Genomic DNA, 121,255 nt, shown 5'->3' on the forward strand with positions numbered 1-121,255 from the left:
TAGTAATTAATTATGTGCCAATTGCAAGTAAAAAACAAAAAACAAATGCATGATATACATATGTATGAAACCCTAGTGTGAATTGTAAATTATATGTCAAGTCCCCTCCTAGCCCCACCACACCTCAACACACACACACACACACACACACGTAAAAAGAGAAAGAAAATGAAGGATGGAAGTGCAGAAGCAGAAGCAGAAGCAGGAGCAGGAGGAGCATCGACCAAATTGAAACATTTTATGATTAAAACGAAAACAAAACAACAGGTACTATATTTTATGGTGGTAGTTATATGTATAAGTCAACAATTATGTGCAATTTATACAGAAATCTGTTTTCACCCTTGTTTGAAATGTTTTCACTGTTTTCTATCCCCCAAAACTATCCATATTATCTGAATATGCCTAGGTTTAGTATGTATCTATCAGTCTATCGCAATTAGGCTTAGGAAATACATAGTATATGTATGTACCATATAAGTTACATGTACGATAACAAAACTAGAATATAGGAATGAAACGAAAGGAATATTGGCATGGAAGGAAACTGACAATGGAAATGGCGGAACTGTGAGACAAAAGATGAGAATCATTCGAAGCATGGAAATGAGGGAAACGGCATGGCACTGTACGGGCAACAAACTTTGGTTCAGATGGGATTTGGATTTGGATTTGGATTGATTAGCGGACTCGGTTGGACTATTTCTCAGCATATCTGCGTGAATTTCTAACAAAGTACAAAGACACAAAAACTATGCGATTTTTTTTATATATACATACATTTAACATAGTGCAAATATTTATACAACCACTCACTTGATCGATCACCCATTCACCTTCCCACATCCACATCCACACCAACCTTTTCCTTGACAAATTTTGAACACAAAACATATGCGCAACATTTGCTGAAACCAACAAAACCAAAAAAAGAAAAACACGAAGAAAATCCTTGAAAATTATGAGGAAAAAAGAAAAGAAATTACAAATTTAAATTGTAAACTAAATTAAATTTTTGTCGCATTAATTTTTGCCTAGTTGAAATTTATGAAAGCGGAGCCCTTCCCCCAAAACCAAAAATGAAAAGCGCACATCGAAGGCATAGGCCATCCATAGGGATGCATAGGGACATGCATATACATATATATTTTTGAACTGACATTTTGCGTCTCTTTTTGTTGACATCTTTTAAGTCTAAGAGCAGGCGAAGCGAAACAAATCGATTAATTAATTACGAAATTAGCAAAATTATTTGACGCCCCTGTGCGGATTAGAGGAGCGCAGTTGAGAACATCTAAAACAACTGAAAATCACAAATTAACTTTCTCCCCCTCACGTTCCATGTTCCCCAATCAAATATTGACAACAAAAAAATGTAAAAACTCAGAAAGAGAATCAGTTTCAAAAGATCTCTAAAGGTAATCCCCTAGGTGTTAAGCGGTATAGAAAAATTTTAATTCCAGCATCAAGATATATGGATATGCATAGGCACATAGACATAATCGTATGATGTGTATATCCCATGTGTATCTCATAAGGCACTTCGCTCCACGGAGTGCACAAATTAGCAGAAATTTGGCAATTTGCAACCAAACCATCAAAACTCTATCCGATTGCATCTAACCATAAATGGATGGATGGGTAGATTTGATACAAATGTATCTCTGTTGTCGCTGTCGAATGTCTTGATAAGATGCGTAGCCCACAGTTGACAGATCGTAATATAATATATTATATACATGTATTTTTTTTGCGTATATACCCACATACATGCATACGTATGTACACACTTATGTAGAGGAAAACCTATGGTTAAGATTACATATAACATAATAAAAAGAATTTTCGTTTGCCATCACTTTCGATTGTTGTGTGTATTGAGTAGATCGTGACCGTGAACCTACACATATACACGCAAATATACATACAAATATATGCATATACCTTTAAATACGAGTCTATATAGATGTACACAGTTTGCCATAGCCGAAATCGGAGAGATGAACACGAGCAGACCATACCATTGCATGTATAGAACGATACAGAGTAAGAAAGTGAAACAATGCAAGTAAAAGTATTCATCAATAAACATACATAATTTCCAAACACAAACGAAAAGGACTAGATCGTGGAGTGTACTACTTTTTGGTGGGGAAAACAAGTTGAACCCGGTTGAACCCGGTTGATGTCCATAGAAGGCCGGCTGAAACAGATTGAATGCTGTTGAATCTATTCAAATTAGACAAAATTCTCCTTTTTGGTATTTATTTAAGTCGCTTTATCCAATAGGATGTATTATTCTTATCAGGAACGTGGACTTCCTATAGGAGATAAAAGCAAAAGAAAGATTTTTCCAAAAACTCTCTAAAATCTATTGAAAGATCGAAAAAATGCATAAAATTATCAGAGCTCGTGTAACGTTTTTAATTGTATTTAAACAGTATAAGGCGATATTTTATTTATGCTAGATTAGAAACCCCACACCCCAATTTTATAAGCAGAATGAAGAAATTAATTTTCTGTAGCAATCCTGCGCCACCTAGCGTCGTTTTCCACAAAATTCTTATTGGAGTCGAGTCTTAGGGCAGATTAAAGGACCTACATATAAGAGGCTTGGAAAAGCGGAAGAGGGGGCGAGTTATTTTGGTGTACACACATGTAGGCTCCTCGGATACCTCGTACTCTGGCTCAGAGTCGGGATCGTTAAAATCACCGCAGAATCGGAAACGGGCCATAGGCAGTGCCTCGAGCGGAACTCCCAGCAGGCACAGTGGTTAAAAAGCGCCTCCGCTGTCAAATATGTCGATTGAGTTCGGTTGATACAAGTCGAAGTGGATGGAACTTGGTTGAAATGGCAGATATAGAAGGAAGCTTGCAACAAAAAATGAATTGCCAAAATAAAAGACTTCAGAAAAGTCAAGCAAATCGGTAGCCAGACTTCAAGTTTATTTTATTTCAAAATTTGAAATTATGTGAGAGCTAAGTATTTCTGCAGAAAAATCTGGCAAAATATTCAGTCAGTAGAAACAGCAATAAAGTATGGAAAAAGGTTGATAGCCAAACCCAACTCAATCTAACTCTTTCCTGCATTCAGAGTATTGATCACAAATCGATGGCTGCGTATAAGTTACGGGGAGTACTCGTTCATCGATTATGGAAGGCTGTACCATTAATAATAAAAATTATGGGGCGTTTACAAGAGGTTGTCATGACAGTCGCCTGACATTTATGCAACTTTACGAGAAGGAGGACAACGGAGTGGCCTCACATCAGATTTCCACCCCGCCAGGACATCGCTGAGTCGATGGTCGCCGCCCAGCCCAGACCGAATGACAAGTCTATCAATTTTTCACACACTCCTGGCGACACCACTAGAAGGGCTGCCAAAGGGCCAACCCAAGACGGACTGGGTGTCGAGGGATGTCTGGGCATTTTCCGAGCGATTAGAAGAGTAGGCCTTCCTCCTTCCTCCTCAAGGGGTACAGGGGAACAGCTCATCAAAGCCCATCAAAGGCTGAGGGCATGCAAAATGTTGGCTTCATTGCACAATTTACCTTTCTGTCTGCGATCTTCGGGGTTTTGTTCGCTGCATATCGAATGCAATAATTTCTGACAATTTGCGAAATTTAAACGTCATGAATTGCAATGTCTTAAATTACAGCATCGATAACCCTTCGCTGGTCCTCGCTGGTCCTCGCTGGGATCTTGAATCTCTTATCTGGGACCCTCGTCCGTTTGAGCTGCTCTTTTTTTTTGTTGTACGCCAAACTTATCTAAGAAGTTTGCATCTGCCATGCAGTAAAGTTTTGACATTGCCTCACTTAAATGTTGGCAACAATTGCAGACAGAATCCTCTGGATTGGTGTGATCTTTTTCAAGTTCGGGCTGAAGAAGCAGTTTAATTACTTGAAGTTGTTATCCCGCCTCCCGCTCCTCGCATGTACCGTGCTTGGGCCCATTTTGATTTTGTGACTTGTCACTCGCTGACAGCTCAATCGGGACTATATCTTATGACAGCGCTCCGAAAACTGTCGCGTCATGCTTGGCCAGCCGCAACAAGGAACAACATCCACATCCACATACACATCCCCTTCCCCTTCCCCAGACCCCAGAATGTCCCGAGATTTACATGACAAGTCAAGAGATGGGATGGTCTGTGTCCTGTCTTGCTTTGTGCATTTCCATTATGTTTCCTTTTTTTTTTAAGGAAGAATCCTCCGGAATGCGGCAGGCACTGATCGAAGTCGGTAGTCCGACCTGGACAGATGTCAATCAAATGAAATTAACACATCATCATCGGAAAAAAAGGTACACATACGAGTCGTTTTTTGCGCTCTTTTGGGTGTCCCTTTCGGGCTGGGAATGTAGAGCAAAGAGTCTTCGATTAGCCCGGGGCGGGGGCACGGGCGAGCTTGTCCGGCCCCGATCCCTGGTTCCCTGGTTCCCTGGTTCCCTGCTTCCCTGGCGATGGTGGTGGTTAAGTCGCATTAGGCGCTAATGTTTTCCTTCTCGATTTTTGCGATTTTCGCTTTCGCGATTATTGCGGTTGAATGCATTTAGCAGAGCTCCGATTTTAATACCCTGCGCATAGGGTATAATGGTTTTTCGCCAAGCATGCGATGGAGCGCTTTTCGGCAAAAGAAGTAGCGCGGGATCCAGGAAAGAGTCGGTATAGACTAGGTACTTATAAGTCTAAGCTACTAGCAGATAGTTTTATCTCATTTGTAATCGTTTTATTGTTATCCTCATGCCAAGGCCGAGTTATACACGAAGTTTCCAACACATCCTTCAGGGTATTTGCAGCTACGACCCATCAAGACTAGTCTTTCCTTTTAGTTTTCACTTTCTTTTTTTTTGCATGATTTGGAACCCCCTAAAGTGCCCACTGCATGGGCTTGGAAGTGCCCGAGGTCGCGCTGGTACTAATGGGATTATGTAATATCATTAATCAGCCGAGTGAAATCGGAATCGGAACTGGAAAGCTGAAGCATATGACATGTGCCACCTACCACTCAACTCAACCCACACAAAAATGAGGCCGCGATAGAGGGAGGAAAACAATGGATGTGTCCAGCAGTGTGTCCAACCCCCATTCACATGCCCGTTCCCATTCCCATTCCCATTTCCATTTCAATCGACACGCGCTGCACTGTGTCTGTAATTATGTAATTACCGATATGGAATACCGATACCGATAGACTCTGACCATCGCATATCGCACTAATTGCATTAAATTGTCCAACACGACAACGATCGCTGCCCGACAACCAGATGACGCTGCCCGGCTCCGCACCATTCCATATCATCTCATCCGATCCGATACCGATCCCGATCCCGATGTCCTTCTCTTCGTTTTTTGTTTATTTTATTGATACTTGCACACGTGCTTGGCTAGTCCCAGTCCCAGTCCCAGTGCCTGTCCCTTATGCAAGTTGCTTGAACTATTTTGATCGGTTTACATTTAATTGGTCATGCAGCGGCGTTTTGTCCGAGCGCGCTGTAATTTCTTAATTTCGAGCTCGGCTCGTTGGTGCCAGAGCTGCCTCATCATCGGGGGGGTGGATTGATGTCGCATGGTCCCCCGAGGCATGTCCGAGCTGTTTCATGGCTATCATATCACTCTCAACCAGGTGCAGTTCACAAAAAAGTACACGGCACTGATGTCTCTTTTGTAGTCCGAAATGGGAATAAAGCTGGGCCGTGTCGGGGGGTGTTGGCACCCATTTAAAAACGCTGATGAGTCGAGGGTTTTCTCTTGAATCATTTCGATATGAGCCATAGCTTATGTCTTAGTAAAACTGAGGTAAAACTCATTTTCCCCTGCAACACTCAAAGCATTCCGTGCAAGTCCGCTTCATAGTTTACCCAAAAACGCCTCGAAATGTTCCAATCAACGTTGTCCATTTAAAAGTATATTAAATACATATTATGCAATAATAAAGTAACAGACAGCGGCACGAACCGCGCCAGGGGAGAGTGAGAGTGAGAGCGAGAGCGAGAGCGAGATGCAGACAGGGAGGAGCATCCTTGTAAGCTAATTATCCATGGAATATGTTGTGCGCCGTGTTCCCTCATCGATATGGTAATTTCCTGCCACCTTGATTGACAACTGATCTTCATTTCTCGCTCGCACTGAGCCTCCCGAGCCAACTGATCCCTTTGTTTTCGCGCAAACACTCATAAATGATGTTCATGCGCTGGGACAGACATAGGGACATGCCGGGAGAGAGAAAGAACCGACTGCATAAAAAAAAGGAAACATTTCCCACGTAAGCGAGGAGCGGGGCAAAAAACTCGGCACCCTCAGAGTGACGGGAGAAGGAGGAGAAAGCAATGTTGTTGCAACCATAGCTAACAAGCCTGTAATTACTCGACAAAGATTGTTGCCATGTAACACCTTAATGGACTTAACGTCAGGGCCCTCAGGGCTCCGGAATTCTGTCTCTGGCTTCGTCTTCGTCTCCGAGTCCTGGCTGCGACTGACGTGACGGAGTGACGTTACCCCCCCTTGGCGGGCAACATTTGCATAAAAAATTCAGAAATACGTTACCAGAAAAAAATGGAAATATGGAAATGAAAAATGAAAATCCGTGACCGTGGCGAAAGAGAGAGATAGAGAGATAGAGAGAGAGTCGAATCCTTTTTCGGGCTGGTATTTTGACATGACATCGTGGAAATATTTATTTGTCATCGCCTTGACAAAAGGATTAAAAGCAATCATATTTTACGGACATGGAAATCCATGTTGCACATCCCGGAATTAGCATAGGTCCAATTGGGCAGGACACCCAAGAGATGGGAATGGGAATGGGAATGGGGAGGAGGAGGAGGAGAGAGAGACAGAGGGCCGGCAAATATTTTGACACCCAGTCCCGGACAAAGACAGTTCAATTATGAGCACACGAAGCAGATCAGTAAGGAAAGGGTTAAGGGGTTGAGAGTCTGAGGTTGGGACGTGAAAGGGCTAGGGCTAGGCAGTTGACCAGCCGTCAGGACTTACACGAATCGAATACAATGCAAAACAAATCTGAGCTAAGTCGACTTAGGCACAGAGACAACTGTGGCAAGATCAGCGCACACATTCACACTCCTTCCTTGCACTTTCCTGGCTCCGTCTTGTCTTTGCTTGGGACAGCTGCGCTGGCTCGGAGCTCAGCTACTCAGTTCCTTATCGCTGTCCCACATCGGGTGGCCTCCCTAAATGCAGCAATTAACTTAAAGACTACCTCAAGACATCCTCAGCGGAGAGTCGCAGTGAGCGAGGGAGTCAGCCAAGCGGATAGTCCAAGTCAGCCTCTAATCGCAAGTAGTTGCACTTCCGACAATTACAGCACGGGACGGGACAGGACGAGCAGCGCAGAAGAGCTAGCAAGGGCGCAAGTTCTTGCTGTTCTTTGCTGTGGGGGAGTGTGTGAGAGAATGCGGTAATGATTGCGGTTAAGTTCTGCTCCTGCGACTGCTTTCTCAGGGTCATAGCTGGCTGGACATCCGTAATTGGTTTTCCATATGGGGGATTTTTCTCAGCTGAGCACGAACAAAAAGCCGGGGTCGGAGGAGCTCTCCATCTACAGCAGCCGCAGCTCAGAGTCCTCCCTTTAGGCAAAGGGATAATAGGCGAGACGTCCGATCGGCCTTAATCTCAGTAGCGGCCACGGCCAGCTGCCTACAACCACCGCACCGAACCACATTGCACCGCCAAAGACATTGGCATTTGCTCTAATTTAGTGAGCCGGACAGGAGAGGGGACTACGTTTTGGGCAATTTTTGCGAAAAGGAAATGAAATTGGCTCATCTTGTGACCGGTGAGTGGACAGATCCTTTGTTGCAGTCCGGCTGCTGGATGGTTCCGTTCGGTTCGGCACTTTCACGCTTCTTAGACTACCATCCTCACAGCGTGTGGAACGTGCGGCCATTCCAGAGCCAGGGCCTGAGCCTGAGCCTGAGACAAAGCCTTAGGGGCCAATAAATCTGCTCAACGATCGGCCACGCATCAACTCTGACAGGACCCTATTGTTCCCCTTCAAGAGCTCGTGAGCCGAACAAAAGCTGGACCAAGCCGGAGCTCTAGACGAATGCAGATCACCTCGAGAGTTCGTCTCGATTGCCGCATCGGGCCATAAACCAAGAGGCGCCAATTGCGGTGGTATGCAAAGGAGGCGCCGCCCAACCCAAACGAACCGATCGCAGCGGCATTCTGTGCCAAAGAACTGCATGAACTCTTTACTTTCAGGAGTATACAAAATATATTATTGTTAAATAAAAAGGAAGAATTCTTTCTCTTTTGGATTCTTTCCACTTCAAAGAGTTAAAGTCCAGAACTCCCCGTGCTCCGAGGTGTGGATAAATATGTCTCGCAGTGGGTTCGGTTCTACAATGAAATCTTTCATTTTCGGACACGACTTTTGCTTGTTGTCTCTCAGCTCTCCGCCCCATACATGCTTCTCGGCTACTTTCTTAAGTGGGTCGTTGCAGCCATTCAGGACCTTGGCCACACCCAGCAATTAGAAGGGGCCCGACTTGGTCTTCGTTCTTCGAGCCGCCACGATCTGTTGCAATTTTATTTTTTGTACTTTTTAAGTGTGCAAAACTGTCGCACATAAATTTTAATTAACTTTATTTTTAATTGTTGCAAATTTATGAGGGGAGGGGAGAGGCAAGGACATCTTCTACTGATGCTGCTGCTGCCGTCGCGTCTTTTGTGGGCAGCGAGGCAAATGACAAACGAACAAACCCAGAAATGCAATCATGTTGGGTAGCGTCGGGCAGGCAGGCAGGGTACGGCACCGAAACACACTCGACTAGGATCGCGATGCAGGGATCGGGTCCGAGGATCCCTTTTTCCCTGCCTGTGGGACTCTCTCTATTTTTGCTCTAAATTATTTGCCATAATTTCAGCGAGTTCCCTGCGCCCCTTCGGTCCTGCAATTTCTTTAATTTTTTTCTCTGTTCTCCTTTTGCCCACTTCCCCCTCCCCCTCCGCGCAGCGTTGGGAAAGGCATGCGGCACGTCACTCAGGCCGCATCCTTTCCTCTCCTCTCCTTTACTTTACTTTTCCCCGTTGCTCGCATTGTCGTAATTTACTTCTGCTTGTTGGATGCTGCTGTTGGATGCAGCGCCGCCGCCGCCGCTGCCGCTGCTGATGTCGCTTTTGCAGCAGACAATCTCCCGTTGTGTGTGTGTGCTCTTCATTACGGCATGCATTGTCTTGTCTTGTGCGCTCGCTCTCGCTCTCGCTCCCACTCTCGCTCGCCGTCTTGCTTGCTCATCGTTTGGCATGCTCTCCTTCTGCTCTGCTTCTCCATCTCCAGCGCTCTTTATTTTTTCAGGGTCACATCAAGTCTGAGTCGCTCGCTCTTCCGCACATCCCGACCCCTCCTCGTCCACATCCTCATCCTCAACCTTCTCCTCCTCCTCCTCCGTCTGCTGCTCCTGTGGGCTACAATGGGCAATTTCAGCACAGAATTGCGTTCGTTTGAAAATTGTCTCGTATTTGACAGTTGACAGTTGGTCGACTTTTGAGTTGGAAAGTTATGAGCGTAAACATGGCAATGGCTGGGCCCGTTATTGCCATTATCCTTTATGTACTACCTACGAATGTGGCACAGTTCTGCCAACTCATGTCGTCCCCCCCCTTGGGAACGACTGCCGTAGGCGTTAGAGTGTTATGGGATGCGCTCCGATGAGATTATTTCTGGCGAAAAAATAGATCACAAAAAGTTATGAAATCAATTAATCATTTTGTTCGGGGAGCTAAGAGCCATTCGTGGGTTCCGTTTCATATGATAATACAATTTCTACCATTTTTCCATGGTACATACCCACAAAATCCGTTAATGAAGTGCCGTCATTTCATTCTCAGTGTCAAGGGATCCGTTAGAAATGGATCCTAAAATACTTGCACTCAATAAATCATATTTTTTGGTTCGGTTTGCCTTCGATAATACGTGTTCTATTTCCCTTAATCTGCGCAAATAGGTTAATGAAGTCCCGAACATTTCACTTTCCCATTTTACATTTCCCCTTTTTTTATGCCACTTCCCCCTCTAGCCGCTGGCCTCTATTCCTTATGCAAAACGCAAACAAAGCCGCGCGACACACATTTGATACACTTTGGGCCTTTTTGAATCAGTTTTGTTTTTGTGTTTTTTTTGTTGGCGGCGAAGCAAATCAAATGTCAATAAATTTCGCACACAATGCAAAGCAGAAACGCATTAATCACATGCAACAGCAGTGTGCTGCAGGATCGGAGGTAAAGGGCTGCGAATGCGAATAAATATGCAAAGGTGAGCGAGCGAGAGGAGAGGAGTGGAGTGGAGTGGAGTGGAGAGAGTGCGAGAGCGAGAGCGAGCCAGGCAGCGAAGCAGAGTGAGAGAATCGCCAGGTTTATGCTCCATTGAGCAACGGCATTGCAAATGCAAATGCAAATCGCTCATGAAAGGCAAAGAGTGAAAGTCAAGTGGCACTTCGTGGACGCGCTCAGAGAAGAGGGCGAGTAAACACGACCGAAAGAGCAGCGTCGGGGCCGCAGCTTGTGATACTCTAACAGATCGATCAATGATGAACGCATGAACGATGCATGCGAAATACAATGGACGCAAGTTTGATTGGGTTATCTAAGAACACATTACACTCTGTCGCGGCTTAAAGTCTGCGCTAGCTCCATTAAGACAGAAGAAAAATACCTACGGCTCTGTAAACAGCTCAACACATTCATAGCTTCCTTTGCAAGGGTATACAAAATGCATTCACACTGCTCTGCTGCTCTGCTGCTCTCCTGCGGGCAATTTGCATAGCGATCGTGACTTCGGGCAGTCCTCGGCCGGGCTCTCGGCTGGCCCTCATCAGGCCTCTTGTACTCTTGTCCCCGTTAATTAAGCGTAAAATCGTCGCACACTAAAAAAGCGACAACAAAAAGCCGACGAAAATTCAAATTAAATTTGAGTGGTTTTTGTGCATTTCTTTATACGAGATGTCCTCGTGGGCTCGACAAAAACCGCAGAAAATGCGAGGATTATGGTAATTTTGCCAGCGAAACGGATCGCATTTGAGCGGAGACAGTTCGGGACAACGTTCGGCCACGCCTCGTTACGAAAGGATGCTCGTTGAATCAAATTAATCAACACGTTAGGCCCGAAGCGACAGGGGGATCGATCGGCTTCGATCTTTTTTTGGTCGAAAACTCTCTCAAAAACCCATTTAATCCTTTTGTGCGGCTATGTAAACAGCTATAACTCAACGGCACAGAAACGAACCAACGCAGAAATCCTCGCGCCAAAGGGGACAACGAACGGAGAAAAGAGGCAGAAAGTAAACCAAACGGAGATTTCGCAGGGGAGCGAAGAAAAAGAGTTGAAAAGTTGAGAAATTTGCAGCGATTTCGGCTCCGGGGTTAGATGGAACGGATGGAACGGATGGTACGGGGCAATTAATTAACTAACCCTTACCGCCTTTGTGCCACAGGCACAAAGATGATCGAAAGATAGTCGGAGAGCAGAGCAAACAAAGAGAGCAAAAGGATAAGCAATGAAAAGCAAACAACTTTCACCGCAAAAAAAAGAAAGAGTCGAAGGAAACGTGCGAAATATACGATCCTCGCTAGGAGCAATCTTTCAGCAATCTATCTCCGAGAAAGATCGCAAATAAAGAGATCAGGCAAAGACGAGGGAAGGATGCAGGCGAAGAAATGGCCGAAGAAAGTGGTTTCGCTTCTGCAACTAGATCTAGATCTAGATAGTTCCTTCGCTGGATAATCTCCTTTGGTCACGGATACTTTGAGTGATCGCTGAACCGAGATCGTTGCCTGTCCGCTCTGATGACTGTGCTCATCACTTGAAGATCACTTCCATCTCACTTGAAGAGATCCCTTGAAGATCACTTAGCCATCACTTCACTGGCGGTTCGGTGGCGCTTAAGGACCCGCAGGTCGGAAGCGTTTCTCCAGCGCCGCTCAAGTGGGCCCAACAGCTGGTCAAAGGTCACACATGTGGGCAGTTATCGCTGATCTGTCATCAATAATTTAGATCTGTTTATTATTTCCATATTCATATTTTTCGGCACTCCTTAAATCGATCTTAAAATGGATCTGCTTCTCTTTGCTAAAGCAGAACACTCGATCTGAGTGGACGTGGGAGACTCTTTACATTCACTCCATGAATCTAAAAGATTAAAATAACGAAAACTTATATCTTTGATGGTAAGATTTAGATGCGATTAAAATGGATATGCGTACCAAAGAAACTCTGTCGGAAATGTTCGAGTTGCAGTTCGTAAATGTAAGTTTTGGGATGAATAATTATCTTCACTCATTTGAGCTTTCTTCTTGCGGACACTATTAAAGTATGGCTATTGGTTTGAGTTCAAATTTGTACTATACCTGAAGAGATTTCTGCCTCTCGGAACCTCTCATCTTCATCGAGAGCAGTTGTCCATCCTGGAGATCCCAACCGAATGGTGAGGGAATTTTTCTGTGCAGCTTGGACCGATGTCAGGAGCTTGATCCGTCTCGTACCCAGCGTTTGTAACGTTTTCTAGCGTTTTCTAACGTTTCCTCCCGGAAGTGGCAAACATTTTCAATTATGAAAAACGCGAGTAGACTTTTGTATACTTGCACAACTGTCATTTGCGGCCGCTAAAGAGCCGCAATTAATAGCTGATGTGAGACAAGTGGCAAGGAGGAAGGCAGGAGCTGCCTCGGTCGCAGGAAGTGGCCCAATCTACGGGCCTGGCTAATTAACCTGGCGGCTCCTGGGCCCGGGGACATGGACAAGTGGCGAAAGGGCCTGTTGCTGAAGCTCTCGCGACCCTCGGTGACATTCAAATGAGGGAAGGGCAGGGCAGGGCAGGGCAGGGGAAGGAAACGATAACTTCCTTGGGCGCGGGGGAATAAAAGCAAATTTAATAACTGAGCGATGTCCGATAGGGATCTAGACATCATTTCGGGACTGCTCAACCGCACCAGGAGCCGGACAGCGAGGTGGGAAAGGAGCGGGCTAAGGTGTTGGTTGGATGGCATGCCAGGGAATAGCCCAACATTTGTGGAGAAACCAATGCCGAAGGAGCAGCAGCAGCACAGATAGAGAGCCAGAGAGAGAGAGAGAGAGAGAGCCAGAGAGTGCGAGTCCTTGGCCCGGCGGGGTGCGCTTGCGCAACAACCCCTAAGGACGCGCGGGGTATAAAACGCAGCCCTCGCCCCGTACCGCTTCAGTTTGTCAGCGAGAGCAGAGCAGTCGAGAACAGTCGACAGAGATCTAGATCTGTTTTTTTTTTACCCGAGTCCCCGAACATACGAGACCAACCATGCTGAAGTGGACCGCCTCGGCCCAGCGACTGAACGAGCTGCTGCCCGCAGCGGAGGAGATCCAGCAGCCCAGCCAGGCCAGGAGACTGCAGCGTCGGCAGCGGCGTGAACGGAGAGCCACGATAGCCAACAAGGAGAACGTGCTGGGTGTGGGCTACACCTCCACCCCGGTGCCAGCGGTGGTGCGGCTGAGGAACAGTCCTTTGGTCCTGGCCCCGCTCAGCGATATCCGGAATGTGACGCCAGAGCAGCGCTCCGCCTCGCCCCATCTGCGTCAGCAGCAGCAGCCGCAGTACCAGCGGGTGCAGAGCGTCCACTATGCCAGCACCCTGCCACGCTACGCCGAGGAGTACTCGCCCAATGCGGCGGCCCCGCTGCTGCCCAGCGGCCAGCACCTGGCCATGCGGGGACTGGCGCCCCTGGACCCGTTCCTGGAGCAGCCACGCTACAAGCAGCAGCAACAGCTGAAGAAGCGCAAGCTGGAGGCGGACTTTGTGGCCACCATGGAGGTGCCACCGGCCACAGTGCAGGCCGCGCCACAGCGCCCCCTCACGCCGCAGCCGCCATCCTCCGCCCAGATGGGTGACCAGACCCTGGACAAGCTGATCGACGCCATCCTCGACTCCGCCTGCAAGGCCGATGCCAGCGGCAAGAAGAAACCGCGCCGCTCCACCTTCAATCTGCGCCGCCGCACCCTGGTCAAGCAGCAGCTGGAGTCGGACTGCGCCGTGACACTGTCGCCCTCCTACGCCCCTGGCGACGATCCGGCCAGCGATCTGAGCTTCAGCACCCTGCCGCTGGCACTCAGCCAGCCCCTGACACTAGTTCCCACTCCGGAGCCAGCCTCGCCAGTGTCCAAGCTGCCGCACCATGTGCTCCTGCAGATGCCCACGCCCACGCCCGCTCGTGTCCAGCCGCCCAAGCTGGGGGACAACACCTTCTGCCTGGAGACGCCCGTGAGGAGGCTGAAGCGCGGCAGGGAGGCACAGCCGGCGGCACTGGTGGCCAAGGAGTCGCCGCTCAAGCGCTACAAAGTCGACGAACGCAACTATTTCGAGGTGGGCCTGGCCCTGCCCTCATCCATATATGTCTAAAGAGAGAGAGAGAGAGAGAGAGTAGAGGAGAAAGAGAAAACGAGAGAGAGAGAGAGAGAGAGAGAGAGCAAGCCGACGCTGACAAACGGGGGAAAAACGCTTAACCATGACGCTTAACTAGTTCCTAAGCCTAAACTAAGTCTCATCCCTGTACATATGCAAACAGTTCCCAATTATTTTATTCTCAATCCTAAGTAATTTATTCCCAGACATCCTTTTTTTTTGCACGCTGCTGTTATGTAGTTTTTGTACTCCAAGCTTTTTTTTCATTATTTAATTTTAAAGAAATATTTATCAATGTCTATTTCATATGTATAAAACATATACTTTTTTCTCCTAAATAAATACAAATTTTATTAGTCAAATTTGTTGTGGAATTTATGGATGTTTAGGAGAGACTCGATGGAGGATAAGTTTTCGCTTTTAAGAAGCTCTTCCTGAAAGCTAATCAGAGTCCCTGAAATCCTTTCAGCTCTGCTGTTGGCGGGTGTTGTATTCGAGAAAAATTTGCCACACAATGTTATGGCTTCAGCATGGCAAATCCAAACTCAAAGACTAGGCTCAGTAATGCCAAATTGTTGTGCTAAATCCATATTTATGCAGTTGCCTGACCAAGCGATTGGCTTCGCTTCGTGCTGGCGACCCACACAAACAACAGCGAAGCGGGAGCGTTCCTAGATCAATGATCAAGGAGCAGGTACATTCGGCCAGCGGGGATCAAGCGGATCAGCGCGGTTTGTGCTCAACGCCCCCGTAGAGCAGCAGCAGCAGCAGCAGCAGGAGAAGGACAAGGACAAGGACAAGCGTCCTTTGCCAGCTGTCCAAACTCCCTTGTCTGCAGCCTCATAGTAGCTCGTGCGGCGGGCCAGGGGACACAAGACACAGGGCACAAAAGACACATTCTTATCCACATGACACTTGTTAACACTTTGACGCCCTCGCACACGTTTTTGGCACTGTAACTCGATTTGAGTGCAGTCGGTCCGATGTCCGATGTCCGATCCCCGATCCCCGATCCGGTGCTGGGTTAGGTAGAGCCCCTGGTCGGAAACCCGCTTAATCCGCCGCTGGTGCAACAACCTGTGCCACGACCTGTCATCGGCTCTCGTATTCTTGTGGGTTTGCCCCTAATTTGTAGACCATTTAGACTGCGATACGTACGAGGCGACGACCAAGATAGATAATTGAATTACATTTTATTGTTCATATTCTCCGTTTCCCATTTTTCCATTTCCCATTTCCCGCTAACCTGTCACGTTTCCCGTTGCCGTTTCCCTGCCCGCCTGCCTGCCTGCCTGCTGCTTGCACTTGCTCTCCGATCCCATCCTTTGCGATCCGCTGCGCTCCGCTGCCAGCTGTGCTCACCCGCATCGTTAAACCAATTTTCTAATGTCGCTGGCGGGCCACACCCCTTTTGGGGTAACCCTTTCACGATGTTGGCCCAGAGCTGAGACGAATTTACATTTCTTGGCCGTGGCAACAGTCATGTTTCCGTCTTCGCCTTCGCCTTCGCCTCCGTTTCCTTTATTCCCAGACCCAAACCCAGATCATTTCTTCCTTCCCTTGTTGGTCGGCCGCTGCGTGTCACTTGGTTAATCGATAAAAATTTAATTAATTGCTTGTAAAAGTGATAAAAATTACTACACAAAAACACAAAAAAACAAATGCTCAATGAGCTGGGGCATTGGAGAGCGTTGGAGTTCCTGTCGCTGAGTGTTTTGGGGCGAGGCTGGTCACAGCTGACAGGACACAGGCAGGGACCCATACAGTTGTCCATGTTTGTTGATGATTTTGTAATATTTTAAATAGCTGCACAGGGCATCCTTCGGTGTTTGCCAGAGGTAAAATTCAACTCAATCGATAGCCAATTCTGTGAGGCTCTTTCTCCTTCTCCTTCTCTGTGTTTGCGGTCCGCCCATCTGCCACTCCCTCGGCAGGAGCCTCAGCCTGAACCTCAGCCTCGGAGCGTCTCAGAGTCTCAGCCTCCTCGTGCCTCACCCTCAGCGCATTGAATCCAACTCCTTCATTATGCAGTTAGTTAATCAACAGCTGGCCGCAAGGAGGAAGTGGCTGAAAAGGATTCGCGAACTCCGGCTCGGGGGCAGGACCAGATTTCGCCAGATGCCAAAACGCATTTTGCGATCTCGTTTCTTGTTTTCATTTTCATTTTCATCCTCTGTTGTTTTTTGTTCTCCCGTTTTGCCGTTTGCCGTTTGCCGTTTGCTGATTGACAAACAAGACGCTGGCGGTGTCGTGCCTCCGGCCAAATGCATGGAAGGCACCTTTTGCGCCTCCATCCCGCCACGATTCGAGGAGGAGAATCGGCCACAATTGGCGCGGCACTGGCCGCGGGGCAAGACCAACAGCCAGAGTGAAAAGAGTGAGAGCACAGAGCAAGCTGCAAAGTCTTCAACTCCATCTACATATCCGGCTCTATGGTGGCTCTGCTCTGCTCTCCAACTGACTCTGCCCTACCCCTTGCCTTGGCGCACAAAGCTGATGATGCACGTAAGCCGGCTTAGGAGCGCGTATCCCGGGCATCCTCGCCATGTCCCGGACTGTCAGTGAGTGTGTTCCAATAATTGCCAAATATTATGCAAACAATGGGCATCCAAATCGAGACGAAATCCTCTTTTGGGCGAGGCGAGGCGAGGCGAGGCGCCGCGTGTGGCAGCATCAGCCTCGAACCTCGCTAACCATTAATATTTAAATCCCCCCGCGAACATTCCTCACCGTGCCGGGGGTAGGGTGTGCGGATCCTGCCGACATCAGCATAATTATAATTCATTTTCCAGCGAGGTAGCTGAAATCTGTTAATGATAAACAAATTTTCCACTGCACTCCGCACACAGTGGAGAAACTAAAGCGAAAGGGTTGCTGCAGCACATTCAAATTCTGTTGCAACGCTGCGTGTTGCTCTTGCCGCCGGCGGTTTTGTTGCAAAAAAAGAAAATAAATCAAAGCCGAGGCCGAAGCCGAAGCAAACAGAACTCAAATGAAATGAAATGAATTTTTGCAAGTCTGTTAATTAGCTTAGCGTTGGGATCGCCTGGATTGCAATGGGCTGGATGCATGTGCGGCATGGGATGGGATGAGACTTGGCATATGATGAAGTGGGCACTCGAGATGGATCGGTGTGAAAGTCAAAAGTGCACCTCCGATGATGGTTGTGGGTAGGGCAGGGTGGTTCCCTGATGATGATGATGATGAGTGGGCAGTCGCTGACTCAGATGACTCGGCCTTTTTGCAGGGTACAGCGACAGTTGGTCCGTGGCAGCCGGCCACGTGTACGGGTGCAGGCACGTGCCGCGTGCGGACCCGACTCTGCCGCAGGTCACAAGAGGAAGTCATGCAAATTTTTTTTGCCAGACGGCCAGGGGTTACATGTTGCAGCCTGCACTTTAACTAATGATGCAACTATTCTCTCGGGCGGCGAGTGGAAGGAAGGAAGCTTTCGGAGTTCTGTGTGCTCAACCCGCTGTAACATGGTTACAAGGCATCCATCTGGATGTACATAGCGGCAAGTTGCTGCGAGTTATGGAACGTTGCATGATCCAAAGGGGGTGACTGGCTGCGCATGCGACAAACAATGAAAAACTAGAACAGAAGGCAGGCCACTTTCGGGCACCGTAGCTGCGGATACACTACTCTCGGTATCAGTAATTATTTAATGCCAAAAGAAGCATCCAAGTAAGGTTTGTGCTATGTGTATTTACTCTGCATTTATGATCTACTTTTGCTTACATCCATTCATCGGTTGAACGTTCTTTATCATTGCTGTTCCGCCAACTGGTCAGCACACACAATAAATACCCTCGCCTGAAGGGTATTCGAAAGCATGGAATAATATGGAGTGGCGAGAATGAAACGCTTCCGGGCGATTACACGCGTGCCAGCCCACCCCTCCCCTTGCTATTTGGGTGAAAATTTACATTTTTTTGTTATGGCTCTGGCTTATGAAAAACAAATATGAACGCGAGTCGGAATCGGGTCGAGTGCACCAGGCGGCAACCGCGGAAAGCGGAAAAGTTGGACAGGGGAAAGGGGAGAGGGGAAAGGGGAAGGGGGAAAATGAAAAGGCAACTAGAAAGGCATTAGGAAAGTGGCTCTCTTTTTCCACCATACACCACCAGGACCAGCACCACTCTGCTCTGCTCTGCTCTACTTTATTCTACTCCTCTCTGGTCTCCTTTTCTCGCCGGTTCTCGCCCGGCTGCTTGTTGTTGCTGCGCAGTGAAGTGGACAAGCGGAGCGATGTTCGAAGCTTAAACGTTTTGTAAATCGCTGACATTTGCCTGTCACTTTGTCAGCTTGACAGCCGGCGTCGCCTGCCCATGGCCAGGGGATGCACGCATGTGCTTCCATTACGGGTAGGGGGAGGCGTGGCAGGCGACATTTTTTAACGGTCCTACGCTGCCAGCGAACGTGTCCCACGTCCATCCATTCGCTGATTGACATAATTCGCACTTGACTTGCTGCGCCGGCGCGCATTAAGTGAGCAAGCCAGAGCGCATGAGCAGCAGAGAATATGGTTAAGGATGTCACTATGCAGCGTACGGCAGCACAGCCACATGGAGCAGAAGGGAGCTCTGAGCAGAGAAAAGCAATGCAAAATATTCACCAAAGAAACTCCGAAAAATGTAAATGATTAGTGGCGAATTTTGTTAAAAATCGAAGCCACTAACGAGCTCACGTTTCAAAATATGACAGTTGAATATCAAAGTTGAAGAGACATTAAAATTGGTAAAAAACTTAACCTTGGAGTCGCCGTATCTTCAAGTACATCCATTCTACCACCAAGAAGCAAAAATACTGTGAAAGATGATACAATTTTCTTTCAAACTCAATTTGTTTTGCGCATATCCGGGCTGCAGATTCTGCATGATAATTATAAAAGTGCAAACAGTCGCCGAAACGCGGTTCTTTAATTTCTTTACTTTCAACACAAAACCAATTGTCCATGGAAAGTACATAATTTCAGACTAACCATTGAAATGGCAAACCTCATCGAATCTGCCATAAAATGTCGCAATAAAATTTGAGAGATTGCCAGTTGAATGTGTTGTGGTCGAATAAATATTATCAAAATTTGTTCAGTGTAGCGCAGTCATAACGGGGAATGAAAATGATATGAATCTGTCCTGAAACGGGATCGGCATCGGCATCGGCATCGCTGCTGAGCTGCGCTAATCGTCTGATGAAGCCAAAGCACATTTATTTATTTATTCATTTTTCTTTCCCCGCTCGGTCTTATTTTGCTGATGGGCAACAGTGGGTGACGCGGGCATTTTTAATGAAATAATTTGGTAAAGTTAGAGATAAATAAGGATAAGTATCCATAAAATTCTCAGAGCCTTACTTTCTTCTGCTGAATTAAATTTCTAAAATTTATTTTCCTCAAATTGGTTAATTTTCTTGAACGTTAAACAAAACGCCAGCATTGATATTCCCAAGTCCAAATGTCAGCGTCAAACTTCAGGGTAATTAGCAGACAAATGCCTGCGTGGCCCACTGTGCCACAATGTAGTCGAATCGTGGCACTGGTAGATGCCGTTACGCCGCTGCGCCTGCGCCTCGCTCTGGCGCCGTGCCGGGGGTGAAAGCAACTTTCGGCGCTAAGCTGCAACGGGCAGGGGTGGGAGATGGAGCATGGGAAGGGGTGGCCATGGCCCGGGGGTAATGCAGATTTTTATCTGATGGGCAAACAAAAACCGCAGTGGGTGCCAGTGCCAGTGCCACCACCCCGGAAAGCCATGACTCGGAGCTCGGTAGTCGGCAGTCGGGACCCGGGGACCACTTCCACTTCCACTTCCACTTGGCTCGCGTTCGCGTTCGCGTTCGCGTCCTCGTTCTCGTATTTGTATGCGCATCGTGCAACGTCATTGGCAAAACAAAAGCCGATGTCGTTTATGTTAATTTATGTGCTATTAAAAGCGGCGCGGGGCACTTAACTCGTCATTGCCCCGGGCCTAATTCCCGTACCCGCCGGCCACGGCATAGCGCTTATGATTGGGCGCACGTGACGCGACTGGACGCTGAAGGATCTGGCGCAGCCACAGCAAATCGGAAAACCCACTCTAAATGAAGTTCATTACTTAACTCCCAGCCTTAAGGCCATTAGTCGCGCTATCGAGTAGTGCCGCAGAAAGGTATTTGAGAGGAATTAACTAATGGAGAAGGTCAGTAAGTCGAAGCTGATTAGTTGACACATTAAGTTTAGTAGAATCAGTTTGTGCCTCCGAGTCTGAGCTGAAATTTTGCCTAGAAATCGTATGTATATTCAAACATTCTCTTGCTCTAGTGCTAGTCTTGGTTTTAAGTACTCAAATGCCTTTTGCCACAGTTGATCTGCCAATGAATGTCAGCCAACTAACTGCGACCTCCAGTGCGACTTCTTTGTGACTTGTCGAGTGGCTAATGGCACTAAAACGCATTGTAGTTCCCCATTCGATTGCCATTCGATTGGGCTGGCTGTCAACTGTGGCGCCGCTAATGAGGAATCGAGATTGATTTAGCCACCGTGACAAATTAAACGGCGCTCGGCTAATGAGAAAACCCTAACAATCGCTGTAAAAAACGTGAAGGAAAACTGTTGAAAAGCCGCACGCAAACACACAAAAGGGCCGCAGCGCAACAAAAACGATTTTTCTTACATTGGAAATTAAAAAAACAAAGAGAACACACAACAAAAAATGTGTCAAAAATGCACAAAAAAAAAATAGAATAGATTTTGTGTTGTTTTTTCCATCGCTGCCGCTGCTGTTGTTGTTTTTTTTGCCGATGTTGGGTGTGTGAATCAACCACAGTAAACCCCTTGCTAAACTTGCATTTGTGGAGGGTTTGTTTTTCCTTTCTTCGCAAGACAAACAATGAATTTTTCCCATTTTTTTGGGTGCATTTTTTGCGCGCGATTCGCACAAAGAAAGCGAAAAGTGGCGAATGAAGCGTTGATAAAATGCCCAAGTCACGTGAGGATTTGAGGAAGCGAGAAACGAAATTCGATCATAGATCACCTCATCCCGTGGCATCCCAGCGGATGCCAGAGAAAGCAGCTGTGGGCTCTGATCTTTTGCTAATTGCTGTCAGAGACTTCCTAAGCGATCTAATGAACGTGCAAGGAGTAATTTATAAGAATTGAATGCGTGAGTTCCCCGACAAAGGCATGAAGAGATCCATTTGGAGCTTGAGAGGAAGTTTCATTGTAAGCCGAATGTAGAAATGGTTCGAGTTATTCCTTGGACTTTCCCATAACTAAGCGATAATTTCTCTCATAGCTAATGGTGAGTAGCTGATTCCATTCTACCGTTTCCACATCCCTTTCTCGATGGAAAGTAAACAAATTGCCTTGGATTGCTTAACAATCGATTAATTGGCTATTATTTGGTGTTGGCGCTGTGGCCCTGATCTGCCCAGCGAGCACATAGATCATCTCGGGGACAGCAGCTGCTGGTGTTCGGTTAGGGGCTCGGGCTGTGTACCGAACTAATTGCATTGAGTGGACAGTCGACGCCCAGTTCGGGGCCTAACTTTCGGTTTACCGGCGGCTATCGGCGCTAATCTAAAACGTTTCCCCTGCCTCCGCGGTATAGTTTTCTGCTGAAACTGGGCCTTGGTCCGAGTGTGCGGAGTGTGTGGGCATTCAACGAAGCAAACGCTGGGCTGACCACGTGCCCCGTCCAGCCCAGCCTGAGGTGGAGTTGGAGGTGGTGCGACTGGAGAGGCATGCTGGTACAGTGACCGCAACAATAGTCGCGTTTAATTACAGTTATTGTCGCACCCTTCGCCTCTCATTTGCATTTACCGGCCAACCTTGGGCACGTGGTGGCCGCGCACTCGAGTCGAGTCGAGTCGAGTCGGGTGCGGGCGCGTGTGGGGTTGCTGGCGAGGGTGCGCACTCCGCACATACCGTGGAGTAATGCATATGTCACCTTGTGGCAGGGCCTTGCCTTGCGCGTATAGTGGGCCGCGTAATTAGCATAATAGTTGAGGCTAAGTCCAAGTATCAAGGCGCAAGGAACAGCGCAGACAATTGCATCGCCCATTGCCCATTGCCCATGGAAAGTGTGCGGCCGCCGGTCCGCAACCGCGACAGCGACAGCGACCGTTTCATTTCATTTCTCTGAGCAGCCAGCAATGAAATTTATGTAAATTAAATGAAAACTAAAGGAAAACTTCCTCAACAAGCGGAACCAAGAGGCAGCCGCGACATATGGCCACCTACTAGCCGCTCAGCCACCAGCGACAATTGTGCGGATGAGTTAGAGCCACATAAATTTCAAGCAGCTCCGACTGTCAGCGCCCACAGTGTGCCACAGAACGGAGCAGAACAGAACAGAAACCCTTCCTCTTAGCCAACTGGGCGACACTTAAGATAAAGATCGGTAGGACGACCAACTGACACGCCCGCGGGCCAAGGCCAACGCTTTGACAGCTTTAAGTGATCGCTGGCAGGCGAGTGTCTATGGCATTAGGTGGCATTTCAACACTGATCTTTGAATCCAATACTAAAGATTAAGGTACATGCAGTAGAAATCATTCTACAGTTAGTTGTGGCTCAATCTGGATGGTTCGGCTGCGGCTTGATGCAGCAAACTGCGTGAAATTCTTTCTGGAATCAGCTAAGAACCAGCTACAGATGAGGCACAAGTCTAGAAACTCCGGATACTTATATATTCCTAGAGAAGGATTCTGGAATTGTTTTAGGACTCAATCGTTGCATCGATACGCTCTGTTCGGGCAAACTCACGCTGATTTGTCCTGTCCTAACATGCCTCTACACGCATTGAGCACCCACAACAAACGAGAGTCTGCTGCCGTTTGCTGTCCGCTCATCGTTCACCATTGTAAGCTCCCAGCGGTGTCTTCTGTTGCCACCTGAAACCCTTTTTCCATGTCCAACAGAGCCAAAGATCGCGCTGATCATTGCCTCCGATCACTGGCTGTTTAGGACTGACTGTGGATGAGGCCATAACTCTGCTATCTTCTGATCGCATCGATTGGCATCGTAGCGACATTTATGGCGCATCAATTTCTCCCTAACTTTCTGCTTTCTCTCTGGCCAGGCCAATTAAGTGCAACGAATCGGGCCAGAATTCGTCACAGGCTGGCATGGATTGCGAAAATTTAAATACGGAACATCTCATCTCCCGTGCGTCGCATCGCTTGGGGAGGGAGACAGAGAGTGACGTGGGACAGGGACCAGGGCAGACAGGCAACAGGGGATAGCCAACAGGGAACAGGGGTGCCTGATTTGATCCGATATGATCGCTGGCTGATGCTGACTGCCCCTGAGTGTCATCAAAACAATGTTTGCCAGCTAGTTTATGAGCTGCGCCTCATTTCTCATCTCATCTCTATACAATTTTGCATTTTGCATGTTACCTTTTGCATTTCGCATTTCCCATTTCCCATTTCGTATTCCACATTTTCCCAGTTTTTCGTTTACCTTTTTTCAATTTCACATTAATTTCTTTTCAATGCGCCGCCGCCGCCGCTTCCATTCCCATTCCCATTCGCAGTCCCAAAACCAATCACTGGGGAGAATTATGCAAAAATATTGACCGCAGCGAAATGTCCACAAAAAAGTGGGAAAATGCCATAAAAAGTGAGACAACAATGTTTGCCCAACGAGGAGGTTGTGGAGGGTCTGTGTTGGGGTCATCAAAAAACTAGGGGAAAAACCAACAAACCTATTTCCTTGGTCAAGCGCAACGACAGGGGGTCGAAGTTGATGGCATCGCGGGCTGTTTGGCTCAAGAATGAGATTATCGAGCTTGGGGTTGGGCTGATCTTCGGCTGATCTTCGCGATCAGCGGGGCATCTCCGTTCAGTGTGCTAATGAATGGGAGATGTGATTAGATTTCCCATTCAAAGTACACTTCAGAGATCCCTGCTGGGTTTATGGATTAAGCTGAAGTGAAATAATATCCAAGAAGTAAAACAGTTGAGTTCTCTGAGCTCTCTCTCTCATGAAGGTTAATGAAAGATCATCCCACACTTTCGTTCCAGGGTTAATCAAGGATCATCACAAACGATCGATCAAAAGGCTGCTATGCAGATGGAAAGTGTCCCATCGATCGCTCGATCTGCCACCTACGAGCCTCGCTTAATGACTCATTTAAGCACCTTCGGTCAGTGGCAGCTTGAACTGCAGACAGTATCCGCTCCTGCTGCCCGGTAATCATTCAAATGAAGTGTTTTCCATGATCTCTGGCCGTTGCTTCCTGTCTCTGCTAGGGGGCGAACTGTCAACGAGCACTAATTAGAATGTCAGGCGGCTGAGTAGACCCTGGACAGCTACTACCCACAATCCGGGCAAAGCAATCCGCACAGGAACGGAACCCACACCAAAGCAAACCACACCACACCACCGCATGGGAGTGGAGAGGGAGACGCGTTGCCTGCTTGACGGATTGATGGCAATGATTAATGATGTGGCCAGTGTGGCATTGGCATTGGCATTGCGTGACAAGTTTGTTAGTAAATTGAACACATCATGGATGCGGTTTGTGCTGCCCCTTGCAGCTTGCTGCTGACACCTTTCCCCGACACGATTCCGATTCCGATTCCGACTCTGAGCATCATTAATCTTGCGACATCGTCCACTGTGCGACTGTACTTTGATCGGCTGTGGCCAGAACTAACTCTGGCAGCGGTAGTCGAAGTTCCTAAGATTCGCTGTGGATTCGCCAATGATTTCCCACGGCGATCGGCGACTCTTAAATCGTTTTTAATGAAGTTGTCATAAACTGGACGAGAACGCCACAGAATCGTCATAATGCAGAAAGGAGCGCCCTGGCCCTGTCCATCGTTATCCCAAAGATCAGCGGTGCGTGAATTTCCAGGACACGATCCTTGCTGATCACCGACCGTCGCTGACCACAGGAACAAACAGATTTTAATGGGAAATCAAAGGGAAATTTATTGGAGAGAGCAGATCATTGTTCTCCGACTTGAATCGAACGAACCCTCACGACGTTTGCATATCTCCCTTTCCACCTTCCCACCTTTCCCTCGCTACCCAATCTACCTCAAAGATTAATGAGATTTCCTACAGCGCTCTGCAATTTCCTATGGGTGAACTATCCATACATTCGAACAAAGATATGTATATTTTTTTATGTTTTTATCTTGCTTTTTTTTGGGGTTCTCTTCCGCGTTTTTTGTGTGGATTTTTGATGGCTCGTTTAGGTGATTGGTAAACAGGGCGCTGTCTCGTAATTTACATGAAATTACTTCATTTGCCGGGGCCTGGTGCCCCTGATTGGGGTGTCTTGTGGCCGCCGTGTCAGGTCGAGCAAACAAATCGTGAGAATGCAAATCAGTCAGGGTCTGATCGTCTTCGATCAAAGTCAGTTCGAGATCGAAGCCCGAGCCTCAACTAATCAGCGATCCTTCGAACTGGGGCAGTTCAGTGTGGTCCCCGATCGGCTCTTTCGTGTAGGGAGTAAGGAGCAGGCAGTAGGCAGTAGGGAGTAGTGGCCGCAGCTGCTGACCAATGGACACGCTCGCAATTGGCCATGAAATTTTCCATCTTGCAAGGACCTTCGCTCGCTTTGTACTTTGTCGCTGGACAGTGAAAAATGCCACATCCATGTGCAAAATGATTCATTCTTGCATTCTTGCGAATATTTATAACCAGGTTATGAGTTATGAATGGACGCAGCCAAATGATCTTTGCCGCTCCATAATTTAGTTGAACTCAATCGATTTCTGATCGCATGATCGGTGATCTATGCAACAGAAAGGGAATAGTAGGAATGATATTTATTCAAGCTGAATGCTTGTACTAGGCAAGGATTAGCCAATGCAGCGGAATAATCCTCAAACGGCTGCCTCTTCCCGCTCTGATTGCTGCTCCGGCGGCTGCATTTGCCGCTTGCCGGAGCAGTGGAGCTGAGCAGATCAGTGCCTGGGGTCTCGTAAATCATTATGGCAAATGTCATTCGGCGACTTGACATGCTGCATAACAAGTTCCGCTCCTTTCCCTTCATTCGTTTTGTTTTTTTGGTTAAAAAACTGAGTTGCATTATTTGGAATCTGAATTTTTTGTTGGTGCCTCGCTGCTATTTTTTGTTTAGCTGGCTGTCAAATTACTTGAGGGCGCCGCAATGTCTGAGAATTATTTGTGGGTACGCGAGGAGGTAGATAGCGCAGTTGCAACAGACAGCCACAGCCACAGCCACAGCGACAGCAGACACAAGACACAAGACACGAGAGGAGGACAGAGGACGAGAGGGCGAGAGGACGCGGGTCGTCTTAGGACCTTCGGGCACTGCAATGCAGACAACTTCTTCTTTTTTGTACCCCTTTTTTTGCTGTATTTTCGGGTGGATAAACCTTTTTTTTCCAACTCTTTCTGCCCGAAACCTTTCTCTTTCTGAGCGCTGTGAGAAATGCAAATTCGGCGCTGAGGAAGAGGTTTTGGAAAAAAGTTGTTAAATTTGTTAGCAGAGCCGCTGGAAACTGGAAGCAGCAAAAAAGCTGCACTAATTTGATTTCTTCCAAATGCAGTCTTGAGAAGGGTCTGTCGCTGTCTCCCTCTCTCTCTCTGTCCCTGCTGGCTGTCTGGGTCTCGGTCTCCGTCTCGGTCTCAGTGTGGCTGGGCCCTGGCCATGGGTAGGAGGAGGGTGATGCCTGGTCTCCGATCTCCGATCTCCGATCTGATGACATTGAGCACCGTTGCCAGAGCCATTTTTTGGTCATTTATCAAATTTCAAGCAAAAGCAGATCAGTCCCAGCACCGTCTCCGTCTCCATCTCCAGCTCTTTCTGCGTCTCTTTTTGCTCTCTATGAAGTGAATATCACAACAAAACATCGGGGACATCGGAGTCTCTCATTCTGGAGTCCTTTTTGGGCGCGCGTTTTGTGTTGCTGTCAATCAAGCGGCATCAATGACTCTTACCCATTTGTACTTGCCTCATGTTGCAAGCTGTCATTCCGCTGCACTCCGTTCCCTTCCCTCTCTCTCTCGGTCTCTCTCTCTCTCTCTCGATCCGGATTCTTCCCACATTTGGCATGCAAATTTCGCGCAAATCCCCTAATCGGCAATATTTATTGCTTACACGCCAGAATCAAGTTCCCGCAATCAACGGAGGCCCCGAAGTGCAGTTTTGCACAAATTAGGCAAATCCGGGGCCACCCATATGCCAGTCCGCACGCATATCCGTATGAGTCAAGGGTTTATGCCTAATGCATTTGCAATTAGTTTGCCAAACCCATCGGGCACCAAGGCAAACCCTTGCCCCGTCACTCGGGGACTCGAATTGAATTTATAATCGATTTAGATCAGTTTTGCTAAACTGCCAAACACACACACACACACACACACAAAGTGGCCTCCGCCTGGTCCCAAAATCCACCCCGAAGACAGGGCATCCGCCTGTAACCCTTCCATCAAAACTTGCCGTTCTCCGTTCTCCGTTGCCGCTGTTGTTGCTGTTAATTTTGTTTTTAATGAAGCGCGAATTACAAAAACATGGAAATCGTATCAATTACAGAGACAAAAATCTCTGGCCCAGTATCAGCCTCAGTATCTGCCATCAAAAGCGCAAACATGGGCTTTGAATGGCTGCAAAATGATCCTCCATGGGTCAGTCAGTCATCTGAGATGCTGTGGATACGGCTGATTGAGGAAGTTTCCATCTGATATGTTGATTTTAGAGAGGGAGCAGACCTCAAGCTAGGAAGTTTAGAGACTCTAGAGAACCTTCTAAGGTAGCTGTCACTGTCCGCCATGATGAGCAGTGGGGCACGGCAAGTCAATGGAAAGTCAATCGAAGTGGCACAATGACATAACAAATCCATCGACATGCAGGACCACAGCTGCCTGGGACTCTTGACGGACTCTCAAGGAGCAGCGTGATCGAGCAACCGTTTGTGAAGTGCCCAAGCGGCAGGGAAAACGACTTCCCTGAACCAACACCACCTTGGTGCATACACCCCTGCCCTCGTACACCCACAATCCTCAAGGAATACGCACTGGGACTGGGACTGGGAATGGGAAGGGGAATGGGAATCGCATTGCCATTCGTATTACCATTGAATGGAAATCAATGGGTCCAAAGTTGATGCGAGAGCTCGTAAAATCTGAAGAGCGACAGGCGACGTCACATAAACAGTGCGCGCATAAAGACGGAGCCCGAGCGGCTGCTAATGTAAGGCACGAGACCTCATCGGAGCCATGGCCGAGAAGGTTGTCGTTGCCGGCATCTGGACAAATATTTACCGAAGCTTCGCTCGTAAATTGCTCGCCTACGCACAATGGACCCGATAGATACCTTTGGCGATCCCGAGACCAAGTACAAATCAAAGTGAAAGTAATGACCAGCGAAGAGGGAGAGGGAGAGGGAGAGAGTGAGTGTGAGAGGGCTAGGAAGACTCCCGCTGGACAGAGACATTAGGCTACTGTTTTTGTAGTCCCGACTTCTGCTGCTGCCGCTGCTGGTTTGGCTTTGGCTTCTGCTCCCTCTGCTTCTCCCTCTCCCTATCCCTCTCCTCTCCTTTACTCAACGACAATTGTTCCAGATCTTTTTTGGACAACACACGAGACAAATCTGGGCTAAGACACCTTGCGACGTCGCCGTGTGGGTTTCCTTTCTTTTTTACAGTTCCCCGACAGCTGGCCCTGGCCCTGGCCCATTGTCCACCGCTGGCAGAGGCAAAGCCAGGACGGGGACAAAGAAGTTGTGCGACGGACCGTTTGGCAGGGATTTACCTGCTTAGAAGAGAAATGCAGCGCAAGATGAAGAGAAAGCTGGAGTGAAACGGAAGAGAGCAGCTCCGGCTCAACAGGCAGCCGCTCTCTTACTTTCACTGGCTGGCGCTGCCTGCCGGCGAGCGGCGGAAGCTGCACTCACTTAAATTGAAACTCAAGTCCAAATCCTTGCCTTTACTGTATAATTTAGGTACATTTCTGGGCCTGATGAAGTCATGGTTAACCTATTACTTACAAGGTATATTTATGAATTTTCTTTGATACATTTCAAGAAGTTTTGTTAGCCGCATCGTGCAAAATTTCTTTATTTTCTGCACAGTTACACCATTCCTTTGCCGACCAGCTGAGATTCCGTTACAATCCAAAGCAAAGAGAAGAGAGTGCGCTCGCTCTCTCAATGGTGCGCCTGCGCGGTGGTGGATTGCAGGCATCGGCTCTGCCGAACGGCGCGCGTGCGCAGTAGCAACATTTGCCAGCAACATTCAAATAGAGATTGGCAACATTTAATACCCCGGTGGGCCAAAAGGTATATATACTATTTGAAACGTTATGTACATTTCAACGAGTATTTAGTGTGCACTTTCTTGGATATTCTGTTGGTCTTCTAACATAAATATGCAGGAAAAAAACATTATTTTTAGTCTGACTTTCAGTGGCATATGTTGAGCAGCTGCTGGTAATGCATAAATCTTAGCAATGCATAGCGCAAAAAGGGTATTAAAACGCCGCTGCACAACCATGGCAAGCACGTTTACCAGCAACATGTGTACAGATCACCAGCAACATGGCTGGGCAACATAACGTGGCCGTCGGGTGGGTACGGTGGGCAAAACGGAAGCACTGCGGAATTTGCTGCATCAATCCTCTTTCGGCCGCGGACAAGGAAACGACAGAACAAGAAAAGTAATGATAAAACATACAAATTGATCATTTCGTCATAGACCAAAAAACTCGAACAAAAATCTTCGCAAAAGCAAAATTTCCGTTTCCCACGCAACGAGCAACAAGACTTTTGGAAAGCGAAAAAACAATTTTTTTTTGGTTTCTGGTTCAAATTTAAAATCTATAAAAATCCGTTGATTTGGCAAACTTGTGTTGGAAATCCTTCAAAAACGTGTTCGAGACATTCGGTGCTCCGGGATTGAGACAGAGAGCTGTGGTGCAGGACACAAGGCGGTCGCCTGGTCGCAACACAGATCCAATTTCCAGGTGAGTTATCGCACTTTGAAGATTAAGCAAACCTGATCAAACGGTCATTCGAAACGGGACTCAATGGCACCCAAGGAATGATCGATCCATCAATTGATCGCCTGATAAGCTCGGTCCCCTCAATCCCTGCTCGGTTTCCCTTGCTCGGCACACCTGGCACACACACACACACACAGACACAAAGGGGCACGCACTCACACACTTACAATTACGATCGCACCCATGAGGCGGTTGTCGTGTTTGTCTTTGCTCTAGCTCTAATTTTAATTTAGCCAGAAAAAAAGGCTGGCGATGGAGAAAAAAAAACCCTAAGACCCTAACCCCTCAGAGACAGAGACCCAGATCCAGATCAGGGCGGAAGGAGACCCACAAGAAAAGGGGTGGTGCGTCGTCGTCTAATACATTTAATTTGTTGCTGTTTTTTTTTGTATTCCTTCACTGCTGCTACTCCTGCTCCTGCGCCGCTCGGAAGTCTCTCGCTCTCTCACTCGCTGCTACCCCGAGCCGGGGCTAATTCTTCAGGCACAAGTCACACGGAGTGTGAGGAGCAGGGAGCAGGGAAAAACGGAGTTGCTGGCAGGAGAAAGATCGAATCATCTTTTGGGTAGGAAGAATAATATTTTTTTTGCTCGCCTCTGCCCCGACTCCGACTCCGACTCCGAGTCTGTTGTTCTCTCGTGCAATTCTGCTCGGCTTTTCATCTCTCTGGGGTGACGTTTATGGATTACATGAAAACCCATTTCTCTAGACCTGTGTGCCAGTCCGTGTGCGAGTGCCGTGTGTGTGTGTGCTGCATCTAGAGAGTACACAAGACGCATAGACAAAGGCAGGGGATCTGGGACGGATCTTTTGTGTCCCCCTTTGGCTTTGCCGATTGCCGATTGCCGCTTTTTGCAAAATGGCATCATTATGCTGGGGCGTAATTGTTGCACGCAGACAAGCACAGCCACAGACACACAGATACACGCGCACGGGGGAAGAGGAGACACGATGAGCCGCTGAGCAGGATCCTTGGGCGACTCGCTCAATTTTATGGTCGGCAACCGCAGCGCTTTCAAAATCTGTTTCGAAATTAGCATAAGTTTAATTTCAATTTAAATGCAAACCTGAAATCCGCAAAGAGCGCGAAAGAACGAGGATGACTGAGGCCTGAAGCATAAAAGAAGAGCAGGACGAGTACGAGGACGAGGGACCCCGGCTCCTTGGGAGTACGTGAAAAACTCGTTTGCCGCAAAAACAATTTGCAAATGTTTCCTGCTTTGTTTGCTCGCTTGCCTCCTTCATTTGTTGTTCGTTTTTTGCATCAAAAATTGTCTGGAAGTTCCCAAAAACAAAACACACAAAAACCAACCGAGAATGGAAGAAAGAAACCAGAATCCGATCCCCTGTTTGCTGCCAGCTGCCCAGCGAGCGGACCTCAACCAAGATCCAGAAATGATCATCAGCGTCAGGCTAGGGACTCCATCCGTTGACAGATCCTTAAATCCTTTATTTTGCTTTCCACAGCAGGGACATGCCAACCATGACACGCATGCATCGGCACTCCAGCTCCAATGCCGTGGTGGAGGAGACGCGCGGCCGTCGGCGCGACGTTGGGGCCGAGGGAGAGGCGAACAAGGAGAACTACGGCGTGCACTTCATGAGCAGCCCCTTCGGCAACGCCAGCCTGATTGCCCTGCAGGACCTGAGCAATGTGCACGGCAAGAGTCCGCAGCGGCGAAGCTTCAGCGAGGGCAGTGGACCGCGCCAGGCCACGCCGCAGCTGGCGGCTCTACGCTGCCTGCCCCGAGCTACAGCTGTGCCGCTGGGTGCTGCTGCTGCTGCTGCTGCCGCTGCTGCTGGAAATGGGAGTGGCAGTGGGAGTGGGAGTGCCGCTGTGGGTGTACCCGTCCTGGAGGACTCGCAGTTGTCGTCCTCGCGGATGGGCGACACCACCCTGGATCGCATGCTGGACGCCATCATCGAGTCGGCGCGCAAGGAGGTCCGCTGCAAGCACACAACAGCAGCCACGACTGCTGCAGCCCCAGCGGCAGCCACCACTGTGCTGGCCGACTGCGGGGAGTGGAGCGAGAGCAGCGTCCACGAGATGGAGGTGCGCACACCCACCCACCTGAAGCGGCAGCGGGTGGTGCGGCGCAAGAATCCCCACAAGACAGCCAACACGGCGACCAGAGATGGCCAGAGCCGGAGTCGCAGCCAGGGCAGGAGGCAGAGCGCGACGCCAGTCCAAATGGAGCATGTGCCCAGCACGAAGCGCTGCCTCAGCTTCTCCAGCTCCAGCTCCAGCTCCAGCTCCACGTCCAGCGACCTGGACGACGATGAGCAGCTGGCCAAGCGCAGCTCGATGGCCTCCACCACATCATCGAGCCACTCCAGTGACAGCCAGCGGGGCAGCATTGATCTGAGCATCGTCTACGATGCCCAGCAGCGACAACTGAATGTACACGGTGAGTCCCAAGGCGCATCGATTGCGGCAGGTCCGTGAGAGCACTCGCACCTTCAGGTGGATAGGAGAGACCACCAGCTAGATTCCTCAGCTAACTCTCTGCCTTTCTCTCTCGGCCCTTTCAGTCATTCGCTGTCGTGACTTGCAGCGTTCTCATGGGACTGGCACTGGCATCTATGCCTACGTCAAGGTGGCTCTGGCACCCGCCCAGTCAGCTCAGCCAGCCATGAGCTCGGGCTTTCAGCGCACCGCCGTCCACCGCCACTCGAGCCGTCCGTACTTTGATCAGCGCTTCAGCTTCCCCATTCCGCAGGCGGAGGACTCAGCCAATCAGCAGCTACAGCTGGCCGTATGGCATCGGGATCGCCATTTAAAGTGAGTACGAGTAAGGTCACAAAACAGTTTGTCTGCACATTTCCATTTCCATTACTACAAACCCATGGCTAAGTCCCAGCGCCTGGTGTCCTGCTGTCCTGCTGTCCTGTGTCTCAATCTCATCTTGAGCCCATGTCATTCACCCCCAATTGAAGGGTGGGAAGTGGGGACTGGGTGTTGGGGGTTGGGGGCTGGAGTGCTTGGAAGTGAAGAGGGTTGAGCACTTGGAGCAGGCAAAAGACTAAGGTCTGGGCGTCTGGTTAATTGTAACGTTTTGCTCCGGCCTCGTGGAACTTATAGCGCCTGCTGCATTTCCTGCACATAAACAACCCCATTCCCATTCCCATTCCCAGCCCCCGCCATAGCCCCCACAGTGGGTGCGGGTTGCCCGAGGGCCATGCATGTACGAGCATGTTCCATCTGCCTGCCATCTACCATCTACCTTCTACCATCCACATTTCACATTCCACATCCAGGTCATGCGCAGTGGAGCGCCTTTTCCAGCGACTTTCGACTACCAATTTCTGGGCTGACCTGCGCCGCGGCCCGCCAGTTCTCCAGTTCTCCAGTTGTCAGTTGGAGTGCCAAGCTCGCGCGACGCTAAACAGCAGCACCGTGCAATAAAAGGGCCAGGCCACAGAGCACAGAGTATCGGAGGAGCATCGAGTAGCGGCAACGGCAACGGCAACGGCAACGGCCTGGCAACGCTCGAGCTCGACCTGCGAGCAGCAATCGCAGCGAATGTGCTAAAAAGTGTGTTGGACATCCGCAGAGTCCACTTGGCACTTGGATAATTGTAACTCCCATTCATATTTATTTGATTATTTTTGTTCGAGTTCTGCTCAGACATCCGATATCCGACATCCGGTGTGCAAGTGTCAGTGTCCGCGTCCGCGTCCGCGTCCAGCCCCCAAGGGGCAGGCAACACGGAATTATATAACTGTATGAGTGAGGGCGCATGGAAAGTGTAGCATACTTTCGGGCATGCTGCTTAATCGAATGCGAACAGGAAGTGCTCAGCTCTCGCTGTGATGTGTGAGTGTGTGCGAGTGTGCGTGTGAGTGTGCGAGTGTGCGTGTGCGTGTAGCAGGAAGTATGACAGACTCGACAAACGTGCCGCTGTGTGTCGCGGAGCAAAAGTTAATTGAAATTCAAGGACAAGAAACCCATTCACCATTGCAGTGCAGAGAGAGAGTGAGCGCCGCCACTTGACCAGTTTGTGGCACTCCAACTGGTTGGTTGGTTGCTGCCATTTGATGCCAGATCGATTTGGTTAGCGATTATGCAATGGTCACCCCCATGACACACGCAAAGCACACACACACACGCACACACGCTGGCCCGGGACAGCCAACACACAGGGTCCAATCCTTTCGCTGACGGACAACTAATTGAGCTGAGCCAACTAACTAAATGGACACCCGGGGAATGCCAGCCAGCTGCCATTTGCCATTCCCATTCCCATTCCCATTTGTCTCTCTCTCTCGCTCGCTCGCTCTGTGGCAGAGTCGCTTCTATTTGTTATGCATGCATAATGTAGCACGCACAGAAGAGCACACACATCGAAGGAGACGGGGTAAATGTGTAAATTGTGAAAATAGTTGGGCCAAAGGACTCGTTTTCGAGCGCTTTAAGTCAATTTACAAAACGACTGACGGCTGAATTATTCATTGGCTGCTTTTCGGCACAGCCTTCTACCTTCCGCAGTCCACAAGCGGCCTCCTTCCTGTCTCTCTGCCTCGCTGCCACTATTCGCATTACATTTTTAATGCCTTGCCCCCATTTTGGGCCACTCTTGAGTGGGCGAGCCTTGCCTTGCAGACAATCGCGATTGCAATCGCAAAAGAGAACCCCAAAACAACAGGAAAAACAGAAAGAACTTCACTCAACTCAACGTAGAGTGCTGCCAGCCAGCACCGACCACAAAAATCAATAAAAGTGACCCAAATACGCGCGCCAACTCCAGCTAGAGTGTCGGCAACTGAAGCTGAAGCTGAAGCTACAGCTACAGCTGGGAGTGGAAGTGGGAGCCACAGCCAAAGGACGAGCCACAGCAAATGTAGATAAAGCCACAAGCCATTGCCCGCCCTCTAGCCGCTAGCACCACGCAACCACCCATCAGAATTGGCCGGGCAGAGCGCATTTCCGGGCCATGTGGAATGTGACGCCAGCTTAGGGCCGCTAATTGATTTATGTCACGTACGATGGCCGCTGTCTGCCCCAAGATAGTGCCACACTAGGGTTAGGGCTGAGAAGGTGAAGCGGAAGCGGCAGCGGCAGCACGAAGATTGCCTGACCAAACCAGGCCAGGGACCAGGGGCCTATAAATAAACCATTGAAATGTCAGTGCAACGTGACGCACAGTGGCCAAAATGGTTATGCACATGCTGGGGTAGATCCAATCTTGCAGTCAAATGAGCTGAGAGTCCACACAAGCGAAAGGGTTTGAATATCTTTGATTGGGCGAATCATTCATGGGCTCAATCTTGAGAGCAAGAACCTTCCTGGCCAATGCATAATTGATCATTTAATTGTTTATATTTCTTACTAAAGATCTCTTCTTCCTCCCTCTTGTTGCTCCCACAGACGCAGCGAGTTCCTGGGCAGCAGCACCTTCCCGCTGAGCGAGCTTCTGGCGGAGAGCCACAGCGTGAGCGGATCCTACAAGTTGCAGTCACAGTCGCAGTCGCAGTCGCAGGCATGCCTTAGTAGCTGTCGCAGCAGCAGCAGCCGGAGCAGCAGGAGCAGCAATCACGAAGAGCAGCAGCAGCAGGAGCAGCAGCAGCCAGCACTGGCAGAGGGTTCCGTTATGGCCACCACCACAGCCACAGCCACAGCCACGCCACAAAAGTCGTCAGCAGCGGCTGCGGCGGCGGCAGCAGCAGCCATGAACCTGGACGAGGTCATCAGCATCAGCATCGACAGCATGGCCGGAACGACGACAGTGGGCAGGGACGAGTGCCTGCTGCAGGCGCAGCAGCCGATGAAGCTGAGCAAGAAGGCGCTCCATCAGCGGGACGCGGACGAGAATCTCTTTCTGCGCTTCCTCGAGCTGGATCCGCCTGCCGATGGCAATGCGAACAGCACCACCAACGCCACCACCGGCGGCGGCAACAGCACGTCCAGTGGGGCGGGCGGCGGAGCAGCGCCGAGCGGTGGGGCAATCGCGGCAGCCATCTGCAACGTGAACGCCAATGTGAGCAACGCCAATCACCTGAACGGAGCCAGCGGCAGGCGGCAGTCGACCATGGCCAGTGGGGGCAGCGGGGGGAGCGCCGGCAGTGGACAGCGGCCGCTGGGACGCACGCCCTTCACGATGACACGGCGACTGACGCGAACGGAGGAGCGGGGATTCGGCTTCTCGATTGTGTGGACGCATCCGCCGCGCGTCGAGAAGGTGGAGGCGGGCATGTCGGCGGATCGCTGCGGCATCCTGCCCGGCGACTATGTGATCTTCGTGGACAAGCACAATGTGGTCACGATGCCCGAGGCTGATGTTCTGAATTTGATACGATCGCAGGGCTCGACCTTGACGTTGGAGATATTCAGAAGGTCAGGCGCGGGCGCCACAATGGCCATTGAGACAGCCACCACAACGGCGACAGTCGCCGCCGCATCCCTGTCCACATCAATGGGAACAGCGGGATCCGGCACTGGCACTGGCACTGGCACGGGAATGGCAATGGCAACAGGAATAGGCATGGGAGCCGGTCTTTCCCTCTCCTTGGGCAACTCCAATGCCAATGCCATCACGCAGCAGCAGCAGCAGCAGCAGCAGCAGCAGCAATCCCGTCAGCAGCTGGTGCTGGGCCTGGAGCGTGAGGATCTAAGCAGCAACACGACAAACATGATGAGCTGCTCCCTGCAGCGGACGGGCAGCTCGAGGCCAGCCGCCCAGCCACAGGCGCAGCTGAGCAACAACTTCTCGCGCCCGGCGACCGCCTGCTCCGGCACCACCTCCTCCATTGAGGCCGCCAAGCGGCGGCTCCACCTGCCGCAGGTCACCTTCAGCAAGGAGGTAGGCAAGGGCGTTCTGGTCTAGCCCGAACAACCCGACTCGATGCCCAATCCCCAATCCCGGGGGCATTTCCCGCATTGAGTTGCAGCCACATTTTTGTATTGCGTGTATTTCCTTTTTTTTGTTTTCATACTTTTGTACATACTTTGCAGTCCGCTTATTGTTTAGTTGTAGAGTCTAAGCTGTCGCCATGCTGGCTGTCATTACGTACTATTATTAATCATCATTTTTTTATGCCCAACCCAAAACCCCATCCATCATTAGGAAACAAAAATTAAAATAAAAACAAACGCTTGACAATAAACATATTTTTTTCGCCATTTCATTTGTGTTTGTGTTGAGTTATTTCTTTATTTGTATTAAACCTTTGAAAGGGTTTTTGTTTCTGTTCTCTGGAATGTATTTTATTGGTTGCCTTTTGTTGCTTGATTGCCAGTCATCTGTCCGCACTTTACAGCCCCATTAACCAGCTCCCAAATTACATAGTAGAAGAATTCATGTGGTGCCCATGGTCACCCAAAGCCTAGAACATGTTCCTCATGCAGCGGGACATTCCTCAATTACCGTGCACCGATAGAGCACTTTCTTGCCTCCCATTTTCATCGATTTTAATGCATTTAAATCATCCCACACCTTTATCTCTCTCTGAGCAAAACCTTTAACACTCTCTCTTTCCTCTCTCTCGCTCTCTCTCTGCCTGTCCAGTCGATTGTGCCCATAACGGACAATCGGCGTCGCTTCCTCCTGCAGCTGATTAGCCGGGAACAGAACTTCACGTCGGCATTGCACTTTGGGGTGGAGCGGTTTGTGCAGCCGCTGCTGGAGCGCAAGGATCTGATATCGCCGAACGACCACCGGACGCTGTTCCAGAACATTGACGAGCTGCTGCGCATCGCCGAGGACATACTGGAGCAGCTGTGCAGCGGCGACCAGCACCAGCACCAGCAGCAGCAGCAGGAGCAGGAGCCGCAGATGAACTTCGCCTCGAGGGTGTACCTGTCCAAGACGACGGCCATCTGTGCGGCCTACAAGAAGTACTGCAACGGCATCAAGCGGGCCGACTGCGTGCTGGTGAACAAGTCGCGGCAGACGGGCTCCGAGTTCATAGCCTTCATCACGGAGCCGGTGGTGCCGCGCAAGCGGCCGGATCTCACCATGTTCATCCACCGTCCGCTGCAGCACTTCCGGGAGATCCTCAAGCTGATGCAGCTGCTGGCGAGCAACTGCCACGTGGACACCGAGGAGCACAAGAACTTCAGCAGCGTGATCGGGGAGCTGCAGGCGGCCTACCGCGAGATCACCGTCAGCAGCGGCCTCATGGAGCCCCTCGGCGAGGGCCGGCCCCTGCTCACGCTCCAGGACCTGGAGTCCCGCATGGTCTTCACCAAGTGCAAGCCCTTCACGCTGGCCGTGCAGGGTCGCCAGTGGATCTTCGGCGGTGATCTGTCCCGCGTCGAGGGTCGCTCCATCAAGCCCTACTGGACGCTGCTCTTCAGCGACATCATCGTCTTTGCCAAGGTTAGCCGCGACCGCGTGCTCTTCATCACCGAGGAGCCCGTGCCCATAGCCAATGTAGTCGACTCCTGTTTCCACATGCGCAAGAAGAGTGAGTACATTCCCCATCCTCTGGCAGTTCTTATTTCAATTTGTTTTCCCCCCCGACCTGCGGCAGCCACCGAGTTCCGTTTGACTGTGGATCCGAATGGGCGGCTGGCCGAGAGCCCCACCGGCTACTGTGCGCCCGATCTGAGCCGGACACCGAGACGCGGCGCCCGCCGCAAGAGCCTCATCCTGCGCGCTCCCTCCCTCGAGCTGAAGGCCGTCTGGCAGAACCTGCTGCAGCGCCAAATGTAAGTCTTTTCCCCTCCCAACACCCAGCTCTAACCCCAATCGAACGCCTGCAGATTTCTGGTGAATGCGGCACTGGGCTCGACGCCCCTGTCCAGCCCGCTGGACTCGCCGGATGTGCTGAACACGCTGGTGCCGCTGAGTGATATCGGCATGACCTCCGCCTCGATGGCCTCGATGAAGCTGCCATCGCTGGACAGCATCAACCTCAAGCAGCAGAAACAGCAGGTGCGTCTCTTTCGCAGCAAGCGCCTGGACAGCGGCGATTCCTACGAGAATCTGCAGCGACTGGCGAGCGCCGTGCGGCACAGCTGCGCCACCAGCACCACCGCCAGCGCCACAACCAGTGCCTGCGCCGCCACCCAGACGCCGCTGCAGTCGCAGTCGCAGTCGCAGCTTTGCTCCGCCTCGCTGCCCTCGCGCACCACGTCACCAGCCCGGCAGGGCCTGGGTCAGGGCCATGGGCATGGCCACTCGAATGGCTCCTGTGGCGGCTCTGTGCCCAATGGCGTGGGTGCCACGGCAGCGCTGGTGGGTGGCGACAGCTCGCTGCGGCGCTTCAACACGAACAGCTCCTGCCTGAGCAGCAGCGGCAGCCTGACGGGCCCGGGCCACACCCACACCCAGACCTCGGCCCCATCCCTGTCTCTGCCCAGCGCCAGCTGCAAATGTCTCACGGCCATTCCGGAGGCAAGCATCGAGCCCCTGCCCGTGCCCGTGCCTGTGCCTGTGCCGGTGGCCACGCGACCTCCCTCCCAGAAGCTGCTCGAGTTCAGCCTGAGCTCGGTGGGGCGGTCGTTCATCGACGAGGCCGCCATTGGGGGGCTCGGGCAGGTGTCGCTGACCACCCCCGAGACGCCGACGCCGAACATTTCGCCCAGCTCGCAGCAATGCAACTCGGACGCCTTCTCGAATGACTTTGTGCCGCCGGCGGGCGGGCGGGCGCCGAGCATTCCGCTGGCCGAGTTCGGGGGCTCGTGGGACCTGCTGGAGCTGGACCTGCAGCTGCACGAGGTCAATCTGGATCCGTGCTACGACACGGATGTGGAGGAGTGCATCTTCCTGGGCGACGGGGGCCGTGTGGGCATCGATGGCGCGGACAATCCCGACGGGGACAATGACGAGGACAGCGACGAGGACAGCGTGGTGGTGGACGACGATCCATTCGGCATGCTGCCCACCAAGCCCACGCCACCGGACTCCCTGGATCTGTGATTTGACTTTTGGCTACAAACGGACTGCAACGCCACTGCGACGACGGTGCCGACGGGCGATGACGATCCCTTCCCGACCCCCCTGCACAATCTTTGAATCGACGAGCTTAGACAAAACTACCACTGATCCACCCTTACCCCCACTCTTATCTCTCTCTCTCTCTCTGTCTCTTTTTGGGTCTCTTGCTACCTCATCGCCTGATCCCTCTCTCTCTCTCTCTCTCTTGATTGCTCTGCTTGTGGCGCTGCTACCTGGCGCTGCTTCTGGTTGTGCTTCTGGTTTTGGTCAACTCCAACTCCAACTCCAAGTCCAAGTCCCTCTTTGCTAGACTTTGCAGGCAAACACGTGGAAGTTCGTACCACCAATTACAATTATGCATCTCTGGAGCATTGTACATGAATGCTTATGTAGCCTCCACCCCATATACAACTCTCCATCTCACTCGCTTTGCGCATTGTGTATATAAATATTGATATTGATATCTATATACTTTTACCCTCCTCGTAATCGTGTTTGCTCCCTCCAAGTCGGTTCTGAATCGAGTGTAAATATTATCGACAAGAAGTTGCCGCAGATGTTAGTTCACTGATGATAATTCCATGTTGTTTGTGTAGCTCTTAATTCTTACATAGTTATATACAATATACCTTCCTTATATACACACATACATACCTACTTAGAGTACATTTGTTAGATGATAGCCATACCGTATATAGATTTAGCCATAGCTAGTCAAATATACAAACCCTCGCCCTAAAAGCGGATGGCAAAACAAAAGCAAAAAAGCAAAAAAGCAAAAGCCCCCACAGTGTCTGGGTGCACAGTTTTTAATGACATAATCGTATATTCCATACTCCTAATCGCTCCAATTCGTATTATCATACTTTCGATTGAAACTTTTCTGCCAATCCACCAACGAAGTGAACGAAACCAAAGGAATTATTAATATTTAGTCCTTAAAAAATGCTTCCATTTTGTAGCCAAATTGAAAACTTATTACTGTTATTGCTGTTGTTGTATTACATTAGCCTAGATCTAGTTGTACATCTAGATCGGGTTGCGGGACTCGTACTCTAAGTTTACCATTAGCCAAATATTGTTGCCATTCCCAGACTCGATTCGACTCGATCCCCCCACTCCCCAATCCCTTAAGTTCCACTCGAAAAGCAATTGAAATTGTACAAACATTTCCCCATCTCCCACACACAGTACACATTTCCACATGTATAGTACCTAGTATAAACTTATGTCTATAGCTGTAATCGAACTTTGCTCAGTCGCAGGGCTCTTGGCTGGATGGAACCCCTCGCATACTCGTACATGTATCTGATGTCAATTATCAATGACAAGCACTTTGTTGCCTTTTAACAGTAGTCAACATCATCAACATCATCCGCATACATCCCATGTACATACTTAGATATTTTAAATATCCGTAAAACATTCATTTGGGGGCTCGCACAGTGGGGCAACGATTTTCATTTCAGTTTGTTCCTTGCGGAATTTTGGAATCTCTATACCCGTCCTTGGGCACCGCTGTGCGAGCTCTGTTGGGTGTCGAAGCTGTCCAGCCAGGACTTGAAGCGACTCTTAGCTAGTCTCTGGTCTAACCTCCATATATACACACGCACACACACACCTGTACATCTGTGGCAAGTTTTAACAGACTGTGCGGGACTGTGTCCGGCTCGGTTTTTGGGTGTGCCTTGAGCAATAAGCAAAATATCTCTCTATACACCATATACACACATACAAAGGTATACATACATATGTAGTCTATATATACATACATATATACATCTACATGTATATATTCGTATTCATATTCATATTGTGTAATCTGTATGTACGGCTAGAACTTTTTGATTTCATGTTTTTTGCCACTTTACATAACACGAAAGGAATCGATATCGACATCGACATCGACATCGAATTCGACATCGACTTCGACTTCATGCAGTTTGAGATTGAGATTGCGATGAGAAACGAGATGCATTCAAATAATAATAATAAAAAACAAAATGATTCTTTGACTAAAAACGCTTGTGATGTTCTTTTTATTTCATTAAAAAAACAAAAAACAAAAAAAAAACATAAAGAGTAATCCAAGTAGAAACCCACCGAGCACTCATTCAAAACGTTGCCCAATATCGCTCCGCATTTATCTAAATCCTGGTCTAATCCTGGTCCTGTGCTTACAATAATTGGTCGATCCAAAGCAAAACCCGAAACACGATCAATCTCCCAGAGATGAACAAAACAAAACAAAAGAGAAAAAAAAACAAAAGAAAACTAAACAAAACCAAAAGAAAACACACAAGGCAAAAAGAAAACCAAAATTGATAAATTAAAAATTGTGATGGACTCAATTTTAGTTTTAAGTTCGAATTGCTTCTTCTAATTCTTCTCCAACTTCCAACTTCAACTTCAACTTCCACCTCCAAATCTATAATCGCTTATTTGTTGTTGTCGTTTGTAACTGTAACCCGTACATATCCCGTTTACCGTTACTGTTTTTGTAGCCGTTAGTTGTGCTGTTTTGTATCCGCCACATTCGTTCTGTGTTTTGCGTTCGCCCCACAACCTTCCTTCCCACCCACTAGAATATCCAATTTACAATTCCTACGAGCAAGAGCAAGAGAGCAAGCGTTTTTAATCAAAGCAAAGAAGGACAAAGAACAAGTTCACGGTCTTAATCGTATTATTATTTCCGTTCCGTTTCTCCGTTGAATCGATCAAAGATCTTAGCCAAAAGTCACAAGCAAAAGCAAAATCAAAAGCAAAAACTAACCTCAAAACTCAATGCAAAAGCAAAGCAAAGCAAGCATAAAGAGAAACAAGAACAATGAGACAGCGAAAGCGAAAGCAAAAGCAAAAGCAAATCCAAGCAATAGCAAAAATGCATGCGTAACCCTACTCCAGCCTGGAACTCATTTCCAAAAGTTCCAATGAGCCCATCACAAATTTTAATTTGCCAAGCAGCGTTTGGGCAGCGTTCGGGCAGCGGTGGTGGGTGGATTGGTGGGTTTGCGGGCAGTGAGCTGTGGGCTGTAGGTGGTGGTGTTCCTGTTCCTGTTCTAGCACCAAGGCCAAGCTGGTGCCTCGTCAAGGTAAGAAGCGGTCCACAGTCATTTACCCCCACACATTATTTTTGCAGCAGCGTAACAGCTCCCACGGCCATGGGCACACGGGGCCAGGTGCTGCCGCCGCCGGTAGCCACGGCCATGGACACACACACGGACATGCCGTGGAGCAGATCGAGCTGCTGATCGACGAGAAGTGCCGCATCCTGAACAAGACCGGCACCCCCAAGTCGAGCGCTCTGCATCTGGCCAACTGGATGAAGGGCCAGCTGGACAAGCAGCAGCAGCAGGCCCGACTGGCGGCCATCGCCCGCTCGCAGGAGAACATCACCGCCGAGGACGAGCAGCTGATCTTCAACAGCGACAGCGAACAGGACGAACGCATCACCTACTGGACGCGACAGCAGCTCGAGAAGCGCACCAAGGAGCTCAACCTGGCCAAGGAGAATGGCGTTCTCTCCGCCAAGCCCAACTTCGGTGGCAAGCGACTCAGCGGGGTCGAGGAGCTCAGCATGAGCGCCGCCTCAGACATCTACTCGGAGGCGGAGGCGGCTGCTCACAGCCAGATCAGCCAGTCGCACAGCACCACATCGGACAGCCAGGTGAGAGCAAATCTGATGCGCAGCTCGAGAGTGAGCTTTCAAGTTCATAACTGTTAAACATACGATCCACATGGTCCAATCTGCATCCACAGCATCCAATTGATCCACTCGCAATACACACACCTTTCCTATCCATTTGAATAAGGGTTCGGCACGCAGGCACTGAACTGTTTTGGTGCCTGCGCCCGACGCGAAGCCTAAAACGTTTCTTGGTTCTCTGCCGCTGCGGCAGCCGAGCAAATGTGCATTCGTGTGGCCATACGAAGTTCTTTCTCTATGTGCATGGGCCGAAGCCACGTGAAGCGTTTACGCTGTGCGTGCGCCGACAGCGCTGCCCGAGATATTTTTCTATGCGCAGAGTATGCCGACTGCGCTGCTCGAGAACTGTTACGACGCTGCCGGCTTCCGATTAAAACCACTCAGAGCAAAACTCATATTACTGTATAATTCCTGCCTCCTAGTAAACGCTAATCCCTGCTCTGTGTTCCGCTTCATCCCTCCTGCTCCACCATTTAGATAACGGTACGCTCGAGCCCCATTGTGCTGGACAAGCTGGCCGTGTGCCGACACTGCCACAAGAATTGCCAGCAGAGTGGCGCCGGCGGCGGCGGCGGTGTCGGTGGCGTCAATAACTCCAGCTCCACGCCGGTGCTGCTCTGCAACTCCCTGAAGGTGCAGCATAGCCAATCCTCGCCGAATCGATGCTGCAAGCTGAACGGCATGGCTGGCGGATCGGGCACGGGCACGGGAGCTGGCACCGGCACCGGCACGAGCAGCGTGACCAGCATGTCCAGCAGCACCATCACGGGGGAGCTGTCCTCGAAGGTGGTCGCCAGCAGCAGTCGCCGGGAGACCGGCGACACGGAGAGCGACGTGGCCCAACTGATCACCGATGAACTGTCCCTCTCCCAATCAGAGGCCACGGACGAGAGCGTTGGCGCCATTCCCAACAGCAGCAGCAGCGCCGGAGACGGCTCCAAACTACGAATTCTAGAACCTCAACCAGCGGCGGTGGCATCGGTGGCATCTGGGGCAACGGTGACTCCACCTATGGCAAATGGCCATTGCTCAGGCGGTTCACCGAAACCCTTGCCACCACCACGACGCACTCGCATCGTGGCCCAGATGTGCCAAGAGCCTGCCCGACCACGGGCTAACCAGCAGGTCAAGGCCATAGTGACGATCACGGAGACGGCACGGATCATGCGCAGCAGCGAGCGCACAGCCCACTCCGTGGGATCGGGCGGATCGGGCTCGATGTCGGGATCGCCAGCCAAATATGCCGCCTGCCACTGCCGCTGCACTCCTGAGGACTTTACGCACGCCCAACTCTCGCCGGACAAGATGGAGCACCAGACCTGCAAGCTTCTGGAGTCGCCCAAACGGACGGCAACCACCACATCCACATCCACATCCACAGCCGCACTGACAGCGGCCCAGCGGCAGGAGGATGAGCAGTTGTCGCTGGTGCTGATTGGATTGGCCCAGTTTGCGCCGGCAGCCAAGCTGTGTGGGCAGGAGCAGGCCCGGCCTCCACCTGCACTGCTCCCACAGGGACAGAGCAACAGGGAAGATAATTCCACACCCACGATAGCCGTGGTGCCACCCACGCCCGACGCCGTGCTCACCAAGACGAGCACCCATGTGTGGGACAATAGCGGAGGAGGAGGAGGAGGAGGAGCTGGATCTCCTGGAGCAGAAGTGGCCACCAGCAGCACGACCACCACCACGGCGAAGCAGCCACGGCAGGCGATCATTGAGAACATACCCGAGGACTCGTGCGACGAGTCTCCGTTGGACGAGGAACCTCCATACAGGCCCATGACCAATGCCCTGAGGCGTTTCGGCACCATGTCCAGCCTGGAGAAGCTGCCCTCCGACGACCGCATGGACGAGGCCGACGAGCTGGACGATGACCTGGAGCCCTACACATCGAATGGCCATGACGACAGCCCCAACAACGATGATGACAGGGATGGCGACGAGGATGATGAGGACGATGCAGCCTCGGACAAGGCGCTGGCCCAGAACCTCAACGAATTGGTTGGCTGCTCCAGCTCGACTGGTGCCATGGCCAACGGGGATGTGCTGGCCAGTGGGGCCTGGACCAATCGTGCTGGGGCCTTTGTCTCCGACAAGATGTCCTTTTTCGAGGAGTCGCGTGCCTTCATCGACAAGTACTTGGGCCGCTGGAGTGCCGAAGATACCCAGGAGCAGCCGCAGCAGACGGCCACCTCCGAGACGGACGAGCAGATGGACGAGTGCACCTCGGGGGCGACCAGTGGCGAGGAGGTCTGGGGCACACCCACCAGCGGCGGGGACAACGAAGACAACGACATGCAGCTGATCAACTCGGAGAATACGCATTCGGTAAGAGATCCGCACCAGAGGTAGTCTGGGGCTTTCTTTTCAATTAGTTCTACTTTCAGTCACCCACCAAGTCGAGCACCTCGCTGAACGATGACGATGACACGGAGCTGATGATGGACGAGCTACTGATGGCGCCGCCCATGACGGCCAGCACCATACGGGGACTGCTGCCACGGTATGTAGGGTGAAGTGGAGAACCCGAGATATATTATGAGACCTACACACACACACACACACACACACAGCTGGTAGAGCCACTAGACTAGACCCATAAGCAGAAGCAGTAAACCCATTTACAACTCAATATATCGTATCCAAATATATATAGACCAAACTCTAGAGATAGTAACTCCATTAACCAGTAACCCTACTCTAACTAAGTAAACGAATTCTCTTCTTTTGTGTATTCCTTTGGACACTTTCTTTCGTAGCTTTTACAGGTGTTTTTTCTTTCGGTTCCATTCGTTTCGCCCAACCACAGCCACACCCACAACCACAACCACACCCAGCCACAATCCAATTCGATTCGTAAATCCATCCAAATATCTCTCTCCATCTCTCTCTATCTCTAGTATTGTTCACTTACTTTCGGGTTAGTTTCTAGACCTATATATAGTAATAGTTATCGATCAGGATCGAGGACCAACGACCAACGGACATGAGAGGGCGGACTGTCTTTGTCTTTATGTAGTGTATACTTGTATAGCCTTTGAACGTATCTACTATCTCTCTCTCTATATATAAACCTACTACTAAGTTTGCTCTATTCAAAATTGATACATCATTTATGTTATAGACACACACATATCACATACACATACTCGTATCTTAATCGAAATCAAATCGAAACCAAATCAAACACATCGATCCAATATTGCTAAATTCAAATTGAAATTCGTTCACATACGCCATAACATACATCATACGTATTATCGAATCGTATCGAATCGTATATCGTAATCGTATATCGATACATGTCATGCTTAGACGTCGTCTTGAGCCCCTTTTCGAGGAGGAGACCGAGAGCGACGAAGAGAAAACCCAACAGGACAGCGATGACATCAAAAAGGTGGGTCGTTATTACAGCAAATCCCAAAAAGCAACACCAAAAAAAAAAAAAAACTTTCGTTGCGATTCTGCTGCATGGCAACACTGGCGCGGCCTGAAGCAACTGTACACCTCGAAACAATTGAGACAATAGAGAGTCTTCGGTGCACCGAAGCGGCAATGCACTTGCAAAGAGCACAAATGCAAATGCAATTGCATATGGCCTCACTTTCGAAGAGGTATTCGTATACGCAAGCGATGATCTACATACATAATCCCACCTGCATGTAGCCTTAGCCAAGTCTTATCAAATTTAGCTGTCAATGAACACTCAACTCAATGAACTAACTTGAACTCACTTTGGTTTGTCTTTCTTCTTTTGTCTATACTTTCATTTCCATATGCCACAACATCAACACCATCGACTGCAACTCGAAACTCGCTCTATCGCTCATCAACATTCATCGATAAACCCACCACCGCATCTTCGCACCATCATCATGAACATGAAACAATCGCTCAAACGATCAATCGAACAATCATTTATCTGCATACTCTGACACATTTTATATCAATATTCCACTTCACATTTATTGTGTGTAAATTGTACCTTTTTGTTTGCCTGTCGCAATCTCTCTCTCTCTTTGTATCTTTGATGTAACTTAATCGTAAACTTATCGTTCTTGTTATTGTATTCGTATCGTTATCGCTGTTCGTTATCGCTTCCATATATGTATATTAGAAAGTCGTAGTGAAATTAGTGAAGCTTTAGCCAATCCTGCAATATTGCGAGCTCATAACCATCAGACGCCTGGACGGGGACGACATAGACGATGACAGCGAGAACGATTGACGACCGCTCCACAATCAAATCAAATTGAACGCCAATCCCCAATCCGATAAATCAAAATTCCGTACTGCCAACGCACCGAACCGCATCCACTCAGAATCCACATCAAAATCAAAATCAAAGTCAACATCAACATCCACATCCACATGAGGCGCAAACTGCAAGCAGGAAGCTCTATCCAAACCAGAATTGATTAGTTGAATTCTATTCCCAACAATTGGTAGGGGGAAGCAACGACAAATGGCCACTACCTAGAGGATTCAGCTGGAAGCTCAAGCGACGAGGCAGCCCAAGTGGTGCCGGATCGGGAGGAGGATCCGGAGGAGGAGAGGCTGCAGCTGGAGCAGGAGGCGACACAGGAGCATGTGGGCTATCAACAGCAGAGATTGCAACCGAACCTGGGGCCACGTCCATTGCGCACTACCATGCTGCTGCCCACTACGGCCATAACCACGCAGATGGAACCGTCACCACCACCACCACCAGCACAGCGAGTGGGTGCACTGCCAGTGGTGGGCTTATCCTGCGAGTATCTGCTCGATCAGCGCCCCTCTACACGCTCGACACCCGCATCGCACACGACGAGGTTGTCCACGATGCCAGCTACGATCAGCGGGCCAGGGACCGGGAGCGGGCCAGGGCCCGGTGCAGAGACAGAGAAAGGGAACTCCACCACGATGCCATCATCTCGGCAGCCTCAGGCTCCGGCTGCAGCAGCGACAACGGGCAGGACGACGACGATGGCGAGTCCAGCTCCCTCGTCGACTACTACAACAATCAGCAGCGGGAGCGGCACTACGAGCTTCGGCGGCAGAGCCAGCGGCAGGCCAGCGAGGTTTATACCACCGCCGCCGCCACCGCGTCGATTGCTGCTCACGCAGACCAATCTAAGCGCTGCACCACCCAAAACGGTGAGTGCAACTCGAACTCTTTCCAACTCTTTCCTTTGACCTTGACCCAACCCATCCGCAGGAGCAACCTCAAAGAAAATCTGGCGCTACTGCTGACAGTGGCTACTCGGCGGCTGTCGGCGACGTCGCCAGCGCTTCGGACCCAATCGCTATCGGGTCAAGGACAATGCCAGCGGCGACTACCAGCAGCTCTGTGGCGGTGCCGGCACCATCCCAAAAACGTCAATCGTCAACGATAATCGAGACCTGCCTGCTGGGGGCACCCAGGCCCGCCTCAGCCACTTCATCAGCAACAGCCTCGAGGATACCAAAGCCGAGCCGTGCGAGTCCCGAGACCCCCCACCGTCAGAGCAGCCCGGCTACAGTGGGGCAGCCAGCGCCAGCGTCAACGGTGGAGCAGGTGCAGCCACAAGCGGCCACGACAGCGGAGGGAAGCGGAGTAGATCAACGTTCGGGACACGCTGCCCCAGCGCCCCACGCTGGCTGCGGCCTAAGTCCAAGGCTGGAAATGCGGCTGGCCCTCAATCACGACATCCTCGGGGACGAGGACTTGATCTGCTACGAGCCTGGTCCAGATCTAACAACTATTCTGGGGTGAGTAGGGAGCTGCTCCTCAGCCCATTCCTTAGATGCTAATATGAGTGTCCCGTCCTGCTGGCAGGCACGACCTCTCCACATTTCATCGTCTGACGGGTCGCGATTTATTGAGTCGTTCAGCCACGAATCGGGTGCAGCCAAAAGAGGCTGTCATATCGTACTCTCAACAACGCAACTCAAAGATGGACACGCCGACGGTGAACCGTCGTCCGCGTCCGGTCTCGGCCTCCGTGCAGAGCAATCACAGCAGCAGCAGCCACGGCAGTCCACGTACCGCTGGTTCAGCTCGTGCCGGCGGCGATCCACGCAGCAGCCAGCGGGCCAGCAGTCCAGGACCATGGACCAGTTCTGGCTATGCGGCTCGAGCCGTCGCAGGGAGCGCAAGCGGCGCCGACAGCAGCATCGCCTGCAGCTCCAGCAGAGGCGGGAGCAAATTAGGCGATCTGGAAATCTTAGCGAGACGCGAGAAGATATACTGCATGTCTCAATCGAGGAGTGGCTGTCAAGTCAGGGAGACATCCACGACCTCCACAACGATGGTCGCAACGATGACGGGGATGGCGATGGGTACGGGGATGGGGATGGGGATGGCATCGAAACGCGACTCTTCCTTGCCCACCCAAGCAGTAGCAGCAGCTTCTCTGACGAGGACGATGAGTACTACTTCGATGGACGGAGCGGACGGAGCCACCAGTACCACAACAACAATGACTGAAGCATTCCTCGAAACGGAAGTGGGCAAGTCGAAGCGATTGTGAGTATTCCCTGAACTGCCACAGCTTCATGTGAAATATTTGATGACATTTCCGTGCTCGCAGAATCAACTTTATTAAGCGTCGCAACTCTGAGATAACCGCTAGTAGCAGCAGCAGCACCCCCAACCACTCCGACGGAGCCCTTGGCGAGCAGCCCCAACCGAGCCAGACTCAGAGTCAGAGCCAGACTCCGAGTCAGAGTCACAGCAGTCTGCTGCCGCAGGGCACGTCTCAGGCGACCGAAGCCGCGGAGATGGCACAAATGTCGCCACGCAAGGATAATGTAAGATGATTCTTTACACAGATCCATTGATAAATAAATTGTGTATCATATGCAGGACAAGCCATCTCTGAATCGCCGCCTGTGGAAGCAAATCACCAAACGCCGACGCACCAACTCCGTGTCCCAAATAGTCGCTGGTTAAGGTGTCATCCCATTTCCTACTCCCAACTGCTAGTCAGCATCCAGCATCCAGCATCCAGCATAACCCCCTGCGATCCTTAGCCAGTGCATAGCTTTTATTGTGTTCTGTGGGTAGATTTTAGTTAATCATAAGTTGAGCACGACGGATCCGAAGGGCAGCCCATCAACTGGAGAACGGACTGGAGTCCGTGGCAGCAAGTTTGGCCTGTGGCCCTTACTGGACCGGAATTATGTGGCGTTATGCTGCTGCTACGGATGTCCGGATGTGCGGATCTACTAGCGGGCTGCCACTCACCCCATGGACTGGCATTGAGCAAAAACCAAACTGAGAAAAAAACTACCAAAACACCAACAGCAAGCAAACAGGAAACAAGGGGGGGAAATATTAGAGTAGAGTACGAGTACGCTAAGTTTTTTTGATACAACTTTGTAGGTGGTGAGTTCCGGGTATCGATCACACCGAACACGGGCCACTCTAGGCGTCCGATTGCGTCCAAAATGAATCTCCTGCCAGCAGTTGGCAGTGCCAGTGGGGAGGCAGGAGGCCAAAGGACTCAGTCCAACCCAAATACGGTAAATAAATACGACAACGAATGGCAGTAAGACGAGACAGTGAGGCGATGAAGGTGGTGGGGCACACAACAAAACACACACACACACACACACACATGCAATCCAGCCAAATGAAATAAGATTGTAGAGAAATTCGAGGACTATTTTTTAGAGGAGAGATGGATGCATATAAAGAGCATTCATTAGCAATTATACGAGCAGGAGGAGTACGATTGGCCTAGCAGTTGGGTTGTTCGGGGCTGTTCGGGGGGTAGGGCTTTTGATATTGGTTCGTGTGTGTTGTAGCGTTTAGTTCTAGTTCTCAATTAAACAATGAAATTGCCTTACGTATTCAATGAACTATTGTATTGGTAGCTTCAAGTAGTGAATCTTTATACATACATTTTACGCATTATTTTGCAATTGTCCAGCAATGTCAGCAAACAGCAAAAAGCATCAGCAAAGCATTCAGCAAAGCATTCAGCAAAGCATTCAGCATTCCGCATTCAGCATTCCGCATCAGGCTTCAGCAGTCCGTAGTAGTACGCCAATAATGAATTTTAATGAATTTAAATTTCACATTTTTCTCAACAACTATTTACAAATACAAAGAAACTTTTGCATCAGAGTCTAATACAAGTGTAGCGAAAACTTTGCAGTTTATTTCACATTGAAATTGATAATATGAAATCGAAAAATGTTTAGAATGCGCGATGGAGATGGAGCGAGCTGAGATGCCATGAAATTATACGAGTTAATAACGACAAACGAGATGAAGTACATTTATCAGCTTTAATAGAAAATCTAATAAATATATAAATATATATTATACATGAATCTAACTAGTTCTAGTCCGTAGATAACTAATTGATATACGAATTACTCTTCAATAGGGTGGCCAATAGGTGTGGACGTGGACGTGTACGAGTACGCGATCGAGCTATTAGGCATTTACCAATCTCACACTCCCTGGGCATGGCATACCCATTGATTCAGCACGTATCCGCGTATCACGTACCACGAACAGTGTGTCTCAGTATTCAGTAACTTACTTTGTAAAACTCAAACACTGACACACACCAACAAAACAAATCCGATTACTCGAATTGGCGTTTGGGTAACACTGATGATGTTTTTTTTTTCGGTCAAATATTGTCTTTTAGTGCAGATGTGAATTTTCCTCTTGAAATTCAATAAGAAATTCAATTATTTAAAGATGAAATTACTGAAAAACCAAAACATGCAAATAATTCAATATACAATAAATCAAAATCGAACAGATCCACAATTGGTTTACATTTCCCGGGACATCTTACGGTGTGTGGGGTTTAACTGGGGTTTCATTTTAACTATTTTGTTGCATTCTCGTTCGTTCTCTTTGGCACATTTCGCATGTGCGTCTGGCTGGCTGGCAAATGGGAGCAACTGGATTGAGTGTGTGTAGATATTAAAGTCAGTGCCTGAAAGTCCCTACATTTATTACCTCAAACAATCCATCTGCTCGGATACCTCTGCTACATTTTCGGTAAGTTACTCTTTGATATTTATTTAGATCGTTAACATTCAAGGTTCTGGGCTCGATTATCCCTAAGACATGCCCATGTATAGTGGGCCGATGCCAACAATTCCATTCTCATTCTCTTTCTCTATCCGGCAAAGCGATCAACAACAAGAACATTGAGCAAATTAATTGTAATTCCAGTGGGGCTCGAACATAGGCTGGGCTGGGCTGGGCTATGGCTTGAACTGGGCATGGGGCATGAAGCATGAGGCATGAGGCATGGGGCAATGGGCTGGGCTGGGCTGTGGTGTGTTGTGCTGGCCCAGGCACCGTGCGTGCACAGAGCCAATGCACATTCCCATTAACAGACAGACCGACAGAAAGACACACGGACAGACGGACGGACGGACGGACGGACGGGCGAATAGTGAGAGAGAAAGAGAGGAGAGCACACGCCACACTCTCTGCAGTAGCAGCAGAGCGAGGTGAGGCGGCGCCGTCACAGCTGGTGCTGCCACTGGCGCTGCCTCTGCCTCGCCACAGAGCTTTGGTGGCGGCTCGACTCGCTCAGCTGAGTGCGAGCGTTTCAATTTTGAAACGAGTTCCATGCCGAACGGACGTTCGATCCGCGCCACTCTCGCTTTAGACCGGGCAAACGCTTCGCTTCGCATCGCATTGCCTTGCCGTCGAGAAGAATTCGCCAAAGTCCCGTCCTAACCGTGCCCCGTGCCCCGTGCTCCGTGCTCCGTTGAACCGGCATTGCGGTTCATTTACATACATTACATGTCGCCCATTGGCTTTTAATTGGGCGAACGGTTGTCGTGTGCTCCCGTTGTTTTTTGTCGCGTGCTTGTGAGTGTATTTGTGTGTGTGTCCGTGTGCCGGCGTCTTGGTAAAATATACACACATATGCACATACATATGTGTGTGTGTATATTGCTTTATTTTAGTTTTTTTTTTAACGTTCAAATCGATTTGAAAGTGCTTACCAAAAAAAGCCAAAATAGTTGCCCCAAAGCGAGAGTGCAATAGAGAGAGAGGAGGAGGGAGGAGAGTACTGCACTATATGCGAGTCTGACCACCTGTGTGCCAGTGTGACCATACCGTGCATATAGCTGCATGTGAACTAACGGGAAGTAGTGAAGCGCCATTAAGCCACATGAGCATCATCATCAGCAGCAGCAGCACCAGCGACGTCAGCTAGAACCATGGAGAGCCCAGGCCCAAAGAGTCTGCTAATTGAGGTCGTTGTCTAGGTAAGTCGTCACTCCATTGTGCCTCCTCTTCCTCTGCTGCTGCTGCTGCGCAGTTGCTTCCGTTTTGTGGCATCTTTGAGACTCACTTACAACAGCTCCAACTCCCCTACCAAGCAGATCTGCCATAAGATAAGGCCAGTCAAAAGACAGTGCTCAAAAACAGTAAATTATGCCGGTGCTGCACACAAAAATACACCATCCAACACCTCTTGGATACTGCAGGGGAGCGGGCGGAGGGGGCAGGGTTCAATTCGCACAGTGGTGCCTGCCGTTGCAGTCTGCGAAGTGCAGAGAAATGAAAGCCTAACAAATTGTTGTTGTTTATACCCTGCACAACGTACTGTGGACCGGGGTATGCTGTCTGCGACGACAAAGCTTTCAAGCTTTCCTTTGCCTTTTACATTATTCCCAAATAAATCGCACTAGCGGGTACTCTCTAGTCGTAATCGGCATCTCAACTTCTTTGCCTTGTTTTTTTGTGTGTTTAATTCATAATCGTACAAGAGAAATTTCCCAATAAGAAAGTTACATCGGACATCGCTTTGCCCCACAGTGTCATGCAAAAAGCGGAAAATCAAAATGACAGATTGAGTCGGTCTCCGTGCGGCGCTGTGCCCTCCGCTGAGGCAGCAGTGAAAGCTCTGCGCCGCTCTGCGTCAGCGTGCTGCCGATTCTGGGTGAGAACAAGAATTTCTGCCGCTGGCCATCTGGCCATCTCCAGCATTGATAATAAATATCCCACAGCTAGCTAGCTGGCCACATAACTGCCCCTGATGATGATGATGATGATGATGATGATGGGATTGGATTCGATGCCCAGAAACAGACACAAACCGCAGCGGAAACGCTTTTGGTCTTCTATTATCGCGCTTCCAACCGTCCAACCATCTATCGATCAGGTCCAACCTCATCTGTCTAAGGTCACAGCACGGTGGCTAAATGCATATTAAGTAATTTCCACAAAGTGAGAAAGAAACACACACAAAAAATAAGCGAATAAACGTAAACATCCGTAGATGCTTGTGAGGGTCCATTTAGCGCATGTTTTACCTTTTGGAAACACTTTTTTTTTCTTTCTTTTTTTGCATTACCCTGGCAGAAGGGGTAGTTCGAGTGGGCAACAGTTTGAAGCCCATGAGCGCGGCAAGGGTATCCAAAGTTTCGACTTCCATGGCTGGTTTGAATGCTTGAGCAAATGGCAAGTGCAAAAATTAGTTGCGAAAATTGATTAACATCAAACTGGTTGGAGATGGTGGGGCTGTCGGTTGGCTCCCTGGCCCCGTGGCTGGATTGGTAAAATTTATGAAATTGCTGGTCAAGAGATTTTAATTGAATCTCACATAAAAAGTCAAACGCAAAGATATAAAAATATATATACGGATAAACAAAACAAAAACGAAAGAGAATCATAATATAAATGTGGAAAAGGGGGAGAGAAAATATCAAATAAAAGCCAACGCAAACAAAAAAGTGGCGACAAAGACAACAGACACAGAGCCAGCCCGTGGTGATGGTGATGGTGATGATTGGGACATGTGGCACTCGGAACTTGCCGACTCTGTATATACGTTGTATATTTATAAATATATATATGCACATATGTACACGTTTCGTATATTATTTGGCAACTTTTGCCCAAAACATCTCACTGGGAAACACTGAGCCGAGCCGCTGAACCGAGCTGAACTGATTGCGCAGATAAACTGGTTTCGCAGTTTATTGAATTTCATACATTTGCATCGTCCCAGCCCCAGCCCAACCGTCGAACAATAAACAATTTCAATAAGAAAACAATAAGATGGACGGCTTTGACTGCCTGCCTGCTCGTTAAGTTGCTCCCAAGGTATTTGACCCATCAGTAGCTGTGGCTGCTGTCGCAGCACGAGTGCGCCGAGTGCGCCGAGAACGGCAGTAGAATCAGTCACACCATTCTCACCGATGCGCAATAGGCAGACGGAGCAGAAAAGTTTCTTAGCAACCCCCTTCGAAGGGAAAAAGTGTCAGCAGCTGCCAGCGAGGGGCTTAAGGCCCACCAATTTCATTTGAATGGGAACCAGGGTACAGCGACACAGACAGAGACTGGGTCTTGGGTTACCCATTGAGATCCACACGCGCAATTCCATCCGCATCGCCATTCACTCTTGTGGAACAGGAAGCAAATCTGCGCATTATTTGTCTACCCTTGCACAGGGCTTCAACTTTTCCGAGCCTCATTTCAGCCTGATGTGTGGGGATCCACTGTCTTACTTTTTTGTTCCTATTTCAGCGATTCTCTGGCGAAGATTTCTTTTCACAGACTCTACTTTTTTTATGTGCAAGCTGTTTAGGTTGTTAGGTCGAAGCTGTCGAGGAAAGGCCGCTCGTAAACACAACTCTAAGTGAGAAAAAGCTCAGCTCGGATGGTAATGTCATTACAGTAGGAACTGCGATTGCTCTTCATAAAATTGTTCTCTCCCTTTTGCCACGAATCGCATCCGATTCCGTTCGTGTGCCCATTAGGGCCCACTCTCTCCCTCTCCCTCTCCCTCTCCCCACCTGTCGCTTGCCTCTCACTTTCGTTCGATTTTGGGCGCAATCATGTTAGGGCCTTTCTAAATCTTTAATGACTGGGGTAAGCCCCACAGTACGCGCACAGTCTAGAGTCGATGATCCCCTTTTACCTTTGATGTATGGAATTCTCTGTGGCCAGAGAGAGATGCGAGCACACGCACACACACGCACACCTTCCTCGTTAAAGACTTCCTCCCTGAGATCTGTGGGGTATCATGTAATGCCTCTGCCGCGCACCCAGGTACTTGAACTTCTCCGTTCCACTCGGTTCTCTCCGACTATGACGATGTGGCGGGCAATAACAATGGACTTCTTGTTCTCCGTTCGCCGTTCTCCGTTCTCTGTGCATTGTCTCTGATCCACTCCACGGGCACACAAGCTCCACAATCTCTCCCTCGCTTACTCTCTCTCTCTCGCTGTCTCCTCTCTCGCTCTGTTACTATCTCTTTGCTTGCGCCGTACATGGCATAGTAATTAGAATCATGCACGAGCATGAATTGGTGTGGTGGGGCTTTGGGGTGGTGTGTGTGTGTGTGTGTGTGTGTGTGTGTGTGCAGAGTTCGCTGACTGTATGGTAGTGTGACCATCCGCTCGGCTGCTGCTCAGCTGTAACGTCAGCGACTGCGACTGCGACTCGGCGGCGTCTCTGTCATTAATTTGGTTAGTTTGGTTCTAGGCAATTATGAAAGAAAGGAACGAAAAAGAGCCAGCAGCGAGAGGAGATGGAGTGGGTTACCTGAGAGCTGAGCGCTGAGAGATGGCTCATTTCTGGAGCACAACATTCTCTCTCTTTTTGCTTTCGGCTCTGTGTGCTATTAATCACGGGAATTGGTCAGTTGAAAATTCAATTTCGTGGCCACAAAAGTCGACAAATTAACGTCTTTTTAATTGCTGTTGCTGTTGCTGTTGCTTTTGCTGGGGCCGCCACGACTACACCAACAAAAGAACAAGCAACAACCAACATTCAGCACCAACAACAACCACCAATTGTCATGCAAAGTCATTGAACTCAAGGGGCCGACGCTGCCCCAAACAATAAGCAGCAGCAAAAAAGAGTTTTTTAAGTGGTTTTCTGCTGGTGCTGTTGGCCGGCAATGCTGGGGACATCCAAATTATACAATACAATAGATCCAATCCATGCCGCTGATCCATCATCTGTGCATGTATTCCCCTCCGACAACAACAAACTTGCATTCGCCTTTGATCGAGAGCAGCTTTTGACTCGGAGTGACCTTGACAAGGGCAGGCGGTCGCGCACCAAAACGTCAAACGTGTTTACCAACACTCGCCTCGAACAAACCGGTATATGATGAGCACGCCCTTCCCACCTACCCGCCGCCTCACTGTCGCTCTTCGTATATTGTGTGTACTGTATGCCTCCTCCCCCGCTCCCACCCCCCTTCTAAGCGCACTGTGGCTGCTGTTTTGTTGATATTTTAGATCTTTTCTGTAACGCTTCAAAGATTTTCACAACGAAATTGTCACACAAAATGGGAAAAATACACAAAACCACGTGCCAAAAACAGATGGGAAGGGGTGCAGAAGGGGGAGGGGAATGGGAAAAGTCACACATAGGGAAAATTAGAACTGGAACAAAGCGGGCTTGTAGAAAAACACGAGCAGCGATTCAGTTCGTTTATGCCACTGCTCGCACTTCAGCTGAATGTTTATGAAAGAAAAATCAAAGTAAGGGAGAAAGGATGGGAACCATCGCAATGCCAGTGCATTTTCCCTTTCCGATTGCCCTTCGGCTCGCTTGTTTCATTGAGTATGAAAGCGTGAAAAGCGCAAACGAATTAAGGCAGTGACCATGCGCAGGCGCGTTAACGGGTATCTGCTGCCAGTGCTGTGAAGGGCTGGCTCCGTGTTGAGCACTTGAAGTAAACGTTTTATTAGGTTTCGTTTCGATATGCAACTGTTTACGAGCTCGAGGGGGGTAGGGGACTTTGGCCTCTGAGTTGGACCCGTCGAGCCGTGTCGATCCATTTGGATGATTTCTTTCGCTGGGGCAGCCCTTGCATCATTTTCATTTTCTCACTTGAATCTCTGTTTTGCTTTTGCTTTTGCTTTTGCTTTTGTTTTCACGCGGTTTTGGCATTTGATTTGTATTATTACTTAATTGCTTTGAACCTGAAAAAGACTGCGGATTTATGGCCACTATTTATGCAAATCTTGTGGAGACATTTGCATAATATTTTGTGTAAATTCTGGTTTGCTTCCCTTTTGTTTCGCTGAAGAAATCAAAACACGCGCAGCCCAAACCAAAAAAAAGTAGAGGAACCCAAAAGCTGACTTCATTGTCACCCAAAACAGCGTGTTGACATTGAAAATGGCCAGCGGAAAAAAAGGAAAGAAAAGAAATGTCGGCAGAAGTGAAAAAAAGAAAGAAAGAAAGAAAGAAATACTCGTGGATCGTGGATCGTCGGTTGAAATGCGAGCGGCACTCGCATTGGGGCAAATGGGTCAGCGTGAGGTCCGCAGATGTTGGGCAAGGCAAGCCCACAGACACCCGAGAAGACGTGCCCGCCATGCGGCCCAAATGTAGATACCCCCCATGCCACTCATTTTATAAACAAATACCTTACAACACATTGTATAATCGGGTTGACTGTGGTGTCGTACGTGATCTGGCTGAGACATAGCCATAGATGGAATTTGCCCAAAAGTACAAATTCCACCTCAAATGATAAGCCCAAGAAAATGTTCTTTTATTCGTAGGTTAGTGATTGGCATACATATGCAGGTGCTGTGATATGCCTTCTACTTAATTATAGAATTTATTTACACTAAAATGTGACCCATAAATATTGAAGAATTTGCAAACAGCTCAGAAACATTTGCCCAAAACCTCAGCCTACCGCTGGATCGCAGACTTCCTTCCAATTAAAGTCATTTTCGTATCTTGCACTAGAAGATCTATTGGAAATCTATTGGCAACTCCCCCTACACATAGTTCGTTTATCGGATTGATTTGCCATTGGGTTTGTCTAATTTCAAACGCTGGCCACCCGAGGACGTGTCGCCCATAAGTGAGAGACGCTCCCAAAACACACATTTCCATCATTGTATAATCCGAGACGCAGACGCAGACGCAGAGGCAGTCGCTAATATATTTACAGCTACGTGACATGACTGAGCCAAAGGCTGGTCTAATAATTTATATAAGTCGCCGTCGCCGCCGTCTCCGGCGCCCCTGTCCAGGACAAGGAGTTGCTGGCGGAGACTGAAATTGGCTGAAATTCCATTAGCCAAACGGGCAAATGGCCAAAAAAAACACACACAAAATTCACAGAGAAAGAAACCGAGCTCAAATCAAGCGGGGCTTGCGTGTTGCAAGTGTTGCAAGTGCTTCCTGCTTCAAGGCATGCAACACGCATCCAGCTGAGATACGAACAAAAACCGAGGGAACTTCGTTTGAGGGGAGCTGCCGCCGATATGCCCAACTTGTTTGGCCAGTATGCGGATTGGGAGACTTGCTGTCGATATGTTGTGTGTGTTGTGTGTGTTTTCATGCCCTACCTGAGGAGGTATCATGACTCTACACAGCTGTTGGTGTTGGTCCGAAAACGTGATGATCCCTTGACAATCTTTTCTACATCCCAAATGTAAGCTCCACAGATCCTCCACAGATATCAGCGCCAGTTCTTTTCTGGCATTTACATTTAACAATTTTAAAATTTGGCATTTTCTTTCAGGGTATTTGAGCCTTCGCCAGCAGTCATCCTTCCGTTTTTTCTTTAGTTTTTGGTATTTTTAAGCTTTTTTTTTTGGGGCAGAAAGTAAAATCTGCCACTTGCCGCATGCACTAACATTTTGCTGACCAGTTTTGTGGCTGGCTTTCGGCTGGCGGTGCGCACTCTCACAGCTGTTTTTGGCCTGGAATGGTATGGTATGGTCTGGTCGGGTCTGGTCTGGTCTGGTGCCGAGAGCCTTGGGTGCGCTGCAGGTGACATACTTTTCTCGTTGGCCTGTCCTAAAATAATTTTACTTTTTCTTGCCATCCAACTGGTTGCTCACTCCGACGGCTGGCCAACTACTTTCTCTGCCCTGACAACGTTGTCATTATGGTGGCTTGGTGGCTTTGTGGCTTGGTGGCTTGCTGGTGCCTGGCAAATGCTCTTTGGATCGCTTTTCTAGCCAGCATGCAGCACTTTTCATCGCCGGGGTCCATTTCAAGGTCAGAGCTGGCAATTCCCACAGCCAATGCGCTGTGACTTGCATTTGCCATGAATCTTGATGCCTCAAAGGCCATTATCGGGCAGATGGCCATTATCCGAGATGGATATGTATGGCCCACGTCATGTCCGCCGACAGCTCCGACTCCGACCCCGTCCCCGTATCTCTCTTGCTCGCTGTCTCTGGCTCCGTCTCCACGTCCGTGTCCGTGTCCGTGTCCGTTTGCAAGTGCGTCCAATGACACTCCCCCGTTCGTTCATCTTTAGTTTTATTTTTATTTTTTGCATGCATTCACCTTTATTTTATATTTTTTATTGCTGCTTTGTTTCGTTTGTGCTCGTACGAGACGAGATTTGAACCGTTTTGTTTGGCGTAATCAAAGTCCGACTCGGACCTGCATTCCACCGAGCGGGGTGAGCTCATCTTCCAATTTCAATTTCCATTCGCATGCCCATTCCCATTCCATTTGCAATCGCAAGTCAAATTCCTGCCTCGTGACTGAGACTGAGACTGAGACTGAAGCCGAAACGTAGAGTTTCCTCAGGCGAATCCGAACTTGGGTAATCCGATCCGATTTGAAATCGATCGAACAGGGGCCTACGGCTAGGAGCTGCTTGCTGGCTTGGATTTCAGCGGAAAGTGAATATCATATCGCCATGGCTCCCCCCACATATGGCAGGAATTCTGCCCTGAAACGGTGTCAAGTGAGTGTTGGCTGGGATTCTGGCGTCCGATTGGAATGGGATTGGATTTCAAAAGCTGAAAAGCTGAGCCTTGCTGCAAAGACAGAGTCCGCATGGAGATGCTTAGCAGTTTTATGCATTTTCAAACACTAATTGCTGGCTTGGACACAGTGTCTAGTGCAAAGTGTCCACCTGGCCACCCAGTTACCCATTCAGCTGTCCAATTTCATTGATAAACATTTGCCCAGCCCCAGTTCGAGTCCGAGTCCGAGTCCCAGCCCCACCCACACACAAACAACCAGAAACAAAGACAGAGCGAGAGACATGTGCTGCCAAGGTGAGCCACATTTGTGCGGCGGCTGGTTCAATGCCCGCCCACCCCTCCGCCCATGCCCCAGCGGTGCAGGGTGCATTGCAGACAGATGGACAGACAGACAGAAATGGTTGCAACTCTTTCGGCGGCTGTCCGTGCCATGATCAATCGCTGCAAATGGCCAAATGAAGTTAGCCGCATTTTTCAGTTGCTGCCAAACAGATGCAGATACTTGCACTTACCGATACAGATGCAGATGCAGATGCAGATGCAGATACACATAGATATAAATACGGATACAGACAGAGAGAGAAAGAGACCCGGCCTGGGATGGGTGATGGGTGATGGGGCATGGGGCGGCAACAGCAACCGGTTGGATGCGAGGCGCAATTAAAAAGCTGCGACCAGCCAGCTCTGTGTGGGTCTCTGCGAGTAGAGATTGGAATGGATGAGCGGATGGGATTGGGCTTAGAGATGGGATTCGGTATGGGTATGGGCTTGGGATTGCGCGGCACTTGTCGACAATTTCCTGCCATTAGTTTAGCTGCATGTCAAGGTTGTCTGGCAAGCCCAGAGGCACCAGCTGAACACAATTGTACGAGTGCGAGTGTGCTCGCATCTGTGGGCAGCAGCTACATACAACTACAATTATGGCAACGCGTTAAGCGTCGTCTTTCAAATGAAATGCAAGCCAGCTATTACCCAAGTATGAAAGCCAGCGGAGAAGCAAAAGTTGCTGCTGCTGCAGTTGCTGCTGCTGCTGCTGCTGTTGTGGCAGCTGTGGCAGTTGCTGTTTGATTTCGCTTCACTTTCTTCCAGGCACCAACATCCAGCCAACATCCATCCAGCCGTTTTGCCAGCGTTTGCCGTTTGGTCAGCCATAGAGTGGGGCATAAAAACCTGCATCTTCTCTGAGTGCCTGGCTGGCTGGCTGGCTGGCCCCTGCCAAACATTGCAATGTGGAAAATGCACTCCAACAAATTATTATGAGCAGCACTCGGCTGGCAATTGGATGTGGATGTGAAGCTGTGAAGCACTGCAGCTCCACGGCTGTGTGTGTCTGTGGCCTGTTGCCTGTTGCCTATTGCTGTTGCAGTTGCAACACTCAAACACCCAAAAAAACAGCAAAAAAGCAAAATCATAAAAGAAAAACCCGATCTTGGCTGACTGTGACAGGTTGGAGCGTTGCTGTTGTTGCTGCTGCATTTATTGGGCGGCATTTGAGGCATTCAACGTACCCAAACACTTGCAGCTGGCCATAGCCACAAAAAGCAACAGCCAGGAGCAAGGTGGAGATATGTACATAATATGTACGTGTACATATGTACTACATACCAGGGAGTATGTGTCGAAAGAGTTAGAAATCGTCAGAGAGAGAAAATAACTCCAGTTGTAGCGCCATGGATTGGCGAGACAGGAGAGCGAGCAATGGGCATGCAGAGCCAAATCTTAGGCAAAAACAAAAGGACAAAACACATGCCACCAGCTGCAAATGCAGCCAACAATATCGCAGAAATAATTGCCACATTCCGTACTTAGTGCAAATATTGTAGCTACAGTTTGCAAAGTACAAAGTTGAAGTTCATTGAGAGCCTTGGGAATGAATAATGTGGAGTAGATAAATGCAGCACTCATTGCACAGGACTTACATGGATAGTTATAGATGCAGATACAATTGCGGTACCTTTAGACTTTGCCAAAGATTGCTAGACGGAGGATTGCTCAGACAGCTGACTGCACTTCCATGGCAACCGCAATCGAATCGAATCGAATCGACTTGAGATCTTTTCGGTGCAGCCGACGACGCATTCAACGAGCAAACGCATGCAACTGTCAGTTCTGTAGCTGCAGATTGTTGCACTGGGTTAGAGGCAGCAGAGACGTGGAGTCTGTGAGCCTGATGGTACTGCAGCTGACCCCATTCCATTCCATTCCATTCCACTCTGCTTCTGCCTGGTCTTAATGACTGACGTCAGATTTGCAGTCGTCGTCTTCTAGTAGGGCGCTGACGTTTGCCTCTGGCATTGATTGAAGTCTAATTAAAGTGAGACATGCAAAAAGAAAGAAAAACAAAACAAGAAAAAAGAACAAAGAAAAGGAAAAAGAAAAAGCAAAAAGGGCCACGGCTAACGGGGCTGGTATGTAGATCAGCTATGCAATGCATTTCCCGCTCCAAAGAAAGAGCCGGCCCGGCCCGGCCCGGCCCAACCCGAGCATCAAATGGATGTCAGACGAGGAGGCATGCCGCAAAATATTTGAGAAAGATTTTGCGCACAAACGAAAGCAGCCCGGGAGAGAGGCTGGATTTCTCAATCCGTTTTGTTGCTTTTGTGTAGAAGTAGAAGAACGCGCAGAGATTCCTCTCCTCTCCGCCTCCAGAGGCTGATCATAACTGATCATTAAACTGATCATATGGTTTCATTGTCGAATCTGCCGCTCGCGAAACTTGTTTATGTTCGTTGTCCCTCTGTTCTTCGCTGCTTGCCACGTTTTTTCTTTTATTTTCGGAATGAGTTTGTGCCACTTTTCGCCAAAAAATGAGGGGCAAAACAAAAAGCAACAAAGCAACAGCTCAGAGCTCAAGAATTCCCCCAAAACGGGGTCACCAAGTACCAGTGCCAGTACCTGTACCAATACCAGGGTAGGAGGTCTGGCTCTGGTCTACTCAGCGCTCCGAGCACCAGAGAAATGTTGATACACAGCTCTCGATGTTGATAAATCTCTGCAGCTGCTTGTACTCGTTGAGGTACGTACGTATAAAGCTCGTGAGTGTGGCATGCACTACACTAAGTACACAAAATGACAATGTGATAGCAACGTCACCGCCCCCAATCACAGATACAGAGAGAGAGAGAGAGACAGAGACACCGCAGAGAACCTTCACGACGACCGAACCTGAAAACATCAATTGCCCAAGTTGTGTGTTAAGGTTGAGGTTATCACCGAAACGTGCCCCAGCAAGTACAAGTTGGTATGTACGAGTACTCGTACAACTAACTGTCAAGTGGGGTTTTCTTTTGGCTGTTTTTGGGTGATTGGTTGGCTCTGTGGCGCCCTCGAAATGCTGGCCAAGTGCGCGTCCCTCGGCCCATATCAGCAGGGGTTCCAGCCAAAGAGCCCAGTAAGTCGCTGAGAATTTATTGGCATTCCTTAGCTGTACATTATCGAGTGGTTTTTGATAAGCGGATACTGCACAACACACACACAGGGCACACATCATATTGATGTAGCCGAACCCCAACCGAATCGAGTCACTAATATGCGCGTTAAACAAACCTTAAATGATTTAGATACAAACTGAAAGGTAAACATGGCCCAGACATCATCGATAAGACCGCAAACTCATAATCATACATACTTTAGCACTAATTAATTGATCCGGTCTGGGGGAGTTTCGTTCAGAGAACTTAACAAATCTTTTTAGAACCTTTTAGAAAGATCTTTAGTCTAGCAGCTAGACACTAGATCCTTAATAACCTGTTCCCGTATCTCCCAAGATGTTTTATATTCCGAAATTGTTTATGGATATTCGCAATAAATAAAATACCTAAAAGAACAACCTTTTGACGAGTTCTTTCTCGCTAGATTCTTACGAAATTTACATACAACGCATAAGAAACACTTTTGGAGCTGTCTGCGTGCATAAATCTTTGAAATGTGGTCGGCTCGCTTGATGGAATAGTCGTACCACGCGAGCTACACATAATTACAAATCAAAGAATTTAGCGACGGTGATGGCGATGGCGATGGCACACCCTGGGCTCTGGCGGAATGGCCATTTATGGGCTACCCAACCTGTCAATGGCCGTGCCAGGTCGATGGATGGGTAGAGTGGATGATGATGATGATGATGATGTCACAAGTGGAAGTGTGTGTCTGGGTGAGGCTTCCTTCCTAAGCTGAAAATGGTCACGCATTAGCCGGGGCACTCCTCCCGTGGGGAGTGGGGAGTGGAGAGTGGGAGGCCAGCACGCGTCGGTGGAACTTTGGACAGGAGCGCCCCATCAAAGCAGAAGTACAAGAAGGTAGCAGTGCGACTCCCACACGGTTATACCCGATGCAGATAGCGGGCGGGCTTGGGGCGCTTCACGAAGGTCGTCAAATCGTCAATCAGAATGGGAAAGAAGCTTGCGCAATTTGACAGCCATCAGCCAGCGCCAGCGCTGACGTTGCTGCCAGCGTCGACGTTGGCGTCTTCGTCGGCGTCATCATATGACTTATGCAACGCACTTGGCCTGAAGTTTTAGTTCAGTTTTCCCAACGCGCGCGACAAGTGAAGATACCGCCATAAACCATAAAGCAGAAAGACCCAGAGGCACACAGAGAGAGAGAGAGAGAGAGAGCGAGAGCTCCAGTAACGAAACTGTTTCTGCAGATATGTAAATGGTAATGTGCGGGGATACATATGTACATGTACGGTTAAATGTGAGTGTGTATGCTCGTGGAGTATGCAGTTTTCCTTTCACCGCCGCTCTCATTGCTGCTTGCTTGCTCTCTTCGCTGCTGCTGTCAGTATACCCTTTCCGAGGATAGCTTGCACTTTCGTCTGCCAAAATAAAAACAAGCTTTGAGGTAGCCAGTTAATCATTTTAAAACTGCATACAAAGCTCTGCACTGTTAAAAAGCTCTTCAGTGTACTAGTGTGGAGTTTCCTTTTCACCAAACACTCATCCCCCATGCGAATAACCTTTTGAACTTATCGATACATCGGTACACAGCGATCGTCTCCACGATCAGAGTGACCAAAAATCATACTGTCTACAATCCTTTGCCTCCTATGCCACTCACGTCAATTCACACGCCGCAAGCATTTCCAGAACAAAATAGAACGTAGCTGTGCTTTCATATAAACTCAACCTACAAAATCGTATGCAATTCATGGGAACGGACGAGCTGAAAGTGTATCAATCGCTGCGGCCCCAAAGCTGCTGTTCCTTCCAGGAGCAGCAGTAGCAGCAACAGCAACAGCAGCAGCATTCAAGCTCACAGAGAGGGAGGTAAAAGAACAAGAGAGTGGAGCGGCTAGGTGAGTGTGGTGTGATGAGCGGCGCGTGAGAGAGTCAACAGCTGAGCGCAACGCGCACTCTTTGCCTGCGGGGCTCTATTATTAGAGAGTTACCGTTTCTTTATTATTGCTACTATTATTGTGTGTCCGTGTGTCCGCCGTCTATCAGAGAGTGCTCGTGAGTGTGTGTGTGTGCGTGCTGTCTTTTGCTGTTGTGTTCTGTGCATAATTTGCGCGTTTTTTGTTTTCAGTTGTTTTTTCAACGTCGGCCGCCTCGCAAAAGTTGCTCCGCTTCCACTCCCTCTGACCGCAGAAAGAGTGCGCCACAAGGAGAGAGAAAGAGAACGAGAGTAGAAAGCACCGCTAATCGCAGTTAGTACGCAGTTCTAAACAGTTTTATTTTTATTTTACTGCTGCTCGATTATACCTGCGGCTGGGTATGTGTGTGTGTACATTTTTTTTGTTTATGAACAACGTGCAATTTGGTCAAACAACAAAAACTGTGTGCGGGGAAGACAGCAAAAAAAAAAAAACAAAAAGCTCGCAAAGAAAGTGCAATGGAAAGAAACTGCAATAACAACTGAAATTTCAAGTTAATACGAACAAAATGTGTGGCTCTCGAAGTGGCATTTATCGGGATAGACTTTGAGAGGGTTTGGCAGTGCATTCCGATAACACCATCTATAATCCAATAATAGAAACAACCCCAGCCCCAACCCCTTGAATAGCAGCTGTGTGTGTGTGTGTGTGGAGGGGGGAGCATCGTTATCTGTGAAATTATAATGTCATTATTCTCGGGTAATCCAGTTCTGACGAAGTTCTTGGATTCTTATCAACATTTCTTGGATTCCTCTGAAATAACTTTTTAATCTCATTTCGAGAACTTTTGAGTACTTCTGATCCCATAGTATCTGATCCCAAATATGTTAGTTTTCATTATCACCTCAACAGTCCTCGTACTTATGTACCTATGGACATATCATACCATCCCAGCAAATCAAATCAATCCCAAAGTAATACAGACGTCAGACCAGCGACACTCGGTGCAAAGTTTCAATTAAGTTTTGACAGTCTTCAGCTATTGGATGCCATCAAACACCTATAGACAGCTGTGACTTATCGTACGACCCATGATAGCTTTAGGAGCGGTACGTGCTACGCTCTACGTGGATGGTGGACCGTGCAACTAACGCTTTGCACCGGTCTAATCAAGTGGCGGCTCAAATTGCGGCACAAATTGAAATACTAAACACACACACAGACGCACGGTACATATGAATGTTTTTAGATAAGGAGCCAAAACTGTCAGCAGATGTGGCGGTGCTTAGCATATTTGGGATTAGTCATGCGTATCGCTCGCCTGATAGTAACTGCTGCAGTGTCCGTGCCCGTTCCCGTGCCCCCAGCCTTAGTGACTCCCCAGATAATGTTGTCAGGCAGCAGAAGCCATCGCAAACACACAGCAAAGACGCTGGACTGGGGACTGGGGACTTGGGAAAGTCATTCCACAGGTGTTTCCGCAAGTGTATGAGTCGTTGGTCGTTTATCAATTTACGATTTGGCCAAAGAAATTAGCATAGCTGACTAGTTGAGCGGGCTCTGCGCCGCTCCGCAGAATGATGATTATAAAGAAACAATGATGAGCGCCAATAAAATTTAAGCAACAAAAACAAACAAATTCCCTCACGTCGGTTATCCAGTATGATATCATCGCCTAACTTTGAATCAGTCTCACAGCCAGAGACAGCGACTGGGATTGGGACTGCGATTGCGATTGCGACTGAATGCAATGCCAAACTTCAATGTCAGTGTCACCCATCGAATAAAATCGCAATAAAAACGATACGTAACGATGCGAAACATCTCCCTATAAATAATCCCATGATGGAACGCACTGGAACCCCCCTAACCACAACATTCCAAATCAGCGTTAGCCATTAATCATCGCCCATCCATACATCCATCCATCCATCGAATCGGCTCTTCTGTTTGCACTTCTGATTTTCCCTATTTGCGCTGCTTCGAGACCTTATAAATGCTTTCCATCCATACACAGCACATACAATTATTTGGGCACACACATAACGGTAGAAAGTTGCCAATTTATTGTGCACATAACGGTCAGTCACCACTAGGGCTACCCATGGATCATTGTCTTCATCGTACTCCCACATATTTGGACATGTCATAAAATCTACACACAATTATGGGCATCGGGCTAAGTTCTTCTAGCACCGCAGAGGTTATCCAACTCTGAAGCTCCTATAAGGGTATACCTTTTGTTGAGGTCTTGAGATTGATCAAAGCTTAAGTAGAACATATCTAAAATACCAGATGGAGCTATTTAGACTGATTCTCTGAATGTTGTCAACGTTTTTGAGGCCCCGTGTCGGCAATGAAATTCCACTTAGAGCTAATTAAAACGAAAACAGGAATCGCTCTGACCCCTAGAGTAGCAATTAGACACGTTACACCTTATATAGCAGATAGTATATGTACTTAGCAGCGGCGTGGAGTGTGTGCCGTGCCACTCGAGAAAGTTACTTAACCATCCCCGCGATCCGCACCTATCCGATTCGATACCGATGCAAGCAAAACAATTCAATTACGAGTACTTTTAATTGTTCAGCTGCAGCTTACACTTCTCTGATTCATCGCGGCCTATATAAGAGTACGAGCATATATAGTAGATCCATAGTACCCATAGTCTATCTGATGTGATGGAGGAGGCTTGTAGATATGATGGCGGAGGCTCATGAATGGGCAAACAAAACAATTCCAAGCTGATTGGGCCGGGAATCATCCGTCTGAATATGAGCGTCTATAAAGATAAATCAGATATTTGAGATAGACCTACTCGAAAGATAGTAAATGCTCGAACATATCTGTTATGACTCTCGGATCCCATAAACTGCGAACAAAGTTCATCCCGAAAGCCATTCAAAGACAATTAAATTTTTTATTTCAATTAGCCGGGTTCAAAAGGCCCCAAAAATAAACACATTTTGGCCCAGCTGCTGCTGTGTTGATGTGTGTGTTTTTGTGTGTGTGTGATTAGCTATTAGCCAAGCTCATTATTTTGGCCAAGAGCAACAGCAACAAGCAAGCCCATGTTCATGGAACGTGATGATTTCAGGCAAGAAAACCTTTTCATCGTCGCCTCTCGATAGCCGAGGAATTTCTACTTACTCATGGCTATTTCAAGGGGAATTTTAGTGGCTGACTGTAAAAGTATTTTGTGCGCAAATTGATAAACCGCAGAACAGGTGGGGGAGGGGGCAGCCTAACATATTTTAGCTCGACGTGAGAAATACCCAAGAGTCCAAGTTGGAATTGAAGTTATCCAAAAATAGAGTCAACAAAGCTTTGATTTGAGATTACATTTGTAATTCCTCAGGCAGTAATAGGTACAGCGAGCTGAAATGAATTTGTATCATGCACACGACAAGTGCGTTGTTTTAGGCATGCTCTTGTGCATCATCCCCAGCTGGGTGCTGGATGTACCTACCTCGAGCCAGAGCCACTTTTGTACAATATTTGCATTAACAATTCAAGAAAACTCCCAGTTGCGTTTTACGAGTAAATCTAATTAGGTTGGCTACTAATGGTCGGGGCTAATTAGTTGTTGCTCCTCATTAAAAAGTAAACACAAATCGATTGGCTCCAAGGTGGGTGGGGGGTCACGTGCCAAAACATATGGACATACAGTACGTTTCATGAGTATAAACCGCTCTGCAATGAAATGCATTCAAAAAAAGAGGTCCGTTCGCTTATGGAACATTTCTACACTCGATTAATGTGCCTGTGTGATGGCATTACATATGTGGCACGCACTGTCCCTTAGGCAGTCACGAAATTAGTATGCAAATATCTATTTAAAGTGTTTCTGTGTGTGCAGCGGCAATTGCTGGCAATTTGCATGGCCATGCCGCACACTGTTGCACTCTCAACCTAACTGTGTCATTAGACAATAGACAATAGCGTTTGCCCCTGCAACACCACTCCCTCAAGAGCTTCACGAGCCACCCAATCAACGTCGCCTTCGCGTTTTGCATTGTGTGCAAATGGAAAACGCACGCGACAGAGAGCACAGCGCACAGAGCACGGCACTCCACTCCGGATCCGCTCGTAAGTCGCGTAGCGTCGACGATTTCGATTTTTCTTGAGAGCTTATCACGCGCCGTGTGTGTGTGCATATAGACATTTGTGGGTGTTAGCCATTGTGCATATAGCCCAGGCGGATGAGCAATTAAGCACTAAGCCAGGCGCAGAAAGCAAATAAAACGAAAATTAAATTGATAAAGCAAATAGTTTAATGGCAAAATCCCAGCGATAAACCGACCATGTGGATATCCCTTAATATGCCAATTTTAAGCAACAAAAATAACGCAGATTGACTAAATTTGTCATGCACACGACATGTATTTGGGTTTAGTTTTTGCATTTTTCGCTTGTGCATCGATCTGGATATCGGTTTAGTCTGGTTTTCAATATGGGAATAGTTAAGCAACAAAAAGAACGCAAATTGCCGAAATTTGTCACGCACACGACATGTATTTGGTTTTAGTTTTTGCATTCTTTTTAGCGTTTTTCGCTTGTGCATCATTTTTCAGAGAATAAATCTCACGGCAAGAACAGCAAGCTTCGAAAAACATTAAAAAATACAACTAGCATACGATCAAGTAGACTTTGGGACCTACTTTCTAGGACAGTTCATGGCACAAATATTCCTGCCACTCGCTTTCTACACATGTAAGTTTCTATACCTTTTTTTTTGTCGTGTGTATACCCCACCTTCGTGCGTACGTTAGCCATGAAGCATATTGATAAACAAGAAACCATAAGGAAGGCCTCACGCCCCACCTCAAGCCCCCTCATGCCTGAGTGCCACCGTTCCAGCCGTGTTATCAGGCGTCGGCGATAGCCAGTCTTGGTCTTGGCATTTGGGCGGTGTTGTGCGGGGTCTGCGGGGCCATTCATTGTTTTGTAATCAGGCAGTTGTTGAATTTTCGCCTTTTGCTTTTCACTTGCAGATTTCACAGCGCACAAATCGCACGCCATTTTCTAGCATGCTCTAGGAATATATTACGAAACGTCGCGATACCCCAACGACATCCCCCCGAACCCCCAACCAAGATACAAAAAGAAAGCGAAAGGAGAGCAAACGACAAACGAAAGGAAACGGAAATTTACATTGGAGCAAAGGATTACCGAAGATCCAAATAGAAAGGGTTTTCCCCGCACAAGAATGAGCAACATGAAGGGCGGCTTATCCACACTGAATCGCTGGTTTGGCCGCAAAAAGGGTAAGCACTGGGATAGGAATTGTGATTGATTTTTGCTAACAATTCCCCTGCATCCACAGACAAGTCAGGCAGCAACAAGAGCTCATCGATTGGGAACCTGTCGAAGTCCACCACACAGCTGCACCAGCTGTCCAAGGAGATGGAAATAAATGAGGCTAGTCAGCTGGACTACAATCGCATCACACCCATACCGGCGGTCACCAGCAACGCGCCCTTCGAGCAGACATTCCGCATCACAGTGCTGCTGCCCAAGGATCAGCTGTACGTGGCCAGGCTGGGGGCACGGGTGCCGATGCGCAAGCTACTCGAGCTGGTGTGCGACAACAAGCAGCTGGACATAGACAAGTACGAGTTCCGGAGTCCAGGTGAGAGCCACAGCAGATGCCCAGGGAGCAGCCCACCAAGTAAAACTCTTTCTTTGTATCATTTCATAGTGGATGCTAGTCAGGTGTACAGCTGCGAGTCGACCATTGGTGCGGTGGGCCTCTCGGAGATTCGACTGTGCCACAAGTCCGAGTCGTATGACAGCTTCAACGGCGATGCCATGACCAAGTTCCAGCGGCAGGGCACCGCCCGCGACTCGCTGAGCAGCAGCTCGGACTTCAGCAGCAGCCGCAACTCGAAGGTAACCGCCAAGACGCCCAGTCCGTACAGCTCCACGAACTCCCTCAACTCCATGGACTCCACCGGCATGAACTACACACGCACGCCCGTGTTTGTGCCCGCCAAGGTCATGGCACCGCCGCCGCGCAAGAAGCGTGTGGCCCCACGTCCGCCCAGCCAGCACTGCATACCGGAGCAGTCCGTGCCGGAGTCGGAGCCGGATCGAGCACCAAAGAGTGCGGCCGAGCCCGCCTATGCGGTGATCGTGAAGCGTCCACAGCTGTGCATGTCCACACCGAATCTGTCCGCCCAGCCGCCCGAGCTGCTCGACTGCAATGGGAACAGCGCCAAGGCATCCCCGGTGGACACCGACGGCCACTATGCCACGCTCGACCTGAAGCGTGCCTCGGGTCCGGTCAGAGGTTCCATTACGAGCACACTTTCCGCCCAAGGACAGGGCCCCGGCCAGGGCCAGGGCCCGGAGCCGTCGCCCCGCCGTCGCCTTTTGCAGATCAAAAAGAAAGCGGCACCAGCCCCGCCCCCAGGCCTCGCACTGGCTGGAAACGTGAACGGAAATGGAAATGGAAATGGAAATGCATCCGGAGCGGATTCCATATCGCTGGCATCCACCACGAACTCCCTGTCGGAGACGCTGACGCCCAGCACACCGCAGCCAGCACCGAGGATTACCACACCGCTGCCCACAGTCACAGCAGCAGCCGCAGCAGCACCCATACCCACACCCGCACCCACACCCACTCCTCCTAACACACCCGTTCCCGCACTACCCAGCAGCGCCCCACCAGCTGCTGCGTCCCAGAACGTGTCCAAGGTGCTGCTCAACCGAACGCCCACGCCAGAGCCCCGCTCCCTGGGCAGCGCCACCGAGGAGGAGGACAACAACGATGCCGCCTCCAAGCAGGCAGACTCTGGCATCGGAGAGCCCGCACCCTCACCCTCACCCTCGCCCGAGCCCGAGGAGCCCGAGAAATCCAACATGGAGTCCAGCTCGGAGGACGACGAGGCCATCAAGGTGTACGACTTCAAGCTCTGCCAGACCTCTGTCAAGGGGGAGCAGCCGCTGGCCAATAGTCTGGCCGAGCTGGCCGTACTGACAGCCGCCGCCCAGGACGAGGACGATGAGGAGGAGGAGGAGCAGCAGGCGACCTCCTCCACTCTGGCCACGCCGACCAGCGCCAGCGAGCAGACATCGCTCTCCTCGTGGAACTACTCGGGGCCCATATCGCCGCCACCGGATTTCTCCGATCCGCATGCCCGCGGAGGAAGCAAGAGCGCAGCGAGCAGCCCCGGCTCACCGCTGGACGAGATCGTGGACGAGCTGTCGGCCATCATCCAGCAGCAGCGCCTCGACACGCTCATCCGAAAGCAGCCCGAACAGACGGAAATCGAGGCGGCAAAGCCGAATCGTTTGACCAACTTCAGCATTGCCACGGCCAAGTCCTCGACGATCACATCCAGCACCACCTCCAAGAAGGTGAGTCGCTCGGACTCCTTCCAGGCGGCAGCCGCACAGGAGCGGGCATCCCGAAGCCTGAGCCAGCGCAGCTCCTCCCACATATCTCTCAATAAAATCGATCAGAATGGAGTGGGGAACGCGGCCGGGCCCAGACGCTCCTCCAGCGAGCTGAGCATCGGGGAGACACCTTCGCTGCAGAGCTTCGAGGTGATTAAGACCATTCTGAACTCTCGCCAGAACAGCCTGACCGAGAGCAGCGCATCCGCCAGCCCACCACCCTGCAAGGACGTGGAGCAGGATCAACCAAAGAGCAGCCCCACAGCCGTGGCCAGGCTGGAGCGACATGCCGCGACAGCTGGCCAGGCCAAAGAAAAAGCAACACCAGAGCCAGAGTCAGAGTCAGAGCCGTCTCCACCGCCAGTCAAGGCTCTCAAGCAGCCGTCTCCGCCGCCAGTTAAGGCCGTGAAGGCGCAGCAACAGGTGGCTCCAACTGCAGCCAAGACGGTCCAGGAACAGCAGCCGCAGCCCGCTCCAGCATCAACGTTGAGGGCCAGCCCCGCCAAGGAGCAGTCAGCAACAGTCAAAGCAATCAAGGAGCAGGCATCCCCAGTCACCTCGCCAGTCGCCCTGCGACCAGCAACAGTCCAGACACAGACAGAGGAGCATTTCCCGGACACAATCACAGTCATAACGCCCCTGAAGGTGGCCGCCCCACCAGCAGCACCGGCGAAACCGCTGCCGCCACAATATCGCTACTCCGGCCCGCCCAACATAAACTTTGGGGCCTGGAGCGAGCGACCCAAGTCGCAGGTGGCCATCAAGAACGAGGGCGATTACATATTCGGAGGAGCAGGCGCCACCCCCGCGCACGCGCCCGCTCCAGCCAAGCTGACCATCGAGGTGGCGTCGCCCATGCTGCGAATGGGCATACCGCAGCGCAAGGAGTATCATGTGCCGATCACAGTCAAACCTCTGCGGGATGTTACACCGCCAACAGTAGCGGAAGAAGCAGCAGCACCAGCACCAGTCCCTGCTGCAGCACCAGTCCCTGCTCCCGCAGCCCCATCTCAGCCACAAGTCCTATCCTCGACATTGCCCAGACCCGCCAAGAGCCATCGTTTCACGCTGCCCGCAGGTGGTGGTGGTGGAGGTGGAGGTGTAGGCGCCTCACTGCCACGTCCTGTGTCCACGCTGGAGCGCAGCAAGGCGCCAGCCGATCCCACGCCAGCGCCATTCGGCCAGAACACGCTGCGGCGAACGGGCTTCAAGGAGCGCATGCTGGCCAGGGAGCAGCAGGACCAGGAGAAGGCCCTAAGTGCACGTGTCTCAGTGCCAGCTCCCATCCCAGTTACCACAGCAGTCGAGGTGCCAGCAGCAGCGCCCACTGTAACAGCAGCAGCACCTCCAGTACCAGCACCGAAGCCTGTTCCAGCGTCCAAGCCCAGCCAGATGAGCGTGCTGAAGACCAGCACGGTGGAGCTGAAGCTGCAGGAGCCGGAAGCACAGCCACAACAGACAGCCAAGTTCCAGGTGAAGCTGCGCTCCACAAGCGGGCCAGCGGCGGCTGCCTCGAGGACAGCAGCCACGCCGCCGCCACCGCCTCCACCACAGATGGGCGTGTCCCTGAAGCCGCTGAAGGCAGCGACGGAGCGAGCTGGACGCAGTCAGTCCGCTGAGGATCCGCGCTCCCAGCTGCTGGATGCGATACGCAACTTCAAGCGGGACGAGCTCAACCGATCCTAAAGAGATGCACAGCCGGGGGAGGGGGAGGGGGATGGGGGTCAGTCACACAAACGCGGAAGGAAGAGCACAAATTGTATTGTTTTTGTTTTATCGATTATTATTAGCAGTAAATTAACATTCCAAGTTTACTGCTGATTTTTGCTTTTAGTTTTTCCCCTTTGTAAATAATCCGAAAATCGTTCGGAAATGCGAAAACGAATGCCGGTTGGATGTTGTATATCTGAGGATGAGAGTAGAGAATGTGTTTTTTTTTTAAACTGTATTTTTTTTTGTATACCGTATCACATTGATTTTTTAACTAATCTTAATTTTTGTTATGAACTATGTAGATTTTTTTTTAAACACTTTGTTTTAGTCATTAGGTCACAAGAACCCAAAAAAAAAAAGAAATCAAAAAACAACAGTCGAGGAAAATGATTAATGCAAATCGAAAGCAAGGGAAATGATTTATATTATACATATAAATATGTTATTACGCCTATAATTATTATTTTGTATGCCTTAGTGAATTATAGTAACCAATTTTCTAACCAATGGGACTGGTCTGTGTCTACTTAGTCGTGTCGAAACAAACAAGTGAAACCCCAAAACTAATAGCACAAAAGCGAAGAGCGAAGAGCGAGCAACAGCAGTGTTAATAATGCTAATACAAATGAAAATACAAATAATTATAGCTCTAAGCACACATATAGCCGCTGCAGAAATTGCATTTAGCGCGCCTGTATATATACATATATGGCATTGTATTAAAGTGAATAAATAAAACTAAAAATCATTACAGAACCAGAGTCTTAATATTCAAATACAAACTGTTAATGTGTGCAAGTGTGTTGAGCAATCAAATTTCTAAGAAGTTGGCAGCACCCGTCTTAGCGTTTTCACATGTGCAGCTCGATATTAATGGTGTTTGTTCTATCGAACCAGTTCCGTCTTGGACAGCCCTACAACCAATTGTTTACTTAACCGATTCATTAATTAAAAACAGCAATAACAAAAGCGTTTTAAGTGCGGTAAATAAGTTCAATTACACGCCGATTTTTGGAATATTTGCCCATCGAAATTAAGTGCAAGGTATTTTTACGGTATGTTTTGCATATGAGAAGGTGAATCTGGTATATTTTGTGAGGGTCAGGCGGTATATATTATCGACAAATCCGCGGTCAGACTAAATTGTATAATGTAATTTGGATTTATTTAAAAACAGAAGAATATCTAACAAACGACAGCAATATGGCACTACAAATCCTGAGGCGTCTGACCAGCACGCTGCCAGTGACGAACATCACGGTCAGTGCCACCACCAACACCTGCCAGCAGCAATTGCTACACACAACGCCGGCGTGCTGTGAGATCCGGAAACTGGCCCGTCTCCGGGTGGTGGACAACAGTGAACTGGGGAAGCGTGCGATGGCAGAGGGTCGCCCGCCGCGCTGCATCCATGTGTACAATAAGCGCGGCGTCGGCTACATTGGCGACAAGGTGCTGGTGGCCATCAAGGGCCAGAAGAAGAAGGGCATACTGGTGGGCCTCAAGCAGAACCAGAAGCCCAAGCAGCCGAAGTTCGACAGCAATAATCTGGTTCTGATCGATGACAATGGCACACCGCTGGGCACACGCATCCATGTACCGATACCCACCGTCCTGCGCACGATACTCAAGGAGAAGACAGTGGCCAAGGGTGCCGACTACACCAAGGTGCTGGCCATCGCCAGTCGCTATGTTTAGTCTTTAATGTTGTGGATTGTGTAACGAAATAAACAACAGCTTTGTTATAGTATAACTCGAATGTGTGTTGGCTGGAGGACATGGTTGAGCAGCTCCCCAGACTTGGAGTTCCATTCGCGATGCAGGACGCAAAGGAATGCAATTAAAATGCAAGCTCTGTTTTTGTAGTATTGTATGTATTATGTGTTTAATGTAATCGCTATTAGATCAGCTAGTTTACATAGTATTTAGGATTAGTTTTAGTTTAGTTTGTGGTTGGGGGGGGTGGGGGCCTAACATTTATAAATTATGTTTGCAAGGTATGTACACATGGGCGTTGCAGTTAACAGTAACAGAAATGCACGTTTTATCAGTTGTTGTGGGGTAGGGGCGTTGTTTTGGAAGATTAAGCAGAAGCAGCACAGAGAGAGGTACATTTTGTTGAAATTGTTTGTCCGTCCACCGGTCATCATGCGCGAGAGAGACACAACACACTCTCCACTCGTCATGTCACTCGGTCACTCGTCTTTTGTCTCCTTCCGATTCAGTGTCTTTTGCCGTCCGTCCTTGGTATTCTCTGTCGCCGTCTCCCTCTGATTCGCCTCGCTTTCCGTCTCTCGCTCACACAGGACGAGTTATGTACAGGAGAAAAAAAAACAGTTGAACAAACAGTTAAAGATCACTTTGAATTAGGCATTCCCCTGTTTTCGTAGCTTTAGGGGAATCTTTCAGGGTTTGTGTAAGTACAGGTACAGCAGCGACGCCTCGTTGCTCGTTGCGATCCCCAAATTGATTAGATGTTGCCAGCGCTGCCGAAGAACTGGAAATTGTTGAAGTTCACCGGCGTCTTGGGGCTGGGCAGATAGAGGAAGTCGTCGTTCTGCAGCTGGGACTGCGTCAAATTGGGCTCGCTGGCGCTGTGGTGGATCTTCGGCAGCGTGCGCAACATATTCTCGAGCATGTTGAGCAGTGGGCGGAAGAGCGGTCTGTCCTTGGGCGTGTACTTGATGCAGTCCTCGGCCAGGCGTTTCAGCGCCTGCGGCGAGTCGGAGCGCACCTGGCTCATGTCTGGCCGCAGCAGGCCGCGCCCCACCATAAACAGAATCTGATCCTTGTTGCTGATGTGGCCGTAGGGCAGGCACTCGGCCAGCAGCTCATACATCACAATGCCGAAGGCGTACACGTCCGACTGGAAGGAGTACGGATTTAGCTCCTGCATCCGTATCACCTCAGGCGCCATCCACAGAATGCTGCCCGTCGGCTGGTTGGCCTGCTTCTCGCCCGACCATCTGGTCTTCGCTGTGGCCAGTCCGAAATCGCCAATCTTCACCGACAGATCCTCGTGGAGGAAAATGTTGTTCGATTTCAGGTCTCTGCACGGCAGTCAAAGGAAAGTCAATTAAAGTCCCAACATTCATTACTTTGGAGTAGTTTCCCACTCACCTGTGTATGATGTTCTTGGCATGGAGATAGTCCATGCCCTGAGCCACTTGCCGGCCAATGTCAATTAGCGTGTTGAGCTTAAACTTTGTCTCGCTCACGTGGACATGCTTGTAGAGGCTGCTGCCCTCGCACCATTGGGTGACGATCGCCAACGATGGCTTCGAGACGCAGCCCATGAAGAGCAGAATGTTGCAGTGGCGCGTCTTCTTCAGCATGGCCACCTCGTTCTTGAAGGCCTGCAGCTGGGTGGGACTGGGCGTCTTAACGTTGAGGGTCTTGACGGCGACGGGTCCATGCCAATGGGCACGATAAACGGTACCGAAAGACCCGGAACCAATACGCGGTCCAATTAGAATCTCCTCCGCTTTAATGTTCTGCAAATGATTCGTAGAGCAAATGTTTGTTCCATTGAATAAATTTGTAAAATAAATAAACCAACAATGCGCTTTGCGCAGCGCAAAAAGATTAAGCTCTGATCTCAAAGCTCTAATCACGGATGCACGCAGAGCTTGCATGTATGTGAGGATGAACGTAGGAGCTTTCATGTCTGTGTGTGAGGATTAACGGTTCGCTCTGCATTGAGATTTGCCAAGACAAAGGGCAGACAGAAAGAGAAGCTGTAGAGAGAGTAGCTGAAAACTCAAAGCTCTATGCAGAATTGTGATTGTATGCGTGTACGCAGTACACCTGCAGTTGAAATTATTGTCGAAGATCAACACAAAAATATGATATTAAATGTGTCGCGCGCAAGCTCAAAGTAGCTTCCAAACAAATATAACTCCGTCTCTTTGCTTTGCCATACCCAATTCTCCTCGGAGCTCTTGTCTTCACGTGACAGCAGATTCTTGTTGCTTTCGTCGGCGGACCGGGCACGTGGTCGATTATGCTTGAGAGTGCTCGTGGGCGAAGCCTGCGTCGAATTCGAGTGATCCGTGCATGGATGCTGGAGGGGCAGAAGGAAAAACAAAATCAATTAACATATAAAAGCAAGTGAATGGAATGTGTGATGGCGGCACTCACCGGCAATGGTGGCCTTGCGTGCATTATGAGGCTGCGCTGAACCTCAGTGGTGACCGATCGGATGTTATTGATGCACACATTGGGAGCGGAATTGGAGCGGTCATCCTGGCTAATGCGAGGCGGCCGGCCCTGTCGATTGTTTGCAGAAGGTTTAGAGCTGTTGCTGCTCCCGCTGCTGCTGCATCGCCGGCTTCGGCTGCGGCTACTCACGTTGAATCGGACGGCCGAGCCGCGTCCGGGAAACCCAAGAGCGTTGTCCGGGTTCTCGGCCAGCAGTCGCTGGTAGTAGCTGTCCATGGGAAAGGGCTGGCACAGCATCGGCACCAGGGACGCGCACCGCTGATGGAAGCGAAAGTTGCACTGACTGCAGTAGAACCCGCTGAAGAGTAGCCGCCGGCAGCCCTCGCAGAAGACCAGCGAGAAGAATGTCTTGCGTATGATCTGGTGCTGCGTGTGCGTCCGAATGGGGAACTTGTCCAGCAGTCGCACGAATATCTCCTCCACATGCAGCGTGCCGATGTCCGTGTTCCACGGTATGATATGTCGACCGCTATGCGATGTGCTCACCTCGCACATGTCCGGCGTCAGCTGGCGCAGCTTGAGCGCCTTCATCAGAGCATCGCAGAGTCGCACGCCGGACACCACTTCGACCGAGGTGCGCTGCTGGTTGGGCAGATGGGCCCGCAGCAGGATCTTTGGCTGGCGAGTGAGCGTGCCGCACTGGCTGGTGCTGCCGGAGCCCGGGTTCGACATTAGGCTGTCGGTCAAGTCGCTGCCATGGTAGCCCAAGGGCCCTCGCGCCAGCTGCCGCTGCTGCTGGAGTATCTGCGTCTGGTTCTGGTAGTGCGGCTGATCCGCTAAGTTGCGCTGCTGCTGCTGCTGTATATCCGCCGCACTCTGGCTGCCATCGTCCTCCTGCTGCAACGCATTTAGCTGCTCCATCAGCTCGTGCTCCTTGGCCTCCAGCTCATGCAGCTTCGACGTTAGTTCCTGGTATTCTGAAATCCAATGAAAGCATAAATAAGACTCTACACATACCCTGCCCTGCCCTGCTCTGCCACTCACCTGTTAAGTACATGGCCGGCGGCTCTTGGAGATTGGCGAACTTAGCGTTCAGGGCATCGATGTTCTCCCTGGTGACATGCTTGACCAGCTGCACATTGAGCAGCTCCTCGGCCAGCGGGTCGTACAGCTCGCTGTCGCTATCTGTTGACGATTCACTCGTCATGGTCGCAGTCTCTGGCTCTACAGCTGCTTGACCATGACCCTGAACCACCTCTTGTCCTTCGTCTCTGCAATGCTCGGTTCTCCTTGGGTGTCGGGTGCTTGCTGTTCGGTGTTCAGTGTCGCTCCTCGTGATGGTGTTGTTGGCTTCACCTTCGCATTGGCCGTGGCCGTGGCCGTGACTGTGACTGTGGGATGTTTGCTATTTTTGCTCGGCTACTGGTCTGCGCTTGCGTTTAGAGTGCGCCGCTGTGCCACCCACGTCCGCATGCAGCAAGGAGCGTGTGCTGCATTTTAACCTTATTGCGATGTCCTTCTTTTTTTTGGTGGTCTCTCTTTAGCCTTGCGGCAGAATAACTTGCATTCAAAATGCGTTTGCAGTATTTGTCTATTGTTTAAATTTGAAATCTTCTTGGACTTCCCAATGCACCCACACACGACCGCGCGCACACACACACACGCACGCACACTGGCCCCGTACGCACGCTAAGGTATGTACATGTATTATTTAATATGAAGGTCGCCGTTCCCGGTCCCCGCTCCAAACGTATTTTACTTGCCGGACGGGACTCTCAGAATCCTGGATTTGGTTGCGGCCTCTGTGTGGTCTGTCTGGCCGGCCCTTATCGATGGTTTAACCAAGGTTGTGTCCTCCAAAAGATGTTCAACGGCTTGGGCCCTAAATAAGGACACAGGACTTGCTGGCTAAAGCTGATTGAACTTGAGGGCAGTGTGACCGCGGAATTATCGATAAAATATACCGACAGACCCTCGGAAATATACCGAAACAGACCCTTACATTTTAAAAATAGACTGCAAATATACTGTTAATCTTTAATCATTTTCATCGAGTTTGATGTTCTATTTAATATTACCAGCTAGTTGTGATTCTCAGCGCTAAAACAATAATTTTATCAGAATCATCAATCAATATTCCACAAGATTGTTGCAAATGTTGCTTATTCCGTGACAAATTTTTGGGAAACAGTGCTGTTCACTTTTGTGGCCAATGGTAAAATTCGTAAGTGGTAATGGAATTCAACGCAAGTGCGGGTGTCACAGGGCTACCGTTTACGGTATATTTTGATGTCGAAATATTTACGGTATATTTTGAGAATGCAAAGGTATATTTCGGTGTATTTGTGAGGGTCCGACGGCATACAGTATCGATACAATATATCGCCAATTCAGGCATTTTCACACGCTCGCAAATCGGCCATTTTATTTTGCGCGCACAAACTGCATGAAAATTGCGGAATTAATGTTTTAAAGTGCGGACTGGAAGCAGGAATGGACGAAGGTAAGTTTGAATGCTAGCCAGAGATGGCTCTCATGGCCGCATTGCCCGCTAATCTACGGCCGCGTCTCTCTTTGACTCCCATTAACGCTGGCAGAGTATTCGGCGTCATCTTCGGCCGGTGGCGGTGGAGCAGGCGCTGGCGGGAAGAAGGCCGGCAAACAGCACAACACCCTACCTTTCTGGGGCAACGAGACTTCAATGAACCTGAATCCACTGATCCTCGCCAACATCCAAAGTTCCAGCTACTTCAAAGGTGCGTGCCCCGTAGGAGCGAATGCGTGTAGCGTGTCCCACCACCGCCACACGAGAATTTATTTGATGGACTTTTTCTGTTTCTCCACGTACAGTGCACTTATTTAAACTGAAAACCTACCATGAGGTCGTTGACGAGATATATTACCAGGTGAAGCACATGGAGCCATGGGAGCGCGGATCCCGCAAGACCTCCGGCCAGACCGGCATGTGCGGCGGTGTGAGTTGTTTATGAAATGTAGCGCTAATCGTTGGCGATGCTCCTCGTTTGCTCTTCTGGCGCAATGGTGGCTCATGCTCTTCTCCCCATTGCCCCTTTCAGGTGCGAGGCGTTGGAGCGGGCGGGATTGTGTCCACCGCGTACTGTCTGCTCTACAAGCTGTACACCCTGCGTCTGACGCGTAAGCAGATCAACGGACTGCTCAATCACACAGACTCCGCCTACATACGGGCACTAGGTAGGTGTTGGTAAGTCGCATGAGTTCAGCCGCCACATGCCGTCGCTTGCTCCTGCTCCTGTTTAGCAAAAACAGAACCCACCACATTCCCCCCATCCATACCTTGTCCCACCCAACTAATGATGCCACTCGAACGAGATATACAATGTGAATTTCTTCTCCATTGAAGGGTTCATGTACTTGCGGTATACACAGCCACCCGGGGACTTGTATGACTGGTACGAGGACTATCTGCAGGACGAGGAAGAGATTGATGTGAAGGCAGGCGGCGGCCAGGTGAGTCAACTGTATGAGCCACCAATCACACGTTATCCACTTATCGCTTCCCAGTCTACGAATCAAAACTCATGCGTTACCTTCTTTTGCTCCCTCTGCAGGTCATGACCATTGGCCAGATGGTGTACCAGTTCATGACTAAGCTGGACTGGTTCTCCACACTGTTTCCGCGCATACCGGTGCCCATACAGAAGCAGATCGAGCGCAAAATCGGAGACTACTGCCGCGATCAGGGCATCACCCTCAATCAGCTGAGCTCGGGACGGCCGGTCACGGGTCCGCCCGGTGGTGGGGCTGGAGCTGCGGCTGCGACAGCTTCTGCTGGTGGCCCCGATGAGGATTATCAGGAATACCATGAGAGCGGTAATGGTGGTGGTCACAGCCATGCCGGGGGAGAACGTGCAGCCGGCGGAGGTCGTGGCGGTGGACAGGCTATGGCCGGTTTCGGCTCTCGTGCTGGAGTCGGTGGATATCCACCGGCAAACTATCGCAATGATCACGATGATCGCGACTACTATGCCACATCGTCGAGCTCGTCGTATGCGCGTGGTCGAGGCTATGAAGATTACCCACCGGTGGCGCTGCCATCTGCACCCATGCCCTACCACTCGTCTGGGGACCGGGAACGTGACCGGTTAAGGGATCGGGAACATGACCGTGATCGGATGAAGGATCACGACCGCCAACGCAGCAAGCACAAGAAGAAGCATAAGCACAGACACTACTCACGCAGCCGAAGCAGAAGTCCCAGCCGCAGTCGCCATCGCTCGGAACGTCACGACCGCAAACGGGATGCTGGTGGCGGTGGAGCAGAGAGCGGGGGATCCGGCAGAGGTGGCTTCGGCTCGGAGCGGAGTAGCAAGAGCCGACACAGCGATCATCCCGACGATCGAGAGCGGGAGCGGGATCGAGAGCGAGAGCGACGCCATCGGTGATCACAGCCCTCTCACAACCACCTCGTCCTTCTTCAGCAGTTGTTTGCTCTGATTCAATTTGTTTCCACAGTACTACACTACACTACACAATTCTTATTTTTATGTAAAAACCAGTTGAACTCATTTTTTTGTATAGCCCCGGAGGACTGGTGGGCTCGTACTCAGGTTAACCACAGACCTCGACACATATACACACGCACACACCAACACACTGACAGACAAACAGCAGCATGGCTACATATATATGTATATACATATATATAAATATATTAACTAATTTGTGACACCTACACCCTTAATGATAAATAGTTTCCAAGTTGTGTTTTATGCTAATAAAGATAAACAATTTTGTTTTAAATCATTTGATTCTTGGCCAAGCTGTGTAAAATTAAGGACTTTCCAATAGATAATCTAGAAAGATCCTGTACAGGAAGATGACCAAAATGATGGCCCAGATAACACTTTTAGATTCATCCTCCTGCATTAGCGAGGCAGACAACTTTTCATACAAGGATTTTATTAAATGTAAAATATTTTCCAGGCTGTAAACTAAAACCACAAAGTGTGTGGATCCAATTTTTGGCTGCATCAATTCTCTTTCCAACAAGGCAATATTCTTTACAATCAGATCTAATAAACTTAAGTTATGTGAAGAAATAAACCGCTACCTCTGGACAAAGCATGAACAAAAAATACAAGAAATGTTAAAATTCTTGAAATAAAACTTCTGCCATAGGGAAAAAAACCATAATTCATTAAAAATTGTGATTGGCCCAAATCTTTTAGAAAAAGTTAGTCTTGGTTGCTTGAGGAAAAAAATTTTGATTTTGTCGAGTAGTTTTATCATTAAACAAGTCTAGGGGAAAACTGGCAGAAGGACTACTCAGAACTGAGTGGAGCGCTTGATATGTACCTATTAATTATACATACCAGAATATTCGCGTTCTATTGGTTACAAATACTGATTAGAAACATACCGGGTTTTTTTTACAGCGTAGCCTAAAACTAGAACTGTGCTTATGGCCGAGCTTTCCGCGTGAAGGAATTTGTATTTGTATGTACTTACATGTGAGCACACATGCACAGCAAGGCAGGAAATTCGGATTTACAAACTTTTTATCGGAATAACAACTATGTGGGGTCTCTCTTGCATTGTTAATAGCTGCATGGTACTGTTATACATATTAACATCCATATACTTATGTATGTATGTATGTATGTACATACATATGTACATATACCCCTTTCTTTCAGTGCAGCCGAAATTCGAGCTGTGCTTGATCTGAGCTTTGCAACCGAGCTGCGTAGATTATTAGCTGCGGCGGCACCAAGCCTCTCCTCTTGACCTGGGAGCACATTTCGGATTTCGAATTTCGGATTTTAGTTGCTTGCGCACAGTGAATCGCGAAACAAGCTCAGGCCCCGCGCCCCACAACAATAACAATAACAACACCTGCAGCAGCAGCGGCGTCTGGCTGGTCGCGCGCCAAACCGTTACGAAGAGAGCAAAACGAAAATTGAGATCTGCAAGAAATGTAATTTGCATGTGCTTTTCCATTACCAGTTTCGCGCGGGCTTTTGGCTTATTTTACAGTTTCCACTTATTCGAAGGCACGCACACAGAAACACACACAGAGCTAAAGAGAGACTCAGAAAGCATAGGAATGATCAATGTCAGGCAACGATGAACAAAAAAAACCAGAATGAATGAGACACACAATAAACGGCACACAATTTACGCGTGTGCGAATGCGCGCGTCAAATGGCCTGCTTTGACCATTTTGAGAAGACGGAATGGTTATTGGGTGCTTGTGTGCGAGTGTGTGAAGTGTATGGCCGGCAGCTCTATCCTCTCTAACTCATCAAGCTATTAGCCACTATTCCAGCACCATTTTGGGAAAGGGGAAGGGAAGCCAAGTCGCTTTTGTTTATTGGCCACTCTTTCTCTAGCTCTCTTTGTGTATACACAAACACAAATGCACGTGAAACACTCTCTGGGAATGCTCACCTTTTGTTAATACACTTTGAAAAGGGGGGAGCTTTGAAAGTTAGTTGCGGCGATTTCGGTCACTGGGACAAAAGCACAATGCGCTGAGACAAAGAGAGGGAGAGATACAGCCTGAGTGAGAGAATGAGAATGATATTGAGACTGGTCATTATCCTTCAGTTTTTTTTTCATGTTTACTTTGTGTTTCTGTTTCGTCAAATGCATTGACGTAATTGTCCATACACACACACTTACAGAACACTCACACATACGGTTATATCGATCTCGATCGCAGGTGTGTAAACCTAAAGTGGTTTTGATTTCACAACTACATTGGCGAGGGAGGAGCTGCAAAGGGGGAGATCACTTTAAGCTACTACCACGTCATTCCGCCCCGGAGCCTATCAGCGTCAGCAACCAGAGTCCGTGCGTCTTGTCAGCAAGTAAAAAATAACAAATAAAACAACAGCAACAAGAACGATGTGAACAAATCACATAAAATTAACAAAAAGTTGCATTTTTTTAATTGCCTGCCCGCCGCTTGTTATACTCTATTCATTTTGAGCAGAGGTAAAAGGAACAGAGAACTGGGTAGGAGATGAGAAGACAGTGTAACCAAATTGATAAACCCATTTCCGTCCGTCGGTATGTTTCTATGCAAAAACTAGCTCTATCAGCTTTACAGCGATTTGGTTCTATCTAAGCACAGACCCAATTTTTGCAATCAGGTTTGAACCACCAAGGGTAATAATGTTTCGGCCCTCGAAGCTAGCCTTTTCGCCTTGTCACACCGTTATGTGCGACAGCGGACGGAAATTTCGCCGTCAAGTGTGCGTTGACGATCGCCGCAACGGCATGGCGAAGAGTGGGTGGAGTAAAATAATCGCTTCGCAGCGCCCTTGCCATGGTCGTTCTTCGGATACTCTGTCTGTTTCAAGTTGCGCTGTTGCGTCTGCGTTGTTCGCCCACTGACGTCACAGCGCTGGTGTTGAACAAAGTGCGCTACTGCTGCGGCGTCACTGCACAATGGGTCACCATGATGATTTCGCAATTTGTGAATCACGTGCGTTCATAGCGGATTCCTTGCATATCAGATGCTGTCAGCGATAGCGCTCGTAATTTGTCGTTGAACGGGTGAATGAATAATTAAATAATAGAGACAATTGTGTATATACGTATGGGAATATCCCTATATACAGCAATTACAAGCGAATCTTATGGGGATGGGGCAATAAATCATCGTTTCATCCCATTGTGCGTCAGTTGACTGACAGTGCTGTCATACGGTACCTGTGTGTGTGTTTGTGGCCGCTTTCGCTGTCGCTGTTGCTGTTGCTATCTCTGTCTCTGCTTTTTCTCAGCTCTCAGCTCTTAGCTCAGTCCCTGTTTTTTGCCCGTGTGCGTGCGTGTTTGTGTTTGTTCGTGTGTGCTTTGTGCTTAAATGCAATTACGCGCTCAAGTTAAGAATATACACTAGCAAAGCAATTGGAGCGCAGAAAAAAAACGAAATACATATGTATGTACATACATATCTATGTGCACAATACATATGTATTTATATTTATTTATGCATGTACGTACATATAAACAGTTACAAGTGTCTGCCAGTGCTGTGAGTGCGATTGTGTACGTGTGTACGTGCGCGGGATCATTGCACATTGCGTCAACGTTTCAAGATCACAATTACCCCCCAACCCAACCCAACAGTAAAGGCCCCGCACCGACCCGCCGCCCCCTGTACTAGCAGCAGCTGTTGCTGTTGCTTCGGGTGCGCGCGCGCGCTCGGGTGTCGGGGCAATGAGCAATTACAAAAATTCAATAGAGCCCCATCGTCAGAGCAACAACCACAAATATTCATACAACAAAAAACATACCTAAAAAAAACTATCAACAATACACCCGCAACAGAAAACAGCCGCAAGCACCAGCACCAGCACCCGCACCCGCACCGATCCTCCACTCCGCCACCACCCGCACAACAGCAGCCAGACAGGCAGCCGGGCAGCAGGCCAGACCAGACCAGACCCCCAGAACAGAAACCCAGACCGAGACCGAAACCGAAACCGAGCCCGGGCCCAACAGTTTAGCGACGGCAACGGCAGGTGCCATTTGAAGTGTGCGGACGGTAGAATGGTTTTTTCGGATGCGAACGAAAGCATCGGCGCTTTCATTTCCAATTTTCTATAAGAGGGAAATCCGCGTTTATATTGCCCCCCGACGGTGACGGCAACAGAGCGATGAGTGCGTGCGGCGGCAATGTTCGCGACGGTTCGGGTTTGTATTCCACCGCCCCCGCTTTCAAATTCGATGTCATGCCAAAGATAACGACAGCGGCGTCGGCAGCGACGTCGACTGCGGCGCGGGCAACGGTTAACGTGGAAAATAAATTCGAAGCGGCAGAGCCAACGGCTTTTAGTTTTCGAACAGCGGCGGCGGAGCATACAACACATCAGCGATCCGAGAAGATCGACAGCAGCACCAGCAGCAGCAACCACGAAGAAAAAACACCCACAACAACAACAACAACAACTGGAGCAGCAGCAGCAGCAAAAGAAAGCGAGCCGAGAACCAGAATTGCAGCCACATCCAAAGAGAGGCATAAAAGTAGCGAAGAAACCGCCGTTATCGCTCCATGTGAACAGCGTCTGCAGCGTCTGGCCAGGCACAAGGCTCAACTCCGTGCCGCCTTCTTCAAGGACATTATCAGCCATCCAGCAGCGGAGCCCAACAGCAAAAGTCCAACCGAAGCTGGAGGAGCCTTAATCACAAGAGAGACGAACACCGGCAGAACGAAGGAACAAGTGAAGCCCGTCCAGCTGTTGATACACAAATTCCAGGCCATGATTGTGCAGCAGGAGCAGCAGGCGGAGCGCGAGCGGGAGCTGAAGGCAGCCGCTGCCACGGGCGGAACGGCCACAAGTGCCGCCAACTCGGATGAGGGCTGCAATGTTACCGGGGGCGGCCTAAGTCCCTACAGCAGCGACAACGAGGACACCACAGTGGGCGCCACCGCGCGCTCAAGGAAGGGCAAGGTAACGCGCTGCGCCAGCAGCGATTCCGCCTTGGGCCTGGAAGTGGACGATGCCCACGTAGAGGTCGTGACGATTCCGCCCCAACGTCGCATGACCCTGACCGTCACCGATCTGCCGCTGCGTCCGGCCCTGTTGCCTCTGGCCGAGCCCACCGCCCTGCCCGACTCGTCGCCCCTCACCTCGCCCACTGGCACGGGGGGACTGGTCGGCGCCGTTGGTGTGCCCACCAAGGTGCTGCTGGAGGAGCGCCTGGTGGCCGCACTGGCTGCTCCGCCCGGCTCCAGGCGGGAGTCCACCCAGAGCTGCTTCAGCGAGCTGGGGGCCGGGGTGCGCTACGTGCGCACACCCTCGGTGGTGGTGTCCGACTACTCGGACGACATCACCGCCTGTGGCATCAGCATGGAGGAGATGGAGTACTTTCGGCTGCAACGGGCCCGCGGGCAGCGCCGCTGCTCGCTGGAAGCGGGAGCAGCCTCGGCCGGCTACATGGGCCAAGGATGTGCCAAGGACGAAGGCCAGTCGGATGTCAGTGCCGCGAGCAGCTGCAGCAATCTCTACTACTGCGGCTCCACAATATCCGCTCTGGACGGCGGCGAGTGCATTGTGAACGGCGTCCGTGTGGCCCTGGCCAGGAAGTCAAGTCGCAGTCATAGCACCAGTGGGGAGGAGGACGAAGATGAGGAGGAAGTAGAGGTGGATGTGGACGTGGAGGTGGAGGAGGAGGACGAGCCGGTGATTGAGGATCTCGAGCTGGAGGAGGAACACAAGCAGCAGCATCAGCAGTTGCAGGTGCGAGCGGAACAGAAGGATCAGCAGCAGCAGCAGCAGGAGCAGCCCCAGAGGGATCGTGTTAGGGAGAGGGCGACAGAGACAGAGGAAGATTCGCATCGTCTGCTCAGCGAGCTGCTGGCTGCCACGCTGCTGAGAGATGGCACCAAGAAGGTAGGCACCAGCGCCAGCAATGAAGACGACAACATAATGGGAAATCTCAAACTATAAATTAAAGTACACAGAAAACACAAACAGAGTCACAAAAGAGCGAACGGAAGAGAGAAGGAAGCAATTGTGGAATGCAGGAATGAAGGATAGGCTAGCATAGGGATAACTGTAGTTCAGGCTAGGATTATAGGAATATAGAAACAGTATTTGCTTGTTGTCAATGGATGTATATCGTTGAATTGCTATTATTATTAATAATAATCCTTAAAATATAAAAATGTAATTTTTTTTTTTTTTTTTTAATAGTTAAAACTGAACCCAGTTAGGGATTAGGGCCATGGAAATATAGGAACAATTTGCTGTTATCAATGTCTCGCGTCTCTCAGTCTGTACAAAACAAAGGCAGGACTGAAGGAGAGTGAAGTGAAGATAACCCCTTGGTGCATATTTGTGTGTGTGTGTGTGTGTGTGTGCGTGTGTGCGATTGCTTAAAAGGCTGTTAATTAATTTGATTTTTATCTTATCACAAAATGAGGTTTTGTTGCTCGGCTCGCCCGAGAAGTTTGACTTTCTTTCTTCCTTCTTTTTTTCTCTCTGTGTATTCCGTTTTTGTTGCTTTTTGTGTTTGTTCCTTATACTTTTGTTGATTTTTGTTGCTGTTGTTTCTGGGCGTGATACGCGAGGCATGGGATGATGTTGAAATTGGGTGCCTTGATAAAAATGATTCCATTTTATCTAGAACTGGGGCGGAGCAGCAGCAGCAGCAACAATAATACAAAGGCAACGAGAGCGAGAGCGAGGACAAAGCTTATCTTAGTGTATTATTTACCGTACTATAGATAAATATATATATATATATAAATATATTATATACACACAAACATTATATACACAGAGCAGAATGGAAGAGTGTGGCATGGGTGTGCGGGGAGGGGATACACATGACATCTTCTGCTGGGTTATGTAAAACCGAATAAAAGTATTAGGAACCAAATTATTTTGGCATGATAATAAAGTCATCCGCTTGGATATTTATCAACCTGCGTGTGCTCCATGTACAGCGGTTAATCACTTTATGCGCTTATCAGCCAGCGGCGTGGTTTATCTCCCTGGCACTTATATGTTTGTGGTCTGCCCTCGGCAATCCACAAAGGCCGTAATCGCTAGGGATAGGCATGATAGGGAGGGTGGAGGTAGTCACATTGGATACACACACAAAATGTGGCTAACACTCCATCAAGAAGTGTGGCCTCAGCGATCTTCGATGATATATTCAGAGAGTCATCCATGCACGTCACCGTGTGGTGGTGGGGGATTACACTTTAAGTCATGGGATTGTCTGAACCTAAAGTAGAGATAAACAATCAGTCTCTGGTCTCCGGCTTGGAGTCCCCCGTTCCCACATGGTGAAACGTGTGCGAGCATTTCGCAATTTTACATGCACCTGAGTTCGATTCCATCCATAATTAACTTGAGTTCGCATCCAGCATAAGCCTACACATGCACATTCCTTGCTTTAAGTTATAGAAAGTCAGGGAATTATCTGGAATGAATATATCATCACAGTCTCAGTCTCCACTTGATGATGATGATGATGATGCTTGCCTGCGTCCGATATGAACCGTGTTTGAAATGGCCTCCCCATTTCCTGGTATCCTACTCACTCGGCCGCCGGCTGTCATCGCGAGCGCCTTATCACCCCGCCCCACTTGTCAGCGCCACGACAGTGGACAGCGGACAGTGGACACCGGACAGAGGTACGGTACGGGGATCTTGTTTAGTTTTTCTTTGCATTCCGTTTGTGGGGCATGGGGCAGACTGTCGAGGCGAGGCATTGTTTTGCCATTGGTCCAATGCGGCGTGGGCTTCATGGAAATGCCTTTTGCTTACTTAAAGATAAAGCCCCGGGCATGTGGGTGCCTCTCCGGCTTTGGGTCTTGGGCATTGGCTTTGACTGCCGTCTGCCGACTGCCGACTGCTGACGTCGTTCTGATGTCACTGGAGCTCTGGAGCGCCTTTGTTTATGTGCTGAAGTCGCTCCACTCATGATCATTAATAATATCAGCCTCTGACTCTCGTTTGCTTCCCACTCGGCTCGGACTCTGACGCCAATGAATGAAGTCTGAACTCAGGCTAGGACTTAGCTTTGAATACCGAAAAAAGTGCTTCGAGGTGGAAGTGTTCTTCCTACAATAAATTTATCTCACCTCCAGCCGAAGTAGCTGTAACTTTTTAGTGCTGCACGGAAATATAATGTTTCCCCTCATTTGTGGTATTGCTTTTCTTTACAACTGAGGATCGACCGAGTGATCATCATGATCATCATCAGCCTCATGATGATGAACGGTCTGACGTGGATGGGTACGGGCAGCGCATTTTACCATTATTATTGGATCGTGTCGTTTTAGTTTATTTTTGTATATATTTTGTTGTTCTTTTTTATGGCTTGTTCGTGCACATCCGTCAGCGGCCGATCGGCACGGCCCCGTCCTCATATCTAATCAACACATCAGCGTCGCCCAGCGTCGTCGGTGGTTTGGGTTCGCTTGAAGCGGAGTGGTGCGGAGTGGTGCTGGAGAACTGGGGACTGGGGACTGGGACTGGGACTGGGTACTGGGAATTATGACGCCCACTAATTGTGTGAGAAATCGATTTAGCGTTGAGATCTGACTGGCTCTTTGCAACCATCTCCTCATCCTCCTAGTCTCTCACTCTCTGTGGGATCTGGGCGCACTTTTTGGGCACAACAATGTTGACCTTCGCACAAGCGACAACTTCCGTTGACGTCAGCAAAACAGCGGCCGCCCGCCCATCAGCGATCGCGCTGAAGATCGTCGAAAAGTAAATTACATCGCTGCGGGCCTTCGGTGCCCCGCCACCCAGCCACAGCCATGGCAGCCACAAAGAAAATAAGAGCCCAAGATAAGCTTTGGCAAGCCGACAGCCTCGATACACTGGGAAGTTTCTGATCAAATTCAAATAAAGCGGAATGAGGTAGAGTATTCTGTAATAAAGATTCGGAATGGGAATTGGGAGCTCAAATATTACACTCTGAGCTGCATTTGGTATCCAAGAACTCTCTGCTGGAACTTCCAATCAAACTCGAGCCAAAGCATCTCTCTCGAAGCTAGTCTTCGGCGTGGCAGTAAGGGTAACCCAGCGATGAGTGAGTAAGTCAAGAAGCTTATGGCAAACAGCTTCCGCGGCACCCATCCCCCTTCCATCTCCCGCGCAGTTCCAAGGCCCTTCTTCCAGACGGATCGGTTCGGATCGGTTCGGATCGGATCGGATCGGTCTCTGATCGTTGGGTCCCTCGGGTGTGCGCGCAATTTGCGTCATTTGCTCTTGTCGAAGTTGTTTCTCGTTGTTGGATTTTCCCTGTGGTTCTTGTGCATGTTCTTGGTGTTCCCCCTCAAGCGAATCCCATCCCCCAAAGGCAATCCAATCCCCATCCACATGCAGTGGCCAGAATAGATGTTTCGGGCACTTGCGTGTCCAGCATATTTGTCATTTCTCTAGGATTCCGTACAGTTGTTGCTGGATGGCCTCAAAGGTTATGTTCTGTCGCATGTCGCATGTCGCAACGCGAGACACACGCGCTACATGCCACATGCCACGTTAGAGTTCTCCTACTGTAAGACATGGACATGGACATGGGCTTCTTCAGCCAATTAGTTCCTGGAAGCTGCACCAGCGACAGGGCAAAGCATTGCAGCTGCTTGCATCTCTCTTACTGGCACTTAAATATAACTTGGGTTTGTCCATTCCTTTCCCATTGTTCAGTTGCACAAGCGAAAGCTGCAACGAAGGAAATAATTGCTGGAAATTTCAGTGAAACATAAGTAAAGAGCTGGCTGGAAACAATCAAAGTTGGCAATCAGTTAAGTATTTTCCGCACAGCTGTTTTAGCCTGAAAAACAATGCAGTTTTGAGTGCAGAATATCCAGAATTCTGGGCCATTTGCTGTGCCCACTGTTTATTGTATTTTGTTCGCTTGCTTGCGACTCTCCCGCTCCCAGATTGTGGGTTGATAACGGCGTAAATAAATGTTTGGAAATAGATATCGCTCTCCCCCAGAGCGATAACCGATGAAAAGATAAAGAAATTTGATACATTTTACGAGTGCGAGTACGGGGCACAGCTTTTGGTTCGATTTTCGTTACCAGTTTCAGTTTCAGTTGCAGTTGCAGTTGCAATGTTGCAGCTCTTGCAGTTGCCATCCTGCCTCATTCCGTATGTATCTTCGTATCTCTCCCAGCTTTCGGCTGGGTTCGGTCTGGTCTGGTCTGGTCTGGTTGGGTCTCTCTGCCTATGACAGGCTATGAGCGATGCCATGCGATGCGGATGCCTGCCCCTGGGGGCCACAGTGCCAGTGCCAGTGCCAGAGCCAGTGCCTCACTTATCTGGCCAGACCATCTGTCTGACTTCATAAAACACTTAAACAAACTCTCTCTCTCTCGCTCTCCCCTCCACTGCTCTGCCCTCCAGCGGGCTTGGGGGTTGGGCTGCTGCTGCTGCTGGATCTGTGGCTGGGGGGCGTCAAGTGGTCAATTAATACCGTACAAATATTGTGACAGCCGCAGCCGAAGTCTGTCATAAAGCCAAGCCGACCCCAAGAAAGTGGTGAGGCGGTGGGGTTGGGCTGCGGACCCCATGATCCAAGATCGAGCGCTACCGATTAGAACGAGCTGCAATTTGCATTATGCAAATCAAGTGCATGCAAGGCAATTTGCCGCCGCAATTAGTCGCCTTGTCGGAGGATCTGTCAGGCCCAGATGCAGACACAGACACAGACGCAGACACAGAGCACAGCTCCGTTGTGGACCCTTCATCTGCATGACATTTGTCGCACCATTTCCTTGCCGTGTTTCAATCAGAGTCATTATTCCATCATGTCGTTGCTGATTTATGTAGCGATTAGAGCCTGGGATTAGGCCTCAGTGTCCCCAGACAGTCGGCCCATGAGGAGCCACAGCCACAGCCACAGCCACAGCCACAGCCCCAGGCCACAGCCCCTCGTCGATCGCTTGACTCTTGGCTTGGCGCACCACGAACCACGATGTTCGTTTGGGGAACTCTTCGGCCTGGCCTGGCCTGGCCTGGCGCTGCCTTCGGTCGCGGCCTCACGCGGCCCGAAGCTTTGCTGGCGGCTGCCGCCGCTTCCACGACTTCAGTTGCGCGTGCACCGTTCCAAAGTCAACAAGCGAACGATCGAACGATCGCGTCCCCATGCGACACCATCCACACGATCCGAGCCGAGCCGATCCGCCAGCAGTTTCATTCGCCTCGATTCGATCTACGCGCCGCCTTTTCTTTTCTGTGGAAATATTTATTTGTTTATTTGTTGATTACTTTTTCTGTTTTGTATTCTGTGATTTCGCATTTACAATTGTTTGCCAATGGAGGAGCGCAACAAAGAGTGAGTTTTGGGGGCACTTTAAAACAACAAAAGAACTAGAATAGCTCTAGGAGTTTTGATTAAATTCAAACGTACATTGATGGTAGATATTGTCGCACAGATTATGCTCAGATTATTTGATAATTTGTACCCCTGAAATGGAAGAAATGAAGGAAGAACTGTGTGCTTTGACCCCAGTGCAGAAGAGACTCTCCAGAGTCTGGAGAGGAAATGAAAGAGGAAAGAGCGACACAGAAGCAGACAAGCCACTTCCATAAACAGCAGCCTGCCAGCAGTTGCAGTTGCACTCGCACTCGCAGTTGCGCTTTTATGGTCACTGGACACTGAACACTGGACACTGGCGAAAGCCAGACGATCGGGGCCTCAAAGACCCGACAAAGGCATTAATCAAGCAGCCAAAGAGCCGCCAGCGGCCGTCGATAAACTTTGACATGAAGCAACCAAAGGAGCCACAGCCGCAGGAGCCAAATGAAGCGATCTTCATAAATCAAATGCAGTTAGCGGCAGGATAGTTGGGGGCTGCAGGAGGACCACTACTACTACAGGTGGTGCTTCGGTGGTGCTTCGTAGGGGACTCATTTGATTTATGGACGCTGCGGCGGTCCCCGCCAACAAGTTAATTGAAAACGAGGCGTGACAGTGAAATTTGCCACCGCACGCCAGCAGCCCAAAGATGTGCCTGCAAAAATTGCTACTGCAAATGGAGTGCTCGTGGAGTGGAGTTGGATCGATCTATAGATAGAGGGAGAAACAGACGCGGACGGTGGCACGTTCAGTCTTCAAAGCATTTTTCCAAATGTGCCACTAAACTGACAGATTTGGCCATAATAAAAAACTAAAAAGCCAAATACAAACGCACACACAAAGCGGCCTGTTCGACTGTTCGACGGTTGCCGACTGTTGCGACTGTGCTGGATGGAGTGGATGGAGTGGAGTCTGGAAAATAAGTTGCCAACTTTAATTTATTGTGACATAACGGTATAATCTGACATAAATTATTGATAAGACGAGCGCCCATAAAAGTACAAGACAGTTGGCTTAAGCAATGCCAACAAAAACAGACACACAAAAGCAGCCAAAGCAGCGGAAAAGCGTTGGAAAACTAAAGCGAAGCCAGTCCAGGGGGGGCCCAAGACGAACGCGGTGTTCTCTATTTAACTGTTTGCTTACAGTTATCCCTCACAAGTTCCCATAGCCGAAAGGATACAGAAGTACATGTGAAAAGGGAGCTTTAATTTGGAGTTCTTTATGGGTCAAACTTTTAGTTTTAAATATAAAAAGGAGATTGAAATTCAGAATTTATAAATTGTGGGGTCCAATTTTGTTAGAGAGACTTTCCATTTGTTATAGAACCCATTCCTATTCGTGGTTTTAGCTTTCTATCAGGCAATGAAGCCTGATAAGTCAAGAAAAAGGTGTTGTCCTTGAGGACTATGCAGTTCTCTTTTCTCTTTGGAATTTCCTTCTCATATTCAATTTGAAGCTCAATTGTTTGGGCGCTTTCGGGTATCTTTTTGGGGTGGCTATTAAATTGTAGTACCCCGTTTTCGCAGGTATCGTCAGGGTATAACAACAGCAACAGAAAACAGCAACAAGCAAAAGCCAACAACACGAGTTGTGGCATGCCGCTTATAAATCATTTGGCTAACAACAACAGGCAACCCAAGCAACGAAACAACCAACCGACCAACCAACCATTGGCGGGGCAGCCTGTGCAACTTGCAGCTAAAGTTGGAGCAATTGCAGTTGCAGTTGGAGTTGGAGTAGGAGTTGTGGGGATGGGGGACTGGGGATTGGGGATTGGGGAGACTGGCAAATGTATCTTTTGGATCTATTATTTAACTTTTATGTGCGCATAAATGCGGCGATATGATGCGGATGACGACTACAACCGGCAAGAGGCAGCCAACAGCCAGCAGCCAACAGCCACTGGCAGCCGGCAACCGGCTAAGGAGCCATCGAGAGCCAGTTTTGGGCCAGCTTCAACGGGTTTTTTGTTGTTTGTTTGTTTGTCTTTTCTTTCTGCCATGGGAAATGGGAAAACTTTGCGCAGTATATCTGTCTTTGTTGGACTTTCTTGTTAATTAAGAAGAAATCTTTATCAGCTCCACGATTAAACGAATGCCACTTCTAACGCCCCAACTGTCTCTGTGTGTCTGTGTCTGTGTCTGCCTCTGTCACAGAGCTCCATCGGCATCCTTGTGTCTTTTGCTCATCGAGATTTGTGCAGATAAGCGCGCGACAGACAACAAATTGTGGCCCATAAATATTTGACTTGTGGCTGTGGCAAGAACTGTCCAAAGAGCCCATCAAAACGATAACAAAAAGATACCGACAAAGATACGAACAAGATGGAAGATCCCGCTGCGGATTCTCCGATCTTAGATTGCAACTCCGATCATACTCGCAATTTATTACGCCTGAAGGATTGTGTGCCTGAGAACGAGTAAGAAATTCAAGAAACTAAAGAAATTAATGAAGCCTTCGGGAAGGCAATAAGGAGAGCCAAATCCGAATCACAAATAAGCAATAATCAATGGGCATACACTGCGATTTGAGTTAGAAGAAATTAAGAATTCAGGGGGGAGCTTTCAACGAAGTCCAATGGGAAATCTTCCAACCGTTATCGCTTATTGTAATCCACAAATTTTAACCCAAAATATAACTAAATTACTCAAATATTTCGGTGCAAAAGCTCCAGCTATGATAAAAGCTTGCATTAACCCTGAACTTTTCTTTTTTTGTGCTTTATTTACAGGTATGTTGCAAGTTACGCTTAATTAATAGGGATTGGATTTCGTTCCGGGAACATACGAATCAAAAGAGAGAGAACAAAGAGAGCGAGAGAGCGATAGAGAGATAGAGAGTGGGCACTAAACGAAAGACTTAGGCAAAGAACTCAAGTGGCAAGTGTCGGCGAAGGTGGACGTAAAGGAGGAGCAGGAGCAGGAGCAGCAACAGAAGACATGGCACTGTTTCCGTCTTCGTCGCGTCCGCGCACGCTCATGGAGCAGCTGCTGGCGCGTAAGATCGAGGCCGCTGCCACCGCTGCGGGTGGTGCCCCCAGCTCTGCGGGTGTGCCTCCATCTCCAGGTGAAGCCTCGGGCAGTGGCAGTCCAATGATAGCGGGCATGCCCATGGTGGGTGCCAGTGGCGCCTCCATACTGAGCCGGCTGCGACGCACCGACTCTCTGGACTCGACAAGCAGCCTGGGCTCCCTGGCCTTTGGCGAGGATGTCTGCCGCTGCGACGACTGTCTCCTGGGCATTGTCGATCTGTACGTGATCAGTGCTTCCGAGGCGGCCAAGAAAAAGGTAAGAATCGGGTCTGATACGCGTATGTATGTACATCTGCTTGCTTAGCTTTCACCAAAAGCTTCGACCCAACGCATTTGCGAAAGCTCTTGGAGTGTGTGTCTCTCCCCCAACTGGTTGCGGTCTTCGCTAAGGCAAAATAATCGGCTGTCTGTCTGGGTAGCGGGCTGCGATCGAGCTTTTTCTTGATTCTCTTCTGGGGCTTGTTGTTGCCCTTGGATTTGGACTGTTGGACCGGTCCGGTGCGAAAGCTGTTCTCCGATGCTCCATTGACGTCACAAGCCGCTGACGCAGAAGTCGGCAAAGCGAGAGCGATAATGACAGAGTGGAACAGAGAGAGAGAGAGAGGAGTCGCTGATACGCATCAAGCGTGGATCGTGTGAAAATGAGATTGTTCAACTGATAGATAGGCCAAAACAAAGCGCAAGAGAGTGTTGGGAGAGAGAGAGAGAATTATCACTTCCTTTAGGAAATACTCGAATGCAGCGCGCGCATTGAGCTTTGCTGGAGAAAGTAAAAGGATTTTCGTTTGATTATAAAATAAACTTTCTCCCGATTCTCTGCTCTGGAGAAAGTTCTCGTTTAATTAGAGAAAAGGATCTTAACTGCTCCGCTTTGGCTTTCTCCTGAAGTTAAAAGATCTTCAGGAAATATTTGGGTTTTTGTTCCATTTTTCAGTTCTCAGCTCCCCACTAATTCCTGTTTTATTTATCTGCTCTTTTGGGACATTCACCTGCCATGGATTGAATCAGTAAAATGTATGGAAATTTTGTTTGATAGCTTTCTAAGCTCTGCTCGAGAATGGATCGGTGACGCTGTTGCATGACATTCGAATCAGGAACTACGTCATACCGTTGGCCCTGGCTCACGTCAAGTCTCTGGGCCAGGCAATAAGCTGTGAACCATCCCCAGACCCAGACCTAGACACAGACTAGTCCACTGATTTGTTTTCCCTCTTTCCATCTGCTCTATGACTGCCATGTCTCTCATCCCACCAGCCTTATCATTATCATCTCTACCTCCCTTTCCTTTCTGCCCCTGTGCTCCTCCTTCCTCACACTTCTCTATTGCTGGGTGTCTCTGTCCCACCTGTACCTTCTCCACCATCTAATTCGTTTCTCTCTAACATTCTACATATTTCACTCCACCTCTCCTTCCTTCTCTGTCACTGTTCCGCCTCCCCCTCACCCACCTGTGCCTATCTATCTCATTATCGCTCGATAATTTCGTGATTGCGTTTGACGTGCTCCTCCCACTGTGGCTGCTGCTGCTGCTGCTGCTGCTGCACCCTCATTCCACTCGACATGTCGACACTCCTCTGTCCGCATGCACCCAACCACCCGTCCCATCTTATCAGCTCCAGCCTCAGCCTCTCGCTCTCCCTCCCTCTCCGCCTCACTCTGTCTCTCTTTGAACAGCTTCAATTCGGCTGCCATTGTGCGATAGTTGGGAGGAGGAGGAGGACACCCGCTCGTTCCCGTTGCTTCTGCTTTTGCCTGGCGCTGCTCGTCGGCGGTGGGGCGGCTCTGTGGGTCGGTCGGTTGGTTGGTTGGTCGGTCGGCCGACTGTCTGTGCTGCGCCTCTGCTCCATTCAATTCAGTTCCGTTCAGTTTCAGTTTCGGTTTCGGTTTCTGTTTCAGTTCCAGAGCAGAGTCGACCAGTTGAGCTTTTGCAGCGATCGCGTGCGGCTGGCTCGGGCTCCCGTTGTTTCGTCTTTTCTCATCGTGCCGCTGTCGTGTCTTTTCCGCGTGTGATTCCACCGTATACCGTTCTCGCTCTGTCCAAGCTTTGTATGCCAACGAGTGTGGTGTGCGTGCGTGCATGTGTGCTCCAAGTGTTCCACTCTCTCCTTGGGCCCCCTCCCTCCGCACTTACGCTCCGTTCCGTGTCCCACTCTCCCAAGCGACGTCAAGCGCCTCAACAACAACATTTCCGAAGACAGCAACAAAAACATACAAAAAGAATTCCAAAAATTATCATTTTTTTGATTCTGATATTTTGCTCGTTGTTGTTTTCGTTCTTATTTTAATTAAAATATTTTGTGCCTGGCTTTTTGGAACAGTGTCTTGTGTTTTTTTGTTTGTGTGTATGTATTTTTGTTTTTGTGCACTCTTTGTTGTCTTTTCTTGCGAAAACGGAAGAAAGTCTTCAACTTTTTTGGGGACTAGCTGTAAAGTGTGTTAATTGAACCACGCGCCGCCAAAGCCCCCTCCAGAGAGAGAGAGAGAGAGAGACCGAGCTAGAAGTTATCACAGCGAAAGAGAAATAAATGATAAGAGAGAAAGAGAGAGAGAGAGAGACTCCGCGGCGGGTATCGATCGGCATTCAAATTCAAAACTTTTATACGAAATATCTAAACAAAAACTGACTTTTGCACCGAAAATTCATTCTATTCAAGTTTATGTAAACATTTACACATCAACAACAACAACAACAATAATAACAATAACAATAGCAACACAAACGACGACGTCAATGAGAACTCTCTCTGCCGCCCCCTAACCACGCTACCACACAGGCACTCACTAGGCACTAGTGCCGCCTCACCTTACACTCTCTACGCCCAGAGAGCTACGCAGTTTTGGAACCACAGCCCAAAACCCCCCTCCGCCAGGAAACGAACGTTAGCTTTGGGGGTGTGGGGAGGCCGAAGCGATTGATACTCTTTGATTTTCTTTATGGAAGATTTCTCCCTCGGCAGATAAATTAGGTGCAGCTTTAGCTAAGATTTGTGCAAAGTTAGAGCCAATTAAGGGACTCAAAATATGCCCCCCGGACATGATCAAAGTCCAAGTGGCCAAGTCTTTTCAAGGGTATCTGAGATGTGAATTATATAATTGAAGAGGCAAACAAACGCATACAGAAATCGTGTTTATTTTCGTACAGGCAAATTCAGCAATTCGGCAATTGAGGCTCATTAAGCGCCCAAAAATGGAACTAAACCCTCGCCCATGCCGGCCATCACTGTGCTCCTCCCTCCATCCCCCCCTAGACCCCTGCCCATGGCCTTAATTGGTGTGGCGATCGATTCATGAACATCCGCCGCGGCGTTGAGGCGCCTACCCCACCCACCCACATGACGATCCATCCGACCTCCCAAAAGCGAATCCCAAAGCCAAAACCATTTAATTCTGTGCGTCAATGGCAGCAGCAAGAAACGAAACGAAACGAAAGTAAAGGAAAGCCAGGTTTGGGCAGCAAGCAAACGAAGCTTCAAATACCCTCACAAGATGACAGAAAATATACAATAAAATAAATATTCAAAATTTCATGCACTAATTCTGCGATTAGCGGCAGGATTTACTTTACGAAAGACTGAAAGACTTGCCATGAAAACTAAATATTATAAACAAAATTCGATCGTTTCTTTCTTTCGCCAAATAATCTTATCCATTATAGACCTAAGTGAGAGCATATTGATGCGTACACGAAAAGGAAAGGGTATTCAAACACTCGCCACAAGCCACACATTGCCATGGGAGAAAAGAAATAGGGGAAAATGTTTACTTTATTAATTTGAAGCTTTTGGTAGTTAAAAGCGAAATAAAGAGATATTGTTATGCGAATGCGAATGCGAATGTGAATGGTGCGCATTAAGCGCATATGTAGAGTCCATTTGGTCGATATTTGCTTTGGGAGAGGAGGGTGTGGGGCGGGGTGTCGGTCGGGGTGTTGTGGGTGTGGAGGAGATTCCAGGCATTACGTACCCCCACACACGCTCCGATAATATGTATCTATATGCACGGTACACGCTCCCCTCCCGCCCATGCATATCTCCCACATCGAGTATATCCGAGTCTTTATCGTTGACGCTGTTGTTGTTGCTTTTGTTGCTGTTGCTGCTGCTGCTGCTGACGGCATCGAAGATTGTACAATTGTTTTTATTAGATAACGGACAGCAAATTTGTATTTAAGGACGGATCGGACACCAGCGTCGTTGCGATACGATCCAAAGCGAGTCAAATCGAACCGAATAGATCCCACTCGCATTCCAGAGAGTCGAGCAGGCAAGAGAGCGCCAAGCAAAGTAAAGAGAATGCTAAAGAGATAATTCAATTAACTAGAAACGAGAATGAGAATAGAGCAGGAAGAAATATGAAAGAAACATAATAAAAGCAGCAATTATCACTGAAATTTAGTGCCAGGGGATAGATAGGAAAAGGATGTGAACAAAGGATAAGGAGATGGACAGACTTAGAGATTAAATTATAGAAAATGTGCAACATGCATCAATTTTTAATTAAGGGATCTTATCTTTGAGAAGTGCCTAAACTGGAACACTTTACTAGGTATCATTATGGAAAGGAACAACGTTTGAGTCGCTGTGCAAATGTCCCTTAAGCGAAAGGACACTCTCAGGCACTGCACGCCACTGGTTTGTGGATTGAAATTGAATATCATTAGATGTGATTTGATATTTTGAGGGCATTATGTCACAAGTAAACTCGAGGCTAATGGACAAGTTCCAGAAGTATAAAAGAAAGGAAACTTTTCAATATAATTAAGACTGTGGAAGAACTTCGCTTCAGAGAAAAGTTCAGAAAGATCTTTTAGCACACGCAGACAGAAAAGAAACAAAGATCAAACCCTGAAGCAGCGCACCCAACGATACAGCACACAGAACAGTTAGTATATATCCTAATTGTGTGGAAACTAGATCCAACGATGATCGTGTCGCAGCCAACGTTGTGTTCCAGCAAGGTTTCCACTCGCTTGCCGGTCGGCCTGTCGTCTATTTGGGGTGTTGCTGGTTGTGTTGCTTCGTTATCGCCTAGCGGCGACAGCGTCAACTTTTGCAAATGACGTCAAATGTTATAAAGAAATTTCAGTATACCAAACCAAACTCTATGGCAGTATGTATGTATATAGTATATGCCACAGACTCGTATGTATATTCAGTATTCAGTCCGTCTGTCTGTCCGCCTGTCTGTCCGCCTGTCTGTCGCGCTGTGCACTGGCTGGCGTAACTGGATAGCAGCTCATTGCTGCTGCTGCTGTTGCTGCTGGCATTTCCATTATTATCATAATGTGTTGTTCGATTTGGGTTTCGGATTGCCTTGCCTTGCCTTGCCTTGAGCTGCCTTGCCCGACTCTGGTCTGGGCGGTTTCCACTTGCTTCTAGTTGCCGCTGCGGCTTGCGGTGGCTTGTGGCACCGATGGTGTGGATGCCGCAGATGGAGCTGCCAAGATGCCAACACGCTTCGACAATGCCTACTTACGTGTGCTTTTTCTCCGTGTTTTGTTTTTATTTCGCTTCATCTGTGCTGTTACATGGCACAAACATGTGTCTTAAATTTAATCAATTTTGATTGATGTGCGCGCGCCCAACGGCTGCCACAGCAGCAGCCCCCAAAAGCAGACAAGTCAAATCTGCACATCAGCAGCAACAACGAAGCAACAATACCCTCATAGATCGCTCGGTGTAGTCCCATTAGAGGTCCCATTTGCAGTGGGCAAATATCTTCAGCTTTGGGACAAGTTCTGGATCTCTCTCTCTTTTTATGCTGCTCTCTGGCTGCCTGCAGGGCATCCCAAACACTCATCAGACAGCAGAAAGCTAGGGACCAGTGGGCCAGGCACTTGGAGTTGAAGGAGAGATCTGCTGACTGGCTGGCTGGCTGACGGTTGGCGTTTAAGGAGCGAACGGGTTCGCAAATGTGCAGAAAATCAAAAATGCAGCCGCAGCCACCGCCATCAGCCCCAGCATCGGCAATGAGCTGGCCTCTCTCTCTGTCCCCCTCTCTCTCTCTCTCTCTCCCGCTTTGTATCTCTATCTTTGTGTCCACATCTCTGCCGCAGTTGCAGCTGCAATCTGAATTTTGTGTCGGAATCGTGCCGCCTAATGCGACAGTGGAGCATCGAGCGTCTGTCCCCGACGCAGGTCGTGTAAAATGTCCGTGTGCGCCCTCACCCAACCGCAACAGAAGCAGAAGCAGAAGCAGAAGTCGCCCCGGCCAGCAGCTGGAAAACCTTTGCTGACACCACTTACCGCTGCCGGCGCACTGCCGCTCCAGGGCTCCGCGAGCTTGAGCAAGAATCAGATACCGCCGACGCCGCCGCCCTCGCCGCAGGTCCGCATCTACGAGGACTTTGACAGGATGAGCGCCAAGGAGGTGTACTACAATGAGGCGGGCAAGAAGGTGACCGTCAAGCTGCTGCACTTCCCCGACGTGTCGCCCGAGGACATAGCCAAGCTCCGCTTCGACGACGAGGAGGACGACGAGGAAGAGGAGGAGGAGGAGGAGGAGGATGACGGCCGTGTGCCGAAGAAAGCGGCCGCAGACAGCGACGCGGATGCGGGCAGCGAGGCGGAGACCAACAATGGACATCCAGAGGCGACTGGCGGCGGCAGCAGCTCCGGCACCACCACCACCAGCAGCACCGTCAAGAAACTCTTCCGCCGCAAGCTGTCGGGCAACAACATGCAGTCGAGGAAGTGCAGCCTGGCCTTTGCCCAGGCCCACGGCATTCGGCAGCGCGCGGAGAAGAAGCTCTCCATGCCGACCATCAGCATCACGGCCAATTCGGGCGATCAAATGGCGCACAACATGAGCCTCAATCTGAATCTGGCGGGGAGCCGGAAGCTCTCGCAGCAGCACTCGCTGCCGCCGGGCTCCGGTTCGGGTTCCGGGTCCCCGAGCTCGCCCACGGCGCTGGGACTGGGGCCGCGGCGCTCCCATTCGCCGCTGGGCCAGAGAGCCTGTGTCCGGGCTACATTCAGTACTCCAAGTCGCTGCTGGAGGTGCCCATGCCGCGGGACTACGGCTACGCCAGCAGCGATGATCTGAGCTCCGAGTGGGACTCGGATGTGTCCACCTCGGGCGCCCCGAACGCCTCCTCCGGCTCGACATCAGCGACGGCGGCAGGCGGTGGCGGTGGCGGTGCGCCGGGCACCAAGAAGGTAACGAGCGACAACGAGAGGAGCCCCTCCAGCTGTTCTCGCTTCCTTGGCTCATTCTATGCTGTTTCCTGTGCATCTGTTTTGCTCTGTTCATTAATCTCCTCCTTCTGCTCTTTGCAGAGCTCTGGCTGGCGGAAGATTCGGAACATTGTGCAATGGACGCCCTTCTTTCAGACGTACAAGAAGCAGCGCTATCCATGGGTCCAGCTGGCCGGGCATCAGGGCAACTTCAAGGCCGGTCCCGAGCCGGGCACCGTCCTCAAGAAGCTCTGCCCCAAGGAGGAGGAATGCTTTCAGATCCTCATGCAGGACCTGCTGCGGCCCTACGTGCCCGTCTTCAAGGGTCAGGTGACCAGCGAGGATGGTGACCGTGAGTTGCGCCTTTGATTTTGTTCTCTTGCTGATGCCCATTCTGATCCGTACCCCCCTGGCTTGCCATGTCAGCAGTTTACTTGCAGCTGCAGGACCTGCTGAGCGACTACGTCCAGCCATGCGTGATGGACTGCAAGGTGGGGGTGCGCACCTACCTCGAGGAGGAGCTGTCCAAGGCCAAGGAGAAGCCCAAGCTGCGCAAGGACATGTACGACAAGATGATACAGATCGACGCCCAGGCGCCCACACTGGAGGAGCATGCGGCCAAGGCGGTGACTAAGCCCCGCTACATGGTCTGGCGTGAGACAATCTCCAGCACGGCCACGCTGGGCTTTCGCATCGAGGTGAGCGCCCCTCGGACGCACAAGCGAAAGGTGCCAAAGAGACACAAAATGAACGTTTTCCTTCTCTCACTTTCGCAGGGCATCAAGAAGAGCGATGGCACCAGCTCCAAAGATTTCAAAACGACCAAGTCACGCGAACAAATCAAACTGGCCTTCATGGAGTTCCTCAGCGGCCATGCCCAGATTCTGGTAGGTGTATAGCTGTCGCCCCTGGAGCCACGCTAATGGCATTCTCTCTCTCTCTCTCTCTCTCCCCCAGCCGCGTTATATACAGCGACTGCGCGCCATACGCGCCACTCTGGCCGTGTCCGAGTTCTTCCAGACCCACGAGGTGATCGGCAGCTCCCTGCTATTTGTGCACGATCATACCCATGCCAGCATCTGGCTGATTGACTTTGCCAAGACGATGGCACTGCCGCCGGAGCTGCACATCGATCACTATTCGGCGTGGAAGGTGGGCAACCACGAGGATGGCTACCTGATTGGCATCAACAATCTCATTGACATCTTCGTCGAGCTGCAGGCGACCCTCGAAAAGGACGCAGAACCATCCAAAAATGAGGAGGATGGTGCAGCAGGAGGAGCCGAGGAGTGAAACCAAGTTCGTTGCAGGAAGAAAGGTTGGACGGGGCTGAGCCCCTGAGTAGCACGAAACACGATTGAATATTCCCCCTAAAAACCCAACTTTAGGCTAGAAAATAGTTCTCTTCTTTTTTTTTTTTTTTTTTATATAAACTACATACATTTAACCCGTTAAATTTAAAGAAAAAGACTGAAACAGAATATACCTATACGATATATATGTAAACAAAACTTATAGATATATTTACATACATTTACATAAACAATATGCAAGTGCAGATAAATGCATGCAAAATGTACAAGTAAATGTCCCTGAAGCTTATTTGCGCTGCTGCTGCTGCTGCTGCTGCTGACCAAGTAATTTATTTATGCAAGATGGCACAACCCCACGAAGCGCGTACAAATGTAGCAAAAATGAAATGAAATCAATCAGAATAATAATATGTAATCCATAATGTTAAGAGCAGAGTTTAGTTGTATTGTTATTAATGTAACGTTATTGCGATTACCTACTAAATACATACTAATTGTGCACTATTAAATTCAGTTCGAAACCGAAACTTTGATAAGCGTGTGATTAAATGATTTGAAAGGCGATATACACGCGCCAAAAGGTAAAGCTGCACGCGATAGCCAACGCGGGGTCGCAGTCGCAGCAATCGATAGGGCCATGGTACAAGTAGGGAAGGTGCGAACAATATGTTCTGTGCTGGCAGAGCTTACACAATTTTGAACCAAACTCTAATGTTCATAGCAAACCAATCACTACCCACTGGGTAGATGTGAGTTTTGTTATTTCGACATGCGCCATAGCAGAAATTATTCCCCGCAAAAGCTCCCCACCTAAAATAATTATACCATGCGCTTAAAATACCGCGTTCGGTAACACTGGTGCTGAAGCACACGATTTGGCGCAAAGAGCGAGAGGGAGAGAGAGAGAGGGGCTACCCATTAACTATAACTATATCTATATCTCGCTCCATTCTCGATTTTGTTACCGTGCCGAAAGGTTGTGTTATTTTCAACCAGATCTAAGATCGACCCGAGTCATCCAAAGCGGAAGTCCATTACATTCTATATCCAACAGGTTAAAGTGAGTGTCCGACAATGAATATTTCGCAAATACTAACCAAAGTCAAAGAGAAACTACTGTGGAGTGTAAGACCAATCATGATTACCATTGCCGTAGTTGATTTTCCTTTTATTTGTTGTTGCTGTGTGTGCTGCGGTGTGCTGATGATTTGAGTCGCAGATAATTTCACAAGTTTTTTTTGTCGCACCGCACCGTACCGTATTTTGTAGTCTTTTCTTTCACTTTGTGCTTTATTGGCACGTCCGTCCGTCCCTCGCTCAAGAGCACCAACACACGCACGCACAGGGCAGACGCAGCCTCACACACAAACACACACCAGCAAACACTCGCAGTGTGTGCCGCCGGCTGTAGAAAAATTGAATCAAAGAAGAACACGAAATAGGGTTAAAATATGCGCAAAATGCGGCAAATAGTTTCGATTTCTGTAATTAAACCCACACATCCGCACTCGAACGTGCCCAATGTTCAATTGGTGCAAATATTTGGCCACCTTCATTACAATTAAATGTCCAGAAATGTACATACATACATATGTATGTATGTATGTATGTACATATGTAGGGGTGAACCGCTACATTATGGCTAGACAGACGCCATCTTGTGGACTTGAGCTTAGCTTTTACTTATTACATAAAACCTTTTCTCTTGCCCCCATTAGATGCCCCAACTACAGAAGCTTGCACCCAATTTCGCCGGCACCGCCGTGGTCAATGGCGTGTTCAAGGACATCAAACTGGGCGACTACCAGGGCAAGTACCTGGTGCTGTTCTTCTATCCGCTCGACTTCACCTTTGTGTGCCCCACGGAGATCATTGCCTTCTCGGAGAATGCACCCGAGTTCCGCAAGATCAACTGCGAGGTGATTGGCTGCTCCACGGACAGCCAGTTCACCCATCTGGCCTGGATCAACACCGCCCGTAAGCAGGGCGGTCTGGGCAACATGGACATCCCGCTGCTGGCTGACAAGTCGATGAAGGTGGCCCGCGATTATGGTGTTCTGGATGAGGAGACTGGTATTCCCTTCCGTGGCCTCTTCATCATCGACGACAAGCAGAAATTGCGTCAAATCACCATCAACGATCTTCCTGTTGGCCGCAGCGTTGAGGAGACTCTGCGCCTCGTCCAGGCCTTCCAGTATACGGACAAGTACGGAGAGGTGTGCCCAGCCAACTGGAAGCCCGGCCAGAAGACCATGGTGGCCGACCCCACCAAGTCCAAGGAGTACTTTGCCACCACATCCTAAGAAGCTGAACATCTGTGTGGGCGCTGGGCCTGTGCGGTGCTGCGGCCCTGGCGAGTCCAGGACGATTCGAATCGCATTGCACAGACACACACACACACACCACACACATTTGAATACCATAAATATAATATAATAAAACCCAAAACCCTAGAGCTAGTTCCTCATCTATATACGAGAGTGGTATGCATATTATTATGATTTGTGAACAGAAACTGTGAAATAATTGGCTCTTTCTCCACCCCTGCATTGCACACAACACCAACACAACACCACAAACACACACACACACATTACCTAAGCAGAAAGTGATTTATTTGAGTTTGCTCTTAATTGGTAATTTTGCCTCAATAAAACTGTATTGAATACTACGCCGGACACGTGGGTCTTTATCGGAGGAGGAAGGAGGCCTTTGTGGGCGAGGGGCGAGAGGCGGACTTTCGCCCTGCTTATCTGCATGCATGCGGCTTGCTGACTTTTATCGCATGTCCCAGACAGAGACCGGAGACGTATTTCGCAATCGCCGTTGATTATACGGAGGCGTATTAATATGCTAAGAATTCCGGAACGGAACGGAGCCCAACGTCACAAGTCCACAGAGCACGAAATAAACCAGCTGATGCATGACACAGTGACAGTGGCGGCAGTAGGTTACGTTACGCTGCTGCACTTCCCCTTTTCGCCAGCGTATTTATTCCCGTTTTGGATTCCCGTTTTCCTTTTCAATGTTAAGTGCAAGCCGGCGACTGGTGACGTGGATGTCGTGCATATTAAGCAGGTCTTGGCGGGATGTCTCTGTGTGTGTGTGTGTGTGTGCGAAAGTGATGGATGGATGGAGTGAGATGTTTCGCTTGCGTCCCACCTATTACGTGTGTTGCAGCGCATCACACGATCCGCCTGTCAGTCTGAGTCGAGTCGGTTTACTCTTTGGCCAAACTAGTTTACACAAATGTGAGTAAGTGTGCTTCTTCATGTGTGTATATGTATGTACGTATGTGTATGTACAAGCAGCTGCGAATCGTGGAAAAAGCTTCGGCGCTGTTACCGTGTCGCCGATCGAAGCTACCAGAAAACAGAACAGAAGGGGAACCCTTTCGAATGGTGCGATCGTATCGTTCCAACTTTATCTATGGAGAGAGAGCATATTTTCTCAGTCATTCCGTTGGCTATTATCAGCCGAGAAAAATGTTTGCTCGCATGTTAACTACTCGACAACACACAACTGCGAACAAGCTATTATTTAAAGTATTTGTTCATGTAAAATAAATGAAAGCTTGCACTGCAGAGCATCCCTGCTTCGCCGTTCCAGATATTCCCTTTTCCACTTTGATTTTACCTGAGCTGATGTTAGCCAACTATCGCAAGATCTATTCATATTCATAAGCGTCGAGACAGCTGCAAAAAAAAAAGAGTAAAAATTACAAATGCCATTTGGCTTTTGCTGAATCACTGCCCAGAGAGCTGTGCGACCAAAGCGTTTGCGTTTACTGGAAAGAAACATTTTTCTGAACACAGAAAACAGTGTACAAAAAAGTGGAATAATCTGCGTCTGAGCCAAATTGAGGGCGTTGGGTTTGAATGACTTTCAATTGTCGAACAACGGTACATACACATGTATACATACATATGTACATATGTTGTACATATCTGTGTATCGATGAACGTAAAGAAATGCATTTAATCGAATGAAAAGCAGGACTCGGACTTGCTGCTCCAAATCAAATGACATTGAAATACCCGGAAAGCACATACTCGCACCATATATTATACACATAGTGTGCTGTCTGGTCTGTCGCGTAATTTGATTATTTTATAGACTGATAAAGCAAGAATCTAATGATAATCGCTGGCTCTGTGGTTCCTTTGCTGTGTTGGTGCTGGGCAGCCATTGCCTCAAGGGTTTGGGTCGTGTGGAAAATAAAATAAAATGGCAAAATACTCGTAGATAATAGATAATGGCCCGTGTACGCAGAGTCCTACGTGTATTGGCTGTGCGGTAATCAAAAATGAAATGAATAAGTCCGCGGCTGCTTATGACCTTTCAATAGTACCGCCGAAGGGTAGAGGAGAGGCGTGGGTGGGGTGTGTACTCCAGATTGGCTCATCAATTATATTTCTGCCGCTTGCACGCAACGTGCAGGGTGGGTCGATAGTTATTATTGTTTAGTTCTGTGGCTGATAAGTATTTATGGAACATTTCCCGGACATCAATTGGGTGTGGGTGTGTTTGACACAACCTGCAATTACCATGTCAGATTATAGTCGGCAATGTTTTCGTTGCAGTTTCGATTGATTGTCGAAATTATTGATTCACTTTTAATGGGTAAGGTCAAGGGGTCAACAGTCGGCTCGGAAATGTATTCTTTAGCAATTTCAATGTGCTTGCCGTTCACTAGAAAATTAAATTTAATGCGCATTTTCCTTAAACATTCAATATAATTAAAGTTTTTCTGTAATTTTGTGCAAAAAGATTTTTAATTTTAAATGATTATGATGGAAAATTGCTTTGTTGCGCCTCTCAGATACTTATAAACTATAATTTGAGCAAGCGCTGTCTCGTACGAACAGAACTTTGAAGCAGCTAATGTAAGAGATAATGACGGGGGAAAATTACTTTGCTCATCAAATTGATTATTATTTGAATTCCGACAGCAATTAGGCGGGCCAGCTGGGAGCCTACAACCAGTTGGCAGTGCCAATCAAACAGCTGATCCAGTGCCAGAAATGAGCGTTGTACAGCACATGCGTATGGTGTGACCGTGCGCGCCATTTCTTATGTTTAATGCGAGGGCTGCAAAGCAGTGTTTTCCCGCCAATATGTTTACTTTTTAAGATTGTGCAGTTTGTTTTGATTATTGGAAATTTAACAGCGAGCGTGTATCTAACTGCCTGTTGACTGTAGCATGTTTTTCCACAGCGCCCTGTTGCACAATGCGCTTTGTAGCGCAGCCTTCTCTCTCGTTGAAACTCGAACAAATCAACAATCAAGCTCCACAGAGTGTTGGCGCCATGCTGAATCTTGACAATGATATAAGACAGGGGGTGCAGTTCCTTCTAGATCTGACTGGTACAATTAACAATGTGAAAATGATTTACAGATATAAATGGCTTTGCATTTCACACACTCATTCACTTGGCAACGAACTAACTTCGGTTACAATTATACACACGGATGAGCTTAGTTTCACGTTGTCAGATTGATTTACTATTATTTTCATTCATCTTTTCGGCTTACATGTTACAGTGTGTACAAATTATACAAAAAAATCTTGATTACTATTAATATGTATCAAATCATTTTATTTCGCGTTTAACTTTGTGAACATTCAGATTTGCTGCTTTTACTTTATGCTTGAATGAAATCCTCTCCTCGGCCCCGTGCTGGGTGTGAAATAAAACAACATTTTACATATTAAACTCCCACACAGACGCTTTAGCTTAAGCATTTAGGTTGTTAGACGCCGCCCGTAGCTTTGCTTAGAAGAAGAAGCCGAGGATCTTGCCTCCCAGATGTTTTCTCCTAGCCTCCTCGTGATCCATGATACCGCCCGAGGTGGTCAAGACAACGTAGCCGAACTGACGGGACGGCAGCAGATTGTTGGTCCACTTCTCAATGTCATTGATGGGCACATCGAACCGTGGGGAGATGACGCCACACTTGTTGAGGCGTCCGGTAAGGTTTACCACAATCTTGCCAGAGCGATGGTCATCGACAATCTCGAACTCGCCGATATAGCCGTGCTTCATCATCACAGTCAGGAACTTGATGATCACCTTTGAGCAGGGACGCAGCAGCACCTGGCGCTTGCCACGCTTCTCCGCGTTGTTGATGCATTTAAGGGCATCGGCCAATACGTTCATACGCACCATGGCTGCAAAATGTGAAAACGAGACAAATTAGTTCACGGCTCTCGCAGAACAATCAAAAAAACAGAAGAAAACTTTGCCCAAAAGCTAGCACGTGCAAAATACATGAAAAAAACTCCAGGGCGGCCGCCATTGCCTGTGTGTGTGTGTGTGTGTGTGTGTGTGTATGTGTGCGAACTCCTATGCTTGGCTGTGTGAGTTCCTCTGTCTGGGCATATGCCGTTACATGGTGTAAACAACAACAGCCAACAGATAGATTTTGGGGGAGGACGGTGCTCCCCCTAATCAATATGCCGGCTTAGAGATTCCCTAGGTCAATGCCTCGGATGCTCTCGCCTGAAGCCAGCTTACAGACGACACACAACCACCAGCAACAACAACAGCAGTCGCACACACACACACACAGCTGACATCTCCCTCACCGGGCAGGAATCACAGCCCAAAAACGCCGCCACACATAAAAAAATTGGCAAAAAAAATAGATTTAGATATTCTTAGGACTCATTCATTGATGGCCAATGTCTTGTTTATACATTGGGCCAAGCGGGCAGTGTTCGGCGTAACCACTGTCGGCCAACAAGTATTTGGATAAACTTTGGCTCACAACAAAAAAAATATAAAAAGAATAACATTTTTCACATATTTTGCATCGCGCTCGCACTAAATCTATGGTTTAAACCACAGTGGACACATTTGGCTTGCCATTTTTTGGCTTTACTTTAACAAATCTATTAAATTAGCGACGATTACCTAGGATTGATTTGCAAACACAAATTTACACGACCGCGAACGTATCGGAAAAGAGAAAGAGGAAGTCGGGCAGGCCGCATCTGACACTTGACAGCTCGCAGGGTTGCTTTGGAGCACCCAGAGTTGCTTCTGCTGCTGCCTATCAGAGCCGTGACCAAAAATATGCCGTTTTCTGAAGAAGTGTCTACGGTCACACTTCAAAAATATAAACATTGTATTTATATTTGGTCTTAATTGGTATATTTACAGTATATTTCGGTATATTTTGGACTGTCAGGTGGTATATTTCATTAGTGAAATCCGCGGCCAAATAAACAAACAAAAAAAACAAAAAGAAATGTCAAAACCGTGAGTATTGCATGAAATAAATTAACAAAATGACTATTAATGTGGGAATCATGATCTTAGGTATGGCCTGACTATACCGGGGCAGCAAAAGAAGGAGGCTGCCAGGCCGGCCAAGCCGCCCATTAAACCGTCCGTATTCGACGAGAGCAGCGACTCCGACGACAGTAAGAATGCCCCACAAATGCGACCCAAAGCCGGCGTGACCGGTGGACCCAGTGTAATGGAGCGCCGGGTGGCACGCCGCATGCAGGAGAAGGCCCTGGCCGAGGATCCCACCATATTCCAGTACGACGAGCTCTACGATGAAATGGAGAACAAACGCGACGAGGCCAAGCAGAGCAAGAGCCAGGAGCCCCGCAAGGCCAAGTACATCAACCGCCTCATGGAGCACGCCGAGCGGCGGAAGCTAGAGAAGGAGCTGCGTGTCGAGCGGCAAGTGCAGAAGGACCGCGAAGCTGAGGGCGAAATGTACAAAGACAAGGACACCTATGTGACAGCAGCGTATCGCAAAAGGCTCGAGTCCATGCGCGAGCTCCAAGAAAAGGAACAGCGGGCCGACTACCTTGAGGCCATAGGCGATGTGACCAAGCAAAAGGATCTGGACGGCTTCTACAGACATTTGTACGAGCAAAAACTGGGCACCACAGAGACAGAGGTGGCCAAACCGAAGACAGCACCATCCACCGAGGAGGTGGCCTACAAGCCCATCAAAGCGGATGTGCCAAAGCACCGCAGCTACAGAAAACGCCGTGCTTCTGAGGATGAAGAGAATCAGCCATCCGCGTCTCCTGCCAAGCCAACCACAATTCCAGATTCGGCCGACAACAAGCCAGGCAATGCAGCCAGCTCGCTGGCGCACTTGAACAACAACATAGATGCGGACTCTGATTTCAGCATCGATGATTCCAGCGAAGATGAGGTGGAGGATGAGAAGGAAAAGAACATGAAGCAGGCGCAGGCCAAGAAGCAGACCAAGAAGGAAAGTAAGTCAGAGCAGTCCAATAGTCAAGACCCAGCCAAGAAGCGGAAAACGGAGCAGCCAGAGAAGCCCGAAGATGTCAGCAAGGAAGCGATGGCAGATCCCAAGTCCAAATCAAAGGATGACGATGGGGATACGAAGGATGCTGATGTGAAGAACCTGCCCATCCCCACGGTAACCAAGCCGACCGTCGACCGTACTCTGATCTGGCGCAAGCGGACCGTGGGCAAAGTCCTTGAGGCGGCACTGGCCCGCTATCAGGTGCGCAAGAAGTCCCGTCAGGGCTGAATGCAATTAGAAAAGTTTTGGCAACGCATTAAAAAGGGAAAATAACCGAAACTCGAAAACAAAAAATGATTTGTCCATTGTTTGCTTATTATGTTAATTCCAATTTGTCCCCCGTGTCATAGTTTATTTATGCATGTGCATGGCCGTTTCAGCTTCGGGACCACAAAGGCATCTTCTGGGGACAAACCCCCTTGGTGCAAATATTTAGCATAAGTTGCAATTTTCCTTCTTTCCTTCGCTCCCTCTTTATGCGCTTTCGAAAAAAATGCCAAGAAAATGCTGATGGCGACGTGTGTCGAGACATTAGATACCCTTTAGGTGTACTTTGTTCGATGCAGAGACGGAATTGGTGGACGCGGCTTGAAGTTGAATCTTAAATAAACAGTTTTTCCCTGCAAAGTCTTATTCGATGAGCAATAACAGCAATATAAATTACAAGTATCGGATCAATGATATGGTAATACGATCTTATCAGTTTTCCTGTAGACTCTGCCATGAGGGACTCCTACTGGGGTACTTTGAAATGGAAATTTATGTCAATATGTGCACATGCATAAATACTCGTATAATTCATGAAATTAGAGATGCTTTCTAAAGGTTGGGCTAGGTTATTTGTATTACCCACCCGAGTAGGGTATAAAAAGCTCACGGCGCCAACTACGGCATGACGGATAGAAGCAGAGGAAGAGGCAGTGCCAGTGGAAGTGGAAGTGAAACCCTGGATGTGGATTGGCGACAGAGCCAGAGGAGCTGGTTGTAGATGGTGGGGTGGGAGATAGAAGCACGGAGCATGGCACGAAGATATTCCATTTATTTTGTATGACGACGACGACGACAAACCCAAAAGAGCCAACAAAAAAAAAGGGGGAAAAAAAATAAAACTTGCAAAACGCCCAAATAACAAAGAGCCAAGTTGCCGTTAGTTTTCTTTTTTTCCTCTCTTTTTTTTTGTGTGTTTTGTTTCATTTTACCGCAAAAGCTGGAAATCCCTTTTGAAAATAGGTGTGCCTGCCGCCTGCCTGCCTTCGCTGCTCTGCTCTGCGATGCGCTGGCTGTGGGCCGCGCGCCATAAAAGCGAAAGGCAAGGAATGGAAAGAAATGAAGGGGAAGAGCAAAGCCCGGGCATGGGCTATGAGCATAGCTGACATGGTTAGGAAGCGGGTCCGGCGCATTGCAGACATAGTAGACCACAGCATCAGGAGCAGGAGCAGCAGCAGCAGCAGCAGCAGCAACGGCAACGGCAGCGTCCTCATCTGCATCTGCATCCTGGCTGTCAAGTCGGATGCTTCGCTTTTGATGTCGTCAACGGGCTCTCCGTCCTTGTCGTCGGCCTCGTGCTAGTCGTCCTCGTCGTCGTCGTCAGCGAAATTAATAGTGAAATCCATTTTCCATTTGGCACGGCCCTGTGCCCCGCACTCTACACTGCGCCGCATAACAACTGCATCGCGGCTCTGGCCATCTCGCTTGCACACTCAACTCTTGCCTGCTTTTATGCATGTGATTCTCTCCCTCATACCTGTTTGATTGTGTCATCAATCTCACATGTCTTCTTCTTTTACTGCCGCTGCTCTGCTGCTGATGCTGCTGTTGTTGTTGTTGTTACTGCTCCTTCATTACATTCCTCTTCATCATTTGCTGGCGCTGCCGCTATTTCTCTTTCTCATTCTTCTTCCTGTTCCTGTCCTTGTTGCTGTCTGTGCTGCAGTCGAGATTTGTGTTCCACATTTTAGGCAAATTAATTTGATATGAAATGAGCATTCCGTTCCGTCAAGTGTGCTTCCGCATAACGGATCGTATCGGTTGGAAGAGTGCGGCATGCCCACACTCACACATGCACGACCATCTCTTTCTGATTGATGGCAGTGATCAGAGCAGTGGGGTGTGATTATTTTACCCTCTCTAATTGATTGTGTTTGGGGGTATGCAGTTGCGGGAATGGCCCAATTCGGTTTTGATAATAATCGCTTTAAGCAACAACGTGGGCGAACAGGGTATTCTGACAGCCGAGTGCATAAGCATTTAAGTGGATCGCTTAGTCATTTAACGCATTAAAATTATGTACATGATTAAGCAGCGAAGTATGTACAAATAATTTAAAATATATTTCATTCAACTCTCCCTCTCTCTCTCTGGGTCTGGTCTTTAGCTGATCCACGAAATGAGAGAATATGCAAATATCTCTGAGGAACAGTGCAGCTGCAGTTGTGGGATGGGAGAGCGAGAACACGAGGACAGCGCTTGCATAACTGTAATTCCATTAACCCCGTTGTTCGTTCGTTATGCGGTCCGTACCTCGGTTGGCTGCTCTCTCTCTCTCTATCTCTTTGGCTGCTGCTCCTCGTTGCTTAATCAATTTACGATCATAATTACTTGGGCCTGTGGCGATGGTGCGGGACATGGTCTGGCGGCTTTTGGCTCTGGCTTTTCCTTTTGGCCTCTGCCAAATTGCACTGATGCAATCTGACTCTCCTTCTTCTTCTCCTCTCGTGGCTTTGCTCCTTTGGTGTGTGTGTGTTGGAGGGGGGTGGGCGTTATGTGCAGGGGCTGCGACTGGGGGTATAACTTAGTAAAGGCTTCAAGATTGTGATCATTCACGTGTAAATTCAATTATCAACATTTTCAATGCCAGGCTGGACCTATGAGGGGGAATTTTCACCGCAAAGGCGTGGTTGGGAAAGGGGGAGCGGGCGTTCCAGCAGGCAGCGGCAGTTAGTCTTATCCAGAGTTGACAGGGCCGTAGGCGAGTGGGGGGAAAGAGCAGAGACTTGCTCAGCACATTTAGGTCCCTCCCTCCATTCCCCCGTTCCACTTACTCTACCGCTCCAGCCACGACGCCACTGACTCCCTGGGTGTGTGTGTGTGTGTATGCTGGTGATTTATTTCGTGTGTGCATTGAGTGTGTGTGTGCATGTGTGGGTAATGTAGAAGAAGCCGAGCCGCCGCCTCTTGGCAAGAAGCAATGCGCGGCGCGGTGAGACGCATCCAAAAAATTTCGTTTGCTGCATTGGACAGAGAGTGTAATGAAAAACTGGCTGGGGTGGGATGTGGAAGGGTAGGGTGGTAGGCTAGATGCCAGCGCTCATGACAAACAAAACGCATCCCACTCACACACACATGAGCGCAGGACCGTGCACAAACACACATGTGTATATGGAGCGTTCGCTCTGTCAGCCTCTTCTTGTATCTTTGCCATTGCATCTTCGCATATCCCGTTAGTTGGCTTGGGTCACGGGGTAGATTCGTTTCGTTGGCAGTTCTGTTGCCATGGCGCTGCGCTGCCGCTGCCGCTGCCACTGTCTTAAGCCGCTGCCCGTGCTCTGCCGCTGCTTTAAGCCGCTCCCACTGCCTTTTGCTCTGCTTTAAATGCTCTACTTTTGCTTTATTTTACTTTACTTTTTAGATTAAGTTCTGCCGCAGAGTGTGTTAATACGAGGTGAAGCATTCCGGTTCTCCCGCCTTTCCCCTCGCTCTCTCTTTATATGTGCCTTTCTCTGTGTCACCCACACAGACGCTGCTGCAACAACTTGGTCAACTTGTGCGAGAGTGCACTGTAATCCAGGAAGGCCTCACCTTGCATAAATACACCCTTTTCCTCTGCTTTCATTATGTTATTCCCGTGCACTGCCGCTCCGCTTCCTGGCGCCACTTCTGCAGTTCCAAGGTGTACTTATAATCCTTTCCAGTAGGGTGTGCCATATGTTGAAAGCTGTGAGATTTATGTGTGCGGGTGTGAGGAGGCTTTTGTTCTTTTTTTTTTCCATCAGGAACTGCACTTTTTCGGATTAACATGATTTTTTTTTTATCAATATGTACAGATGGATGTATGTATGTACATATGTATGTACATATGTATGTATGTATGGATGTACATATGTATGTATGTATGGATGTACATATGTAACTATGAAGAGTTTATGGCGTAATGATGGGATGGAAGATAGACAGCCCAACCGCCTATCTATTTATTTAAATTGAACACGCTTTAAATATTTCCAAGCCGAGAGTTTCGTTCTTTTTGTAGTCAGGAAGCAAAATGCAGCAGTCTGAAAAAGTTAAGGGCCTCGTAAAGCTGTCAATCCACAGCACTCGAATCCGCTTCAGCTCAGATATCTCAGATTGATTCATTGATTCAGCGAGGGGCTTCGTAACAAAGTTACGAATTTGCTGTGGGTTTGGATATTTTTAAAGAAATGTAATGGTAAAAATTACGCAAAAATTAGCGCAAATTTCTCTATTTGCTCAAAAATTATCTTTTATATTGGTTCGGAAAGATCTGAGAACTGCACTCCTGTTGCCCCTCCCCTTTGTTTCCTGCCCACAGTCTGTCTCATTTGCAGAGCTGGGTAATCGCCGAGTCGAAACTTGTGCACCTCTAGGTCTTCCTGCAGGTCTTCCCCTGCACTTCCTTTAACCCCCACTGTGTGGTGTGGCTGTGGTTGCTGCGGGCGTTCGTTGTTTGCGTGTGTGGTGGGACTGGGTACGGGAGAGGGAGTGGGAGTGCGAGTGTGAGTGAATGGGCAGGGGGTAGAGTGTGGTAAGGTGAGGAGGGGTAGTGGCAAGGGGGAGGCCCTGCCTTAGTTTGCCTTTTGCGGGCGTGGCCGGGCTAATAAGCAGGAAATTAAAATGTTATATGCATTGTCATGGTTGCTCAGCCGTCCGTTCGTCCGTTCATCTGCCAAGCCTCTCCTCGGGCATTGTCAACTCTGTACGCCTGCCCCCGCCCCCTATTTCTCCACCGTCCTCCACCTAGATGTGTGTGCGTGTGTGTGTGTGTGTGTGTGTGCTGTAGTGTGCGGTTTGGTGGCGCGCCTTCAAGTATGCATTATTTTTACGTGTCAGTGCGCATTTTTGGCATAATTGAAGCACAAACACAGCGCCAGAGCTCCCGCTGCTTCCGTTGCTGAAGGCTGAAGGTCGTTTATATGCTCTCAGCACTCACACACACACACACACACACACACACACTGTTACACACTTTCCCCTTGCCATTCTGCTGAGGCCATCCCTAAGCCAAAGTTAACATTGCGTGCCTGCAGCTTCGCTGGACTTGGATTAAGTTTTACACTTTTTCACCCGCTCTCTGCACTCTCACCCCCTGCATTCTTTTTCGCTCTTTTTCGCTTTTTCTGCTCTGCTCCTGTGCCTCTGCCTCTGCCTGTGCCTGTG

At 49.1% G+C, this 121,255-nt stretch overlaps 11 protein-coding genes across 15 annotated transcripts; 9 read left to right on the forward strand and 2 right to left on the reverse strand.

The window, feature by feature from the left end:
• The first annotated feature begins 13,225 nt into the window (after positions 1-13,225).
• LOC117894481 lies at positions 13,226-14,642 on the forward strand. Its single transcript, XM_034801587.1, has one exon. The coding sequence runs from the start codon at positions 13,297-13,299 to the stop codon at positions 14,389-14,391; it is 1,095 nt and encodes a 364-aa protein (XP_034657478.1). The 5' UTR covers positions 13,226-13,296; the 3' UTR covers positions 14,392-14,642.
• A 15,509-nt stretch (positions 14,643-30,151) lies between these two features.
• LOC117890108 (serine-rich adhesin for platelets) lies at positions 30,152-52,635 on the forward strand. Its single transcript, XM_034794778.1, has 18 exons — positions 30,152-30,316; positions 31,826-32,116; positions 32,186-32,763; positions 32,888-33,137; positions 35,724-37,155; positions 37,861-38,761; positions 38,828-39,005; positions 39,060-39,231; positions 43,376-43,903; positions 44,420-46,273; positions 46,333-46,448; positions 46,705-46,713; positions 47,261-47,342; positions 48,395-49,081; positions 49,143-49,675; positions 49,743-50,432; positions 50,497-50,716; positions 50,772-52,635. The coding sequence occupies exons 2-18, from the start codon at positions 31,830-31,832 to the stop codon at positions 50,856-50,858; spliced, it is 8,604 nt and encodes a 2,867-aa protein (XP_034650669.1). The 5' UTR covers positions 30,152-30,316; positions 31,826-31,829; the 3' UTR covers positions 50,859-52,635.
• Positions 52,636-53,500: 865 nt separating this feature from the next.
• Positions 53,501-76,626, forward strand: LOC117903041 (flocculation protein FLO11). Of its 3 annotated transcripts, none has more exons than XM_034814777.1 (5): positions 53,501-54,166; positions 67,145-67,265; positions 71,927-72,199; positions 72,259-72,564; positions 72,634-76,626. In XM_034814777.1, exons 3-5 carry the CDS (start codon positions 72,142-72,144, stop codon positions 76,020-76,022), a joined length of 3,753 nt encoding a protein of 1,250 aa, XP_034670668.1. In that variant the 5' UTR covers positions 53,501-54,166; positions 67,145-67,265; positions 71,927-72,141; the 3' UTR covers positions 76,023-76,626. The 3 variants fall into 3 exon arrangements, with proteins under 3 accessions (XP_034670668.1, XP_034670667.1, XP_034670669.1); XM_034814778.1 differs by lacking the exon at positions 53,501-54,166 and adding an exon at positions 66,142-66,274; XM_034814776.1 differs by lacking the exon at positions 67,145-67,265.
• A 553-nt stretch (positions 76,627-77,179) lies between these two features.
• LOC117903047 (39S ribosomal protein L14, mitochondrial) lies at positions 77,180-77,802 on the forward strand. The gene has a single exon (XM_034814786.1). It carries the CDS (start codon positions 77,253-77,255, stop codon positions 77,745-77,747), a length of 495 nt encoding a protein of 164 aa, XP_034670677.1. The 5' UTR covers positions 77,180-77,252; the 3' UTR covers positions 77,748-77,802.
• Positions 77,803-77,906: 104 nt separating this feature from the next.
• On the reverse strand, positions 77,907-82,140 carry LOC117903042 (raf homolog serine/threonine-protein kinase Raf). Of its 2 annotated transcripts, XM_034814780.1 has the most exons (6): positions 81,255-82,140; positions 80,400-81,187; positions 80,190-80,318; positions 79,972-80,112; positions 79,170-79,543; positions 77,907-79,099 (listed from the first exon to the last, which is right to left on the reverse strand). In XM_034814780.1, the coding sequence occupies exons 1-6, from the start codon at positions 81,415-81,417 to the stop codon at positions 78,520-78,522; spliced, it is 2,175 nt and encodes a 724-aa protein (XP_034670671.1). In that variant the 5' UTR covers positions 81,418-82,140; the 3' UTR covers positions 77,907-78,519. The 2 variants fall into 2 exon arrangements, with proteins under 2 accessions (XP_034670671.1, XP_034670670.1); XM_034814779.1 differs by having other exon boundaries at positions 80,190-81,187.
• Positions 82,141-82,572: 432 nt separating this feature from the next.
• Positions 82,573-84,703, forward strand: LOC117903046 (pre-mRNA-splicing factor 38B). 2 transcript variants are annotated; one of them, XM_034814783.1, is made up of 6 exons: positions 82,573-82,713; positions 82,808-82,966; positions 83,061-83,185; positions 83,288-83,423; positions 83,593-83,699; positions 83,801-84,703. In XM_034814783.1, exons 1-6 carry the CDS (start codon positions 82,704-82,706, stop codon positions 84,632-84,634), a joined length of 1,371 nt encoding a protein of 456 aa, XP_034670674.1. In that variant the 5' UTR covers positions 82,573-82,703; the 3' UTR covers positions 84,635-84,703. The 2 variants fall into 2 exon arrangements, with proteins under 2 accessions (XP_034670674.1, XP_034670675.1); XM_034814784.1 differs by lacking the exons at positions 82,573-82,713; positions 82,808-82,966; positions 83,061-83,185 and having other exon boundaries at positions 83,288-83,433.
• Positions 84,704-88,604: 3,901 nt separating this feature from the next.
• Positions 88,605-98,987, forward strand: LOC117903045. Its single transcript, XM_034814782.1, has 2 exons — positions 88,605-90,595; positions 98,770-98,987. Exons 1-2 carry the CDS (start codon positions 88,859-88,861, stop codon positions 98,872-98,874), a joined length of 1,842 nt encoding a protein of 613 aa, XP_034670673.1. The 5' UTR covers positions 88,605-88,858; the 3' UTR covers positions 98,875-98,987.
• A 1,960-nt stretch (positions 98,988-100,947) lies between these two features.
• Positions 100,948-108,087, forward strand: LOC117903043 (inositol-trisphosphate 3-kinase A-like). The gene is given in 7 exon segments (XM_034814781.1): positions 100,948-101,115; positions 105,125-106,020; positions 106,023-106,226; positions 106,347-106,596; positions 106,674-106,942; positions 107,021-107,131; positions 107,202-108,087. Coding segments are annotated over 6 exon segments (1,974 nt in total). The 5' UTR covers positions 100,948-101,115; positions 105,125-105,216; the 3' UTR covers positions 107,538-108,087.
• Positions 108,088-108,462: 375 nt separating this feature from the next.
• Positions 108,463-110,228, forward strand: LOC117898979 (peroxiredoxin 1). The gene is made up of 2 exons (XM_034808723.1): positions 108,463-108,617; positions 109,276-110,228. The coding sequence occupies exon 2, from the start codon at positions 109,276-109,278 to the stop codon at positions 109,858-109,860; it is 585 nt and encodes a 194-aa protein (XP_034664614.1). The 5' UTR covers positions 108,463-108,617; the 3' UTR covers positions 109,861-110,228.
• A 2,903-nt stretch (positions 110,229-113,131) lies between these two features.
• Positions 113,132-114,623, reverse strand: LOC117895007 (40S ribosomal protein S15Aa). Its single transcript, XM_034802358.1, has 2 exons — positions 114,475-114,623; positions 113,132-113,729 (listed from the first exon to the last, which is right to left on the reverse strand). The coding sequence occupies exon 2, from the start codon at positions 113,725-113,727 to the stop codon at positions 113,335-113,337; it is 393 nt and encodes a 130-aa protein (XP_034658249.1). The 5' UTR covers positions 113,728-113,729; positions 114,475-114,623; the 3' UTR covers positions 113,132-113,334.
• Positions 114,624-114,690: 67 nt separating this feature from the next.
• Positions 114,691-116,346, forward strand: LOC117894995 (nuclear speckle splicing regulatory protein 1). The gene is made up of 2 exons (XM_034802345.1): positions 114,691-114,822; positions 114,883-116,346. The coding sequence occupies exons 1-2, from the start codon at positions 114,812-114,814 to the stop codon at positions 116,087-116,089; spliced, it is 1,218 nt and encodes a 405-aa protein (XP_034658236.1). The 5' UTR covers positions 114,691-114,811; the 3' UTR covers positions 116,090-116,346.
• The last annotated feature ends 4,909 nt before the right edge of the window (positions 116,347-121,255 follow it).

This window comes from Drosophila subobscura, chromosome A (genome assembly GCF_008121235.1).
Source record: "Drosophila subobscura isolate 14011-0131.10 chromosome A, UCBerk_Dsub_1.0, whole genome shotgun sequence".
Classification (NCBI taxonomy): domain Eukaryota; kingdom Metazoa; phylum Arthropoda; class Insecta; order Diptera; family Drosophilidae; genus Drosophila; species Drosophila subobscura.

What these genes read in the sequence shown, in the direction of transcription:
- LOC117894481 (XM_034801587.1), top strand. Translation starts at nt 13,297, where the DNA reads ATGCTGAAGTGGACCGCCTCGGCCCAGCGACTGAACGAGCTGCTGCCC.
- LOC117890108 (XM_034794778.1), top strand. Translation starts at nt 31,830, where the DNA reads ATGCCAACCATGACACGCATGCATCGGCACTCCAGCTCCAATGCCGTG. An exon ending in GCGACAACTGAATGTACACG is followed by an intron (nt 32,764 to 32,887) that starts GTGAGTCCCAAG and finishes CGGCCCTTTCAG; the next exon opens with TCATTCGCTGTCGTGACTTG. An exon ending in AGGTCACCTTCAGCAAGGAG is followed by an intron (nt 37,156 to 37,860) that starts GTAGGCAAGGGC and finishes CTGCCTGTCCAG; the next exon opens with TCGATTGTGCCCATAACGGA.
- LOC117903041 (XM_034814777.1), top strand. Translation starts at nt 72,142, where the DNA reads ATGAGCAACATGAAGGGCGGCTTATCCACACTGAATCGCTGGTTTGGC. An exon ending in CTGGTTTGGCCGCAAAAAGG is followed by an intron (nt 72,200 to 72,258) that starts GTAAGCACTGGG and finishes CTGCATCCACAG; the next exon opens with ACAAGTCAGGCAGCAACAAG. An exon ending in GTACGAGTTCCGGAGTCCAG is followed by an intron (nt 72,565 to 72,633) that starts GTGAGAGCCACA and finishes ATCATTTCATAG; the next exon opens with TGGATGCTAGTCAGGTGTAC.
- LOC117903047 (XM_034814786.1), top strand. Translation starts at nt 77,253, where the DNA reads ATGGCACTACAAATCCTGAGGCGTCTGACCAGCACGCTGCCAGTGACG.
- LOC117903042 (XM_034814779.1), bottom strand. Translation starts at nt 81,417, where the DNA reads ATGACGAGTGAATCGTCAACAGATAGCGACAGCGAGCTGTACGACCCG. An exon ending in GCCGGCCATGTACTTAACAG is followed by an intron (nt 81,188 to 81,254) that starts GTGAGTGGCAGA and finishes ATTGGATTTCAG; the next exon opens with AATACCAGGAACTAACGTCG. An exon ending in AGAGCTCCGAGGAGAATTGG is followed by an intron (nt 79,544 to 79,971) that starts GTATGGCAAAGC and finishes AATCATTTGCAG; the next exon opens with AACATTAAAGCGGAGGAGAT.
- LOC117903046 (XM_034814783.1), top strand. An exon ending in AGACCGGCATGTGCGGCGGT is followed by an intron (nt 83,186 to 83,287) that starts GTGAGTTGTTTA and finishes TGCCCCTTTCAG; the next exon opens with GTGCGAGGCGTTGGAGCGGG. An exon ending in CGCCTACATACGGGCACTAG is followed by an intron (nt 83,424 to 83,592) that starts GTAGGTGTTGGT and finishes TCTCCATTGAAG; the next exon opens with GGTTCATGTACTTGCGGTAT.
- LOC117903045 (XM_034814782.1), top strand. Translation starts at nt 88,859, where the DNA reads ATGAGTGCGTGCGGCGGCAATGTTCGCGACGGTTCGGGTTTGTATTCC. An exon ending in TGAGAGATGGCACCAAGAAG is followed by an intron (nt 90,596 to 98,769) that starts GTAGGCACCAGC and finishes CTTTATTTACAG; the next exon opens with GTATGTTGCAAGTTACGCTT.
- LOC117898979 (XM_034808723.1), top strand. Translation starts at nt 109,276, where the DNA reads ATGCCCCAACTACAGAAGCTTGCACCCAATTTCGCCGGCACCGCCGTG.
- LOC117895007 (XM_034802358.1), bottom strand. Translation starts at nt 113,727, where the DNA reads ATGGTGCGTATGAACGTATTGGCCGATGCCCTTAAATGCATCAACAAC.